The following is a 144,179-nucleotide window of genomic DNA, read 5'->3' as shown; positions in this document are numbered from 1 at the left end:
CGTTCCAGTTTTTTGGCACATAAAAATATGGGGATTAAATAAACGAATGGTGAAAAAAATTTTTTTTTGTATTTTTGCCCTTACGCTACTCTAGTTCTCAACCCACGATATCCAATCTTGATACTTAATACCCAAACACTATTCACCATTTTCACCGTGACACGTCGGTATTTTTACAAACAACCGTGCCTAAACGACAATTTCATTCCAAACGTGACAGCTAAATAAATATCGAGCTTAAAATTTCCAAACAGATTGATCTTACATGCATTAAGTTGTCTCAGTCATAATTTTCAATCCCTCACATGATTGCAGCTTTGGAGTTCAGCTTTAAGATCAAAGTAGACTTTGAGAAGCCAAGTTCTGAGGAACTTTGCTTAAGGAAGATAACTGGAAGTGTAGCTTGATTCTCGGTGCGTCGTTCTTAGTAGTTTGATTGAAATTCTATTGTATCTTAGCTTTTGTACGTTCATACTGCAATCGTTATAGTTTCGCTTTAGTTTCGTCGTGTAAGCAGAATTGGGATATTCGATGAGCACGTAAGTTGTGATAGGTTTTAACTAAGTTGTTGAACATTGATGTTTCTTAGAAGTTTCAAAATTGAAGTTAATTTTTGTGAATAACATAACATTATACAAAGTGTCCAAAATGATCTAAAGAATTAACAGTTTCAAGTTATTAGGTATAAATAAAATATACATCTCAACTATTCTCTTCGCTACTGATTTAAAATATAGCTCTAACCAAACTCAAACAAGGTAAAAACTACCTTTCTTATAGTCGAAATCTAACTTTTCCAATCAAACTTGACAACCCGACCGTTCCCCCATACTTTTCCCCATCAATCGTAGCACTATATCATACAAATTCCCTCCACCCGTTTGTCATCCCATAAAACTGACTACATAAATGTTTTTGACGTATCAAAGCATTAATCAAGGGGGGAGTGAGACAAAAAAATGTTTCAGAGCAAACGTAGTGGCGTTTGGAGTACAATGTTTGTAGGCCTTGCTCTTATCACGTTCGCCGAGTATTTATCTTGGCATGAATAGGCTCCACGACTTTGACAGATCGTTTCTACCCGTGTTTTGTTAAATAACTCAAGATTGGATACAGTTAGCTTTTTGTTGGCAGCTCTTTAACAATTTTGTTGTGTTCAGTTTGTTTTATTGGCGTTTTTTTGGATGACGGTTATTAAGGATTAGTTATTTTAAAGCTTATGTACAATGTAGTTCATGTAATAATCGTCAACTCTTTGTCATAAGTGGGTTTCAGTAATAAGAATAGCTAGATAGTGGATCAAGAGTATTTATTTTGCTCTTAGAAAAAATCATGTTCGAGGCTTTTAAAGGCTATTAATTTGATGACGCTGCAGGACCTACAACAGATGCTGAACGACCTGGCTGAATCTTCTCTACGCATCGGCCTACGGATGAACTTGGACAAAACCAAGGTCATGTTCAATGAACATGTTTTACCGGAACCGATTGCGATACACGGCGCCGTTCTCGAAGTTGTTCGGAAATATGTATACCTCGGGCAGACATTGCAGTTAGGTAGAAACAACTTTGAGGACGAGGTGAATAGGAGAATTCAGTTGGGATGGGCTGCATTTGGGAAGCTACGTCGAGACAAAAGTCTTCAATCAGTGCGTCCTACCTGTCATGATTTACGGAGCCGAAACGTGGACACTGTCGGTACGGCTGGTCCACAAGTTTAAAGTCGCTCAGCGGGCAATGGAAAGGGCTATGCTCGGCATTTCTCTGAGGGATCGCATCAGAAATGAGGTAATCCGTCAGAGAACAAGGTCATCGACATAGCCCACCGAATCAGCAAGCTGAAGTGGCAGTGGGCTGGCCATATTAGCCGAAGAATCGATAACCGTTGGGGTAAACGAGTTCTAGAGTGGAGACCACGCCTCGGCAAACGTAGTGTAGGACGTCCTCAGGCACGGTGGAGTGATGACTTGCGTAAGACGGCTGGCAGGAGCTGGATGCGAGAAGCCGAAAATCGATCTCAGTGGCGTGCACTTGGAAAGGCCTATGTCCAGCAGTGGACTGCGATATTCTGATGATGAATTTGATGAAACACGCACAAAAAATATCCGACGTTGGAAAGTAATATACTTATTCGTTTTCCACACTTGCCTAAATTAAGAGTCTAGATAGTTGGTATTCAAATTTAAACATTGCGAATTAAAAATGGCTTAGGTATACAGTTTTTTGGGCGACCGTTTTTACCTGACCTTACTATCAAAACTGGGTAAGTAGGTACCAAAAATGTAAACTATAGGTACATAATATAAATAACTTATCTAGGGCCATCTTCCAGTTTTCAAAAGGACGCAACTGAGTATTATTACAATGAATTATAGCTCTTTTGGCATCTTACAGTGTAAAGGAAATTAAAATATTCTATTCAAGGTATCAGTCGAGGAACGGGAGGTATTCATAACTAACAGAGAATATACATATATTGGCTTTACCTAACCCTAGTAATTGTGTTACTTGATTTAGAATTACTATGTACATCTACCTCGATGATCTTCTAAGGGGAGAAGTCGAACTTGGTAATATTCCAGTAGCTAATGATATTAAGTATTTCAATGTCATTGTTGATCCAAAGATAGTCACAACTGAAGAAAATGATTCTATAGTAGATAAGCATAAAATAGCTTCAAACTGTGACCTTGAATAAAGTAACCCTTGAATAAACATATACAAAACATTGACTTTATTCACCAGTTCACTACAATAATAAACAGTTAACATTTCCCTAAAACCAGAATATCAAATACGCAACAACACAAACAATATCCTAAGCAAATTCGTCTTCATAACTCAATTGTAAAACCACATCTATTGAAAATAAGGTGACGATAAACAATACACGAAAATTGAGTTAATACAACGTCGATAGTACATTTTAGACTGTTTAACTTCGAATAACCCTACAGGAAAATTTTGACGAGCTAATTCCAATCTTATGGTCTTAAGATAAAGTTGATATTTCGGTGGTGAAGGTAAAGTCGGGTGACAGTATGTGAATTAGAGAATTCAAGTCAGTCGACATTGTTGATAAGGGTTGGTGCTTGGGGCGACGGTGTCCTATCGAGCTTTACTCCTACTTAAGAAATTAGTACAAGTGTCGGGAGGGAGCGAGAGGTAATTAAATTATAATTAAACCTGTCTTGAGCACAGGGGTGTAGCAAGAAAATATGAATTTATAATATTTTCTTCGTTTCTTTGGGATTTTATTTTACATTTTGTTGAGCGGGAAAATGTAAGTGTATTTACAGATTTTGCTGAGTAAATTAACATTACGTTATTATTTTGTAGGATCCTTACCTGCAACTACTTCCATCTTGAAATGAAAGGCTAGGACCACACTAGGATTTGTCTTCTATCCCTGTCTTGGGACATGTCATTCATTCTAACATCCTGTACTTCAAGAAATAAGCTTACTGGCATTATACTAATTAACTAACTCATACTCCTATTGAATAAATAATATCCATGGCAAGGAAGTGCCCTCAAAGAGACTCTTCACCCATCTTCCCATGACTTACACACCGCCATCAACAGATCTTAACCCGGCCATGCTCAATGAAAACGGCTGCTGTTTCTAGAGCCTTCCACATCGCTCCAAGTTCATCCCTTAAGCCTCAAATATAATTGTAAGTCCCAGTAACAAATTGAGTTTACAAGATTGTATTAAGAACCAAATTAGATCATATTTCTTGAGGCAGTTTGTATTAGTGTTACTTGCTTTTATTATTTTACAATTGTTATGCAATTTAAGTTGTCATTTTCATCGCTAATCGATCGCTGAAAGTTATAAATATTTTGATGTTAAACTATTTTTATTCAGCAGGTTTTTTTTTTACAAATTACTATTTTATTCAAATTGAATGTAAAACATTTAATAAACAAATTGTTTACCTATAAATAACAATATTTACAAAATGGCAATAAGAAATTCCTCATCGCTGCTCATCGGGAGTGTGTTCAAGAGGCTAACAGCAGTATTGGGTAACTATTAAGTAATCTGTGGTAAAATATTTAAGACTGAAACATACTATAGCACGCGCTTATAAAACGTCAACACAAGAAGCCTATTAAAATTGCCTCCAAAATGTGTAGTTTTATTATGTCCTTTTAATTTCCCTAATAGTACTTAACTCACAGATTAGTTTTAAATAGTGTTCAAAGCGTTCGTTTGTTTAGGACCTTATTATCTAAGTCTTCGTTCTAATTGTCAGATTTGTTCGTTAATTATTTAGAAAGGGTTGTCGTGTCATGTTTGTCATACACCCCTACGAAGGGTTGCCAGCAAATAACCCGGTAACCCTTTTTTAATGTGCCGTTACTGTATTTAAAAATGATTTTGTTGGCAACATTTTTAACGGTCTGTTTGTTCGGTTTCCTTGCGCTTTTTGTGCTGAATTTTCTTTAAAAAGGTTCTATTGATTTTTAATTTTTACTTACCGTGTGCTTGGGTTTGTTTGTGCATGCGATTATACTTCAAGCTGCGTATAATTTCATCAAGATTAGCATGGCCAAATAATTTTCAACATAATACACAGTGTCGTGAAATCAGCTTCATGTTCGGTTTCTAATTTATCAGTCAACCAGACATTCATTTTATAATCTAAGTAAAGACATTAATCCATTACTTTACAAAATCCATTGTCTGCAAAACCACTGATTAAATAAAACGCTAAAAGTTAAAAAATAAAAAGTGAAAAAATCCGTTGCTTTTAAAAGTAAACAGAGAAACTCCAGCGCACAATAACGACTCACTCTATTTAGACTCTAAAATAAAGTCACCTCATTTGAAACAGGCGTGAACCTCATTCATTTTAACTACATACAAATCTGTCCTCCGTTTCCCATTGAGAAGCGAAAACGTTTAGTTAAAACGTTGCAAACTCCTGAATAAAATGCTAGAAAAACAACCATAGATATAGGGGGACATTCGGCAGAGATACTAAAGAAATATCAGTTGCGATTGGCGAGCCAAACAAGCTAATACGATCAGAAACACCATATATTTTTATGTCTATAAAAGAACAAAAAAAATATTTGTGCATGGCTTCCGAAAACGAATTGATCCATGACGATTTCTGTGTGATATTCCCACAGCATAGAATTTCTGTGATGCCAACAATAGGTATAAGAACTAATGTGATTTTCTAGGTATTTAATGACAATTTCAGAAGCACATTTATATATTATTCCACTCAATAATGCTCGAAAGAATCAACTCTTAGGCCGCTTACCTTGACAAAAAAAAAATACACGATAGAAAGATTTGAGCAGATAAAGCGACACTTCAGTATGAAATAAGTTCATTCATTTGTAGACTAAAAGAGATAAGTTAGCTTAATCTTGGACAGCTTGCTCAGTGAGTGGACAAAGATAAGTTTCTAACAAACCAAGTTCATTTGGAGATAGAATAGATGCTTATGTTTGTCTAGTGGGCTTATTAGATGTAATAAGGACTGGTATTGCCTATCAAAGTCAATAGGATTTTTTATTAATACATGATTTTAGATAAAAAGCTACATTCATTTACCACATCCTGATAACGAGGATAAGTAGTAACACAATTTTCAAGTTTATATTTTCAAAAATTATGTGGCTGGAATGTGGGTCATAAATGTACTGCGCCGACCCGCAATTAAACTGGGTTAAGGACAGGAGGATAATGATGATGGCTAGAATGTTGTCACTTGTGAGGTAACATCAAGAAGCTGTTCTGTCCCCAAATTAAAAATTGACATAAGGGCAGGAGGATGATGAACTGTATAGTCTCCCATCCCAGTGCTTTAAGAATGATCCATCTAGGCCACTATGAAAGAAGCGACGAGACTCTAGACATTAGAAATTGTAACATTGCCCGCAGTGGTCATACTGCACTTCCCTGTCATACACCCCGTGACAATCGACGCACAGATCCGACGATAAGACATTGATGTATAGCGGCAATTGCTTTTTGCAAATTGCTCACCCACACACGCATACATCGCAACGATTTATGTGCAACAATTTATTTTTCACCAATATAAATGAGATTAAACGACATTAAGCTATGTTCGATAACGGAGTTTTGTGGTCATTGTTAAATTGAGGGTGTTTGAAAAAAATATTCGCTCTGTTTTGTTGTTTGTTTTTCCGATTCAAATATTTTTGGGTGAGAATATATGAGGTGATATTTTTTATTGGAAAACGATTGAGCTTGATTGAGATTCAAAAGCTCTCCTGAAGTGGGTACGGCAGGAATATTAGACATAGTTCAATTTTCATATCGCAAAACTACTCATCGCTTGCAAGTTACAAAAACAATATATTACCTGTTCATCTACTCCAGGTTTCCTAACGATGCTTTCCTCCACATTAATTCAATGATTTCCAAAAAACAAAATATTTTCGAAAACTCTCGCCAGAATTTGAGACGCACTCAAGATACCCCTTAACCTCGCCACCATGACTTTTTATTTTTCATTCCGTTCCTTTCGACTCTTAACGACCCCCTTTATCGTCATTATCAGTATACGAAACACTTAAAGGAAACGGAAGGAACAAAACCATTGCGACATCGCTAAGATGTGAATAGATCTGCAGATAAACATCGATGTATGCCGGCAATTTCCTTTGAAGGGTGAATGGAAGGGGTCCCTCCCAAATCGTTTCGTTTTATGCGCTGACGAATTCGAAGACTGAAATGTGGTAGTTTGTCTAAATGAATAAATAGTGTCTGGGCTGTGATTTTGAAAGAAAGTATGGTTGAGGTAACTGAAAATCCGTGCTATGCTAGGTATAACGCTGAAGAGTTTTCTTTATTTGATTGAAAGTGCTAATCTCAATAACTACTGGTACGATTTGAAAAGTTCGTTGAAAGCTCATTTATAAAGGCCGTAAGTAGGCCAGTAGGTGGTGCTTATAACGCGAAGTAGTTCAGAAGGTACTCAATTAACAATAACAAAGGTTTTTAACATCAAGCAAGGGCAATCCAACAACTTTGGTACGCGTTGACTACTATTGAAATGCACGTCATCGTTATTTCTATAGGATTACTTCAGTCCATAATTAAATACAATTGCAATTACCACAGCACGGATTTTGGCCATTTCCTTCTACCATCATAGCCATTAATGGACATCCATTGAAATATCAAAATGGAAGTCATTGTTATTGGTCACAATTAAACATTCGTTCTAGTCAATTAAACCGAATAAACACAATCTGATACAGATACAAATATAATCATTAATAATGACTACTAAAAATTTATATGAACTGTACCTACAAGGTGTAAACATTATGAAAATTTTAATTAGCTATCAACGTAATTGGATTTCATGGTACCTGGTTAATTTTAAATTAATTTTGTTGCTTGTAAACAGGTGATTAAAATGTTAATAGTGGCCCAAGAGAAACCGATGTACGGATGTGTGTGACCGATAGTTTAATGGATGCGGTATTTGTAGACAGAAAATATGGCTTTGTTCGATTCAGTTCAGGCCTTTGTCACGGTAAATTTTGATGATTTAAATTCAGTTACTTTACAAGTTGCTTAATATAAATTCAATAATTTATTGACGTATAAACATGTTATCTATAAATTAAAATAGCTTTGAAAATATGAAAATCCGAAACATAAAGGTTGTTTCTGCTACTTTAAAAATAACCGTAAGCCAAGAGTAACTCATAAGATCCTAGGTTAACGTGCAGTTTAATATTATCGTGTCGTATCGTACAGATTCTAGTGACATTTAAAACTATTTAACACATGTGACACAAAACACGTTTACATACAAACTTTACCATCCGAGCCTTCTTACATCCACCAAAACCGATCTTACAAAACCGAATATGCGACCAAAGCAAAAAGCAATCTGGCTCCGACACGCGAATGACCGCAACCGTTAGCTACTCGCTTAGATAAACAGCACTTTACATTCAGCCGGTTTACCACAAGTCCGTAATCAGATAGCCAGCTGATTAAAACTCAACGAAGAGCTCGCCTAATTATTTTGCTTTCCTACATATTAATATTTATTTTTTCACCAGCAAAATTTTGGTTCAACCGTCTCTGGATTTTCAAATTTTCGGACCGTGATTACGTCATTTTTAGCGAGGAAGGTCTGTCTGTTAATTCAATTATTTCGTTATTAAATTAAATAATACGGATTTTGGCTTAATAAGTCCCTGTTTTTATACAATGCTTATTGAGTGAGTTGTGCGCAACTGATTTTGTCTGTGTACGTTACTGAACTGGCTTAATTTCTGTCGTGTCTAGTATTAAAAGTAAAATACTCAGAACTATAATACTCATGTTCACATACACTCTCTCTTCCTGCTGCATATCCCTCATGGTGGTGGGGTCAGTTTTCCTAACATTGCTTCTTCATTTTTCTCTATCATCGACATCGCTTTCCGACACCTGGCACTCTTTCATATCCTTCACCACTACATCTCTATCTAGTTTTGTCATGTTTACATTCACTGTTATGTTTAATTCTTACTAATATCATACATGTGAAAGTAACTATATCAGTCGCGCTTTTACTGACCCCATTTAATTGTTTACACAGATGATCTTTAGCCTGAGAAAAGACATGAGCTACTTTTTACCCGGTATACTGTAGTCTGATCCACTCACAAAACATCAGCCATTCTTTGTTCTAGAAAAATATCATCCTGCTCTTCCAATATCCGATTCCACACAATAAAAACCGAATAACGTACACGTTCCAACAAATACCCTCTTTCAGAGAAAACACAGGAAGATTAGCAGCTATCTTAAGTATTTCCAAAAGATATATAAAATAGTTTTATGGCAACAGATAGGCAATGGGCGTTGGCCTGTAAGGTACACCCACCGAATATATTGCGTGTAGAGATGCCCGGTTAAACCCAATATAAAATGGTCAAAGATTGTGCTGCGGACAGATGATGCAGAAGGTATATAGTTAACTTTTGTTAAGAAAGTTTTAGTGACAAATACTACAATATTCTTGATGCATTTATTTGTAAAAGGTTTATAATCCATAATTGTTTAGATCACTGTCAAAATAAAATACATAAGTACTGTCTACGTTTTATATTTATAACTTCATTCTATTATAAATTGTAGTTTTTTTGAAGATTATGCTAATTCAAAAAAGTTTATTGTTAGTAAGTAGACACAATTGTTTCTTTATATTTGGTCTTCTTTTGGGATGAAAATAGACCTAACCTCAGAAATAAACCTAAAATAAGCTTTGTTAGGACACTGAACCATACTGTCACAAGACTAAATAAGACAACTCAATATTCGGACGTCAGTTTATCCCATATTACTCTTAAAATATAAGACAACAAGCTCTTTGAAGTCCTACAAAGGATCAGTTTACATGTACCTAGGTATATTTAGGACAAAAAGTACTGAAAAGTTTCTTTATGTTGTGATGTAAAGGTGAGATTCCAGTAGTGAGCACTACGACGGACATAAATGTATCTTCTGGTCTACTCACTCTAGCAAACAATACATTTTTGCGAGCGAACATCGAACGCGTACAATTGCTTTGTTCGCGAACAAATGTGTGCGAACAAGTTTCAGTGGAATCTCACCGTTATTGTACTTAGTTTTTGAAACTTACGCAAGCGTAGTAAAACTATGCCTTTGTTTGATTAATTAGATGTTCAAAAGTTAGCCTTTTGAAAACTTTTGTTAACATTAACGTGGACTTATCTTGTCTAATTCAGTACACTTCATTTGATGTTTTAGATAATTTATTTTGTTAGAAGTATTACTACTAAATTAATATTTTAGTAATGTAATAGATGAAATATTTTCGAATATACCTTCACAAATAATTACGGGGTTCATTCCACTCATTATTTTGTCAGAGATGAAAGAAGTAGGTAATCGGATTACCTCAAAAATGTTTGTTTTTGCCGGTTTTCCTCATCCTTTATACACTTGGTTTATTTGATGTTAATATTATCATTAAAAAGAAGAGCTGCTAACATAGCAGAAATCGATACGAATTGGTCTTTGTTTTAAATTACACATCAAAAGTATCACAAACGTGTTTGTTAGTGTGTGCGAATGTGTGTATTTGTGTCTGGTATGTGTGTATGTGTGTGTGTGTGAATGTGTGTGCATATGGAGAACTTTGAGAACAAAAAATATGTATAAGAGTTCCTTATTCGGTCATCGTATCAAACGCGTGTCGCGTCTGCAACACAATCAGTGCAGCGGATAGCTTGTAGCGAGAGCGGCGATCCATGCCAAGTGCCAGCCCTTTGTTACTGTAGCTCTTACTAGCTGTGTGTGTGTGTGTGTGTGTGTGTGAGTTTTTTGTATTAAAAAAATGACTCTCTAAGATAAAACCGCGTTCGTCTGTTGAGATGTGATTTTCTAAACATTTATACAAAAAAAAATACAAAAAGGTACAACACCACCCAAAGGTAGACTGGGAGAAAACGCCTAAGGCGTTAAGTCCGCCTTTGTACTATTTGTGCAAAAAGTATTATAAATAAATAAAAAGGTAGTTTCCTAGAAAAAATTGTTTAGTAAGCTTTAACTCCAAAAGCGGATTTATTTTTATTACCTCTCAACTTTCAACGAAGTATTTATTACACTTTTAAACATTTTATATATGTATAGTCGATTATCCCATGGATCCTATTTAAATAGCCGGAAAATTAACTAACAACAAAGTTCAGTTTTTCGTGAAAATCCTTCCGGGAGGGTAATAATAGAATTGTAAAGGGATTGGGGAACCGATAAGGGTCTAAAAATAAAGGCGGAATAGCTTTGTAAATGAAAAAGATAATTAACTAGCTATTTGTTTTTGATATTTCATTTTCAATTGTTAATGAAAAATATTTTTTTTTTTTGTATTCTACTATTTCGGAGAACTATGCGATAAAATAATTTTCTATCAAAAGTTTACATAAAGCTTATTGGATATTGTAGCACATTCCTTTTATTTTAATTAAATAAAATACAAAAAAAAAAACTCATTCCATACTATTTTTGTTGAAGGATTGAAAATATAGTATTTCGTAAGTTGATGTGGGTATTGATACTTGACATAAATGGGTACATAAAAATAGTGGGCCTGCTAGAAGAGATTTCTTAAGAAATAAGTAGTATTTTGTACTTGATTGTTATATTTTTTTCTTGTCTCATACATGAAGAGTTGGTTGTCTGTTTGAAAGCACTAATCTCAGGAAGTACAGAACGGATGACATTTTGTTTTTCAGTGTTAGATAGCCCATTTATCGAGGAAGGCTATATTGGCTATATACAGGGTTATTGGTAAAACACTAACAACCTTGCAGGACTGTATTACTAACATCATAAACTACAACTTTTGTTCTATGACTTTTTATAAAACATAATACATTTGCCAAAAACAAACCTACAAGATTTCATTGTTCTATCTAACACATTTCAACTCTATTTTGCTGTAGAGATAAAATTTGCACGCCCCTACCATTTCTTTACCAACTAAAGGCCCCATCGAGACCAGTCGAGCGATTAGTCGACCTTAGAGTGTGCGAACGAGTCGAGATTATCATTACAATAAATTCGTTTGGTGGAGGGTTTGCATTTTTTGCGTATGACGCGACGCGAGCGCATAAAAACGACTGACGGCCGCTCGTAAATAGGTCAAGTTCAAACGCTCCCCCGCCGCCCGCGCCCGGCTCCCCTCCGCTGTCTTTTGTACTACTGTTTATCTAACTAGCGCTTTCTTTGGCTTCGCATAGACTTTGTAAATTTTAGAGCGTACAATTGAAATATTTAAATTTTTGTGTGAAAATTTGATGAACTAAAATCTGAGAATTATTAAAAGTCATAGAACAAAAGTTTTAGTTTATGATATTAGTAATATGGTCCTGAGAGGTTGTTAGTGTTTTACCTATAACCCTGTATACCTCTTTGTCCGGGTTCGTGCCCATAGGTACCCACGGGATGCGGGTGAAACCGTTGGCTAGCTAGTAAATAAATAAAAGTAAACATTTCACAAAATCAGTTCTTAATAAACCACAACGGGATTCCAAGCTGCACTCCATTTCATTATAACAAAACAAACTGACACTAAACTAGAAATTCCTGAGAATCAATCGCGAATATCAGTCGAATTGTATTTGCGAGCTCACATTAGAACTTTAATTAGATTTGTCTATTTCGAATTCGGTTAAACCTACACGGAGTAGTAATGAGTGAAGCTAAGCGGACTGTATGCCAATATCAGTGGCTAGTGCGTTTGAGAATAAGCTGAAGACTTTTAGTTGGCCGATAGGTGGATAGAATGTAGATTATTGCCTTTATTGCAATGACTAGGTATCCGGCAGATATCAGATAAATTAAAAAGCTTAATTAAGGATTGAGCTTTAATCACCACGCTCGCTCAATATGGATTGGTAATTTTAGTTTGTAAATTTCCTCAAGTCCTTCACTTTTTAATACACACAAACTTAGAAAAGTTGCATTGCGTTGAGTTGCGTCCACCTGCGTGACTAAAAACACAACAATTTTTTTTAACACGAAGGTGAAAATCTACGTCACAAAAATGCAATATGCTTCTTACTGGGCATAATACTCGTATCTGTGTGCTCTGATTTGTCTTGTCTGTGTTGCAAGACAAGACAAATCAGAGCCCCAGAGATAGATGATTACCTTGGAAATAAATTGACAACCAATCGAGCCAACTATCGGCCGACAATATAGTGTCCAGTGTGCGAAAGCTCCTAGTTTAGCGAGTTTATGGACTGTTCCATTGCTCCACTAAATAGTGTTCGACAGAGGGTGGAGTCGGCGTAATTTGTTGAGCAGTTAATAAGCTCTGTGCTAGATTTAGGCGTAGTAGTGTTTGGCAGGCGGGAATCATTGAATGACCCGCTGTGGGTAAAGCAGATGGGAGTGTCATACCCTTTTGTAACTCTCCTTCTGGGGCCCTTCGAATTCCAGTGCCGCGATAACTTTTTAAGACTCATCAGCCCCAGCAATCCTTACATGACTCCTGCGTAGCAAACGAATTCATAATTATTCGCGTATTAAAAACCTAACAGAATTCTGAAATTGAAATCAGAACGACATTCATAGGAATTGCTATAAAGAAACGTATAGACGTTTTTTTCTAGGAAGATAGTCAAGATAAAGTATTTTTGACAAAAATTTTATAAATTTTATTAATTTAATTTCGTCCTCATCATTTTTTAGTGTGCCACTGCAGAGCTCAAGCTTTTTCTCATATGGAAGAGTAATTAGGTACACAGAAAATTTAAACCTGAAATGTTTATCATTACATGCAAGATCCTTCATAAATAGTCAGTATTTAGCAGTAGTGTAGTACATTGACGACCTCGTTGGTGCAACGGTCACCAAGCCGATCTGCCGAACTGATAGTTCCGGGTTTGTTTCTCGGTGTGCATGCTTGTTGGCTTTGGTCTGTGTTTATATAAGTAAAGTGTATGTGTCAGCACCCATATTAGCAAAAGCAATTAAAGGGGCTAACCAACCGTGTGTGAAGGTGTCACGATATTTTATTTATTTCTTATCTATGGTAGAACTAAATATATGGTTTTTTATATGGTAGAACTAAAACAAAAAAATCTCGATATACATTCGCAAAAAGTGTAAAAAACAGTCGCACCAGTAAAGGTCTGATTAAAATGGCGTCACCCTTGACCTTCCCGTGCCTGCTGAAGACTTACCGTGACAAATTGTATTCCGACGTGACCTTCGGGAACAGGAAAACGTTTTTTATTTGTAACTATGTGATTTCACACTGTTTTACGTTTGATAGGGGTAAAGGTATTTTTGTAGGAATGTACAAATAGACTGGGAGTTTGTTTGTGATTATGTGTGTGTGCGTGTGTATGTTTGTGACATCTTCATGTAGTCAACAGCTAAACGGGTTTTGATGATACTTAATGTTATTATAACGCGTAAATTACATTACATTACAAGTAATACACATAGCATTTTAAAGTATTTCTCTCAGCAACATTTTTGGCAAAAAAAAAAGTAAGTAATACAACTGAAACTCGGTTCATTAGATAAATCTCTTATTACAAGTTTTAAATCCGTATTATTTAACATACAAAACTCAAAAGATATTATTAATACCAAAACCTTGGATCACAAAATAACACCAATTGTTTTTCTTCAAGGAAACTAAACCCCGATAATAAGTTTCAGTCCCAACATAATTTATGTAACGACTTAAACGGTCCCCGAACACTTTCTATACCCTAACATTGCTAGATTTATTCGGTTCACGTAAAAACTTTTTCGCAGAAACCTAAATGCCATCTGCTCCGAAAAAAAAGGTTACGGGACCCCGTCATTAACGAAACTCCTTGTTAAGGTTGTACTGAATATTGTTCGGATTTCGGTATTCTCACCCACACAGTTTTATTTCGATATATTATAATAAAAAGTCCCAATTTGTCAATTTTCTAACACTACTAAACTCTCTCGTAACACTACTGAATGAAATTCCATCTAGCAACAAGAAATAATTTATGAACAATATTCATTTATGAAAAAGATTTGGGTTAATCAAAAAGTCTGTAATGATAAAAATATCAGTAGAAAGTCGCAGCATACTTTTTCTCTTTTGACGACAACTTGTCAATTACTGCTTTCAACCATTTAGGTAAAGAAAGTTCTTTCCAAAAAACAAGAAAATATACCATTTTTATATTATTCAATTTCTGTCATTGGCTAGCCGACACGAATACAGTTAGACGCCATAAATCTAATAAATGGATATTGAAATGAAGAGGGTATGTCCCGTACAGGGCCCCTTTGACTTATTCTATTGGACAAGTAAAATATGTTCGCCTTTTCATGTTTACAATATTATTTCATCGGTTTTCACATGTCAATAGCGACAAAATATTCCAGCAACAATTTTTTATGGATAACACATATTCACTAATTTTATCTTGAACTTTGTTTTCAGTTTCAATTCTATATAATGATTTTTGTATTTATCTATCCTTTAAATAATATCAGCTAATTGGAAAAACTTTTGACTAGTTCAAACAATTTTGATAGTTACGCGCGAAGAACGGAATAGGAAAAAAATCGGGTAGAAAATCCAATCCAAGGATGCCCTTGAGATTATAGGTGTTGACATAACAAAAATTGGGTCAAGGCCTTATTTAACAACTTACTAAAAAGAAATGTAGCAAAAAATATATTTATAAAAATGGTGGGAATTTTTTTTAATACCGAATACTATTATGGTAACTAGCGTTTAGATACTGGTACTCGGCTGCATGCTAGCAGATTACTAAATAAAAAAAATATATATTAATGTATATATTTGCATAGATAGGCGTATAAAAGCTTCTATGAAACGAAGTAGTAGTTTTATGAAGAAGAAGCGACAAAACTTCCACAGCCAGTAGTTGAAGGGAAAATTATACAATACACTTAAGTGAAGCTTGGAAGTATATCTTCAATTAACGTTTTTACTATGGCAAATTTTTTTCTCGGGGTTTCACCAGCTTCCTGGGGAACTTCTTCCCGTACCCAGATAAAACATAGTTCATGATCGTTTAGCGCATACCTATAGTGTAGCTTCTTAACAGGAAGAATTATTTAAATCATTTCAGTAGCTCTGGAGGCTATTTTATTCAGACAATCAATAAAAACTTTCCTCTTCTTATATTAAATACCTAGTATATATAGTTTAGTAAATGACTTGTAAGCTGTAACTCTAAAAGAAAAAAAACCAACTTCAACCAGCCGATAACTTCCAAAAATTTCAACGCGAAACTTGTTCCCAAATCTATGGCCATCAATCGTTAGCAATGGGACTTTGCTTAAGGTTCCCGGATGTTTATTGATGTCACGTCACTAAGGCTATTTCAATGCAGCCCTATTTTATTATCCCCAATGAAAAGTAGAAACTCTTTGTATAAGGATAATATCCTATATAATATCCTATAGGATAATATACAACCATATCCCCATACTATGGGGATATGGTTGTATATCCCCATATCCCCATATTATGGGGATATGGTTGTAAATAAGAGAGGAGGAGAGCTCGTGGCTCATGGTAAGTAAGCCACGCTTGCAACGCTTGGCCAGTAAGTGAGTCTGACAACCAGTCTTACCTAGGAATATTGGTTTGCCCGAGTGGATTATGCTGAGGAGATCAGATAGGCAGTCGCCCCTTGTAAATCACTGGTCCACATCTACATCTAGGAAGCTGACCCCAATATCATTGGGAAAAGGCTAGATGATGGCTGTTAATAAATAAGAATGATTTATATTTTTGAGTTAAGATGTATTGGTAGTAAATGCCTATTTACCTATAAAATGGACGCATATTTACTTAAGCTTATTTATTGAAACGTCTTAGTTTAACCTATTTAGTAGTGCCTGTGTTTACTTACGCTATTTAATGACGCTATTTACTAACACTACACACATCTTCTAGATTACTACCTAGTACAAAAACAAATATAGAACTTAATATCTCCCCTCCTTTTGCTTCACAGTTTCAAAATAATAGAATTCATCGCCACTTGGCCTAGCATTTTGAGTACTTATCACAAAAAATGTTTGTACTTACTTGTTTTTGCCTACCATCAGTTCATTATTTTACAAGGTACTAAAGAATATTGCAAACATACATACAAGATACGTACCCTTCTTCGCAGTCGAGTAAAAATAATCCCTTCAGAAATAACCAAGCGTGCCGATTATTATTTGTTTTGGCGATAGTTTACGATGTTACCGACATCAGCACTGCGACCATGTGTCATCGGGTTAGTGACGTTTCAACAAGTTTGTGTCGAACGGGCGATCACGACGCGATATGTACGAACGACCGCATGAATCTTGATACTTTATCTATGCGATCGTTCGATGGTTTGATGATTGTTTTAGAAGTTTTTTTTTTGTTAGTTGGACTGGCTTTTCAGGCTGTTAGAATAAATTCATCAGTTTTATAGTTTGTTTACTTGAACGTACTAGTCTCAGAAAACACAAATCGTTAAAAAAAATATATTGTTTAGTTAGATATCAGCGTGCTTTAATTGATGAACGTCTTTTGTTGATATGGCATACTCGGCCTTATACATAGCGATGATCTTACACTTTTTGAAACCAAACATGAATTTTCTGTTTCTCTGTTCACCGTAATATTTTTCAAAGTTTAAGCTCTGAATGGGGTTGAAAGTGGCATCCTATGTATGCAATATTGATTTTACCGACAGAATCTAAAACTTGCCAATAAGTAGTCTCAATAACATAGCTTTCTTACGATTTGGAAGTTTTCATCCAGCTGAAAGGAGATTCCATTGTAATTCAGATCTTTTCCAACAAAGTTTTTTTTTTTAATAACTCAGACAAGTGAGATGCACTCACACACGTACGTAGTACAAGATATAAGTAGCGAATAAAAAGAAGGTTTGACTGAAGAAGGTGATACATTAAATAATACCTACTTGTGTACTGAGGTAAGTACCTTTACAAAAAAATCCAAGATGGCCAAGTATAACAACTAAAACAAAGACATACACAGTGATAAAACACGAAACATGTAGAAGACTACCAGGAGCACAGCGCGCTACGGAGTACAAATAATAAACTCCACACAAATCGAGTGGCTTGAGTTATGTGAAAAGTTGTCCGACCTACGCGCGTACATTTGGCTACATGCAGTAATGGACAATGGAAGAGATAGTCGTATTGATCCGACTGCCGAAGGTATGGTAAACAAAAGAGCGCTCAGATTTTTGCAGTGAACCAAAATGGAGTTGACATATCGACCCGGATTTTGTGATGTTTTATAGAACTCAGTGACTGCGGTTTTCAATAACCGATTAGATAAAAGAAGCATATGTTTAAAATGTCCAGTTTAACTGTCCAGTCCATGAACGGCTTAATTTATTTAATTAAGGAATTACTCTTATATTATATTAACAAAATATTTGAATAAATTACCATTAAATTGTTTTTTTTTTTCTGAGCGATGATAATTGTACAATTAAAAATAATTACTGCCATATGAATATCGTTGTCCGCCATTAACACAAATGTATTTTTATATTTCGAACACAATCTACAGTAAACACAAATAAAAATAATACCGTATAGGAACCCATTTTAACAATAAATTAATTAATGTAAGCTGCACGTCCAAAAATGTATCAGACATTTTACCTTTATTTTGCAATAATATTAAAAATACATTTTACTTCATATTGAACGGTTCATTACTTTGTTAAAAAAGAACTTAATACATTTTTGTAGCAATTAATATAATAATAGGATTTTAATAAATACTGCTACTAATATAAATGCTAATATTAATAAAAACTATTTTTTGGACGACTAAGGATTATGAAAATGACAAGAAGTGTGCTTGTAAATAATACCCTTAATTGATAATATTGTCGAGTCGAGCATATTCCTTTAATTAAGCCCCCTTCCAAAAAATATGATTCCATTTTTAAATTAAAACAAAATTAATTGCCAGCACTTCTAGCGTACATACTTCAGCACTCTCGGTACACTCGCCGTCATAAATAATAAGTGAGAGACCGGAGGCGCCGCGGATACGTAACAAAAAGTAACAAACAGATCTCTTAAATAAAGAAAACACGGGCATATGTTAACATCTGTCGGCTATACTCGGTTGTACCGTCGAGTAAGTGTTCTAAGTTTGAATATCCGCGCGTGCCGACTGGCTGACGTGTAATTTTGAAGATAGAATGTTTTTTTTTTCTTTTTTTTGCAATGAGTGTGATGGGTCAATGAAATCGTTTTCAACCGACTTCAAAAAGGAGGTTCTCAGTTTGACTAATGTTTTGAACCAATTTTGATAAACTTTTCGAAATAGTATTAAATTAGGAAATTATTAGTTTGTACTAATTAATATTAGTTACATTAAAGTTTTTTTTTTAATTTCGTGCGAAAAAATAGGTAAATAAAAAAGCTCCTTAGGATTAAGTTAGTGGAATATTTTCCTGACTATGTTAATAAGACGAAAAATAAACAGCTAAAAGTTATTTTTGTAAACAAAAACAAAGAACAGTCACGCCTTTACCTAATCGTGAAGTAAAGTTTTTAACTAAGAAAGAGAGTGGGTTTATATCAATCCCTCAAGAATTTATTGTACAACTATTATGTTAACTTCTAATTGTTCACTTTCAAACAATGTCATCAGGCAAAATGAAACACTATACATGAAATCGCACATAAAATATTAAGAACTTCTGTATCTATCAACACATAAAACTATTTTTCTTTGATATCACCTCTATACTCTACTCTACAAAATGTAGTTTTGTTTTTCAGTTTTTAAATGTTACTTCTGAAAAAAAAAAATACACGAAGCCGGCTTCCCTAGCCAGGAAACGACCTAAAACCAGACCCATTTACATAACATAAATAGTGGGATGAAACAAATGAGTCTTTTAGACCCCCTCCAGCTATGCGGGTCTTCCGGACCCTAACAAATAACACCAAAAATTCGGACCCTATATGTTTTTTCAGGTCATTTATTACAAGTCATTTGTGCCTAATAGGCTACCTCAAAAGTGAAATATAAGGTCTCAAAAATGCTATGGACAAAGGGGACATATTCAGTCATGCGTGAAAATTTTCAAAAATATTTTATTAGCCGTTTCTAGGTCACGATTGTCTTTGTTTGTTCTTTTTTACATTAAATACTCACAGATTCTTCGGTTAATACAACTACACATACATATATTAAAAACAAATGATGATTGACTTTATTAACTACAACAAATAACTATAAAATAATAATACCTATTTTAAGCTCATCATAACCCTTAACCTAGTTCCTTGAAAATCTCCGAAAGTTCTTTACTATAAACCATCTCCCAAAAAAAACAATATTGATATATTTTCAGTGTTTAAATCCAACAGAATCTGTATTGCGTTCACTCGAAAACACGTATAAGTCAAACTAATTGTATTGTAGCTAATTATAAAATTTTCCGTTAAAGGATATATTGACAATGTAAAACAGACTCTAAGCCTTACATCATAAGGTTGAAATTCTTTTGAGAACTTATATGTTGTTTACAAAGAGTACAAATCAAAAAGCAATAAAAGTGCATTTTATATGTTCTATTTAGGATTTGTTTCCTCCATGGAGAATAAAATAACTAGCGGAGATGTCATTAACGCAAAATCTCCTAAGAAAGTAGCGCGCCAAATTGCGGGTGTGCGGGGGACGAGAAACGTTACTATATAGCACCCTTACACGCCTTCTATGGAAGCTAAAATAAAATCAGCAATCAATCTTTACCAGAGGTTTTGATTTGACAAGGAACCCGAACGCCTCTTTAGATCTACTAACTGATCACGCCTACCGTACGTCACTTGACCTACAAGAAGCACCTGACCTACCTTCCTTATGGCATCTCCGCTATCCTTCCTTCCTCCGTGGTTTCCTCCAATAAACGGTTTAACAGTGTTAAGTACATGTTTAATACATCTGTGCCATTAGAAGCTTTTTGTTTTAGGTAATCTATTTTCGTTGATTTGTTAGGAAACTCGTAAATACGTACATTTGATAGAAGTTGAAACTGTTAGATACTGAGTTCAGTAGTTAACCTGGAAAGATGTAATTGTTTTTTTAAACATGCGAAGACGTAAAATGTTGTTGCGTGATTAAGTCTGTAAATGGTATGACTGTATCTGCTATTTCCTTTTACTCAATTGTAAAAACCTTCAAATGATCGCGTAGTAAGCTATTTAGTTTCAATAACAATGTTTGATTTGAATTTACCCGTTAATTTCTATAGTGATCCTGTATCTACTATAACAATGAAACGAAAGAGATCCACAGTTACGGACACAAAAAAAATCATTAAAACAGTTATAACCACTACCTACTACACAATCTATGAAAACATTTTATCTAAATAATTTTAGTAGGTAACTACATATCATCATCATCATCATCATCATCATCAGCCTATCGCAGTCCACTGCTGGACATAGGCCTCTCCAAGTGCACGCCACTGAGATCTATTTTCGGCTTCTCGCATCCAGCTCCTGCCAGTTCTCTTCTCCTCCTTCTCCTCCTCCTCCTCCTCCTCGGTAACTACATATACTAGTATGTTACTAAAGCAACTACCAAACTAAATACAAAATAGTTCATAATACCCAGTTCCACGCAATTAACCGCAGAACTTCGAACAAAAACATCCCCGCACAGATCAGCATGAAATTACACAAATAAACAAAACAAAACAAAAACAAGAAAGAGAACTCGAAAAAAACAAAAGTCACTTCCCCTTAGAAAACAAATAAAAAAGGAGGCGGGTCGTAAAGAGACTGTAATTACCTATAAAATCACCTGCAGCTGAGTTTCATGGTGAATATTCGACACAACTTTTAGTATAATACTTTGGTCATACATATTTATTTGAGTTTGAGAATTCTTTGTGTGACGAACTGTGTCAAAGGGTGTAATGGGAATGTATGTAAAAATATCAGTACCTTTCGTGACAATGCATGGTGGTATTTTTATTTCCTATTCATTCAATATTCTGTAATTTTTATGGCCTTTTTTATTCATAAATTACTGGTTTTAGTTCTAGGTTTACAGTTTGAAACAGGTTTATACCTGGTACTAAAGCCGGTACTTTTTGAGACCACGTTATATTAAAACGTTATATAATTAAAATTTTAAATAAAATAAAATTAGATGGTTCTTAAATAGCACCTAGTTAGATTACTGGTACTTGCTCCTGTTATTCTAAAAACATTCATTTTTCATTTATGAATTCCTCACAAATAAATCAATAAAGAACCAGCAAGGGCAAAATAAACACACCCAAAAACTTGAGTCACGAAGACAAATTAGAACTTAAATTTGAGACCAAACGGGAACCGAAATAGCGTTTTGTACATGTCTCATTGAAATGAAGTCATTTTTAAAACTCTCCCCTTACTGTGATTTTAGTAATGTCTTATTTTCAGCATTTGTCAATGTTTCAAGTAACTGCAGACTAGAAACTTTTAGTCGGCCGATAGTTTGTTTGGGCCACGCGGAGATGCCATAAAGCAAGTAGGTCGGGCATGTTCTTCTAGATAAAATAAATACGCGTGGGTATGACCAAAACGATCAGATACGAATGATTTTTGGTATTACAAAAAGAAGGCGAAGTCAGTAACGTTCCTCGTTCCTCGCACACCCCCATTTTTGGGCATGGTTTTTTGGAAAGCATGATTTACTTAAAAAAAATTACCAACCGTCGTGTCAACTGTCGGTCGACTAGTTAATCTACCGTGTGGTCTTACGGTGATTTTAGTAATGTCTGATGTTCAGCATTTGTCAATGTTTATGGTTTTATTTTTTCTATAAATACACGGCTTACCCTTGTTTTCGTTGGACCGAAGGGGATTGGTGCAAAATATTTAAGTGTGGGAATTTTTGTATTGTGAATCACTGGCCGTGTGGATTTTCATCCATTTGTTTTTTGAGTTAATTGGGTGTATTTCGTATGGTGAATGTTTACTTTCAAGAAAATATCTTAACGCTGCAATTTGGTGTTCAAAAATAGTATTTTTGATTTTATCGTTTGATTAACTTTTTTTAAATCTTTCCATAAGTGTTCAGTATTTTTTTGTAAATTTATTCTATTTATGCCTTTATTTCAAGCGATTAGAGCCCATAGAATATAATTGGTCCAATAAAATTTTGACACAATAAGAATTGATATTTACTTCAAACATTAAATAACTAAATAGATCCATCTATAGACCAATCATTATCCATTAAAAAACAAAATACTTTTAATCAACTAAAAAAATAAATACTTTAAACACCCAACACAAATTTTTGACAAGCCACGCCAACCATCACAAAATTTGACGTACAAAACTCAAGCGACTTAATTTCTTGTGACATATAAATAAAAACGAAACGAGGAACATTCCTTGGAAGGGGGGAATAACAAACATATCTTCCGAAGTAGGAAAACAAACAACGTATGTTAACATCTGTTAGGAAGCACGAGTTAAGGCGAATGGCGTTCACTTGATGAGTTATAGCTTTATATTTGAGTGAGTTTTACTTCTTTTAGGTTGGGAATTTTGGGGCTGAAACTAGTAATTATGAAGGAATTTGAAAGTCTGATGTGCGTTATTGAAGAGACTCCTGAAATGGTCTGGTAGTCAAAAGAGTGTTCGCTTTACGAAATGTACGCCAGTGGGAGTTAGTACAACGTGTGTCATTTATTTTCAGACAGTATTTTAATAATGCCATCTAGTGCTGAACAAAGGTATGTGTTTTGACTTTAGACTTGAAGGTTTCCCCCAAAGAGCGCGAACCATTCCGTTCTTCCGCAGTCAGCATTCAACCACGGACCACCATAATGCGTGTCAACAGCAGATGGCAAATGGCTGATAGGTATAATGAACTTAACTAGCTCTTCAAATGTATCTAGATAATGATAACATGACACTTAAAAGAGTTCAAATTACAACAATAAGCTCATTTTACTTATTGATTACGTTAATTATTGTCGTTAACAAAAAAATTGTTTTCTATTCTTCTTCAAAATTGGACAAGACATTCTAAACAACATTTCCTTAACAAAGGTCACGAAACGGCATTCTACGCGACTGTACACAAATTCCCGAAATTCAATACGTCAGTGTTGATTGCAGTTAATTATAAAATCGTCCCCTCTTATTGTCTGTTCTATTTTCGGGGACTTTTAACCTCCACCATTTAGTTTAAATTCGACTTTAGCGGGTGGTATTAGGGTTTAGTTTTCTGTAGCGTGGCTTGCTATATGAGAGTTCTTTAATGTACACAAATCTTAAATCAAATCTAAATCAGGTTTGACGGTACGAGTATTGCTTCCGCCAATAAAATGTTCTTCTTTATCCCAGAAGGCAATGAACTGTGTAGATGTGACCTTTTCAGGAGCTAAACTGCGGTTTGATTAGTTTTGTATCGGTCTGTTACGCAAAAGGGTCGGAACTGGGGAATGCATAGTTAATGGGTTATTTACTTAGTAAGTCCCGGTCTTTTGAGAGTTAAATTTCTTGCGTAACATGATTTGCGTGGAATTGTACTGATCTCGGTAACAAGTCCGCAACAACTTTAATTATTTATCACTCTAGTTATGGAAGCAATAACAAGATAGCTTTGATCGGATTCAATGTCCAAAAGGGACTTATATTTTTGATTTTAATAAACCTAATGATGATTACTAAGAAAAATAAGAACTAGATAATGATTTTCGAAAATAAAATGTATTTAATGAAGCATATAAACCTATTACAGCATTAAGGCATTCAGTAGCCGAGCTGCATTATAATGTTGACCCTTTAGCAATATTATTCGAGGTGACCGACAAAGGTTGTATTCAATTTCAATACTCTCACACAAAGGGTTATTCGTCAGCTTAAGCTTTTCGCAAGTATGTTTAGACTGTATTTCAATTTTATCCAATGCTCTGATCTGAAATAGAACCCGTGACCTACAGAGTGGCACGCAAATACATTTACTACTATACCCGCTAGCTATATTTGTATATATACATGCTACTGACAACAAGCTAATATCGCGATAAATAAGCTATGTATTCAAGTTGTTAGAAAAATATTCGTAAAGAGGGAAGGGGCTCAAATGGTCCTTTATGCCTGTTAACGAAATGTTTAAATCGGAATAACACTGTAAGAGATAGGTACCGCAAAAAAAAACAATAAACTTTTCATTGACGTGCTAGCCCTTGCTCAGTAAAATCTAGAGTAGGTAAGCTAAGAATACAGTACGTTTTTTCCTAACATGCCTAACCTAAATCAAAATATAGAATATCTACCTATATTATAAGTAACTTTCTAGATAATATGTGATGATCATCCACAGAAAGACACGTGCAACTTCAGCTAACCCTTATTCAATCGATCTGTGTAGGTGTTACTAAGCCAGAAGCTCTTTGTTATCCGCAAAGACTAATTAATACAGCAGAAATCTACGTTCTAAAGCGTTGTTGCATAAATGTTGGCACTTTACTTAGTTCAGCTTTGTCACGTTTCACTCTGCGCTGTAATCCGTTTGAAGTTTTTAATTGTGTGAAGTGTGGGTTTAGAATGTGCTCACAGTTACATGTGAAAATAATTTTGAATCCTTTGGAATTGTATGTGTAAGTATGTAAAAGTTTATTATGATAAACAGGCTATTATATTGATTAAGATAAAATTAGGTCTAAACCTAATACTAAATGCCAAAAGAAATTTAAGATGGACGAATGTTATGTTGTATGTTCAAAAATAATGGATGAATTAAAGACATATATGGGTTATTTTCTTGCGTGGAAAATAATAGGTATTTATTTATTTATCTACATCTTAAAAAAACTTGAATTAGTTAAGTAGTATATAGTCCACGCTTCTGACGGTGCAAATATGTTTTTTTTTTTTATTATCTGTGACTTTTGAACGTCTCAATGACGAACGGTGAATTTCTCAAAGTCCAAGGATCACTGGTTTATGATAAGTTACTGGAATATATCACTGTCTAGATGGGATTAAAGCTGATTTAAATTCCAGCTTAAACGTTGCCCAGGTGACATTATGGAGCTTAGGGTTTTTTCTTACTTGATTTTAAACAATCTAACTAAAGTGAGAATAATTTTATAAGATGAGAGTGCAATTTGATAATAATTATTCAAATAATCGAATTGACCAGGCAGTATACATATTGCCCGTGACCTTTTGGGCAAAGTAATAAAAACATGTTTATTTTCATTTTTTTTATTGTTATTGCCATTTAACTTAAAATAAACTAAATATTAAACCACTTAAATAATCAGCCTCATGATTTAGATTAATTATGAAGGACTTCTGCCTTTTTTCATCAAATGACCCCCCGCTGTGGGTTAGCAGCGGTGAGGGTGTCATACTCTTACTGACTGACCGTCGTGTTCCGTCGTAGGCCTGTTATGTACCAGGGCCGCGGTCTTTTGAACAATCCCTCAGCCCCGGCAGACCTTGGCTCTGATGGGCCCCGCTGGGGTTGCTGTCATCTCTTTGAGGAGCGCGTGGAACAACGCGCGCCGCCGACACGGGTCTGTTGCCTAAAAATAGACATGAGCGAGCCACCCGAACTAACCGCCCACAGACCCACACCTACAGCGGCCGGGAGTCATCTCGTGACACCCGGCGCCCGTGGGTGTCTACCTGGTCCAGCGCGGCGGCCGGGATAAGAGGTGCGAACTCTCTGACGTTCCGCCGCCACCTTCTCGAGCATGACTGCTTCGCAGAAGGAGGCGACGGCATCCCATTCCCTCTCGCCCCGGACCATGGCCTGAACCAGACCTGGACGCGAGAGGTCGCCGCAGCCTAAAGCCTCGACTAGGACCCGGCGGTGCTCTTCCCACGCAGGGCACTCCTGGACTGTGTGGTCCACCGTGTCCTCGGGGCTGTCCGCACAGTGTTGACACCCGGGCGCTTCCTCACAAGGACTTCTGCCTTAAAAATCCACTAGTTTTTGCATATAAATGTTAAGGAAAGTCATATGAAAAATATAACATAAAATAAAATTAAGAATGGCTGTCTCTGATTGGTCAAAGCGTGTCACGCCATGCGTACTTCCCTCCCCGCCCTCGCACCGCGTAAAATATAGCTGTGTTATCAAATTGCCTGTTTCGGATGGCACGTTAAACTGTAGGTCCCGGCTGTCATTGAATATCCTTGGCAGTCGTTACGGGTAGTCAGAAGCCAGTAAGTCTGACACCAGTCTAACCAAGGGGTATCGGGTTGCCTGGGTAACTGGGTTGAGGAGGTCAGATAGGCAGTCGCTTCTTGTAAAGCACTGGTACTCAGCTGAATCCGGTTAGACTGGAAGCCGACCCCAACGTTGGGAAAAGGCTCGGAGGATGATGATGATATCAAATTGCCCAACTGTCATGTAGCAATATAATAATGCCCGTGCAATGTGATAAATAATGAAGTTAAGATAGTTATTAATCACTTGGCCCGATAAAGCTAGACATTATGCATAATGCTCGGGCATTATTTATAATGCCCGAATTAATCACATGGTCCATAACAGAAATATGGTATATTGGTTGTTAAAACTTTTTTACAAAAAAATTTAACCGACTTCCCAAAACACTAAAAAGCAAAAAAAAACTATTTTTAGGTGCATCGGCCTAGAAGTCAGTGTCTAAAGGATGTTACTAAGTTAATTTTGCCACCGACTTCTAGGCCGATGCACCTAAAAATAGTTTTTTTTTGCTTTTTAGTGTTTTGGGAAGTCGGTTAAATTTTTTTGTAAAAAAGTTTTTTTATTTAAAGCTTTTCAGTGATACGAATAGTTGTCACTATCCATACAAGTGAGAAGTTCTCATCAATACAAAGAATATAAGTCCAAATACGAGGTATTTTACATATTCAGTTGTCGAGTTCCCTCGACTTACTTTCTCTGGTCTCCATCATCAGGTCAGCTCCAAACCTTCACTGTTGCAAAGGTCTTGTCAATACAAATAATTTAAGCCCAAACACGAGGTAGTTTATATATTCAGTTGTCGAGTTCCCTCGACCCTCTCTGGTTTCCATCATCAGATCAGCTCCAAATCTTCACAGTTGAATAGTGCTTTTAGGCGTACACCTGAGTGTCAAGTTTTTACCCTATGTATGCCTACAACTTTCGAAGGTTGCCCTCGATTTCTCAGGGTTTCCATCATCAGATCCTGACCTGATGACTATGGGACCAACTGGCAGCTATTCCGAGTCGAACAAAAAAAGAATCACGTAAATCGGTCTATAAACCTCGGAGTAATCGATGTACATACATAGAAAAAAAAAAAAAAAAAAAACACCGGCCGAATTGATAACCTCCTCCTTTTTGGGAAGTCGGTTAAAAATGGTAATGGTTAGTGGTATGAGCAAACGCGGCTTGGTTGGTGACCGATCGTTAACTAACTTTATAATAATTTTAATATTATAACTAAATATTTGGGTCAGCGTGGAACTGCTGACTGCGCGCGCGATTGACATCAATAAACTGTACTTTGTACAGATATGCAACTTTTTTACCATTTTTCTCAAAGATAAAGATGACGTAGTAACAATAACGTAAAAAGACTTCTTAATTAAAAGATTTGAAATTCAGAAAAAGCCTTGAGTACAAAGGGAAGCCACATAAAACAGTACTAATTGTATACGGTCAGTAAGACAATCGGTGACAAACTGCTTAATGATTTGACTTCTAAAAGACAACCTTGATTTGAATTTTATATCCAACCAATTTCGGTTTGTATAATTTATATGATTACACAAACTGCAAACTTTTAGTCGGCCGATAATTTGTTTGGGCTCATGAATCAGTATGAAGATGAATGGTAGTACATTACTAAGATCAGGTATGTATAAAGCTGATATTTTTTTTTTAACGACGTCAAAAATCATCAAATGACCCCTCCCGCTGTGGGTTAGCAGCGGTGAGGGAGATGGGGACGATGAGCCACCCGAACTCACCGCCCACAGACCCACGCCTACGGTGGCCGGGAGTCATCACGCGACACCCGGCGCCCATGGTGTCTACCTGGTCCAGCGCGGCGGCCGGAATGAGAGGTGCGTACTCTCTGGCGTTCCGCCTCCTCCTTCTCGAGCATGACCGCTTCGCAGAAGAAGGCGACGGTATCCCATTCCCTCTCGCCCCGGACCATGGCCTGAACCAGGGCCGGACGTGAGAGGTCGCCACCGCCCAAAGCCTCGACGAGGACCCGGCGGTGCCCTTCCCATGCGGGACACACCTGGACTGTGTGGTCCACCGTGTCCTCGGGGCTGTCCGCACAATGGTGACACCCGGGCGCCTCCTCACGACCGATTCGGTGCAGGTACCTCCCGAAACAACCGTGTCCGGTGAGGACCTGCGTCATGCGGTACGTGAGGGCGCCATGACTCCTCCCGAATCACTCCTCAAAGAGGGGACTTACCGCCACGATGGTGGCGTGCCCTATAAAGCTGATATCAAACCGACTGAAAACTTTCACCGGATTCAAGACTTTCTTTTAAAAAAATTTGTCAACTGTTGGTCGACTGTTTAGTTTGCAGTATGCAGATACTCCTAAGAAACGATATTAGCAGGATTTCTGAATGGGATGGCGCATTTTTTGGATGTTAATATTCAGATTAATAAAGCCATTTTGTATTTTTTATTGGATCTCTTCGATGTATGTAAATTGATTCACGATGGTCGTAGTAGGTAATCGAGATGATTCCAAAAGCTGAAATCTGTAAATAATTCTGTGTCGAGTGTATTTCTTGGTCACAAAAATGGAGGAAAACTTCTATTAGACTTCTTCGTATTACAAAAATTACTTACATTTAATTGCAATAAAGAAATAGATTAAAATAAAGTATGTACCGACATAACTATCTTCTAAATAATGATATAGAAAACGCCCAATGCTGATTATGATTTTAAAGAAATAATACCTTTATTATCGACGAGTATCAAATTAAATCATTAAATTATTCCTTTTACGATGTGTAAAAGTTAATCCGTAATAAATCACGATATTAAAACTCCTTTTATAATGTAACACATGCCTCCTGCAAAGTTTAAATCCTTGACTTGGATACTTAACATGAAATTATGAATACTTTCCCTGTTTCAGAAACGGATTACTTATTGAATTAGAATATTATTTTATTCTTGTAAGCAGTTAAGGTACTCATTTTATATGTGAATGGAAAAAGAGGAATCAATGCCAAAATGGCATTCTCTTTCTAATTCTATCTTTCTGTTTCCAATAATCTCGTATTTTAGACTAGTTTTTATCGTAAATTTAAAAAAGCCTAAAAAATAAAACTAAATAACAACCGCATTTGAATATCATTTATCTTTCGTACTGTAATTTTATGTAATAAAATCAGCCCTCGTTATCTACTGAAATCAATCGTTCGGATCCATCTCCGCAGATAAGCTATTAACTGGCAGATTAAACACTTATTAAGTTGGACGCGTTAGTCCTGAAACGTATCTCTTTCAGATTTATGTACATTTTAATTGCGTCTTCACACAAGATTTCAACGTTACGTTTCAACGGACCACGGCATGAATGCGAAAATCTCTTCTGTCCCTTTCACTATGTACCGCACGCGACCTGCAACCCTTACGAAAATCGTGTGCCATCCCTCTCTGACAGACGCTCGGCTGGCACCGGGCGAGTCCCTTATGTAAGTCAGTGCTTTCACAGCTGCCTCCCCTAACGGACGCGCGCGCTCCTACAGGAAAAAATCCACCGACGATGCCGATATACAACTTGTTCCTCACACAAAAAAATATCAGTGAATCCTCTTGTGATGCGAAACTTTTATGAACACGAGTGTACACCAGTGTGTCAAGTGGTCGTATATTTTGTTACGGAATGTCGTATATAAATGAAAATTTCTTTCAAACTTACGCGCCGGGATTAAGTAAGATTTATATCTGAAAACAACGGAGATTCTCGAGTTAATTTTAGACGCTCATTATGCTCAGTAAAATAATCCAAGCACGCGTTACTAAAGTCACCAGTGCCGTACAATTTATGCGCCAAACATCGGTTAAGGATAAAATAAAAATAGACGAGCATTAAGTAGGAACTTTAATATATGGAGCGACATTCGTTTTAACTAAGTGTCATAAAACTATTTGTCAGCGCGTTAATTAAGAAGTAGAATAAATGTTGACGTATTTAGTGGAAACTAGTAGAGTTGTAAAGCGAAAAAGTTGTGACAAGATGCTTAGCTGTTTAGTAATTAGAAGATAGACGTAGACGCTAATAGGAACAATACATTTAAGTGTTAAGTGACGATGAAAAGAAGAAGAGTGTCGAATTAATATAGTATTTATTAAATATTATTATAAACAAAATGGCCGGGGAATTGAAGAGGATAAAGAGGCATTCATACGTATTGAATGCAATACTGCTATTCATCTCAATGATTTATGGTGAGTGATTGTATTTTGCTAATGTTGCGTCGACTTAATTAGTTCGCTTGATCTTTCAATTAAAACAGGAACTGCAGTATTCGGTAATGTTACATAACAGATATATTATGAACATTTTAGATGCAGAAAAGTTGCAGTAGTATAGTTCTTTTATTTAAGTATTTTATGTCGTATTTGTGCCGTTTTTTTATTTATCGTCAACACAATCAATTTCAATAACTTGATGATTAAATTATACCTTACATGAAATAAGGAAAAAAATAATATTATTCCATTAAAATAATCGCTCATCCAAACATATTTATCCAATTGGACGCAAGATCCATCAGAGTAGATTGAAAACTTACGTGCTCTGACAATATTTCACCCGAAGCGAGAAAAGACCGGCGTTGAATTAATTGCTTCAGTCAGTAATTACTTGGAGTAATGTAGTACTCTTTCAACATTAATCTCTAAAGGATAAGCTTTTGCGCTCACCCTCTCATTCAAATTATGTTACAGTTGGCCCGTGTGAGTAATTACGATAATGGTCCTAGTATAAGCCCTTGCAGCATTCCCACAGTTTTCAAAACCGAGTTTGAAGACGGATAATAATTTGAGTGGAGCACTCAACATTTAAATGAACACGGACAATGTGTAAGTTTTCTTATTATAAGTTAAAGTGGTGACCGAGTCTGAAACTTCATTAAATTGCTTGAATCGAGTGTAGAACTCGGTCAATTGCGTCGTTTAGTTCTTAATGTGGAAAATTCTTGATTAGTTTTGATCTTACAAACATGGAGTTATTGCGATAAACAAAGATTAGCTTTATTGATTCAAAAAATAACTTTGAAGAAATTCAAAGCCAAGTTTCAATAAAAAACGTGAAAGAATATTATAAAAGAGTTTATTGAATAAACAAATTAACAAGTATTCACCTATTCACGGCTTATTCTTAGAATTCCAGAACTAAATATTTATATGTACAATGCTTTTCCATACACAAAACTGTTTACGTTTCTCGCACTTAATCGTTCTTCAAACCGCGTACTAATTAATAAAATTCTGTAATAGCGCTTCCCTCTCGAAACACTCTTGGTTCACAAGGACTCTTGAAACCTCTCATCATGACCTTCCAACGTCTTTATATTGTTTGGCGAGACAAGTCTTATTGCAGTCACTTCCATTGCTATCATTAAGATTTTGTTTATTCATCAACAATTTTATGAAGAAGTAATTTTAATTAATTGAGTCTATAATATTAACTTAGCAGAATTTGTCAGTAAAAGTTTTGGTAATGGTATCAGATAGCAACCTCATTCTCTTTAGTGGGTACGAATAAGCAGTAAAGATATTAGGAACAACAAATAAATTAGAAACATCGTATAACAATTTCTCCGTAAAAGACAGCAAGTTTGCTTAGTTACTGGCTGCGAGCCCCGGGCGATACTATCGTATTCGTTCAATCTACGCACTGTGACAGTTGGCAAGTCTATCTCGACAGCTCCTCGCTTACAAATACCATGGCAACCCACTTTTGCTCTGTTTCATGCCTCGTAAGATAAACAGGTAATCGCTATATTCAATCTGCGGTTTGATACGCATAATACATTTAAAACACCTAAAGCAATTTTGGCTTCATCTACGTGCTCATACGAAATTAATAAATCCATATTGTCGTAAACCATTATAAAACTTAGTCACTTTCAAGAGAGTTTTGAGCTAAATTTAATTATTTTGCTCGCTGGCAATCTGAAAACTTTTCAATTGAACAAGTAATTTTCGGAATCTTGTAACTTTTATTGAAGTGAAGAGCAGGGAACGAATTAAGATGGACTCATTCAGTGGGTCATGAATGAATTGGAATTAAATCACTTTTGTGAGTTTGGCGTCGCGGTAAAAGGTTTCTGAGCCCTGAACTTTATTCCAAATTTAAGTTTTCTATTGTGTTCAACGTTTCTTTTGCCTTTTTCTTATTAGCCAGGCTTTGGTGACAGTAAAAAAACCACTTAAAAATAAGCCAAGAATAATTGTACGCGAACATTTTCTTCGGGAAAATTTTATGTTATTCGTTGACAAACTTGGAGATCCCTTTGAATATTTTGCATTTATTTGTTGTTTCGTTGTTTTTGTTATGTATATTTTTTTCGTACGTTTTCAAAAGTCCGCTGAGAGGAATTGTTTGCTCCCGAGCTCTTGTACGGCGGGCGAACAATTCTTTAGAGCACACTACACTACGACGATCATTAAAACAATGTTTTTTTCTCGACATGCCCTGAAAGGTGCTTTGATGTCAGTATGGAGATGGTAACCTACTTTTAATAAAATAAGTCTCTGTACGTAGTTTTGAAAAATATATTATTATGCTCAAGATAAAATGGTATCTCAAATATATTTCAAAGAAAATAGCTATTTTCTTTCGACTCTTCCCTCATTAGTACTATTCTCAGAGTACCAGTCAATAATTATGTTCGACTATATTAGTACCACCTTTGTCTATCTATTGGAAATTACAAGTTACGGGTACTGCTTGTAATATTGGCTCATTGTATATTATGTAACTCTTAACTTATATAATATTTGTACTAAATATTCGTTCCTTTTATAGCACACCAGTGAATTGGTATCGCCACGTTTGGCTAGTAATGTATCGAAATAAAGTGCGTAATGGCTCATAAACGCTGCCATTTCGCTGCCAACAACGCAAAGATGATCCCCTCTTAAAATTCAAGAAATAAACATAATTTATATACAGGTTTTGTTCCTTTAAATAATATAAGTATGGGTATTAAAACACCTTATCTTAAGCCAGATAAGTCTATTCAAAGATCCCCATTCAAGAGGCACATTAAAATTCTCGCAAAATGAAACATTCAACAAAGGTCAACATCCAATTCGAATACAAGGAATAATGACCTTATTTATCCAAGTAATATAATTTTATCAAGGAAAAAAGAAACTATGAAAAAGAGCCAATTTCAAAGCAAAAGCTTATTGAAACTCTCTGTAAAATGGTAATGGAGGGAAACGTCGAAACGGCGCCCAAAGTCGTTGTGATCGTATCATTGGATTTTAAACGTTACGCTGTGTGTTTACGGTTGATTTTTGTGTGGTTGTATTTTAATGCAGTGCGTACGTTTAGTGCTTCGATATTAACGGTATTTTTCAAATGGAAGTTTACAAAGTTGGAGTAGCTATCTCTGGAAGTTTGGCAATGCATTCGCTGTACTGTGGCGGTTTTAGATGACTTTATTGAGGCCAAGTGAACAATCGTCTCGTAAGAATTCAAAAAACAAAAATAGAATAACAACGTTTCAGTCCTTTTTGGTGTCTTCAACACTTCCGAAATTAAAGTTAATTTGCTGTCTACGGCAATGGAAATGGGGTAAATAATTCAAGGGGTAGGCTTTGGGGTCCGCAATCTGTCAGTACTAATCAACACTATATTCAATGGATCTTAAGGTGTAGGTACCAGCTTCTCCTTGTTGAATTTGATTATGTTTGCAAAATTTACGCTTTTTGACTTCAAGAAGTAACTACTTTATTTGTCTTTTAACATATTTTCTTTTTCATACATCTTTACGAAGCTGATTTGTCTATAGATGCATATTTCCAAATCCATTTCTTTCTGTTTTTAATTACTTCTCTAATTCAACACAATTCTGACTCTATCTAACCATTTTAACCCAGCTCTGTTAAAATGGATCATCTGCGGTACGTTCTACTTTATCATTACCTAAACTAGGTAGGTATCCTTAATCCAATTTCTTATTTGGAGTCGATACAGCATGACTTCTTCTATCACACCTCCTATCAGACAACATCTATATAAAAAAAGGAAGCCTGATCATCAACATGTTCTTTCACCAAAAATTGGGTCAACATTATGATGATTCCAATAATTCCATCAATGACAGTCTAAAACTTAAAAGCGATAACTGTTTAATTTAACGATTTCCGAACGATTGGGGTCAAAGTAAACATCTCATTCGCAGTCCATGATTCAGAATGGCCGATATAAACAGAACATATTGAATACCCATTAAAATTAACGATGACTAACATAGAAAGACGTATTGGAACCGGTGCATTAAACGTTGCAACATTTCCTTTGTAACAATACCGTGATTTGGGTCAGTTATTTTTTTATTAATATACTAATACTAGCAACCTGGCTTTACTCAGGTATCGATAGATGCGGGATTGTTCGAAAGAGTTACCGCGGCCCTGGTACATAAAAGGCGTACGACGGAACACGACGGTTTTTAGTCAGTAATAGTCTCTAGACACTCCCTCACCTCTGCTAACCCACAGCGGCAGAGGTCATTTGATGATTTTTGACGTCGTTAAAAAAAAGGTATCGATACTAAAGCTGTTAAGTCACTTTGTTTGAACGTGTTAATCTAAGTAACTACTTGATTTAAAAAATATTTCAGTGTTAGATAGCCTATTCATCAAGGAAGGTTATTTGGGTGCGTGAAATTGTTGCTACGGTATTTGGGTGAAACCACTAGAGGAAGCTAATAAATTATTTCTATGATATTGTCCTATCCATCCATGATATGGAAATTTAAAATTTAATGAAAATCTGCTCTGTAGTTTTTGAGACGACCGCGAACATTCGTGATGACCTATTATAAACTTAGGCCTGTAATATAATATTACAACGGTCCTTTTTTACGTAATGTTAGTAATTCCGGTGGACTTATTACATTGTTATTATTAATTGAATTAATGGGCTTATAGGTATGATTTATAGGCGGGGAGAGGTAGTTAATTGTGCGTGACTAATTTTTATTGTTCTCTTGTTTTAGTGGACTGGAAAACAATAGTAATTGTTTAATTACGTAATTGAGCTTGTAACTAGATGATACAGTTAGTTTGATTGAATTAAAAAAATGCTTACTTCGGACAGTGAATGGATGGGTGAACAGATCAGAAGTGTATTACTCCGAAAGATTTCTTTCTGAATACGTTGATGTGAGTGCTAAAATTATTGATGTACGCCAACACTAAGGCAGCTTTGTCTCATCACAGAATATCTCTCTTGAAACTACTATTTAATGCTACCCTGAAGTTAACACTCAAAATGTGTAAACAAACACTTCATAAGAAGTCTTCAAGCTCACTTCAGATTAGCTAAGTTATTTTACGCGAGTGTTTTGACTATTGTGAAGTTACTACCAGAAATTCGGAACAGAAAAGTTAAAGTTTGAACTGAACAACCCACTTCTAAAACTAAAAACAATTAAAACCGAACAAACCCTTACATTCAACTTTATCCTCACCAACCTAATAAAACCGATACAAAGCGATGCAATAACAGAACAAGGGGCCAAAACTAAAAACAAGCAATATCTACCAAACAATCAGATAAGCTTTGCTACAAAAAGTTATTCAATCTACCCACACACGTACGTATCGGAATGCACAAGTTCGTGGCAAATGCTACCAAATTGAACAGTACCGACGAAAATTTTATTCGCTACATTTTTGGTACATTTTTATGGCCTGTAGTGTAGTTGTCAGATTTGGCGTTTCTTTTTTGTAATTAACAGGTTTCTTCAAAGCTTAATGTGTACTGTTTTTTCATCTTGACATTAACACAGTCATAGTGAGATTCATACAATACTTAAATCCTATATAACCTTGTACTTTTACATAGTTATCTATTAATAATTGTGATTCATGGCACCAGTTTAAAATACTACATTGCAATTGAATTAAATTCTCAGTATCGCATTATTTGATAAGTTTTGCTACAAAAAGTTATTCAATCTACTCACACACGTAAGTATCGGAATGCACAAGTTCGTGGCAAATGCTACCGAATTGAACAGTACCGACGAAAATTTTATTTGGTACTTTTTCATGGCCTGTAGAGTAGTTTTTTGACAGATTTCTTTGAATGAATTGTTTTTTTTTGTCTAGCAATTAACACATTCAAAGGGAGATACATAAAATACTTAATTACTATATCCTGCATTATTTATTCCTTTTATTCCTTAAATAGTTACTTATTAATAATTATGATATTTTTTCATGGTATCAGTTTAAAATATAATATTGCAATTTAATTAAATTCTCAGTATCGCATTATCTGATAAGCTTTGCTACGAAAAGGTATTCAATCTACCCACACACGTACGTATCGGAATGCACAAGTTCGTGGCAAATGCTACCAAATTGAACAGTACCGACGAAAATTTTATTTGCTACATTTTTATGGCCTGTAGTGTAGTATTTTTTCGACATATTTAACTAGGAATTAACACAGTCATAGAGATAATCATAAAGTATTTACATTCTTAAATGTTTTTATACTGAGTTTACATTAAAACTATAACTAAATGTTGAACATTAAATTAAAATGAATACAAAAATACTAAATGTCCGTACTTAATAAAAAGCCAAATTAGACGTGTATAAAACCAGTTAAGTAAATAATTCAATCATCTTACGAGGTACAAATTCAGTTGCCAAATATCTTAAGTACCACGAATTGTACCCTAATTCTTAACACAACAAAGCATCACTTATATCATACCTATTTTCTGAAAACCAGTTCACAATACATCAGAAGTCAGACCGTCTGTCTTATTCATGTCCCTTTACAATTTAACAGAAACTGTCTTGTTCAAAAAATGTTGGCAAGCCTTATAAAACTGTTGTCGACCTAAAAATCTTGGGAGTCTCGTCCGGGCCAATTATTGTTAAAATGCCTTCAAGAAATGTGTGGTTTCTGACTTGACGCTTTGAATTAAGGTCAAAATAAAATTTTATGCAATTAGGAATGAAAATTGGGGCGATTTATATTATTGAATTAGGTAGCAATTGTTTTTGAGGGCCATGGCGGTAATACAAAGGCTATGTACCTACCTATATGCTTATTTTCATGCTTATTTGATGGAATAGGTATAATATTGAGGAATGTTCTAGCTATAAATATAAACTGTATCATTTGGCAATCCTTGACAATTTCTAAAATAACGTACCTACTTAGCTCGTTATCTAAACTGTTACCCAGTCTTCAACTTATCTGCCTTTGTAGCAACAAAAGCAAAGTTTTCTTCGTTAAACCATATCATATTATATGTAAAACAAAGTGCCTTCATGCATAAATAAGCGTCAACTCGTGTTTTACTTGAGGCACTTCAAAATATGACAAATGTGCTTCTAACTTCGCTATTGCCCCTAATCTTTAAAGGATGAACAGAACAAATTGGATTTAGCTGACATTGACATTATTAATTAAGGCACCAGGGGACTGATGCCCCTAAATCCTTACTGTTCTGTATTTTTTCGAGAAAACCCCGCCAGGATTAGACTTCAGGTATGGCGGAAAATTCCGGGAACTCGTTTATTCACATATAAGATATCTTTGTGGGCTATAGTTTTATACCTCAATAGAATTTCTCCCACGGTTCTATCCACAGGCCCCTGGGATCTGTACTTATTTCGGAGCATAGTCTATAACTAGCTGTCTTGTGGTGAAACTGATATTGGGGTCGAATCATTATATCTAGAAAATTCCATACCTACAATGCCTAAAAAAGAAGATATAACAATTTTACTACAATTACTACTAACACAATATTTACTAGATATAATGAAATAACAAAGTTTCTTCAAAAACCGACCGTACTTATCTTTTCTAAAGGAATAAATTACTACAGTACAATTTGTAAAAGAATAATTTCTACCGTATCATAACAGCTGTGTTCTTGTTAGAAGGTTAAACTAGCTCTTTGTGAAAATAATCTAGCAGTACTATTAACGTACTTGTATTACAAAGCTGCAGTATTTGTTTACTTGAACTTGTTAATCTCAGGAATATCTGATTCGATATTACTATTACAAATGGGAATAAGAAATGTACTACCCCGGGATAGTAAACTTCTTATTACTGAGACATCTATATTCAGACTAGCTTTCGTCCGCTGTTTCACCCATTTCGTCCCGTAACCGTATGGTGACAAAAACTATCCTGAAACCTTTTCCCGGGTCTAAGTTACCTCTCCTCTAATTTTCAGCCAAATCGGTCAAGCCGTTTTCATGTTATGTCGTGACAATGGAAAGCGGGTTTCATTTTTATATAATATAGATTACGAATCACTATAGCTTTAATTGGCATATTCACAGATTCATTACTAGTGTCCACCACACACACAGGCATATCAAACTTAAAAGTAACCTAGAAATTACAAAACTGCCAGATTTTCCCAAAGGTTAAGAGGTTAACAGAGACCTACATAATAATTCAATCGTAGATAGCTTTGTTGTAACCCCATATAATATACAGGGTTGACCTTTCAACACCTATTCGGTACAAATCCACATAACGGACAATATTTGATAGATAGGTATCTCAAATAATACTGTCCTATGAGGAAATCGAACTCTCAAGGTCAAAAGTCACTCCTTACTTTTTTACTAATGTTAATATGTGATAGTGAGTTATAGCGCTTTCACTGTAAAACGGTCGATACAATTGAGATAGTGAAACATGTAGAATCATCGGCACAAATCTGCGGCGCTGACTTTCACCTGCGCAGAAGTGATTTATTAGCAAAGAACCAATTCCGAGTGACGGCTATGACGCGATGCGCTGCGGGCCAATCACCGCTTTAGCCCGCCCTCGCGCACTTCTGCGCAGGTGAAGGTCAGCGCTCAAGATTCGTGCCGATGATTATATCAAATTTTTTAGGCCCAAAAATATAACTTTGAAGGTCAAAGGTCACTGAGTTCCTAATTAATACATTTGTCTTAAAAACATTCCACAAATAGAGTTCCTGTGTAATTTGACATTTGATTACTGAAGGTGAGTTGTGATCCTAATTACGTTATACGTAGGCAGTCTTTTGTAATCACAACATTATAAGTGGGAGTTGAATTACAATACTATTATGTTTTGAACAGGTGTGAAAGCTATATAATATGTATATTTACATATAGATTACTGAGTAACCTTTAGCTGACAATTACTTTTGTCTGTCTGTGTAAAAGAGAAGTAAGTGTCCTGTTAAAATTCATTGAGTAGCTTCCTACTAAAATAACACAATCTTTGAGTAGAAGATACCTTTGACGATTGCTACAAGTAAGCGTCATTTTAACACAACAAATTGTCACAAGTAACAACAATAACAATTTATTTTTATTTATTTATTTATTTATTTATAGTTAATTAAAACGGTGCAACACCAATTACAATAATTAACATGGAAACATTAAATCAAAACAAAACAAAAGTAAAAACATATTATAGTCGACAGCATTTCAATGATTATCTAACTAACAAGGAACAGTGGACGCTCTTGCATACTTTCTCTCACAGAACCCCAAACACACACGCTTCACTTTACTCCACTCATCCACAAACACATCAAATTCAGGGTTGGCAGTCAGAAGGGCGTTGAGCGTCTTAAGAGTACGACATATAGGAGATTCAGCCTGGCGACTGTTTTGCATGTCGGTGGGGCGAAGAGATTGTGCCTGCAGCTCTGACGGCGACCGATGTATTTGTCGGGGGTGAATATGCGGCAGAAAAGGCTGTGGAGCTCTGGGCAGTCGATTTGGCCCCGTAAGGTTTTACAAGCTACCATGAGCTGATCAAAGCCTCGTCTTACCTCCAAGGAGTTAAAGCCTAACATCCCTAGCAGATAGTTAGTTGGGTACATGAAGGGAAAAAAGTTGTGTAACCTTTTGAAAAAGTACCTCAAAAAGGTTTTTTGCACCTTTTCAATCATGAGTGTTTGAGTAGCGGTGTAGGGGTGCCAGACACAGGCACTTGACTCAAGCTTGCTTCGAACCAGAGTGGTATAGAGTAATCGGATGACATTGGGACTGCAAAAGTCGCGAGCATTGCGCAAAACAAAGCCCAGGCGCCTGAAGGATTCCTTCGCGAGGGAAGAAATGTGGTCTTTAAATGTCAAACATCTATCGAAAGTCACGCCCAGATCCTTTACGTTGGTGACTCGAGATAATACTTCACCACCCAATCTGTAATTGTAATGGATCGGTCGCAACCCTCTGCCGTATGTCATGACGTGGCACTTACCAATATTAAAAGGTAGGTTGTTTACCATGCTCCACACATAAACAGCGTCAATATCCCTCTGTAGAAGTTTGCAATCCTCGTCCGTTCTGATTTGAGCAACCAATTTTAGGTCATCGGCGTATAACAGGCATTTGGCAAACTTAACTCTTGTGGTCAAGTCATTAATCATGATTAAGAAAAGAAGCGGCCCCAGTATGGATCCCTGACTCACGCCCGAGCGGGTGGTGTAAGGCTTAGACTCAAAGCAACCGTGTCTGACAAACTGCTTGCGATCGCGCAGGTAGCCGGAGAAGAACTTGACGAATTCGACCGAGAAGCCTATGGCTTCCAGCTTTGTCAAAAGCACATCGTTGTCAACTCTGTCGAAAGCTTTTCGGAAATCAAAGTATAGAACATCGACTTGCCTCCTGTTGTCCAGGCTACTCGATATGTAGTCTACATGAACCAGTAAATTTGAATTGACGGAGCGACCCGGTCTAAAACCATGTTGGGCATCAGACAGAAGTATATTTACGTGTTTGTAAATATAAGAGTGGAGAATATGCTCGAAGACCTTGGCGATGGTTGGGAGGATAGCAATTGGTCTGTGCTCCTCTACTGATGTTTTGTCAGAGGTTTTAGGGATGGGAGTGACTCGCGAAGTTTTCCATTGCTCAGGGTATACGCCGGACTGGAGGGCTAAGTTAAAAATATGACATAGAGGAGCTGCCAGGGTATCGTTACATCCCTTAAGGACATAGGGTGGAATGTTGTCTGGGCCAATCGAGCTACAGGGTTTAAGCTTGGCAATACCCTTTACTACGTCAGGTGGGGTTATGCAGGGGAGGGGAATATTATTACTCACACCACTGAGATTGGAGAACTTTGGGTCTAATTTAGGTGCATCAGGCTGAAACACGCTGGCGAAATACTCAGCAAATGCCTCGGCCGCTTTAACGCCCGAACAAGTCTCACCCTTGTGGATGACGTTTGGCTCGAAACCACCCTTAGTTCTCAGGCTAGAAAAGTGCTGCCAAAAATGTCGTGGATTTTTGCGTATACTATTTTCAACGCTGATGCAGTGCAACCTATAGGCGTCCTGAGTCCTCTCTTTTAAGTTCGACCGTAGTTTACTGAACTCTGCATATGTAACTTCACATCGCGAGAGCTTCCAACTATTATGGAGTTTAGTTTTTCGCTGAGTGTCGTTCACAATATCCCGCGTAAACCATACCGGATACCTTCTATTATTATCAGCGTTCATTCTCTTCTTCTTTGGAATTGAAGAATCAAAGACATTATAAATCACTGAATAAAACTTATCTGCTGCAGAGGGGGCATCATCGCAATTAAGGATTTGTTGCCAGGGAGCAGAAGAAATTTGTTCACTTAAAACTGCGTAGTCCCCTTTGGCAAAATTCCAATCCTTACTTCGATCAATGTTGCTGGGATCCAATTTTTCACTTTCCTTATGCGTTTTGAAAGTAAACGCAATATCTAATGGAGGGTGATACAAATCGATTGGAACCAGCTCCGTACCTTCCACGTGCTCACAGTTCACTTCACTGCCCTCCCGAGCCAACACCACATCTAACTTACTCCCACGCATATTCCACACTTCATTCATCTCATTCATACTACAGAAGCTTAAGAAGTAACAGTAATAATTGTTGACATTTACAGAGGCACTTTTCAAGTTAAGGTCACCTAGTATCATTACAGTTCCATTCAAATTAGAGATAATGTTCTCAACTTTGCAAAACCAAGCCATGTAATCCTCATCAGTTGCAGAGGGTTTTATATAGACAACGCATACATATATTTTCTTGCCGTAAATTATAATCGTTGCCCATAAGTCTTCACCACATTCAGTTTCAAGATCACGCTGTCTCTTCATGGTAATGCCAGGGCGCGCAGCAAGCAACACTCCGCCGCCCGGAGTCACTCTATCTCTGCGTAGAATACGCCAATCTCCTATTGATGTTTCGGAGTCCTCTACAGAACTATCAAGATTTGTCTCAGTTACGGCTATCAGATCGTGCTCGGAAAGCAACAAGCTAGATCGCCACGCTGGTAACTTGGTTTTTAGCCCACGCACATTTTGGTACAGTATCCGCAGATAGTTGTTGCGATCCGTAGAGCTGGGTAAAGCAATAATGGTATGGTGGTTATTGGGGGTCGTTGCTTTGGCCACGAAAGTTGCGGCGCCATGGTTTGACGCATATATCCTCAGCCCAGCTTTGAGGTGCCATAACTAGTTCAGCCAGCTTTGAGGGCACACCCAACTTGAAGGAAGCATATTTGCCTCGGGGTTTGAGCACATCCACCGTACAAACATCAGTTCCACAAATAGTAATTAGGTGATCTCGTACCTGGCCTTCCGATGTACCCTGCTTGACGTAGAAGAGGTGCAGGTATCTCCATCTTTCTGAAGCCTCTAAATTTGTGGTACCAGGAGCCGCTGTCCCACGCAGAACATTACTGAGTGAACGGTGGGAGCGCCTGTGTCGAACTTCAGTCCAACCGTCCTTCGATTTCCCGTCCTTGTCTGTATCGCTCAATGTAACATCCGCTGCAGCAGTAGGCAGTGGCAAGGATACACTGTTTATGGGAGCTTGACATGTATCTGACGCAACCGGTTTACTATCAGAGTTTATATTTCGCGGATTCGCCTCGCTCCTTTTTAGCTCAATCGCTGTGGGATCCCCTACCTTTCCAGCATCGAGGTTTGGTAGTGGAGCATTGGTTAGCTGGGACGTAGACGGAACCATACTTAAGAGTTGCATTCCATCATGACTCTTTTCCTGATCCTTGCCTTTCGTTCTCATTTGGTGACTAGCTGACTTTACTTCAAGGCCAATGGTAGCTTTATGAATGGCCACACATTGAATTTTAATTTCGGACACTTCCTTAACCAGTGCGGATATCATTGCGTCATGTTCAGCTTTCCACAAAGACAGCTTCTGCTCATATTCAGTCCGCCATGTAGTCAGCAGCTGCATGAACTCACTCTTCCATTCCCAACATGCGCAAGACGAGTCCACAGCCGATTTGCTGGGTGCGTCGTAGGTATGTGGCCGCTGGCCCCTCCTGCCGACATTCACATTTGATTCCCCGTATCTGGAACCCGAAGCAATGTCAGGAACAGCTTGAGATATTCCTGGTCTGGGGGTCTTCAGAGATTTAGGAGGGGTGCGATTCATGTTGGCCAGTTATGAGGACGTAGCCGATGTATTTGACGAGTGTAAACGACTGGCATACAAAAAAAAATATGCAATGTTCAAAAACTTGATATTTATTATTTCTGCACCTGGAACGTTTACGTCAAGTTTCTCTGCGGAGTGTTGGTAGCACTGGTGTCGGCGCCGGCGCGCAGGTAAATTGCGCACGCCGTTTTCGCACTTTTGTCGCGCACTTAACCGTCAGTATCCGTTGCACCCACGTTTGAGTCACAGTGATTAGCACTTTTAACAGAATCTCGTTATAAGTTTTAATTATCCAATAACAGGCTAAACCTTAATAGGATTAGATCAGCACTGAAGTATTTCAAACTTTACTTGCATTTTAAAACACGAAACTAAGTTTAAAACTAGAAAAATAATTAAGTAAACAACAGAAGCAAATCTAAACGACCAGCGCGTTTGCAGCGCGTTCCAATGGTTGAACAAGAAACAAACACATAAACAAACATCAAAAACAAGCGCATAAATGTAAAACTTACCATTTTTATCCACAAAGCTCCTGATTAAAGTACGAATTACGAACTTCAAGACCTAGGATGTTCCGGGAAGTTCTTTACGAGTAGCACTTTGCACTTGTCGACTCGCTAACTTCGTTCCCTGAAGAACTTGTCTTCGAACTTAATATGTAAAATGTCAGAGAGAGCAGATTAGCGACGTTATTTGACACAATGAAATTCCCCCTTAAGTTCCACCTTGATATAGTGATGGCAAGTTTAACAAACTTTTGAAGATTTAATTTAGTGACTTCGGTAATGGGTTTTGTGAGTTCCTTTGCAATCTCGGTTGGAGTCGAACTTGGTTCAGTACTTTGTTGCTGGATTCATCACGTTTTACGATGCAGTCTATAAACACGCTCGTACTTTACAACGGGTCTTTATGGAGAAGATGGTCTATACTTTTCCTCTGTTTTTAAGAGGAAACTATGTAGTTTCTATGAACTTATTATGTGGTACGTAATTCTTTTCTCGATTATTTTTCTTCAAGTACTGTTCCTTTTTTGGCATTTAAAAACTGTCTAGCACAGAAACGCCCTATCATTATACAGCAATATAAAGGAAACTCCTTTGTCAGAGGCCTATCAATTTCAACCCTCTACATTTACAGTAGGTGTTTACTTTAGACAAAATTACATAGTTTTTTTTTTCAAATTAGGAACTAACCCACTTCAACTAGTCACAAAACAATTTAATCCAAGTCTACATAACCCTTCGTATGATCGAAACAGCGCATTACCAAGATGTACTAAGACAAATGGGCTTCAGTCCATTCTTCCATTGTTGCTGGTTTAAATTGTAAGCCCCTGTCTGTCAAGACCACAGTACATTGTGCTTTATTAGTCCAAATGGATGTATTGTTACCATGTTTTGTGTCCAGGAATTGGATAATTATGGCCGTAAACATAATGGAGCCGCTTTAAGTGGTTAAATAGTTAATTTACGTGTAATTAATATTTTAATGGAAGATTTGTGGAGATAAGTGTTTTGTATTGTTTCGTTTGTGTTGAATTTAGAAGTGTTTTGGACAGATGTGATTATTTAAATGGCTTGTGCTTATAGATATAACAGAAGCACGTGTTGACTGAGCAAAGGTTAAACAATTTCTGGAGCAGTGGATCCGTGAATTACCATTTGTGTTATGGCGAGATTCGGAAAGCATGTCAAATTGTAAGTCCTGGCTGTAGTTGGCAATAGCTAAGCAGTAGCTGAAATGCTGATGTATCGCTTAAAATAGCGTGAAAATCAGTTTATTATTTTTATATAGGTGCTATCGTAGACGACAGATACATAATTGCAGCGTAGGATTATTAAATACATACGTAGCAATATGTAATAAACATTTGTCTCAATTTAGATGTTAGAGCGAGGAACTAATTAAGTTTAATTACAAAGGTATTTTTAGAAACAAAATCTATTCAGTTCAATATTATTATTTTGAATACAATTCTACTGTTCGAAGAATAACCGGGCTTTTAAAGTTATCAATTAATTTGTTTATCACAAATAAACTCGGTAGCACTAACGAATATTTCCTAGTATCAGCTTTTGTTTTCATTTCACATGCTTTTGTCAACGTAATATTAAGTGTCGTGAATATTATGTAAGTACATAAGTTTGTTTGTATGTATGTTGCACCTATAATAGCTACCTTTTGAATTATTCTAGTACATCGAACTTTTTAGTGGATATTCTAACAATTATGGAATCGGGCGACATAAGTGTTTAGCGTTTAAATATAAAGCGTTAATTTCTGCGTGACAGTTATGTTAACTCGTCGACCGTTCGGTCATTCCCGACTTTACTAACTAAGAATTTGTTCTGAAATTTGGACGATCGATATTATCGCAAACAAAGTCGCGATAATAGGCAGTACATTATAACAGCAGTTTATAAAAGCTATTTCAATGGACTCATAAAAGTTCATTCACCCCAACTTGTTTATTTAAAGGGAAATTCGAATTTTCAGCCGCGATAGATTCGCTAGCAAAACAGACGCTCCAATTTTTGGGCTCAGAATTTCTGTACTTACAATCTCAAGTGATTTGCTATTCAAGGTGAAGCTATATAATAAATGGGAGTCCAGTCAACATTTACATACGACGTACAAGTATTCGATAAATATTTCATGCGGTATTCAAATTTTTCGGCAACTCGTAACTTGGTGGACACAACGTGATACATCAAAATGTTTTATATGCTTGTTTGTGAGATTTTTGCGTCCCATTCATTAATTAAAGTCATATTTTTTCTGTTTTTCCCCCTATTTTTCTTGGTGAAAGATAAACTTAATAATAAATAGTGGAGGAAAGGTTGGGTGGACAAGCCCAAATTCTAGCTGAAAATGAATTCGATTGGTAACAGAAGGTGATGATTAGATCATGTCCCCATTTTAAAGAGGAATATCAACATTAAGAAACGGAGCATTTTTGTGAATATCTACATATAATTCGAAGGAAAGAAGAATATCTCTTAGAAATAGTCCATGAATTAATGACGTTGACGTCAGAAAACTGATGACGAAGTCATGATGTCGGGCTGTATCAGCCTAGTGACAGGCTACCATGCGACATAGGCAGCCAGGCATGGAAATAAACATTGGAGTATACAGTTAAAGTAAATAAAAAACTAAAGAAAAATTCTACCAAAGTTTCTGCATAAAACCTATTGTTTCAATTCCCCAGTCAATTTAGACTAGAATTTCGCACTACACAACATTATCCGAGTCTAAGAGAAACGATTTTTCACCAGAAGCGACTCCATTGTTCCTGTGAAGAAATCTCATTAGAACGCCATCAATCTTCCATACAAAGTCATTCGCAAGTGTTGGTGCTTTTCTGATTGCATTTTTCACTGGAGGCATTTTTCTTCGAGGATTCAATAGCGAAAATATTGTCATTGGTGTAAGGTATTTTGAGTTCAGCAAGGGGGTTTTAGAGTAAGTACCTACACTGCGAACTTTTAGTCAGTCGATATTTTGTTTGGAATTATAGTAGGAAGATGAATGGTAGTACACCTACACACTTCTTTGATTGCAATCAAGCATTTCCTTAAAAATTGCTAACCATCGGGTTAGCTGTCGGCCAATTTTTTAGTCTGCAATGTGCGACTACCGTTAAGAAGAGGAGCATTTTATTCTTTAAGGATTTTGGTACTTAGTTTTTACCCATTTAAATGATAATGATTGCTCTTACCATCTGTAATCAACTGTGGAAAGTACAATAATTTTACAGTAGCAATTAAAACATACTTTTAATCATATGATTGCTTCAATTTTGAAATTACTTTCCAAAAATTGAATTATCCTGTGCCTACCCATACCGCAGACAATGGGCAATGAGTAAATTCTGGGAAAATCAAAAGAGTTCACTAATTGTACAAATTCGCGTTGTTCAATATAATGTATGAAAGGTTTACATTTCGGAATAGGTTAGAGCAAGAGAATTTCCCAATTTAAACAATTCGAGGCTCCATCTTAATAATTGAACAGTTTAACTATAATTATATGGGTTAAGTTACTTTATTAATAGCAATTTTGCCTAAAAATCTATTCGTTCACATGCTCTTAAGAATATCCATTGTTTTAAATGTAGTTGTTTTCTTCTATTATATCATGCAAGATTAAATTAATAACTAAGCCATATTGTAATTAAGTACCTAGTCGGAAAAAGTATAGATTTTGTTTGATATTTTTTTAACATTTCTAAAAAAAATATTTTAGCGAGTTTGTGTGCCAGAACTACTGAAGTACACAGATAATTATGAGGACATAGACACATGGAAGGACCTCGTGCACTTTTTATACTTTGGCACATATGTAGTTTCCTCAAGACGCGGGTGCAATCGCAGGGTTCACAAAAAAGCTGTACTCTACATTTCTTAATAGATTTTCAACTAACTATGTCATCATCATTCCAAAACCAACGCATTTTCAACTAACTACACAGAAACAATCATTCCAAAACCACCAAAAAACGTATAATTAACAACATAACCCATTCATTTTAAACCGCAAAGAAAAACTTTATGGACCAACCCGAATGCTCAACATAAGCTGTGACCCTAGTGCCCTAAAACCGTGGAGCGACGGTAAACATGTCATGTTTAGAATTATTTATATTATGGTCGAGTGCCAAGCCGAGCCACAATGGCGGCGCTCAAAACTCTATGTAATAGATTATAAAGCAGAGTTTATTTGGAAACCATACAATTTTGCGTACGATAATGATGTTTTGGGGACATTTTTTCTTTGTTTTTTTGTGCAAAAATACAGCTATGTTTTGACTAACAAAAGTTTTTAAAAGAAAACAATTCGTTGGAATTCTGTAGCCATCAAAATAATACATATTAAGCTCTCGGCTGTAAAGTACTAAAACAAAAGCAAAAAAAAAACAAACAAAAGGGTTCCTCAGGGAAAACAAAACCTATTTCTCGCTTCCCAAGCCGCAAGCAAATAGAAGAATATAAAATTTCTTAATAAATCTGAGTAAAAAAATCCAGACACAATTAGCAAAGAATGAAAATTGTCTCATCACAACCGCATGCTTCGGACTAATTGCCAACGTCTCTAATGAAACTGCATGGTTTGTTTCCGTCCATGGAGAATAATATTACTAGGAGGTGCCATAACGGAAAATCTACTAAGAACTTAGCGCGCGAAAATGCAAGTAGGCGGAGGACGAGGAACATTACTGTCTCCGCCTTCCTTGGACCCGTAATTTCTTTGTAATTCCAAGAATCGCTGACAGATGTCTCACAGAACCCTTGTTAGTTCATTTGTAACTGATCGTTTCGTCATTACCTATTTGACCTAGAAGAAGGCGTCTGACCTACCTGCCTCATGGAATCTCTGCTCAGTTTTCCTTACTCCTTGTTTCCGCCCAACTTCCTTCTATTCACTCCCACCTCTCTTTCACACTAATGCACACAATATATCTCCGTCTCGTTCACCACATCTGAATTTCAGTATATGTTTTAAACTCTATTAGTGGTTTGCGTTCTTTTGAAAGCTTTTAACGGTGCCAGTTTTGCGTTTGCACTGAATTTTAATTGTATTTTGGACTGCTTAGAATTTCAGTTCCTAAAAGTAAACTATCAACTGAAAATTCTGTGAGACTGAGTTGGTATTTTTAAGAGAAAAAGTAAATTTTCTAAAATAAAACTGCTTATGTAGAACAAAAACAAAATTGACAAAGTCTACTTATTGTAGTCAATCATATTTTTGCAATTGGCAATGCAGCCAGACTGCCCGGTGACAGCGATGAGGAGCAATTTTTCGATGCGTTTTTTTAGTTTTAAGTTTCTTTTTAAAGTGAATAAAGATGTATGTAGTTTATTTTAAAATAATGCACAGTTCATCTTTTTAAATAAAAATCTGTCCTTTCATATTTATTTCAATATTATGATTTCATTCTAAAGCACCATTTAAAGTCCACTCCAGAAAATATCACGCGAAAAACCAACACAGCACTACACTTAAGGATAATCCTCATAAGAGTGTGTTTATATAACCGTTATGAAGTAGGCGGCAATAATCCATAAGGACTCAGCCTTGGCCTATCTGTAGCAAACATCGCGGCATCCCATTTTCCCCACTCTACCCTCTTACGTTACAAAATAATTTGACATGGTGTTTTTTCTTTTTTTTCACATTACCCGTGTGAAGGAAATTGGCGATGGGTGTTGTTGATATGCATGGTGTTTTGACTTATTTGGTCTGCAATATATTTTAGAGGGACCATGTTTTATTGTGGTACAATTTTAGTAAGATAACATATTCTTCAGCATGTGCGGCTGTTATTTGAACATTTTTGGCAGTCGTTACGGGCAGAATCCAGAAAGTCTGATAACCAGTCTTACCCAGGGGTATTGGGTGCCTGGGTAACTGGGCTGAAGAGGTCAGATAGGCAATCGCTCCTTGTCAAACACTGATACTCAGCTGCATGCGGTTAGGCTGGACGCCGTCCCCAACATAGTTGGGAAAAGGTTAGGCAGGTGATAAGGATGTTTCACAATTCTATAGCATCTTGATAAACAATATTTCTAGAAAAAAAAGTAAGAACGGAATTAAATAAAAACGTATCTTACAATTTTAAATTCAATTCAATGAAAATGGACGTAGAATTTTGCTCTTACAAAGATCTTTTTGCAAGACAAATAAAACCTTTGAACCGGATAAAGAGATGTTATCTGTTCTACCCTCATTAGGAAAAAAACTACAAAAGAAAATAACTCGGGGTATGCACGTATTCCATAAATTATAACGTATATTTTTTTCCGTTATAGTTCGTTACTTCAGAGGGAAAATTATGTATGTAATTATACAAAGAAAGAATTACGGTGTATTATTAGGTTAAAGGAAAAATGATAATAAATCGGGAAGACTATTTTTGTTACCAATTTCTGTGCTAATTTTAGGTAGGTAATCTCCTTGAAGGTTGGAAGTATGAAAGTTGTTGTACGATACGTCAATGGTATGCATTGTATGATTTAACTGGATTGTTACTGTTATAGAAAAGAAATTAAGACTAAGCTTTTTGATCAAACACCTAGTGTGTACTACACACAGTATCCTTTAAGCGGTCTTACACTAGCGGATTTACCGCTCGACTTTTCCGACCGTTGCCGCGGAGTAGAAAACTAAGCATGTAAGTGAAAGCTCTTAGGACGTGGAACTTCAACTTCGGGAATTAAATAATAATTCCCTTTTTACGTATAAAAACTTTTATTTATTTAAGTACCTTCCACGAGAAACAAAAGAATAGCTTTAACAAAGACACATAATAATACATCCCCATTGTTTATCCGTGACAAAAAGTCATTAACTAACAAGCCAAAGGAGGGAAATATTCTCCACCAAGAGAAAGTATTAGCCATTTAAATGGTAGCAAAGCACTGGTGCAATTAATTACTACTTTTTTTTCTCCAACGATATTCTCGGCTCTTTCATAGAACATACTGGAACGGTTTATTGTGCCATCAACCATGATTTAAAGCCTTGTAAAGCTGGGATGAAAATATGGCTGAAAAATACTGCACGGTGGCTTTTGTATATTTTTATTGATTTTTCTTGTAATTAACTTGTGTTTTCTTACGTAATTTACGTTAATGAGCTTTTAATTGGTTGATGGGTCCCACCTCTTACTGAACATCCTTGGCAGTCGCTACTGGCAGTCAGAAGCCTGTAAGTCTGACACCAGTCTAAGTCAGGGGTATTGGGTTGCCCGGGTAACTGGGTTCAGGAGGTCAGATAGGCAGTCGCTCCTTGTAAAATACTGGTATGTACTCAGCAGCGTCCGGATGGATTGGAAGTCGACCCCTACATAGTCAAGAAAAGGCTAGGCAGAGATTATCATTAATGCAATCTTAAATTACTTGCAAAAGTCACGTAGTTTATAACATCAAAATCACTTCTCAACTCGCTCAAACGCACTGTTGCCCTCTGCAGTTGAATCTGACACCCTATGCTTGAACGATTCTGTGCGTCTAATTCAGTGAAGCCGATTGCCGTCAGTAATTGACTATGATAACCCTGAATGTTACGTGTCAATACAGTTCTGTGGAACTATGCAAATGTGGGTACTAGTCAGTGATCTTAGTACATACTATGGCATATAGGATGGTCACAAGAAAATATTTAGATGTGAATAAAAGCAATTTTCGATATCACTACAAAGTTGTTTGTTGCTATTTATCTTGTAGGTTTTTATATATTAATATCTTGTTTTTTTTGTATGAATTATTTATCTCGTACTACAATGCGTGTACGTTACAGACTTCCCAAATAAAATCAATCTTATATAAAAGGAACATCAAATAAAATTTTATTTAAAATTTCTGATCGGTCCCTTCCTCAACCTCAAAATCCGTTTTAACGTGAAATTGTCTCACTATACAGAAGTAAGGATTTTTTAACCATTATAAAAGGTCAAAATCCCGTGGAATAAGATGGAACCAATCTTGATACTTTCTAAAGTATCGTAAAAGCCAGTCTTGCCTTCACTTTTAGTGCTCAAAATTGTGGACGTAATCTTGAAAATTGTGAGGTTATTCGACAACTATGTAGTAAGAATGTTTTATTTTTCAACACTAAACCTTACTATGTAATGGATATTTTTTTAGAATGTTAAGACTCTTATGTCTTTACCATAACTCTTGGCTTTTCTTGAACAAGAGTTATTGACTTAATCTTAATTGACACAAAAATAAAACTAAATTAATATATTTTTTTTTACACAACTTAACTGCTTACTAAGTAACTGTAACACTTTAATTTTAATATCTAAACTTCAGTTTAACTTCAAACGGATTTCTTACAAATCCGACACCCCAAAAATCATATAATTAAGAAGAAAACAGCTTGCCCTTCGTAAAACCAGCTCAAAAGATACACTTCATTGCCAAAAAAATCTTCAGAAACTTTGCTCCGAAAAAATCAAACGTCGAGTATTTTTTTTAAGGAAAAAAAAATCAAGAGGCACGTTTCTTAATCTCTGGTAATTAGCACGAAATTTTTCATCCAACTTTCCGGGCCGTTGAAAAGTATTAATCAAAACGCCGAACGATCTGAAACGTAGTAAATCAACATAAGCGAAAAATCTTTAATGAGAAGCAACGGAGGCAAAATTATCGAGACCCGCCACGCTGCCTGAATATCTAAACCTTAATTGTTCCTTTTTTTAACATAGATTCATTAAATCACCTTCAGAAATGACACGTGTTTCAATGGAAAAGTTATTTTTTTATCTCCTTTTTAGGGTTCCGTACCCAAAGGGTAAAACGGGACCCTATTGTTTTCGCTCCTCTGTCCGTCCGTCCGTCCGTCCGTCTGTCACCAGGCTGTATCTCATGAACCTTGATAGTTAGAGAGTTGAAATTTTCACAGATGATGTATTTCTGTTGCCGCTATAACAACAAATACTGAAAACTAGAATAAAATAAATATTTTGGGAGGGGCTCCCATACAACAAACGTGATTTTAGATAGTGGTACGGAGTGGTACGGCCCTTCGTACGCGAGTCCGACTTGCACTTGGCCGGTTTTTTTTTTTAACATAGATTCATTAAATCACCTTCAGAAATGACACGTGTTTCAATGGGAAAAAAGTTGTTTTTTTATCTCCTTTTTTTTCTACACCATTTGCCTAAATCGACGTTTAGGTAACAATAGGTAATTTTGACGTTTTATGCAAATGAAATGTAGCGTGAGACTTTGAATTTTGGGACCATTTAGAACTTTTATTATGTATGAGGTATAATCATTTTTTTTACAAGAAATGCTTTTATTGGCGAATGAATATTATTTATTTTTAGGATGAAAAAGTTCAAAGGTCAAAATTACATGCTATTTTACTATAAATAAAAAGGAAAGCAAAGCCTTTCACAAATATTCGATATTGAAATATTTTTAGATTTTTTTTCTGTTCAGAGATTTTTTCTTCAGTATTTTATCAATAAAATGGTATGTAGCAACGATATTTTTAAAGTGTACTAATATTTTTTAATATTCTTTGAGTAGAAAGTTCAGTCGGCACATATTTCTCAGAAAAAATGGTGCACATCGTTATACATATATATTTTTACTTTTATTTATTTATTAAAAAATATATATAAGAGTGAAATCTTCTCTTGACATTGCCAAAATAAAAGCTATTTGACACACACATACCAAGCTGGTGACGTCACAAAACAGAGATACAGAACCTACCAATTAACGAAGCTCTTATTTTATTCACTAGCTAGACAAAGATTAACACCTACCCACCTCCAATTAATAGTCGCAAAATAATTAAGCCACGTATTAATTAGACATGCTAGGCCAAATTGCCTAGTGGAGCGTCGTTAAGGCCCGGTGCTGTGTTTATAGCGGGCCTGACATCAAAGCTATGTTATTATGTTAGCAGCGTGAGGTCAATGCCAAAGTAAATGTTTGTCGCCCCTGTCTAAGGGCATATTGAGGTTGTTAATGAACGGCTGGTAAGGTGCAACATACTCGTGGTTATGTCGCCCTGGTACCTTGAGTCAGTGATTTAATCTGTGTTGCAAATAAACTTGATGTTTGCAGTTCTTGAAGTGAATTTACTAACATTAATTTATTAATTAAACAGCTTGTAGGATACCTAAACAAAAACTATTTTCATAACATGATGCTAAATCTAGAACATGGCGTCTAGAATATGCACATCGCCATCTCAAGAACTGCCACGTGACTTCAGTTGAATTGAAACCATAGTAAATTGTAAAAGTACCTTAAATAAAGGTACTAAAAATCATCATCATCATCATCAGCCTATCGCAGTCCACTGCTGGACATAGGCCTCTCCAAGTGCACGCCACTGAGATCTATTTTCGGCTTCTCGCATCCAGCTCCTGCCAGCCGTCTTGCGCAAGTCATCACTCCACCGTGCCTGAGGACGTCCTACACTACGTTTGCCGAGGCGTGGTCTCCACTCTAGAACTCGTTACTAAAAATGTCCAATGAGTACTCTTGAGTGATCAAACCATGTTGGTGCTTACCATTGAAAGCAAAGCACCGTTATAAAGTTAATTCAATTCGATCCAAAAGCCACAAAAGTTCTTTACAAGTCACAAAGCCATCCTCACCTATAACAAGCGCACAAACCAACAAACAAATAATAAGCACAAACTGAAACTGATACAGCAAGCAAAGACGTGACCTAATTAACTTCACCACGCAGAAATTAAAACATTTCACAGAACTTTGATAACATCACACAAACTTTTATTACGAAGCAACATCAAAACTATGTATTGCAGTTTATAAATAGTTCATAATTTGTTCTGATAAAGCTGGAACGCTTTATAAAGCCGGATTTTATGCAAAATAAATAAAAGCTAGTAATGAATTACAGCTTTTTAGTAGCTAATAATAATAAGGTCTTTTAATAAGTGTTTTCGTAAATTCGCCAGTAAAGAACCACTAGTTAAATTGTTACTATTTTTTTTTAATTTGTGATATAGTAACAAAAATACGATTCAAATGTTATCTTGATGAAGAGACAAGGATAATTATTAATTGACTCAAATTTTATCATTGTTACTCGGGAAGAGTGTTGCTTTTCAACAGTGAAAGCATTTTTCGAATCGGTTCAGGAGTTACGGAGCTAAAGGAGCAAACATAATCCTCTTTATTATATCCGTATAGATGACTATATAAACCTTAATTTGCAAAGTCGCTTTTGCGTGAAAAATTATAATACACACACATATTTGTGTTACGATAATAGAAGTGGTATATTGTAGCACGGCTCTATTAGATACATTAATGAGAGCTATTTAACGGCTAAAAATACCGCTTTTATAGTGAAGTTATTTATACGTCAACTTTGTGGCCGTAATATCATAAATTGTTGTAGGAAATTATGGTACGGGAAGCATTTATTTTTAGTTTCTGAGTGTAAGTAGAAATAATGAAGTGCTAGTCAGTAATCTGGTTGTAAAGGTGATAAAGTATGTCGTATTATGTAAAATTCAGATATTAAGCTAAATTTAACCGTAGTTGATGAAAAGCTACCTATGCAGATGAATTAGCCTGTAGATAAAACTGTTTGATAAAAGTATGTAGACACTGCTGTCATAACAGTTGGTACATGAGAGTTGACCTTATTTTTTGTGGAACTAATTGCACGAAATGGGTCCACTGGGGTCAAATGTTATACAATTCGAGCTCTCACAGCTAAAACCGCATATTACAATTCAACACGAATGACACAAATGAAAAAACCCGTACAAAAAATCTCATCATCAAACGCGATATAAAAATTTAATCCACTATCAAGGTGTGAGTCCACAATATTTTTCAGAGCAAAAAATATTGCGATGCAAAATCAGACACGCAAACATGTCCTTTAGTATTCATATAAAAAGCTGGTGAAAAATATTTTGCCCTACATTTGCTGAATTTGTTCTCAGTGTCATATTTTTACGTCGAAATAATTTTTACGCGACCCGTTGTAACATTCATGGCAACTTTTTTTTTGTGTATTTTAAATTTGGAAGTGCACATGTTCTCTCTTGCTGCTGACGTGTCTTTGGTGTTTTATTTTTATTTTCTTTTTGGCTTTACCTTCTGTTTTTAAATGTTTTAAGTTTGGAAATGTGATGAGATCCATGTCTAGCAAAAAGTTTTATAGCTTTGAGAAGACTACCTACAAGATGGGGTTCGTCTTTAGTTGAATATGCATTGCATGTTTTTTTTTTACCATTTGAATTGTTTGGTTATGGTTTCAAATAACAATTAACTAAAAATATCCGCCATAACGAACGAAATTTTGACACGGCCTTAATTACCCCTTAATAAGAGAAACGCGACTTAATTTAGGAGCCAAATCTTTCTAAGCCAACCGACCATGACCAAACAAAATAGAGATGCACAAAAGAAAAATCATCACGCCAGAGTTGTCCATTTTTGGCACGGCTGGAACCAGACATACGTTTTCACGGACCGTCTGTCAACGTCAAGCCACTTGGTATATTTTAAACTAAACCATGTCACGATAGCACTTGATTTTTCCGTTGTTATTTTTACATACGTATTTTAGCTTTTGTTTTGAAAGGATTGACTGTGCTGTCGTTGTAGTAGGTAATGGAACTGTTAGAATTTGTTGGGTGTATTTGTAGTAATGGTCGTGAGAGTGAATAAATATTATGTCAGCATTTTTTTGTAGGTTTTTTTCAGGTATATGATGCGATAATGTTCTGTTTAGCATTTTGAAATGGCAAATACCATAAACGGTTTGCATTTATAAATGTTTATCTAAATCTAAAATGATTTTTTTTAACTTTGCAATCATTTTAACCGACTTGCCAAAACGGAGGTTCTCAATTCATCGGATCTCATTTTATCAGTTTTGCTGATTGCATTGAGCCCACACTTCTAAAAAGTGTATCTGTATTGATAATTTCTGAAACTACCAAATGGATTCGACAAAATGGTTTTGCTAGACAAAACCACGCAAACAAAATCTCGAAAACATCCAAAATTCTTGTACCTCATACAAAACTATTTTTTCCCATGTCCACCACGTAACTGATACTCCCAAATTCTTTCGTCATTTCATCATGAGAATAAATGTGTCGTCTCATATACGTAGACATGATCGTTTGTTCTCATTTCCTCTCATCTAATAGTCTTTTCGACTCTGATTGTGATGTATGGAATATGCTAATCGTTGAGAATCGGATTTCAGTAGCTTTGATATTTTTAGATGAGAATGATTTGTTCAGCTATTAGCTTTCTTTTGTTTTGATTTCGTGTGACTGTTCCTTTTTTTTGCCTTAGTAAATTTGTGTGACTCATGGCCTAGTGGGTAAAGAACCAACCTCTCAAGTATGAGTGCGTGAGTTCGATTCCAGGTCAAGAAAGTACCAATGCAACTTTTCTGTGTGTTCTTTCTAAGTACCAATGACCGTGTATCGGACTGCACGATAAACTGTAGGTCCCGGTTGTTATTTTAACATCTGGCAGTCGTAACGGGTAGTCAGAAGCTAAAAAGTCTGCATCCGATGCATCGGATGCGCCAGTTAGCTGCATCCGATTACCTAGACTGGAAGCCTACCCCAATATAATTGGGAAAAGACTAGGCAGATGATGATGATGACTTTTTATTTTTTTGTGACAAAACCCCTATATACGTAGCTCTTTACTGATCAATTCCAGAAATATACACAAGTATTATCCCTCATTAATTTGACACAATTTAATACCACTTTCCCAAATATACGCTACCATTTCTGTATCATGGATTGAATAAAAACACCTGAAAATTTTCCAAGCGATAATAATTGAAGTGTAAAATATGTGCGTCAGTAACCTACATAACATAAGAACATGGTGTCTAACACAAAGGCTTTAGCAGAACCCCTAACAAGATTAATGACTAAAATACTCGTAAACGTACCTACCTCTAGTGTAATAAGTTCGCCTACCTGTATGTTGAATGTAAATCGCACTTGAATAAGAACCGTAATAACCGCTCTCCCTTTGTGTTCGACCAACTTATGCAGAATGATAAGCTTCCGAACCCAAGTCCGAGATCCACAAAGAAATATTGACCAAATACGCCCGTATGTCTATCGAAAAACTATAAGAATATACATTTTCTTACATCGATCTCGTCTACAATGCCTTGCAATTCCATCTTCAATATTCCGTGTACGATATTCAGGACTGACAGTAAGGTCGTTTGTAGTGCTTTGAAGGCTTTTATTAACGCTACCTTTTATGCATTGCGTCACAACATCCCATCAGCGTTTGTCCATTATTTTTATTCGAAAACTCTCACGGGTGCGGTGCAAAACCATTTTTCGATAAATTGAATTCCCTTGTCTCTTGTAAATTCATTCATCGTGTGGTCACCCTATTTGCCGGGCAGTGATGGTGCCATGCCGAGTAACTAAGGCTATTTTGCTGCAGTTTGATCGCTGTTTTGTTAAACATCGTGTGAAAATTGTTTTGGCTATGTTTTTTCTATTTTATTTTATTTTGTTTTAGAGGCGTGCAAATAGGACTAGTGGGGATTAGAGCTGTTGTTTGTGGAATAGAATGGGTTGACTGGACGTTTTTCATCATGTTTTTTTTTTCAAGCTCATCACGTAACATGGGGTGGCTTCCTAAATTCTGTCGTTTAATAAATAAATGTCTATTTATTTATGTGTTTGACGAGTATAAATACTGAATGAACGTGGGATTATTGGAAGGATAAGTTAACATTTTTAAAGTGTCACATAACACAACTTGTTAATTCATAATATAGCACAATCTGAAAATAGAAACTAAAAACAACAAAAGGCACGCAACTTAACGCTCTTAACTTCAATCTACATTCAAATCAAATATGTCACGTTTATCGCTCAAAGTGTACTCGGACGTAAACGCTCGGATGCGTACAAACTCACTCGAGTCTCACGAACTCGCACGAATCTTACGAATATACAGTGCACCTGGACAGGTCAAATGCTCGGATGTGATTGCACTTAACGGTGTCGAAAGACTCCAAGCTTCTTATGTATTGCTCTAGCTTTAAGAGTAGCTTCAGACTAACGTGTTCTTCGACGCGTGTGCGTTTTGGCATATTATGTGGTATTTCGCGATCTATCTTCATAACACTGACATGGTTTATTGACTGACTTCCAAAACAGGAGGTTTTTAATTCGGCTGAATTGGATGCCAGAGATGAAAGATGGAAAATACAGACAACAGAACTTCAGGTGCCGACTTTAAGGCCCTCTTTCTGATAGTAAATGCTGTCTGCTAGATAAAGGCTACTTATAATTTCTGCCAGATATGACTGAGACCTATGACCAAAAATACATAGTCACTTATACATAGATATTTATTTATACACAGAGACTTTATCAGTAGCCATTAAAAAATACAAAACTGAAAATAAAACACGCGTATCAGCCAGTCTGAAACCGCTCCAAACGGATCTGTTTCCGAACACTCGAGTACTAGAAAGTTCGTGAAAGGCATTCGTGCGAGTAGTGACGATCTCGGCCGATCGCGTCCGGCTGTGCCGTGTAAACGTCGTTGTAGTGTGATAAGGCTCTTACACGCCACTGCGTTTAGATTCGCTATATATAAGTGTGAAATGCAATTGTAAGGGGTGGAAATAGGGGACTGTTTATTTAACATTTTTGTAGCTATAGATAGATAGTAAATAATGAAGTGCTTTGGGTAGGAATATATGCAGTTCATTGTGATGTTTTGCGAAAGGAATATAAGGTCTTATTGATGTCTTTAATATTTTTTCTAAACTTGACCTTAGACCAATCCTTCTCCGTGTTAGAGGAGGCCTGTGCCGCGCAGTGGGACGAAAAAAGAGGCTGTTAGTGCTGACGTTAGTGTTAACCAAAGGTAGCAGTTATGATTACAAAATTATCTAAGACTATAATTTTCACCAATGTAAGTAAACATAACATGAAATATGTACAACACAACTTTCCAATACACCCCGATCCACGTGCCTTTAAGTATATAGCGATCCCACATAAACCTCTAGAGGGAAGCCGATCTATTTGACTTTGTTTTCTACACAAGTTTCACGTACTTCGTCCTCTACAGGAAAACACTTGTCAAACTTTTAAAATACTTGCACATATTGAAATTGGATAACTTACCATAAGTGGATAGGACCTTTTTACGAATAAAAGAACGAAATAGACTTGGTTAAAATCTTGAGAACTTCAAAGACTTGTAAAGAGTTGTAAGATGGCCACTTATTTAGTTTTGGTCCTTCGATCCGTCGGCATTCTTGTCAAGACTCGTATCTTGCATTTTGTATGACAATATTAAATTCCAAGAGTGCTCACCCCTTCTCTGAGGGTTGAAGGCCAATTTTACGTAAAACAACTCCATTTGCAATTCTATTCTTTAATTTCTTGGAGATCTCCTTCAAGATCCCCTGAGAGTCTTGAATAATATTTTCGTTTGACAAAAAATTCTTCGTGTCAACTTACTTTATTTGTGTTGTAAAATGTTTGTGTAATGAAATGTATACTGAGACGTTTTGGGAAAACGACTGTGTTTGACCAGATTTATGTTATTTTTGTATATAAGGTAAGCTTACAAATGTAAGAAAAGCAAAGCTTAGAAATGTAAGATTAAAAAAAAAATCTTTAAGTGAAAGAACTCCAAACATACACAAAAAAACATTTTAAAACAGTGAACTTTGTTCTTACTTTGAAAGGACCAAACTCATATCAACAGCTATACTAAATCAAACATCGGCCGGACCAGCTCAAAGGGCGAATGCCGGAAATAATAAACTCCTAACATCCCTTTGAGACGCCGAAGTATCCTATTTACGACATTATAACACATACATATAATAGTATTCACGACGAGATAACATGAAAAAATCTTGTTAGCAAACACTCAACGATATCTGATTTCTGGGATCACGAAAATAGAAATTGACATTCAATTTTGAGTCGTATGACTCAGGTAATAAGAGCCATGGATGGCTGAAGAACCCTGGAACCTGTGTAAATTCAGGAGGTAATGACTAAATGTAAACAAGATTATTGTGATTGAAGTGAATAACGTAATATTCTGCGACGTTAAAATAACAAACGATATTTTTAGGTAGAAACATAATTTGGTTTGAAGCTTGGAAGAAATATATTTTTGGAGCCCTTCAAATTCTATCTCGAAAAAGTCTTATCAAAAGTAAAAAAAATACACTGATATTTTCCGTATTGTGTGAATACTATTTTTATATCTCAAGCAAGCGTTGTGCTCAATCAATCAATAAACCAGCTTAGCCTTCAGAGCTTATTAAATCAGTAGATGACTTGCAACCATTAATACACATGCAACAACCAAACCAAAATCAAATTCATCATGTTTGACATAACCATATTTGTGTTCAATGCCTGACCCAATTCTCCCACTCCCAAATTACCCAAGTTTAAAACATTTCCCAGAAATTTTGGCACAGAACTTGCTTCCATTCTACCTCTCATAGATTGATCTACGATGAGTCAACCAGCCATTGCCATATATCTTAATATCAAAGACCTTGATTCACGGATATTGAAAGCAACGCTGTAAATTTCCATTTTCTGATTTGGTGGAATTGAGATTTACATTGCATAACCCAAAATTTATTCTGGATTTTTAGTGTTGATCAATGTGATTGGTAGTTACGATGCAAATTCAAAAGAAGGAAGATAAGTGTTTTGACCCCTGTCAAGCATGACGTTAGTAGTAGGTAAAATAAACAAATAATGATGACTAAAGAATAGAATGGTGAGGTTGAATAAATAGAAGAAGAATAACAAGTAAATCGTTTATCGATAGCTTAACATCCAAGCGTGTTCAAAGGAACAAACATAAATTAAATTTTGAACTAGCCAAATAATTCATGGTACCAACACAAGAATTTAAAGTCAGTATTATCGAAATTCACATTCTACCATTTGAAATATATTTCGAGCTCCATAACACTCGTTATTACCTAGAAGAGGTCGCTATGTCTGAAATTGTTATAAATGATTTCACTCGCTCTACATTCAGAAATATTACCTTTTGTTATGGTTAATAAAAATTTATTGCCACTGACATCACTATGGTATTATCTTTTGGAACTTTGCATGGATTTTATGGGATTCAAGATTTGTTTCGTTTATTAGGTTAAATTTAGTTGGCATTTGCATAATGTATCTTTTTGCCATCTTACGAGTTTCCAATACTGTTGTTACTCTTGTCAATTTTTGTTTCTTGATCATCAATTACTTTGTCTATCACGCGATGTTCATCCAATAACAAGAATCTTAAGCTTCACTACATTATTCCTTCAACTTAGCCTTCTAAACTCAAAAATATTTTACAATATTTACATCATCATCCCTAACAAGCATCTGATAAACATTGTTTAGCACTTAAAGCTTGCCATAAAATTCTTCAGTCTATACTTAGCACTCAACTGCCTCCGTAGTTCCGGTAATTCATGCCAAATATGATAGATGGCGCTTGCTATCGCCTCCCCGTCGCCATTTTCAGTGCTTCACATACATTAGTGACTTTATTGCCGACATTTGAGCTCCCTCGTGAAATGTTGTTAGATTTTGAGAACATAAAGATGTTGGGCAAATAAAGTCGTTGGTTCGACTGCAAGGGTTTATGAGTTTGCAGAATTCCTTGGATATTCAGCTCTAATTGTGGATGTTCTCATTATTGCATTTAAGACCAAACTTCGTCCATTTTTATACAAACCACTGTTTTCTGTAAATTTTCACGTTCAATTATCAAAGTTAACAGTTGTTTTGAGAAAAACAAATGTTTTTGTTTTGAGTGAGCTTGGCTCCAAGTAGCAGTCTGTCTTTCTCACGAAATTTGAAAAAGAAATAAAAATGACGAATCTGGAAAAAAATATACGTCAAAGAAGTTTTTTAAGAATCTTGATGTCTGACAATAACTCAAAAAGAAATAACAAAAGAATGCGAAAAGTGACATCGTATACATGTCAAGATAATATTTTTTTTACACATTGATCGGTCTTAGATGACATATATGGTAGTTTTTTGGTATTTATCATAGAATATCTGTTAGCTTGCTCCCAGAACACGATTCGATTACATCGTAGAAACTTATTGGCGGACCAACGTATTGCCTTCATTTGTACGAATTTGGCGATTGGACACAAATTTTATTAAATCGTTCAAGTTTATTAGTTTGTAGTTGTTCTCTGGCATATTTTTTATTTTAATTTTGATGTGAAAATGTATTGAACTATCCCATTTTCTGTTCTGATTTTAAGCTATAATTTTATTTTTTTTACCTTTTTTGCTATTTCTGAACCTAATTTTGACAACACTCATTCGTCTCTAAGGTCACGTTTTATCTTCTTGACCAAATTACATTAATAATGTATCAGCATTCAAACATTTATTAATATTATATGGCCCACGTTTACTTAACTAAAGTACCTTCCCAATCAATATCATTAATTACTGTGTAACTGCCAAAAGTCTTTTGTAAATGTAAATATATTTACTCTCATAGTAGTACGCGAGATAATTTATCACCGATCCTTATTACCAGAGAGCTTTACGTCATCAATAATATCTCAGCCAATATTGATGGCTTTACTTATTGTATTTTTGTCATTTATTTGACCGGTTACTGCTTTTACCTCTTATTTATTTTGACAATATGATTTAATATTAATTTAAATAACAATTGTGTTTTTGAATTAAATTGCTGTCTTACATTTTTTTACTACTGAAATTCAACGTTGCAATGCGGTCGGACGATCTGGCCAAGGTTGCTGCGAACTAGTTAATGCGGGTTGCTGAAGATCAAGCAAAATAGCGTGTGTGTGGTAGGTCTTTGCCCAGAACGCGACGTCTTTCGGCTGAAAATACATCGACGAGAAGGCTCCGCCTTTATTATAATTACTAGCCGTTTTCCCGCGGTTTCACCCGCGTCCCGTGGGAGCTATTGCCCGCACCGGGATAAAATATAGCCTATGTTACTCGCAGATAATAGGTATAGCTTTCTAATGGTGAAAGAATATTTAAAATCGGTCCAGTAATTTTTCAGTTTATCCATTACAACCAAACAAACAAAGTTTTCCTCTTTATAATATTAGTATAGATTAGTAGGTGTAGATTATTCAAGTATTTTTCCTATTTATGATTTGAGTTTCTACTTTCCATTAGTACACAACATGTTTATCTTGTTCCAAATAACTACAGCTAGCTAGATAAAGTACTCTAAATGTATAAAGAGTTCAGACACCTTCGAGTAGAGTATTACAGTAACAGATTATGTTAAGGCTTACACACATCTTACATGTGATTGTACGTGTTCCCAATCCGTTGCCAAGTGATTCTAGATTAATACCGTATGTTCTAATGTTTATTTCGAAGGAAATAGGGCGTCTGTATCTTGAATTATAACTAGAGGTTTTCCGTGATTACGCTCATGTCTCGAGGGTATCTTAATCGTAGGTACGTCTTTTTTTAGAATTTCTCTCTTTCTGTTTTACTGTCTCTAAGGAAACCATCTCCAGGGAGTCGGATCCAAGGGTTTGATGAAGCCTACTTCTTCGTCTATCTCTGTATTCAATAATGATCGGGTCAACACTAAACTCACATTTTCATTTTGGCTGGCTAAGTTTCGTTGCCAATGCAATTTCTGTCCTTTGTCCAAAAAGTGAGATTTGTGAAATTGACAAATTTTACCTATCTTTCAGATGGATACTACGTTACTATAAGTATCCCACCAAAACAATCAAATCTGTTTCTGAAAGTGTTTTTAAAACAATTCTATAATCCCACTATTCCTGTAGTCAGTCCATATATTTAGAAAATGGGACCTCGAAAGCGCTCAACGAAAAACCTTCATAAAAATAAAACCGGTTTTCAAACTAAAACATTGTACAGCTATTCGAAGATTATTGGTAGATTTTCAGTCCATATGCTGTGTTATAACGCGAGCACTGCCAACACTTCTCCTGAAAATCGCTCCGAGTTTACTTCGAAAGGAAATCAGTTTCTCTGATATGCTACATAACATTTTATATATAAATGTTAGAGAATATTCCCCAAGTATATTTTGAATTATGTTCAAATGCTGTTCTGGTTAGGAAATACATTTTGCTTGTAATCTAGTGTTGATGTAAATAGTTGTAGTCTTCTTGTTATCGTTATGTTTATGTCTTTAGTAAGTCCTAACCATTGCTATTTTTGTCCGTTCGTCTGCATAAATAATTGATATAAATCTGGTAACCCGGTTATAAAATTGCATATTGAGACGCTTGTTCTCATCCGGACATAAGCGACCTCACTTATTTTTTGAACCGGTAAAGTGTAGTATCTAGACACATGGCAGTGTGTCCGCCAAGTTCGAGCAAAAAAAAGCGACACACCGGCCGTGGGTTATATTACACGAACCATTTCGGGCCAAATTCTACCCCCCTATAACTCAAAATCTATTTTATTTACGCATATCAAATTTCTAGTATCTGTTGAGACCCCCTCATTTATCCAAAATACAAAATTTCATTAATATATCTTTTGTAGGTCTTGAGATATTGACGTCAGAAAATCGCTATTTTTACTATACACTCACTGATTGACTGACTGACTCACTCATCAAAAACCTAGACCACTTCCAATGGTCGAATTGACTTGAAAGGAGATTGCCACGGGGCAGGTCCCTTTTGTGGTATCGTGTGCCTGAATGGAATAATAACCTAAAAATATTGTTTATTTTTTTGTTTCCAAATTATTTTTTATACAATTTCTTTCACCCTGGGAATAAAGTTAAAATTAATTAATAGTTAAACATTACGTCGACATCCGTTTGATTGGTAAACAAAAAAAAGTTGCCAGATATCAAATAACTATTGAAAATTACGTATTTTAATCAATAGAGTAATCGATATCAAAACAAAACAGTTATTAAAAATAAAAAAATACAATTATTTTTAATTATTATTCTAACTATATTCATGATAAGTCTATATTGTTGAACAGATAAGATAAGATAGATAAGATAAGAGCGATTTTAAATTAAAATAAAAGCCTTACGTAATTTAAAAACTTAAATCGATTTATTAATGATTAAATATAATTGCTCTGGCAACATTTACTTGCGCATGTCACATCACTTTGACGTTCGTTCGTTGTGTGTTCGTGATTGCTTTGTATAATACGTTGAGTTTTGAATTCCGTATTTACTTAGTTATTATTTACGATACGTGCCTTTCTGCTACCACCGAGTTGAGCTAATAAGTTCCTCGCGTACTTACTTTATGTTTTGTGAGATAATTGACTCCTCTTTGTGAGATATTGACTCTAAGTGCTTGACTCTTGTTTGTGCTGTTCTTTGTGAGATAAAGTGCTATTCTTGGAGAACAATTTGACTCTTAGTGAAATCCTTGTGTGATATTGAACTCCCGAACTGTTTTTGTCAGAACTATGTCTACCCCAGCCAGAAGTCGGGCACACCGCCTGTCTTACCGACGCTGTATTAACTGTTCCCTTTTACTAGCGTCTAATTTACGCCGGTATACAGTTGAGGAGTTGAACGAGCAAATGACAGTTCTTCTACGAACTTGGACAACGCCTACACCTGTAAGTTATCGTGTGCATAAACAATAATAATTATTGTGGACAATATAAATATAGTGGTTAAATGCATTATGCAAACTCAAAATAACATTTGATTAGAGTAAACTTAGCACTGTAAACTTAGTTCTTTATGAGAGTTTATGTATTTACAAGTTTAAGCAGTTATAAATATAGAATAGTATAGAATATAATCTTTTCCAGGTAACGTCAGATGATATCCTATGTATTGAATGTTATTTGCTGTTGCAAGAAAGGATATTGTCAAATATAACTGGATCCCACGAGGATATATCACCTGCATATGGTCACTTAAATGTTTGTTATGGATGTGGTATCTCTGTTGCAAGTCGGAGAACCCACAGAGTTGAGTTAGACTGTCCACAACGTAGCATGATTTTAAGATGGACTTTAGCACATCTGGTGAGTATTATTTAATAACATTCTGTATCATCACGCCTATAATCCCCAATCACAAGCGTGACGACGATTAGGCAGAGGTGTACCTAACAGTACACAATACATTTTGTCAGTTATGTTCTAAGTAATAACGGTGAGACCATGCAATCAACCAGGCACAAACCCAGTATTCCAGGCTCTTCTGGTTACTACTCATGAAATCTTAATGGAAATACCCAGAAACCCAATCCTGGAACTGAACCTGAGATCTCATACCCTGCAATTGTGTTTAACATTTTCTAAATAATGTTTCAGAAAAAATGCTGCATAGTTTATTTCTAATTGATGCTATTTTTATTCATATGCTTGCACAATAACAATATAGGGTTTGGTACCTATTCTGATATTCACTAATACCAACTATTTCATTTTAGGTTCCACATTTACAAAAAGTGTGCATTCCTTGCTGGTTAGCAGCAACTCGGGAGACGAGACGTTTGGAGGTTCAAGATTCAAACAGACCTGCAAGGGTCATGGATGCAGCTCTATCTTCATTAGAAGACCCCGAGATACCTGAACCACCTCCAATGCCAGCTCCAACATCTCAACCACAACAAGCATTACGAGTTCAATCTAAGATTAACTCACAAAAGTATAAACGAGTTGCTGCAGCTTCTCGTCACTGTATGTTTGTAGGCTGTGATAATGATGAACGTCTTTTAGTACCTATGACTATAAAGGAACTGTTGTTATTGCAGTACAATATATATATACCTTTAAATGCTAGAATCTGTCATCACCATTTATATAGCAATCAGTGGGATGAACTGACTACCAACCTAAATGACTTTACTAGCTTTCAAGTTGATGATATATTTTCCATACTGGAAAGAGCTTCTCAAAGAAGTTTAGATTTTAATAATATTGCAGCAATGGATGCACATTTACGCCATTATTGGCTGGGACTTACAGAGATGCAGTTTAATGAAATATTAAATAGCCTTCCTACTTTACATAATAAGGTTAGAAATCCTAGCCTTGCATTAAGCACATTTCTTGTTAAACTTAGGACAGGGGACAGCAACCAAAGACTGGCAACTCTTTTTCAATTGCCACGATCTACATTAGAAAAAAAAATGAACATTGTTAGGGAATGTTTAAAAGAACATTTTGTACCAATGCATTTGGGAGTTAATCACACTAATATACAAAATGTGGCCTCACGTAACAGGATTATTCCTGAAGGTCTATTCGGAGACAGTAGCATGGCTCCAGATTCTAAACCTGCTATTGTCATATGTGATGGTACATATGTTTATGTACAGAGTAGTAGTAACTACAAATATCAGAAACAGACATATAGTCTACACAAATATAATAATTTGGTTAAACCCTTTTTAATCACATGTTGTGATGGATATATTTTAGAGTGCATTGGACCATATGAAGCAACAAAAAATGACTCGACAATCATGAGTGATCTATTTCGTAATGAAAGTGGTCCAATGCGCTCATTTTTTAGACAGGGGGATGTCTTTATATTGGATAGGGGATTTAGAGACGTGATCCCTGAACTCCAAAGCTATAATTATAAAACATACATGCCTGAGTCATTATTGGAAGGTGAATTTCAATTGACCACTGACCAAGCAAACAAGTCTAGGTGTGTGACTATGTGTAGATGGGTAGTTGAAATTGTAAATGGTCGCATCAAAAGAGACTACAAACTGTTTCGACAAGAATATTTTAACAGAGCATCAACACACCTTATGGATGATTTTAAAATTGTTTGTGCCCTTTTGAATAAATTCCACCCAACAATTGAAGATAGACCTGACGCTGCAGAGTATGTGCAAATTGCTCAGGCGAGATTAAACAGTAGTAATTATTTGGGGGAATTTATTCGAAGGGATAACATCAATAGGAGACGTACGGTTTTCCAAAACATAGACAGCAATGCTCCCCATTTAGATCATTTTCCAAGATTAACTTTAGATGATTTAAGAAGATTTGCATTGGGATCTTACCAATTAAAACAGGCTAGATCCTATTATGGGGAGCACATAAGAAGTAATGGTACTTATAATGTTGAAGTAAGCAATGATGTCTTGGAAGAGGATTTGCCCTTAATATTGGGTCAAAATAATTATTTAATTAGGACTAGAATTAAGTCCCGCCATGTGAGCCATAAAACATATTACTCTTATTTGTTGATAAGTAGAGATGAAGATCGGGCAAATTCTTTAGAAAGTATCATTGCTTACTATTGTAACTGTCTAGTGGGTAACCGTACGGTAGGGTGTTGTGCTCATACTATGACAGTATTGTGGTATTTAAGCTGGGGCCGCTTCAACAATGTGAGTGCTCCAGCTCAATCTTTGGACGAAATATTTTATGAAGAATAAATAGTTTATTCATGTTTTGTTTTTTTTTTTATTTCCCTTGCTATTACTAAAATAATAATAACTATCAATAACGGTAATTATGAGTCTATACTAATATTATAAAGAGGAAAGATTTGATTAGGTAGGCTATAATTTATCCGGGTATGGAAAGGTGTTCCCGGGGACGCGGGTGTAACCGCGGGAAACACATAATAACAATTCCATTACTTTATGCATAAATAGAGACATAATTCCATGGTACTGCTATTTACAGTACATATTTCTATGCTCATAGTGATCTATAGTCCATGTCAATTTCTAATTATAACCTATATTCTTAAAACAGAAAAATAATGATATCTCTTGAACCAGGGTGAATAAATGAAAAAAGGTTTCTGATTATGAAAATGCAATGTTTTTCCTATTAGTTAAAATAAAAATCTTCAGGGCACAAACATTTTTCACTGGGACCCAACTTCCCTTACAAAACGGGCAATCTCCTTTGGCATGGAGGTAGGTCTTTATGTCAAGGTAAAGAGAAAAATCTGAAAATGGCCAAGTGTGAGTCAGTTTCAAAATAATGAGGGTGTTTTATACCCGGTGTAAAGGACGATGGGCGTTTTGGTACCCTGTTCAACAGTGTTGATTCTAGTACCATTGCGTAGGTCTTGGCAAGGCAAAAAATGTTTACTATGACGACCAGTCCCAAATCCTTGTCCATTTCGCGTGACATCGACTAATAGAATGTGTAATGTTCATAAATCATCAACGTAGATGTAGTTCATAAATCTAACTGTATTGAATACAAACTGGTAAAGTTACAAAAAAAAAAACAAGAATTTGGCCTTCATAGAAAGTTTGCCTGCCCACTGCTTTAAAAAAAGACTGTGGAAACCTTTGCAGTTCACGCAGAACTAGCTTATGTATTTGATGAAAGTCTTTCAGTATTTACAATCAATTAAGGTTGAAAAGTCAGGAGACGATGTTAATCTAAATTATATAATAATTATATATTTTATTAATCTTGCTCCTCAAGAGGTGCTGAGATAATGATGAATTTCTTCTTAAAAAAAGATGAATAGAAATGTTTTGAACTTTTGTCAAATCAGATGACGATTGTGTTTCCGTAGTATGACTCTATAGACTATTACAACCTTTACATTATAATAGAGTGTATCTCAAACAATGTATGATGTCTATTAACTAAGTTTAAAATTATTACTCTGACGACGTATGCCTCTTAATGAATTCGCATATATGGATGACATACTTGTTTCTATGTCGATTCCATTTTTATCATTACTCGGATCGGACAGCTAATTGAGGCAAGCCCCCTAGTTTTTGTTATTCTTCACGCAAATACCTTTCTAATGATATATCATACGTTACTGTTGGAGCGGGTACCAAATCCCATACAAAGTGCCCATTGTCCTTTATACCCCTAACTAAATTTATCTATATTTATACAATATATCTTCGAATGGTCGTACCGATCTGAAATTCGTTACAAAGGTTTGTATTTAGTCAAAGTAACGTAAAAATCTGAAAACGGCCAAGTGTGAGTCACTTTCGAAAATAACGAATGTGTAACTTTGATCCACGAACATAATATATGATAACATGTCATGTCAGTCAGTTGGTAAATCTAGTCCATTTAGTTAATCTAGTTCATTTCTTTGTAAGAAGCATAGTGCATATTCAAAAATCTGAAAGATAGATTTAATGATGTTACTTGGCAAGTTTTAATAGAAAATACAAAAAAATATAAAAATACTTGATTCATTGCGTTTAGTAGGTTTATAACAAGGTGTGTGAAAACTTGCCAAGAACCATCATTAATAAGTAACTATTTTTAACTAAGGTATTTGTATGGAACTTGGTACTTATTCAGATCTCACTTCTTTTATAGGCGAAGCATTCCTATATTATCGAACTTGGCAACCTTTCACATTTTTGTTTTGGGTGGGATAATTTATATCCAAACATTCCTCCTAACGAACACTATCTTTTGGTGAAAACTGCACGAAAATTCATTCAATTGTTATTGGGTTTATCGAGGTCAGATGGATGATGGTCCGACAGATTACGTAGAATAATTTGTTCTATAATAATAGCTAGTGACAGCCCAAAATTGAATGTTCTGTGCACGAGATACCACAAGTAAACACCAGCTAGAATACTAGGTTTGTTTATTTCTATTTTACTTAATAATACAGACGGAATGTGTAGGTTGAAACTGAAGCTTCAACAACAAAACGCTCGGTGGAACTTGTCAACGAAAATAGATTGTTTTGTTGACTATTATCATATTACGTCTTCGTACTTTACACCGTAGTATTAGATATTTGATGAACAAACTGAAATTGATACTGAAGCTTTATAATATAATCCTGTTGAGACGCCTACTCGTTCTTAGCAAAACAAAGAATAATATAAAAATATATTTTACCTATAGGTACTTATTTATTTGTTCATTTTTGGGAGTTTTTTTGTTCATCTCAGGAACTATTCGTGCAAAACTAAAAAAATCTTTCAGAGTTAGCTCATATACAAGGTGTCGATTTGCATTTGTGCCATACTTCAGGAGGAGGACATAAAATACGTAAATATAATCGATTGGAATTACAGAAGACGGGAAATAGCTAATATACACTGCTTTTTTTGTCATTGTAATGTCGTAGTATTTCAGAAGTAACCCAATTTTATGAATGAAATTTATGAATAATCGTTGCGTATGCTTTGTGTTTGCGTTTGTGTGAGGGCGCAGCACGGTTTTAAGGCCAGTAACACACGCGCCAAGTTTAAATACGGCTAGATGACATTGACGGAATTCCGAAAAAAAAACTAAAAAATAAAAATTACCTACAGATTTTTTTGTTAATTTGGATCGAGAATCATTAGCATAATTACGTCCTTGACTATGGCACGGATGCAAATCAACAGCTTGTATTATTTTCTGTATGTCTGGGTCTGAAAATAGGACAATTGTCGTAACAACAGCTTAACTGCAATTTTATTCATTTAAATCTACGTAACCGTTTTGTATGATATAGTTACAAATGTTCAAACAAAAACATTTATAATTTTAGACAAATAACCCGTGTGTTCAAGAACATTTCTTGAAAGCTTATGTTCGCAACAGATTTCATACAAGTAAGATCTTATAATTGGATTTTTAATTTAACCAAGTAATATAACGTTGCTGAGACGCGAAATCATATATCACGCTCTTAAAATAAAAAGTACCTACGTTATTTCGGTTATCTTTGTTTTAGAGTATTTATTTATTTATTTATTTATTTAATAGTTTTGTACACATAAAACACAAAGAAGAATAAATAATAGAAACAATAGTACAAGGGCACAGCTTATCTCTAAAGAAATTTCTTCCAGCAGGCCCGTTGTGGGAGAGTTAGAATAAAAAGAGATAGGTACAGATAGACAGTGTAAAAAGAAAGAAGATATAACCAATATATAATCACTAACATAAACTACTTAAATACATATAAATAAATATACATACAATAAATACTATATGCAACTATGACAGAGAGGAAAGATAGTGTTCTTTCAACTTGCGTTTAAACACAGCAACAGTCTGGCAGCTCCTCACCTCAGGCGGCAACTTATTCCACAGCCGTACAGCGTGCACGGTGAAAGAATAGGAGTAGAAGTCAGTGGAGTGGGAAGGGATTTTAAGAAGGGATTTGAGATGAGTCCTGCAGGACGCATCAGGTGAGCGGAGAAAGGAGAAACGTTCCCGCAGGTAGGTTGGAGATTTAGGATTAAAGAGGATATTAAAAAGAAGACACAAAATGCGAGTGTTCCTGCGAAGACGGATTGGGAGCCACTTGAGTTCCTTGCGAAAGTGTGAAACATGATCATACTTTTTAAGATTAAAAACAAAACGTATACAAAGATTTTGCAAGCGCTCAAGTTTATTTAAAAGCTCCTCTGTGGCATCCAGATAACAGGCATCAGCGTAATCTATGATGGGTTGGATGAGAGTCTGAGCAAGAGATATTTTGGTTTTCAATGGCAAAAAGTATTGGAGGCATTTCAGCGCATGGAAAGTGCAGTAAACTTTACGACTAACTTCATTGACTTGAGCTGTCCACGATAAGTTCATATCAAATGTAATACCCAGGTTTTTTGCTGTATTAGCGTAGTCAATCTGAACCCCATTCAAACCTAGAGGTGGTAGCGACGCAACATCTAGCCTGCTACGCATGTATCTGCTGCCAATGATCATGGCCTGAGACTTCCTGGGATTAATTTGCAGCCCAAAGGACTGCGCCCAATCACCAATCGTATTAGTATTTTCGTTTTTGTTTTCGTTGAAATGACGGAAAGGGAGAATATCGGAGAAAAAAAATGGATATGCTCTCAGAATTACAGTCATGTAAAAAAATATTCTACTCTCAGGTTCAAGCGAGTTTTTATTTCATCTGAATGTATTTTGCACATTTGTTTTGAAAATAAATTCAAACTTGTAGAATCCTCATTTTATGGTTAACAAAGCACTAGAAACAAGGCAAAATTATTGACTAGAACTGTATTTTTTACATCTATACTATATACTTCTATCCTCCATTCCTCCATTTAAACCACTTATGGGCCTACCTTCTCAATATCAGATATCTAACACTGAAAGAATTTCTCAACTTAGCTCCTGGATTTATTTAGTTAGTATATAAGTATATTTTTTTCAAAGCTCATGTTATATTTCTCCGTACACAACACACTATTTTTAACTATAATTACTAGCTAATAGTTTCGACCTTTCACGCTGTCAAGCTTTCAATTCTTAAGGCTGAGAAGAATTGATAAAGGTACCTACATGACCTCGCCCACGCGATATATACCCAGATACTGGAAATCCGGACATATTAGCTGTCTCACAAATATAAAAATCTTGTTAGTGTGTGCTAAAAATAGTATTAGAACTAAGAAACTAACTTAAGCTTTGTAATGTTTGAGTTTAGAACAAAGAACTGATACTAGAATAAGAGAATTATTTCTTTTTCTTTTTTTTATTGCGTTATGTACTAACATTGTGTACTTTCTCATATACTCCATTATGTACTCACTCTATGTAGGTACTTCCCTTATGGTTAATCTCTTTAAAAAATCACTCAAGCATGCTTGTCTTTCAACAGTCGTTTAAACCTAGGTGTAGCTGCATATACATACATACTGGTGCAACTTTAGTTAAACGGCAACCATGTATACAAACAAGAAAGTGTATAGGAGAAAAAGTATCCCAATGATTGTCCATCAAGAAGATATTCTCCCTGTGTCAATTTTCTTTTCCTCTTCAAAAAGTAACAAAAATCCATACACTTAATCATCAATTTGTACAAGGATTATTCAAACATGTAACGTTAGCATTAAATTGCCTGGTGGAAGGTGGATAGATAACACAAAGTTTAGGCAAGCGTGGGAAGTGCTAAATTATAATAACTTCGGATTATGTGTAATCTGCGAAGTACGTGTGTATTATACTCCTATAATTTTGAGTATATGAATTTTCCTGGCAATTTAGTGATCCCGATATTAGTCTTAAAAGAAAACGATACGATATGTCTCTATTTGGTGCAATTCTATCCTTAATGTCCTGTAATTATGGATTCGTATGGCAATTATAAAATCTGACTTCGAGACACCACAGTAACTTTCACCTCTGTATTACCAAAGACCATATCCATCCTTTACCCGTGTATAATTTGAAGATATTTTTAAAGCCACAAATTATTCATTTACCATGACATAAAAAGCACCAATCGGTAATCTGCTTTTCAACAGATCTAATTCAAAAATAATTGTTTATTTTCATTCAAAATTCGAATGAGTAAATCAAAACATAAAAACGCACCCAGAAACGCCCATTCCTTTTTAATCATCCAATCTCTTCACGTCGTTATTTTTTCAGTTTCAAAACGGCTTTTACTGAAATACGTACACATCTCATATATACGTGGGGTACGTATATCATATACGTATATGGTAAGTCGGAATCCGGGGATGCCTCGGGACTTATTAACGCATTCCCTGCTTCCCACTGTGATTCACTGGCGTGTTTCAAACGTTTCTTTTCTTGTGTGGTCTAAGTGAAGAGAGTTTGTGGGTGCAACAGGTTTATTAAGATAGCTAATAGGCCTGGGACATGGTATAAAATGTTCAGAAAATTAAAAAAATAAAACTCGAAATAATAATGGTATTGAAAGGACAATGGGCACTTTGTATGGGATTTGGTACCCGCTCCAACAGTAATGTATGATATATCATTAGAAAGGTATTCACATGAAGAATAATAAAAACTATGGGGCTTGCCTCAATTAGCTGTCCGATCCGAGTAACGATGAAAATTGAATCGACATAGAAACAATTATGTCATCCATATATGCAAATTCATTAAGAGGCATATGTCGTCAGTGTAATAATTTTAAACTCAGTTATTAGACATCTTACATTGTTTGAGATACACTCTATTATAATCTAAAAGTTGTGATAGTCTATGGAGTCATACTACGGAAACACAATCGTCATCTGATTTGACAAAAGTTCAAAACATTTCTATTCATCTTTTTTTAAGAAGAAATTCATCATTATCTCAGCACCTCTTGAGGAGCAAGATTAAGTGGTAATATGTACTATGTTAACATCGTCCCCTGACTTTGCAACCTTAATTGATTGTAAATACTGAAAGACTTTCATCAAATACATAATCTAGTTCTGCGTGAACTGCAAAGGATTGCACAGTCTTTTTTTAAAACAGTCGGCAGGCAAACATTTTAAGAAGGCCAAATTCCTGTTTTTTTGTTGCTTTACCAGTTTTTATTCAATGCAGTTGGATTTAAGAACTACATCTACGTTGACGATTTATGAACATTACACATTCTGTTAGTCGATGTCACGTGAAATGGACAAGGATTTGGAACTAGTCCTCATAGTATTTTTTTTTTGCCTTGCCAAGACCTACGCAACGGTACTAGAATCAGCACTGTTGGACAGGGTACCAAAACGCCCATCGTCCTTTTGGAACGTATGATATTTTTAAATTTGATAGGCTTTCTTACTTATAAAAAAGGTTCTAGGTCAAATAAATAACGACAGTGTCGCCTTTCATGGCACTCATAAGTAAACCGTTTATACTTGAGTAAATAAAGTAAGTAGAAAATACAATAGTATGGCATATTAATACTTCATTTCTGTAATATGTATATTGATATGAATAAAACTAGAAACAAAATGTATTGCATTCATTTGATTCTCCGAATACGATCGTTTATTAAATATATAAAATTATTTTGCGCGCTTTCATGTTTTCAATTAAAATAGGTATTTAATAACTGAAATGTCTTCATAAATTATTCCGGAGGCGTGCCGAACTAATATTAATTTAAATTCAATTATGAAAATGTAAGTTGATTACTTCTATGTTATTTTATAATTAGCAAAGAAAATATGTATATAGAAACCTGGAAAAGTTTTCCAAATTTTTCAGAACTGGTTTATTGATTGGAATACATACAAGACAAGAAAACAGAAACAAAGACTTATTTTGGGTTTGGGGATTCAAATTAACCCTTAACAACCCACAAGTGTCTCGCGGACACATTTTTGCGTTTATGTTTTCATAAAAACGAAAGTATTTATTTTTACGAATCGGCCGTTTATCTAATTTATCTCCAATGTGTTACGAATCTAAATGTGTAATGAAAATATTTGTACCATGAATAGTTTATTATTTTTGGTTAATAAACGAAAATAGTACTTCATCAACCCATAAGTGTCCAACAGACACAGTAAAATTTTGTTTTATTCGAGTGTGAAGGTAGATTGTGTTTTATTTACATTTACTTATAATAATCTTATGGTGTCGAGTGCCATGCAAGATGTGGCAGGGTAAAATCGGAAGGCTACTCAATCATCTGAACGTGCTGCGAAAAGAAAGAAGCGTGTTATATTTGCCCTTCGAAATTATCAAGGGGCTTCTAAACATTGTTGTGATAAATGCAATCACAATGTCTGCTCTGAAAATTCAGAAAAAAAAAATTGAAATATCTGTAAATGAATAAGTGTAACAAAACATTACTGAAATACATTATACTGTCTTTTTAATTCAAAATAACTTTCTTTTGCTTTGTCGTACCTTACCTACATTTATAAAGTGTCTGTTGGACACTACTGGTCAGTTACGTCACAAAAGCATTCTGGATAGTTAAGGGTTAATTTACCTAATTTGTTTATATTTTTATAACTTTATATAATTTTAAAGTAAGAATATCCGGTTAGCTGGTTTGAGGAGGTCAGAAGGGCAGTCGCTCCTTGCAAAATACTGGTGCTCAGTTGCACCCGATCAGACTGGAAACCGACCCCAACATAGTTGAGAAAACGCTAGGCAGATGATTTCATTTTATTTTGATAAAGCTTGGAGTACAAATTCAATTGCTATAATTTCCATTAGCTACGTTTGTGTTACTAATAAGCCGTAATGCATACGTCAGTATTACGTAGCCAATAGCTTAATGTGAACCAATCTATTGTAATCCAATTCCATTATGGCACTGTGACGTCATGCTTGTCTGACCAATCTGACGTTTCATGACTAATCTGTGAGATTGTCAAAATTATAAACGAGACAGGGTAATTTGCAGGACTCTGACATAATAATTTAATTGTTTTATGTTTGAAGTAATTAAAATACTTAGTATATAATACATTATAAGACCAGAAAAGTAGATACTCATTGGGGGAAGTCTACGTTTAGTACCCAATGGACTGGATGATGGCTGATCTGACAATGGTGATACTCGTAACACTATGGTATGATAATGATGATGGACTTACTGTTAAGTTGAATTTTAACAAAAGTAACTAAGTGATGGAAATGCCTCCATTGAATCCATACAAAAAAGACTAAAAAAAAATATCGCTCCGCTACCCGCTTCAGCTTATGCCTTAAAACAAATCCTTAACAGTGTTGCTCTGACTTCTGATTCTTTTTTTATGTTCTTGTTTTAAGAATGCTTTCATGGTTTCTAAAGGGCGGCGTATGATTTGTTGCCGCGAATATTCCGAATACGCGCTTTGTTGGCCCCTAAATAACCATGAAAAAGGATTATGGCATACTTTTCTTTTTAACAACTTTATGACTTGAAATAGAAACCAATTTTTGGAGAGCAAATGATGGGGAACGAGGTGGAGTTGAAATGTCTTTTTATTTTTATTGTTGGCTTTGAAGTATGGTTTTATAGGATTTTTATTGTAATTATGTTTGGTCTATAAAATTACAATTTATTGTCAAGGAGAAATGACATAGAAGAAAAATACATTTTGACATAATGATTCTATCACAATTTGTTTAAAAGGGATAGAAGATATTGAAATTAAAAAAAAGTTTATAATAACGCTATAATGATGATGATGATGTTCTCCTAGCCGATTATCGGCTACGGCGGCTGTTCTCATGTAAGGAGATTAGCCAGCTGCGCAGGACATATTATAGTGCACGAGCATTTGCGCAGACACAGGTGCACTCACTATTCCTTAACTCTCATAGCCCGATGGGACGGCAATCCGACACGACCGGAAAGAGATCAGGCGCAGGACCGACATTTACGTGCTCTCCGATGCACGGGTGTATCAATCACCACCTTCCAGGCTCCGGGCTGCTATGTGAAAGTCTTCTAAAACCCACAAAGCGATTTCGGCCCGACTCGGGAATCGAACCCGAGACCTCGTGCTCAGCAGCCGCACTTGCGACAGCTAGACCAACGAGGCAGTTAAAACGCTATAATAACTATGCTCCAAAGCTCAACAGCCAACTTTAAAATTTCGAAACACTATTTAATTAAACAAACAACCACAAACTAAACGCCAACTACACAAATCAGGTCCAAATTAATCCGGAACTCAAATAGATATTCCGAGCAAAGGAAATATTCAGTAGATCTAGCCCGCAGTATAAACAAAAACGCATTAACGGCTAATGGCGAAGGTGGCTCGCCTCAGAATGACGAACAAACAAACAATTGTACTAGTACTTCACTTTGAGTGTTTATGTGTCGTTCGAACCCTTTGGCTTTTCAGTTTATTTTGATGATGCTCAAGAGATCGTTTGAGATGCGCTTTGTTCCACTTTTTCACATTTTGTTTTGGGTCATGATTTTACGAGGGAATGAGCGAGCTTAGTAGCTGTAAACGAATGTGAATACATTCTCTTAATACGTATAAAATACTGCAGTATATACAAAAAGCATTGCTAACAACATGATGCCTAGACAGACGAAACAGCGAAATCTACCAGCCATAAAAGGTATAGGTACTTACCACATAAAACAAAGAGCAAACAAAACAGGCAAGCCTACAAACAATACTGTCAGTAGTCCAGCTAAAACAAAATAAGCATAACAAAGGAAACAAGAAAATGCATTCAGAATCTAACTCAACGTGGCTCCAATAGAGAGCTTTTACGCAAATGTAGAAGCAAAAATTTGCCACAGTCTTGCACCAATGAAATGTTCACAGAGAAAATTCTCCTTTGCATTATTAAAAAAATATACCAGAAAGAGCAAAGTCATCCAAGTATAAGTTAAACAGTTTTTGTTGCGCGCTCAAATTGAAAGTCTTAAGATTGTTTCAAGAGTCTTATGATAAATGGGCTTTCTATACTTCGGTTGTTTTTCTTGATTAAGGAGTTGTGTTTTGTTTTAAATAAGTGTGGGGTGAAAGTTATATTATATTATAGTAAGTTCAACTCAGTCGTGCGCGCGGCGTGGGTAACCCTTGTACATATACGGTGACTTTGTGTGCGTGACAAGAGGTACAGTCGGGTACAAATACAGTTATTTAGGGGTTGTATACGGCTGTTTAAAGAAAAACGTTATTACGTAATTTAATGTTTATTTATTTATAATGATTCTGAATCGCTACTTGAAAAATCAAATGATGAATTTTCGGATTCGCTACTCTTCAAGGTGAATTATAAATTCTGACTCCATGTCAAAATGTCTATAGTATTCTTCTTTTTTCTTTTGTACATGTCGACAAGTATTATACCACATCCCTTCATCAATTTGACTTAAACGTTAATTTATGAGTTTCATTATTTCCGTCTTATTTTGGTCGACATTATGCGAAGCAATATTATTTTTTAAAATTCCCCACACATTTTGTTTACATTATTATACTAGATTATACGTTTTTTGTGTGATCAAGTGGAGATCAAAGGGGGAGGCCTATGTTCAGCAATGGACGTCCTATGGCTGAGATGATGATGATGATGATGATACGTTTTTTTACATTCTTAGTCCACACTTTTATTTATTGTCCGCGTACCCCGAGCTAGAAAATATGTAAGGAGTATTTAATTCATCTTAGATATTTCACCTCATTTATTTCTTAGATATTGTCAATGTCAATTTGAAAAGACGTATGAGAAAATAATGAAAAACTATATTTAGGTAATAATAAAAAGCTTTGAATGTTGTTTAATTTTTTGAAACGCTTTACCTGACTCCTTAATAATTTCTTCGTGAATAACTAGTATTTTCGTAAACGACTGTATCCATAACAAAAAGCGATAAGAACACGTCATCCTCGGACGACGTCACTGTCACACGAATGAAAGTTGTATATTTACAAGCCAACGCACACATAGGGCCGCGCGCAAATCTGAGTTGAACTATCTATAGTCTATTTGATGGAAGCTATTGTGTGGAACCAAACAATATTTGGTACAATTGGTACTTAAAACGTTATCAAACATTAATATGGTGAGAAATTAACGTTCTTGCAAGAACTTTGAAAAGTAGTATTTTGTGCCCTATATTAAATCGATGGTTTTAAAAACAAGTACGTTAAATACAGGTTGATTACCACTTCGCAACAAATTATCCTTGAACACTTGACATTTCAAGTACTGAAAAGAAGAATAAGCCAAACCTTTTATAGTGAGATAGGGTCGTCCACTTTTGTTCCTAACGACTCATGTTTACTTTAATCAAAAAACTTTGAAGAGCTTAAAAAAAGAGTTTAAACATTTTCCGCATCGTCGAGAAAACTTCCTAGAACTATATATTTGCTGCTTAACTAAACGAAAGAGGGAAACTGCCAATAACAGAACTTAAGTCTGAGACTTTAGTTTTGAAAGGAGATTTTATAAAAATAGAGACGCTTCAATGTGTATCTAGGGTAGAATAAAGATGTTACAGTTTATTGGATTGTTTTATTCTTTGAATTTGTAGCTAAGTGGAATTGTTTTTCTTCTTTGTGTTCGTAATATATTTAGTTATGACACGCTATTAGTGTTAACTTGTTCTTTATCATTGTTTGTTTCTGAATATTATTTATCATTTTCAATTGCTGTATTTTTTCTTCACCATTTATCGACTCTATAACGGTCCCTTGTCGATATGTGAATTTGGAATTTAGTACTACAATAACACATTTAATTTGAAAAACAATTTTCCACGTTATTCAGTGCTGGCAAAATGGTATGGTTATGGTGCTCAAAGCAAAGCTATTTCAAGCTACACACAAAGTAGCGTCTCGAACCAATCTCGTCAGAAAATCAAGTTCTCCAAGCTTCATCTTACACTAACAACGTCAAACATTTTTGGTCACTCAATAACCTTTGACAAGCGATGTGTGTCGAATGGAGTCCGATGACGTCACGCCGTCCATTGTAGTTAATAGCGAGCGGTATGAACAGTTTCTGGTTGGCCGTGCGCGAGATTGCAATCAGGCATTTGATAGACTGTCCGGCACAATATCGGCTGTACGGACGCTCATAGTAAACGGTAATGAGTAGTTTAGCTTGGAATGTTTCGAATGTTGGTTTGAGGATGTTATTGGGTTGTAAGGTTTTATGGTATGGTTATGGTTTATGGAGATTCTGACAATATTGAGGTGAATCACTGATTCATTTGTATAAAATATTTGAACTTAGGTAGGTACTATAAAATACGTCGAATATGAAATATCCATCTTAGGGTTTTCTTTGTCTTCACATAACATCACGAAAACTAGTTCAGTTTTTTGTTGTCAATTGGAACAGGATAATTGAAGTCTCACATTCGCATTTGCAACACTCCTGTGTATCATTCCGGAGTCAACCGACATATCAATTTTGTCTATCACTTTCATTTATTATACAAGCTGTTGATTTGCATCCGTGCCATATTCAAGGAGGTAATTATGCTAATGATTCTCGACCCAAATCAATAAAAAAATTGGTACGTAATTTTTTTTCTTTAATTTTTTTTCTGAATTCCATAAATGTCATCTAGCCTTATTTAAACTTGGCGCGTATGTTACTGGCGTTAAAATCGTGCTGCACCCTCACACAAACGCAAACACAAAGCATACGCAACGATCACCCATAAATTTCATTCATAAAATTAGATTACTTCGGAAATACCACGACATTACAATGACAAAAAAAGCAGTGCATATTAGTTATTTCCCATCTACTGTAATTCCAATCGATTATTTACGTATTGTATGTCCTCCTCCTGAACTATGGCACAAATGCAAATCAACACCTTGTATAGTTCTCAACAATATTGTTATTATTTTCTTCTACTATTGTAATTATTATAATTGTCCTAGTAATAATTCTACCTAAGCCCCCGGAGACAACCATCAGTGCGTTGAAAGCCTGTCGCTCAACGTTATCCAGGTTGCGGTCACGCATTTGTGTCCTACGTATCTAAATCAACCAGCATGCTAAATTATAATACTCTTCAAGTTTTCATCTATCTCTATGCCTTCCTTTTAAAACAGTCCAACCTTTAATATGAAAAAATTGAAAAAAACTTACAGTAGGAGTACCAACACTCTTCAGTATCATGTCATTGACCTTCATTGTCACCTTTATTTATTTAACTGTTATTATCTTTTTCTACTATTGTAATTATTACAATTGTCCTGGCAATAATTCTGCCTAAGCCCCCGGAGACAGCCATCAGAGAGTTGAAAGCCTGTCGCTCAACGTTATCCAGGTTGCAGTCACGTATTTGTGTCCTACATTGTCTAAATCAACTAGTATGCTAAATTATAATACTCTTCAAGTTTCCATCTACTTGTGCTCCTTTCTTTTGAAGCAGCCCAACCCTAAACATGGAGTAAATGGTAAAACTCATATTAACCTTGACAACACTCTTCAATATCATGTCATTCACCTTCGTCATCACCTTTATTTATTATGTTCTTTTCAACTTTATTTATTATGTTTACATTATCTTTCGTTACTATTATAATTATTATAATTGTCCTAGCAATAATTCTGCCTAAGCTCCCGGAGACAGCCATCAGCGTTGAAAGCCTGTCGCTCAACGTTATCCAGGTTGCGGTCACGCGTGTCGGAACAGTTGCCACTATCTAACAGCGTTTGTGTGGACGTTAAATTATTTCCTTCTGCATGTATGGGTTTTGGTTAATAAAAATAAAACAATCAACACATGATTGTTTTTTGGTTTTGGATTGATTTGGATTTGAGGTATTTTAGAGTGATTGCTAAAGCATTTTTGTATCAGAGGTATACATTTTGAGGCAAGTCCAAAATCTATTTCACAGCCCATTTACGATAGTTTATGACTAAAAACCATTTGGGTGGTTGATCCTTATTTATATGAAAAAGATAATGGAAAAAAATATTTAAAAATTTTCATATACTTAAATATAGATTTTGGTACCTAACTTTAATAATAATTTATTTCCATACCCTAACAATCCTCAACAGAATAATCGTTACATCAAACCGATTAAATCCGAATCGAGATCTAAAATCGAGAAGTCGCATCAACCGATTCGTTCACGCTCCAGCGAGCAACGTTTTGAACCATTTGAAGGAATATTTCAATAGCTGCCGAGTCATTTTCTATATTGCTCGACAGATGTACTGCTTCGTTTGAAAGCTCCTGTCTGGGGACGAATCGTGTGTAAGATTTATACTATAGCTCGTATAGCTATGAAAATAAATTCTTAGTTACAAAAGTTTATGTGGGGTTTATACTGAGAGGTAGCTTTGGATTGTTTACGATAAGTGAGTTTGAATTTACTAGTTTTTTTTTTTCTTTTGTAGTGTATTTAGAATAGAGGTAGTGTATGGGTTGCTGGTTTTAACACGTAGGAATTTAAAGGCTAGTTTACTCACATCGCTCAATTACTGAGTTTATTAGATCTTATATCTTATGTTATCCTGCATTAGGTATATTGTATTCTTTTCAATGAAAATAGTCACGTTCACGACCATGAAAACTTGGCAAGCTTACACATGGAATAGACATCAAAAGGAGATGACCTGATGCTGACCTACCAATTGCACCAAACATAATTTTAGATATCCAAAATATAGATACTTCACTATAGTTCGGCCATTCAGAGAATGCGTTCCTGACACGTCGCGATTGAACTGACGACGTAATAACATTCATTGATTATTGATATAATAATGTTGTTTTAATGCTCCTCAATTGTTAAAACGGTAAACAACCAGCAAAAATATTTTTATCGTAACTGCAACGCCATTGCAAAGTTACGTCGTCAGTTCAATCGCGACGTGTCAGGAACGCATTCTCTGAATGGCCGAACTATAAGACCTTTTGTAAATTCACAATTGATCTATGTAGATAGTTAAGTACTGCATTTATACTAACAACGCAAAACACTTCAATATTAAAATAGAATATAGCAATGAACATTACGATTCCATTGAAAATTTATCAAGCAGAGATTAATTCAGAAACAAGGATTTAGATTTCGAAATGTTTATTAACAATATTGCAGAATAGACAATGAAACAATTTAGAATATTATACGACTTAGGATTTACGGCGTGATGAATATCTGAAATTGTTGTTACCTTTCCAATGTAATGCTGGAATTATTACTTTGAAGGCCATTACTGTATTGCCATCCTAATATTACAAATAACCTCGAACTTCACCGGGAACACAGTTCGTTTGTGGACGTTGCGATCGGCGCTGTCGCTCTCGCATAGGCCTTGTTGGTCATCAGCGCAAGTGCCAAAACCAAGCAACTTGACACGGATGCAGTTTAAATCATCTTTTATAGATGTAAAAGGTCACTGATGATGATTGCAAATAACATTTTTTGGTGTCTGCACCCTCAAATGTCCGAAAATAGGGAACGGATTTAAACTATCCTGACACTGTAAGGATAGTATCTTTATTGTCCAACTTTGCTCAACCAGGTGAGATATTTTATCTGGGTAATGAAGGAAGATCTCCCAGGAGATCATACCAGGACATGGGTGAAACTGGGCGAAACAGCTAATCGTTAATAATTTGACGAAAATTTATGAACATCAATTCTTTCTTGAGAGACAGCAAACATCTCGCTACAAACAAATTGAAAGGCAACGAAAGTTCCCTGCCCTTTCTATGATTATTATTACTTGTCTGAGTACCTAAAATTCAGTACTTTGTGAACTCAAATATTTAGCGAATATAATTGCTGAGTATTCATGGAAACATACGTAGTTATTTTTGTGTTCTGCACACCTCCTAGCGTAAAAGTTCTTAATTATAACAACTGACGATCACGAAAGTATTACAGCCGTTCCTAATATTCCATTTATCTGTGATTTTGCTTAGAAGAGATAGGAATTGACATAATAGATATATAATAGATATAGGACAATCAACAGATAAATAGAAGAACCTCCATACTGATACAGAGTCCAATCCAACTATCGGCCAACGTAAACTTGTAGGGGATACTCCTACAGCTATATTTAACCCCAATTTGTTCCCGCTACAACTAAAAGAACAAATTACAAAAGCCACCAAAATACCAAAAAATGCCAATTGAAACAGTCCTATAAATAGTTCATCCAAAAATGTCAAGAGACTACATTTTTTGTGAAGTCTACGTAAATGACTTTGCGGTAATCATTAAGAGGTAAAGACTCATTTAAATTTAATCTTGCTTCGAGGGTAACATGTGGGAAATAGCCAAGTAATTATCTTGGACGCTTTCTGAATTTATTTGACTCGAATGTTTTATTCAATTATTTGGTTAGTTATGTTAATGAAATTGGGAGCGTTTAAACTTTTAATGGTTTATTGTGGATTAAATTAGCTTAATATAGAAGTTAAGTTAATTAATTTACACACAAATTATAATTGTCATTGCTGAGTGTAATCTTTGTTTGCATATAATATTTTAAGCTGACAGCGAATTTAATTTGCTCTGGCTACTAATGTTATAAAGCTCAAGACATACCAAGACTGATTTATAAAAATCTCCTACCCACGGTTACACCTATCTCTTAGCAAAACGCCATCTCAGTCGCTTTAGCAGTTTTTGCGTACAAACAACTCACTTTCGCATTTCCTTTTGAATGCATTTATGTTAAAATAGTAAGGATATCTATAACTATTTCACAGGTCATTGGCCGATAATAAAATCGAACGTTTTCACCACAATTTCCCTCCCGTATATTCCACATTCGATTTGGCAAACGAACACATTACTGGTACATAAATTATTTTATTTTTTTGCCTCGTTTCACGATTCCCGTTTCTCCATTAAGATATCGTGTTGACATTTAGCTTCTGAGAGCAGACGGTAGACTAAACCATCGGCCGACAGTGGCCCGATGGTTGATGGATTCCTTTAAACGACTTCAAAAAAAGGAGGAGTTTCTTAATTCATCAGCATCTCTTTTATGTACCTATCTTCACCGATTACTATGGACCGATTTGCAAAATCCTTTTTTGTTTCATCGTAAAATTCATCAATGTTTTAAGTCGATCTGTTACCGGTCAAATACGATCACTGTTATGTGCGCACTCCTATACATCTTCGTACTTTTCAAGCGCCCGATAAAACTATCGGCCGACTAAAAAATCTGCAGTGTGCTTTTACTCTAAATTGTATGGAGTAGGCGAAGTTATTCAAGCGTGTAGCTACTGGTTTATAAATTAAATTCCAGTTAATAGAATGTATTTTTCGGGTGATTTGCTTCATGAAAAGGTGTGAGAAAGAATGCTAAGGTTTCGTTCATCGGTTTGGTTAATCGGTTTGAGCCTAAAGATGTAGAAAATTAAAATATAAAATGATTTTATAATAATAAGTTAACCTTTGTGTACTAATATCAAAATCTTTGGAAATTATTAACAGTTTATAAAGTTTGAAGTTTCAAGTACGTAATATTATGATTAAATACAGAAGAAATTATAGAACTATCTAAAAGAACCCACTACATAGTGCACTAACATTTCTTAACATAAATAAAATCAACCTAAGTACAAGAGTTCGTTTCTGGAACTTACAAAGCAAAGTTCATCTTCAGTATTCCACTGAAATAAATATAGACTTGTTATACGTATGATTTATGCCTTAGCTTAAATAGAAGGTAAAGAAAAAGTACAAAACACATTAACAAGTACATCACACGGATTGAAACGAATAAAACACTTACTCACTTAAATAACTGTTCTAAAAACATCTGCGCATATATTCTAAATTGAGAATCAAGTTCTAAACTATAGCGGTAAACGACTACTCTAGAGTTGGACCATTTGAAAATATATCCTACTGTCATTCAAGGAGGAATGAGTAAAGGTAGTGAGTTAAGTGACCATGTTATTACCGAAACCAGGACATTTTTCGATATGTTAGCGAAGTAAATATTTAATTCACTTCATCGACTCTTCACAATCAAAACATAAAACACTCTAAACACTGCTCGACGTTATCACTGCCCCAAAAAACACAGCCGTCACCCAAACTCATCAATAACTCAACCGTAGAATAAGAACATTTCCTTTAAATTAATACAGACGTGCCATAAACATAATTTAATCTGGAGACACGTAGGCAAACAATAAATCGCTCGAGAAATCGCTGTCACCGTGGCCCCTACCACCGTCCCTCTCGGAAGAAAACAGACGGTATAGACATGGAGAATTATTACTCTTTGGACGGTAGCAGGTGCGTTCTCGACGCCAATAAGACTAAAGCAGTCTATATTCGTACAAACTTACGGTTATAGCAACGATATTAAAGCGAGTTCGGAACGCTTAGTAGCGGATTTATGAGCGTATTTATTTTGAAGTAAAAAAATATGTTTGGATTGGTAAATTTTGGCTCGAATTATTTTTGGTCGTTTTAAGTGATGTGGATTAGTTATAATTAAGTGATGGATGGGGCGATTAACGGTAATGTGTTTTAATTTGTATGATAGATAAATGTAGATTTTTATTTAAAAAATATAATACAGACCTCCTAAAAATAAGCGGTTACTTTTATATTCTTGCCATAAATGAAATATACGATTGTTTTTATTATTCCAGGTCAAGTTTTCAATTCTAAAACTCCATAATAAACATAAATGTCGGAAAAAAATACTTTTTTCATTCTTTTAAGCCAACCTTTTTGGATAGAAACGCAAAAGCAACAAAATAACACATAAGTACCCGAAAGCCGACTCTACCCTCTCTATAAACGTAAAAAATACATGTCAGATAAATATCACAGACAAAATTAAATAAATGCGACGACCTCCTTTACCGCGGACCAAAAAAAAAAAGATTTTCCGTTCTGTATTCATTGTTTCTGGTAATCCTTTGGGGGCACGCCCGCGTTATGATATCTGGATAAAAAAAGAAAAAAAAACTCATTGTGATGCATTGGACTTGAAGCTAAATTCGCTTTAGAAAAGATAAGGGAGCTAAGGTTAATAGAATTATCTAGAAGCTTTGCAGTAACAAACTCGTATGGGATATTGTTGTGCTGTCCCTTTTCAAACTCTGGTGAAAACAGTGGTAGTTTTCTTCGAAAACTGTGAAAGTACTTTTGTGTTTTTTCGCGAGTATATTTTTGTTTTGGTATGTGGCCTTCAAAAATCCTATGAAATTATCAGCCAAATATAAACTTCCTGTCTATGTATGAAGATATTCAACACGCACCGTTTTTCCAGTGGTTTCAGTCTTGTCCCGTGGGAACTGTTGCCCATACTATTTGTTACTCGGGAAGTGTAGCTTTTAAACAGTCAAAAAATTTTAGAAATCGATCCACTAGTTTTTGAGTTTAGGTATCCATTACAAACAAAAAACAATTCCTCTTTATAATATTAGTATAGACAAAGATTATACAAATTTACTCCATAATAAACTCACTCCATAAATTCATTCAATATCCCTGATTGGCCAATACAAATACAATTCACCTCGAAGGCTTTAACCAACCAATTAAATTACATAGCGACACAAATTGGACCAAGTCATCCGTTCCTAGTATTCCAATGGCGAGTGATCTCGAATGCCCATAGAATGTCTGTCAGCTGTATCAATTAGTCCCAGAAGAGACTTAATGGATTGTGGTGTGACCTGTTTGATACTTGACGCTCAATATTGCTCGGTTCAACTGTAGGCAGTGTGTTAACGTATAAGCAACCAATTGGCTGTCTTTGTTTTAATTGGTAGACTATGATAGTATTCATATGAAAGACAGTGCTTTCATTGGCAGTCATACATAGTATTGTACCTTTTTGGCTTGTTATCTAGACATTCTGCCTCGTTGTTCTTGCTGTCGCGCTGTGCACGAGGTCTCTGGTTCAATTCCTAGGTCTGAACGAAATTGCTTTTGGGTTTTAGAAACTTTCGGAAAACAGTATTTGTGCCCTTTCTAATGGCGACTTATCGAAAGGATAAAGTGCAATAATGGTTAAAATTTAGATGCCCCTAGAATGTCTATCAGCTGTATCAATTAGTCCCAGAAGATACTTAATGGATTGTGGCGTGACCTGTTTGATACTTGACGCTCAATATTGCTCGGTTCAACTGTAGGCAGTGTGTTAAGATATAAGCAATCAAATGACTGTCTTTGTTTTAATTGGTTGATAATGGGAGATATGAAAGATAGTGTTTTCATTGGCATTTCAGTTGCCTAGTCTAACCTATACATAGTGTTGTGCCTTTTTGGCCTGATAGCTAGACATACTGCCTCGTTGGTCTTGCTGTAGCGCTGTACACGAGGTTTCCAGTTCAATTCCCAGGTCTAAACGAAATTGCTTTTTGAGTTTTTGTGCCTTTTCTAATGGCGATTTATCGAAAGGTTGAAGTGCTTTAAAAGTGAAAATATTCACTAACGCTAGAAACTGTCCTCAATCATTTAGATGCCCATATAACGTCTGTCAGCTGTACCAATTAGTCCCAGAAGAGACTTAATGGATTGTGGTGTGACCTGTTTGATACTTGACACGCTCAATATTGCTCGGTTGGACTGTAGGTTTTATATTGATACTTGGTATCTTAACACGTAAGATATGGGCAACCAATTGGTAAGTTGTCTTTGTTTTATTATGGAAGACAGTGTCTTCCTTGGCCATTATGCGAGTTGTTCTTTTTTAATGGCGATTAATCGAGGGGTTATAAGTGCATTATAAGTGAAAATTTTAACTAACGTAATAGTGGTGCTCCCAAGATCCCAAGATCATTCAATAGAGTTACCGCGGCCCTGGCACACAAAAGGCCCCAGAAAGAACAAAGGTGGGTTTTAGTCAGTAAAAGTCTGACACATCCTCCCGCTGCACCCATGGAGGGTCATTATTTTGATAATTATTCTTCTTTCCCAAACAAAAACAGACAAGCAGTACACAATAAAAAAACAATAATTAGAGAAAGCAGAAACACAAAAATACAAACCAATTTGAAAACACAAAGACGGAAAGAAATTAATTAACAAGAGTTCTAATTGCCCTCAATAAATTTTGAGAAAAGGTACCCTGTTCGTGTATTTATAACCAGAATTAGTTTAACTATTATTGTGTTTACTTTGTAACGTAATTGAGGGGAAATCTTTCATGTTCAGTTCAGTTTATTTATAAAAAAAACTTATATGGTGTGTTCTTTGGAACTTTTGTTATTTTTTTCTGAACTTCGATATCATTGTTATCGCTTTATTATTGCATCTATTTTGAAGACAGCTTTTGGCTTTTTGGTTTTTTTTTTTGGTCAATGAAATTGGTAATAAATAAAAATAAAAATCTTACTTGACTATAGGTAAAGTCTGAAATCACCAACCCGCATTGAGTAAGCGTGGTGATTAACGCTCAATCACTCTTTGTGTGAAAAGAGGCCTGTGCCTTGCAGTGGGACGATAAAAAAGCTGATGATAATCTTAAGGGGTCTACACACCAAAGCCGCTGACCCGGCGGCACAGCCCGGCGGCACGACAGCCGCGGCATGTGGTGTTCTAGTAATTGTCAAATACTCTATGAAAGCCGGCGGCATGATTGTACAAAATACGGCCGGCGGGTTGGGCCGCCGGGCTGTGCCGCCGGCATCAGCGGCTTTGGTGTGTAGACACCTTAACCCGCAAATAAAACAGTTTTAAAATTATCCTTCAAAAACTCTTTTTTCAATGTTAGTGTTTATTTATCTTAAGAAATATAGTTGAATTTTCCGAACACGCTTCATGGAACAAAACATTGTGCTTCTGAATCAAACTCTTGGCTAGTTCGTGTATTTTGAATGAATATCTATTCAAAGTAAGACAGGAGAAAGTACGAATGCCGAAGCTTGAAATATTTTCTTCAATATTAAATAAAAGAGTTATCTAGATACTGTTGACAGTGATGTCTGGTGCATCGAAATTCAATGTTTATTTTTTTATATTTTTTAAAGACTTTTTTGATCGTTGCTTCACAATTTGAGTTTATTTACTTTTGAGTAAATATTATGTCTTTTACCTAGTGATAAATTATCTGTTCAATGGAAAGAAAGAAAGAAAAAGATGTATAAGAAATCAACCATTATATGTATCGTATGGTTAGCTTTTTACGTTTTTAACAAGCGGAGCGCTCACCAAAACTCAAAATTAAATTAAAAATACCCCCACGCTAAAACCAGAAAATAAAAAAACTAAAAAAGAATACTCGAAACGCTTTAGAAATGGCTACTGCACGGCATAGAGTGAGACTCGTTCATCCCACATCAGTGAGACCAATTATTCTCGGCACGGGATTAATGCACCACAATACGAAGTAATGCATCACGGGGTACGGGGAAATTACGGGAGAAGGCGATTCTAGAAAGGGAAGTTTTTTGTTGGGGAATGGAGAAAATAATATTGTGCGAATTTGAAGTTTTTGGGAAGTAATGTTTTATTTACAACAAAAATATAGACAGACTTATTCGTATCGTATTACGTTTTTGAGGTTTAATGTAAATACCTCTTTTATATATTTGTAATCTTGTAAATAAGTCAGTTAAAAGTTATACTTGTAGTAAATTTTTTTCGTGACTTGCATCCATAAATTACTTTTCTAGGTAATTAATAATATATCCTTTCTAGATGGACTAAAGATGCAGTAAAATATCCTGTTTATCTGTCCAAAATGGTCCACAATCTCTGAAACTACTTAAGCTTTTCTGCTAAAATAACATCCGAATTGAGATATTCCTCCATATTGGGAGGTGGGTTAACCCCTCTGCTCGACAAGATTTTGACATATGACTTTACCGTTGATTCGGCGGGATATTTTGAATCGCGACATGGAAGTCAAAAATTTGTACTAGCTTTCAACACATGAATTCTAAGTCCGTAATGCCTGATCAGAAGTATTTTAACTATAACTTTAGAGCTCACTTATTTGACAACAACGTGCAAAGGTCAAATGGGGTCAGTTAATTCAGAAAAAGATAATAATTACGGTGTTTTTAAGTCTATCGAAAAGTTAGGCATTTCAAATTTGGTGAAAACTTACCAATAAGTAATCGCATCACTTTCTCAAACACAACACAAACGTCATATTTATAACATTTTCAATCCGTTGCAATACATTTCGTGCACTTATTTATGTTCAATAACTAAAAAATCAGCACATAAAATACACAATAAAAATGAACAATTTACAACATCAGTCAAGTCACAGACAAGTAGAGTTTGGAATGGAGTATTTTTTTTTTCAATCAGCGGTGTGCATTCGATACCTAAATCGGAAATTTATTATAAATAATCGAATACCAATTTTATATATACCTATTTTTTAATAGCAACTTATTTCAATTTTATTTATTAATTTTAAATTATAGGTTCAATTTGTTTTTGTTGTTAAGAAAAAAGATATGTAAGTTTTTAGCATTAAATTATTATATGTATTATTTATTTTGGTGTTGCGTCATTCGTAATAATTTTTAACTTTAATTGAATTTTTATTACCTATTACGGAATTTTAATTTATTCTTATATTATTTCTCAACAATTCTAACATTTTTGTTTCGGCGGAGGGTATGCGGGTGTTCTGAAATATAATGCAATTTGTAACGACCAAAGGTATGTACTTATTTGATGATGAGAAACAATAATAATAATTGATTGATTTGCCCCGCAGGGCATCTGAGGCGGATGACGGGGAGTAGCGACCCCGCGGGGCTATATATCCGAGTGCTCCAGGGAGAGTATACTGTCCCCCATCTCCGGCTTGCCGGAGTGAAGCATGACGGGGGAGAGGTCTCCCGCCTCTTGGCTTGCCTTCACCGGCCGGTCAGAGTGGAGTCGCTAGAGTAGGGTTAGCAGCCCGCTCGGAGGGTAGGTGCCTCGTGGTAAGTGGCGAGTGGGCCGGTGATGCTGGACCCACAGGGAGCGCGTGATCTGCGTTTAAAGTCCGCCGAGGTATCCTCACCCTTCAGCCGCTCATGTACCTGTTGCCCTCTTGTTGCGATTTAGCGACTGATTCCCGGGGGCCCAGTAAGTGAGTTGGCGAGTCTCCACCTGCCATTTTTACGTGTATTTATTACATTGTTATCGGCAGGTGCCATAGTTCCCGTAGTTTCCCCATTCCTATAGTCTGTTTTTTAATCTCGTAGACTAAATTGACACTTGCAAAATGTCAAACTTTCTAATAATTTTGCTAGCTCTGTGGTGCAGTGTTGTACTTACGATACCGGTTCGTTGAATCGTAACTTTTTATCTATAATAGACGAATTTAATATTCATTCAAAGTTTTATATTTAAAATTCACGTACGTACACATGGCTGTACGACGTGCTACAAACTGCCAGGGATATCTGACCACGCAAAGCCATGCGTAATCATCAAGGATAAGCCCATTATTTCAGGATGACTTATTGTAAAAAGTTACGATTCAACGTACCGGTATCGTAAGTACAACACTGCACCACAGAGCTAGCAAAATTATTTGGAAGTTTGACATTTTGCAAGTGTCAATTTAGTCTACGAGATTAAAAAACAGACTATAGTCCACTAGCATCCCATCACAATAGCCCAAGTAGTTTTCATCCATAGTTAGCAATAGTTTAGCACAGAACCGGGCATTGTCCTTGGGTACATTTCTATAGTGTATACAGGGATAATCGTCGGTTTTGTGTCACCATTTCATTAAAGTTGTCTCAAAAGGACTTCAGCGTGTTGGCTTCGGCCCCACGTTCGCCTTCCAAAAATCCGGGACTCTGTAGTCCCGTGGTCGGTTAGAGACATAATAATTGATTGATTTTAAAGTCACCAAATATTTTTAACCGAATCCCAAAAAGGAGGTGGTTCTCAATTTGAATGTTTGTTTTTGGTCGAAAGGGTATATTCCCCATATTTGTTATTAGGTCCAGGATCTGATGATGGAAACCTTGAGAAATCGAGGGCAGCTCTCGAAAATTGTAAGCATAGATAAGGTTATAACTTGACACTCAGATGTATATCTGATAACACTATGAGACAGTAAAGGTTTGGAGCTGACCTGATGATGGAGACCAGAGAAGGTCGAGGGAACTCGACAACCGTACTTCTCTCGTCTCCATCTCCTTCACTGTTGCAGAGGCCTCGTAAATACGAATAATATAAGCACAAACACGAGAAAGTTTAAATATTCAGTTGTCGAGTTCCCTCGACCTTCACTGGTCTCCATCATCAGGTCAGCTCAAAGCCTTCACTGTTGAATAGTGCTACCAGGCAAACACCTGAGTGATAAGATTTCAACCTATGCATTTCTGCAACTTTCGAAAGTCGCCCTCGATTTCTCAAGGTTCCATCATCAGATCCTGACCTAATGATAATGGGACCACCTCGGAAGTACACGCTATCAAACAAAAAAAGAATCATCAAAATCGATAAATAAATGGCTGAGTAATCGCGTAACAAACATACAAAAAAAAACGGTCGAATTGAGAACCTCCGCTTTTTGGGAAGTCGGTTAAAAATAAGTCGGCGGCGGCCATCTTTCCATCTTGGACCAGCTTTCGATGAACAGCGAACTATTTGCCCCTTCAAACAATAAAATCGTCATAAAATTTTGCGATAACTACACCTAACTACGGCTCTCGTCAAATAGCTTTGCCGCTCAGTTAAAAAGTTGGAAGTAACGAATCGCCATTAAGTTTGGCAGATCTACAGGAATCCTGCACATAAAACACCCGAAGAATAAGTCTTCATTTGCCGTCTTCAGAAACCCTAAAAACCGAAGATTTTTTTTATTCCGGCTACAACGTATTTTCTACCACTGATTTTCTAGCATTTTTTTCAAAATATATTAAGTCATTTTACTTTTCCTAATTTATTTTCAGATTATGGTAAGTATACAAAAGTGCAATTTAGTAATATTATAATATCAAATAATATAAAATTATTAAATCGATTCTTTATTTTAACGAATCGGATCATTCGATGCAAAACTTCTATCACCGTCGCCATCTTGTCTATGCGTCTTCAAATTTAAAAAAACAACTAATGTAAACAAACATGGCGAGTTCGATCAGAATTCCCGGTAATTACGATTGGATTTTAAAAAGGTATATTTCTAACGGGATGCTAAATATGAAAGGTTTGAATGCGTAATAATAATTTAAATTTATTTAGTTATTTTATTTAGTACTCACAAATGTGGTTTGATTGGAAAGAAAATAAATATGAGCGTAAATAATTAGGAAAGTGTATGACTGATTCGCAGACCCCAATTGGGGTCTAAACCGAGCTTACGGTGACATTGATGTTCAGACCCCGATTGGGGTCCGCTACGGATTTGACGGTTAATTATTGCAAATCAAATCAAAGCGTTTATTTCTAAATAATCTAAACAACTTAAAAAAATTACTGCCACAACAACATAAAACACTGTTTTATAAATCATTTTCAAGTCTTCCGTAAGACCTTTTGACTTGGACTAATTTGTTGAGCAAATGTCACGTTCGTTCGGAAATCTAAACATTATGAGCAAAGACGTTAATGAATTCCTACATGATGTTTATTTTGTTTATTCCTTCTCGTTAGGAAGCTGATTAAAAACGAGATCATATTTTTCCTTCTTCCGTAAGGCTAACTAACTAATTAAAATTAGTGATATATGAATATTATGAATAATATTTTTCTATGAGAAATGATTACGACCTTAATGAAGAAATATATATAAAGATTTGGGGTTAAACTTTATTTAGTTGACGGTATATGGAAAAACGAACGAAACGAATTAACGAAAAAAAACAAAATTAACTAATTTATAGTTTTATATACCTAGCTAAATGAAGTAGTTATTTTATAAGAGCTAAGAATATCAGAGTAATTATACTTGAAAGGTAAAAATAATCTAGAAAATAGCTACTCATAACGCACAGACTACATAATAAAGTACCTTACTTACCATATTATTCAAGCAACAAGTACATATTTTATTAAATTCTTGACCGTTATTTGAAGCTTACTAGTTTGGAGATAGGCACCTACGTGTTTTCCGCTTTTATCTCTGTCCTTTTCTACCCCATATCTTGCATCTCTCTCGCACACCGACCAGTTTCACTCCCCACCAGGCAGGAGGCGACGAGTGTTCTCGGCGGCCACAGTTCGTCATTGGCGTCTTGTTTTCCGCCCGAGAAGGTTGGTCTAACCAACCGCTGTAGTATTTCGTTGAAAAATAAACTCAGTGCTCTCGCAGAACACAGGTGAGTTTATAATATTTTATACAATTTGTTAACGGTTTTACCGTTCGATATTCGATTTTGCGAAATCAAGTGTTAATATTTTGTACATCTACCCCTTTTTTGTCACGAGTCTTCCGTGTACTTTTTTTTTCAGTAATTTGTTTTCAGAATGAGTGACTTATAAAGCAAATATGGATGCGGTAAATAATAAAGCTACCACAGCCCGTGCACGTGACTATGGAAAAGAAAGCAAGCCCGAAGTTCCTAAGGCACCTGTGGCCCTAGTTCAATCCTGCAAGGCGTTCAACTTTTTGACAAAAAAGAATGGTGTGAGGTGCGGTCCAACCAGCATCTCCTTAGTTCGGACTGGTCACTACCGCACTTGAAGAGGGCTGGTGGTGTCAAGAAAGCTTTTCGGCCTTGAAAGACTTGGTACGCTCCCCTCGGACTGCCAGTAAGTCTGTTAGCCACCCCCCATGGGGGTCGGCTCATTATCACGGCGTGTGATGGTTTTCGGCCTTGAAAGACTTGGTACGCTCCCCTCGGACTGCCAGTAAGTCTGTTACCCACCCCCCGTAGGGGTCGGCTCATTATCACGGCGTGTGATGGTTTTCGGCCTTGAAAGACTTGGTACGCTCCGCCTAGGACTGCCAGTAAGTATACTAGCCACCCCCTGCAGGGGTCGGTTCATTATCACGGACCCGCGCAGGGTACCAATCTTGCATTTTGCGAGTCGCAGCATCATTACAAAGCAGGGACCAGTAAGTATACTAGCCACCCCCTGCAGGGGTCGGTTCATTATCACGGACCCGCGCAGGGTACCAATCTTGCATGTTGCGAGTAGCAGCATCATTACAAAGCAGGGACCAGTAAGTATACTAGCCATCCCCCGCAGGGGTCGGCTCATTATCACGGACCCTCGCAGGGTACCAATCATGCATGTTGCGGGTCGTACCATCATTGCAATCTACCCTCGCAGGGTGGCTTTTTGGATCGACTTTCGAAGAGTCGCCATTATAACCTTCCCTCGAAGGGAAATGGTAATCACACTCACGCTGAATGGCGTGTGACGCAAAACTAAAAGCTCCCTTGGGATATCACGAGTAAATTACAATAGGAACCATGTCCAACAGAGGAAACAGAAAGCGTCCAGGACCGCAGGCGGACTTTGATGCGTCCAACAAGGCACGTAAGTTATGACTTTCCAGGCGGGTTGCCTAACATTATATCAAGACCAATGGAAAGAAATGGGAGCTCCGCCTTTCTTGTTAAAAATAATAACTGGGTATCGCATACCATTGGCCAAAAGCCACCTTTGATAGATAATGCCAGATTTGACCAGAGAGTCCAAAGAGATGGATGTCGTCATATCCCAAATGATAAAACAAAAAGTTCTATTGATAGCTGCAAATTCTGCCAGCTTTCTTTCCAATATGTTTCTTGTGCCCAAAAGGCGACGGAAAGAACCGTCCAATACTCAATCTCAAGGTTCTCAACAAGTTCATAATTACGGAACCCTTCAGTTTAATAAATGTTTTTCGGGTGCTAGAGTTTCTTCAGAAAGACGAATGGCTGTGCAAGTGGATCTCGCCCAGGCTTACTTCTACCTTCCGGTAGCCGAAGGTCACAGATATGTTCTTCGACTAGTATACAGAAGAAGACTGCTTCAGATTACGTGCCTACCATTTGGCTTAAGCACGGCACCCAAGACCTTCGCCACAGTGACCAATTTGGGTGGCTCAAACTTTGAAAACTCAAGGGTTACTTATAATTGTGTATCTCGATTTTCTGGTGGCTCACCAAGATATATTTGCCTACTTTGGGATCATTTGCACCATGTTTTGGATGGCAAGTGAATAAATCGCAAGCATTATCAACAAGATAATGACAAAACGCACTACGTGACAAACAGCACGACAAACTTAGAAGACCTGCATAGCTTGATAGGACTTTTAAACTTCGCAAGTTTTCGTTGTTCCATACGGCAGACTGCATTACCGGGCTCTCCTCACTTTCCTCAATGCAGTGTTGAACAGCAATCTATACCTACCCTATTCATGGAACCGTGAGCCAAACGGTGAACAAACCATAAAAAGGGTTCTTATAAGTCACGATTGAAGTAATGATCATATTTTATAAAAATAACTACGAAAGTAATATACTGACAACATTAGAAATGATATTTTAAAACGATGTCTGTGGAACTTATGCAATCTTTTCAAACTTAATTGAAATCAAATACGTATGATAAATGCCGTAAATTATTTTCTTAATTTTAATGAAATATGTAGTAAATCGTTTACATGTAAAATGAACCTAGAAGTCTTGACTGTCATACATAGAACCCTACTTAATTGAAGACCACAGATACTAAGAACATTTTACATCAAAATGTGACGTTTTTGTCATCGGTCGGGTTATACCCACCATTTTGAAAAAGTGTCATTCTTTGGTTACATTGTGGGCTCACGGCTCGGTGAATGGAGTATAGCAATGTTGAACCTACCAGCAGATACCTTAGCAGATCTAAAGTGGTGGCTGGTCAGCTGCCACCAAACCTTGGATATTCATTCGCCACTTCCCTGTCACCTTATAACCACGGACGCCTCCGATGTAGGATGGGGGCACAACTGAACGGAACTCCCGTAATGGGTTCATGGAACGAGAGAGAAAAAGGCTTTCACTGCGATCTGAAAGAGATGCTTGCAGTATTAACTGGAAAATCACGGCAAGTTGCTAAAGAGATCAACAGCCATTTTTCAATGCAGAAATGGGACTGTGGTGTCATATCTAAGAAATCAAGGTGGCACCCGATCAAGGAGCTTACCGAACTTGACGTACAGAGTATTCAGTTATCTTGAGCTGTATCAAATCTATCACGTCGTGAATCATATACCAGCCCTATTCAACAGTCAGGCAGACCATCTCTCCCGACACAAACCTCCACCGGAGTGGCATCTTGTATCAGCAGTGGACCTATTTGCCTCGAAGCGAGCCCAGGGACACATAGTTGTGTACTACGTGCCCCTAGATCTGAAGGACCCGAAAGCGGGGTTCCACGATGCATTTTTCTCAAGTTTTGACTTACCCGCTAGCATGGGTATTACCGCCACCTTACCTTATACCGTAGGTCCTCAGTCATCTCAATTCAGGAACGGGAGTTAATCTCATAGTAGTTCCTTCGGTGGCACCAGGTATTTTGGCGAGCAGATTTGAAGTCCCGATCATTAGCAGTACCCTACACACTGATGAACCTCGAGCAGAAACCGATAGACACAGCAACGGGGATACCCCCTGCCAAGGTCAAGGAAATGGGGGGGGGAGGGACAAGGAGTCTCTCCGACTGAAGTCTTCAATCCACACGCAACACTTATCAATCAGCTTGAAGTCGATGGTTAAATTGGGGCGAAAAGTATGAAATTGGATCCTATGAATCCTTGAATCCCTATTTGGACCTATACTTACCCAATTTTTAGCGGACTTACACATAGTAAATAAACTAGCATACAATACTATTTTATTACACAAGTCAGTTATAGCTACACTATGCAATGCAGAAACCACTCTAGAGCTAGGCTCACACGTTCTAGTCGGACACATTTTAAAATCAATAGCGCTGAGCAAACCTGTTCCCCGGGAAGCCGTCCATCTGGAATATTGACCAATTGGTAACCTACTTAAGTGCAGTAAACGTAGACGAGAATAATCCATTTGCAACTTCCAGGCACACTGCTGCTCTTTCTTTTGCTAGCTTGTTTCGGAAAGGCGAGTCCATGATCTTTCCTTGCTTGCAATAGACCCAGAACATTTCAAAAACAACAAAGATAATTTAATCTTATGGCCAGTCTTTGGCTCTAAGACCGACAGTTCTAGTCATAGGCAGTCGGGTTGTTGTTTGATGGATAATCAGGAAAATATAAATCTAAGTCCAGTGTATTGGGTCAGAAAGACTAAAGCCTTGTTAGAAGATAGACGGACATCGGCTAATTCCTTAAATTTATTTATATCCGTTAGAGGCCAACCAAAGGCAGGCACCCGAACGATGATGCGGGTGGATTAAGACATTGTTAAAAGAGGCAGGAATAACTACAACCCCAGGAAGCTTCCACTCGGCGGTAGCGTCAAAATCTGTGTTGACAATATACCTTTGGACGATATATTAGCAAAGGGTAATTGGCGATCAGGCAATACATTTGCCCATTTTTACAGAAGGGAAAGATACCCACTAAATAGAAGTAGCAAGTTATCTCGATTATTTAATTAATCCAGCTGATTAATGTCTATATTTTTTTTGTTACTATTGTTATTAAGAAGTATCGCAATGTTTTTGTTAATTACTATTAGAAAATGAAATCAATTTTTGCTTTTGTTCTTGCATCTCTCTTTTAATTTTTATTACTCATCCTTCGAGCCCCTTTCCCAACTATGTTGGGGTCGGCTTCCAGTCTAACAGGATGTAGCTGAGTACCAGTACCAGTTAACTTTGATTACATTAGTATTCCAGGACGCAATACACATACTTACATGTGATTACTCGTGTACCTAAGTACCTATTTACATACACAATTTCATTGTGCTTTTGCTCACATTGGCGTCCACTTCCACCAGGCGATAACAAACACGTCTCAAACTAGTAAGCTTCAAATAACGGTCAAGAATTTAATAGCAGCGTTTTACCTGAAATAAAACGCATATTAAATACTTACCTTATTTGAAGCTTACATTTTAATTTCTGCCTGGTGTTTTCGACTCAATGACGAACTGTGGCCGCCGAGAACACTCGTCGCCTCCTGCCTGGTGGGGAGTGAAACTGGTCGGTGTGCGAGAGAGATGCAAGATATGGGGTAGAAAAGGACAGAGATAAAAGCGGAAAACACGTAGGTGCCTATCTCCAAACTAGTAAGCTTCAAATAAGGTAAGTATTTAATATGCGTTTTATTTCAGGTAAAACGCTGCTATTATCAGCAGACTAATAATGCCCAACAGTTGGTCGAATAAATTGCCTTAATACAATTACTTCGCCCATATATTATTTTATATTAGTCTCGTTGCAAAATTAAGATAATAAGATATAATTAAAACGTATTCTTACCCAATGGAGAATTGGCTTACTGGTAACAAACCAGAATGGGTATAAGGCATGGAGAACAAAATGACTAGTGGAGATGCCATAACGGAAAATCTCCTAAGAAAGTAGCGCGCCAAAATGCAGGTGTGTGGGAGACGAGGAATGTTACTGTCTCCGTCCTTATACGCCTTGTTTCTACCAGACCCATTTTTGGTAATATCTTTGTCAGATGTTTCAAAGAACCCAAACACCTCGTCACTACACTCATAACTGATCGTTTCGGTCATTCTGATTGTATGTATTTGACCTACATGAAGGCGACTGGCCTACCTGCATTATAGCATCTCTGCTAATTTTTCCTTGCTCCATTGTATAAGGATATTTTGCTAATGATAGAGCTGCGGTTCTAAGTGTTTTTGTTTGTCGGCTTTTTAGCTGTGAAGTTATTTATTAGGCAAGCTAAAATCGTTTCGTAGATAAATAGTCTTCTTATTTGGCTGGCCCGTTTATTGGCCCGAGTTCAGATCTTGCGAATTCTGACTTAGTTTCAGCTTGCTCAGTCTAATGTTCTGTCGGTGTTTGGTTGTTTGAAAATGTTTTATTACTGTTGTTTGTTTTATGGTGATTTTGTCTTGTTAAGTATTTTATAACTAAGCAGGTCGTTTGGTGGCTTAGTGCATTGGGTGCAACAGTTGTTTTCAAAACGAGTTTGAACATAAAATAATATCCACCTCTAAACTAAAGAAAGAGGTAAAATTCTTATCACATGCAAACTCATTTGTGTACTTAAGACACATGGATTATTTTATGTATTACTTGCTGAAGGCGACACATTTTATTAACCTGGCCTGAAAAGTTATAAATAATCTGCTGTGTTGGCCGCTATCCGTGAAAACAACATCTAGAACACATTTTTTTAATCAGATCAGTCGTATCAGGTATTAGTATACACTAATTATATTAAAAAAAAAAACATCTCTAACCTCGAACAAATCTTTGTTCACAGGAGCAGGAGGCCTCCGCACTACAGAGTTACGAATCACACCACGTGTCGTGCAAAGAGGTCGGAACGTCACCATGGCCTGTCTATACGAGCTTCATGACTATGGTATATACTCCGTTAAGTGGTACAAAGGGACGCAGGAGTTCTATCGGTACTCGCCGCTGGAGAGCCCGACTACTAAGGTGTTACCCGTCAGTGGGATTAAAGTTGATGTAAGTAGCCTTGTGTCTTGTAGTGTGTGTGTGTGAGTGTGTATATGGATGATTTATCAAACGTAGGGTGCGTCTACACGGTGCATCTAGCTGGAGCAAGTTAACATGGACAAGTAACAAGATCACGCGGGTGTGTATTTTGTTTTGGTACATGAGCGAGCCGCTGGATCCGCATGTTTTTAAAAGGCATCTAACCTGCGCATGTGTCTCAACATGCGCAAGCTACTTGCACCGTGTAGGTAGATGCAGGGTCTATCTACCTATAGGCAGTCATGTGTTGCTGGGGATTTTATTGCGCCACTCCTTCTTCAGTCTTCTAAAGTCGAACAGACAAACAGAGTTATAATATTAGTAGAATTAATTTGAAGACTCTTGAAAAACATTAAAGCGTTTATTAAAAGCGTTTGCCTTTATTGTAGAATTAGGGTTGAAAGGTGATTAGATTTTAATTACCGATTGTCTAAAATCTTTCATAAATTCAATTAGTAATTTTCGTTAGCACAGATAGCCAAATAATATTCAGTCTGGTATTATGATTATTAAAAAATAAGTATAGTCCCTCACTGGCCTTCCATTAGGCTAACGATTGGATATGAAAACCATCATCAGGTCCATCTTCAATTAGGTGACACGGTTAGTTACCTATAATAAATCAATAATTAATAATCCAGTCAAGAACTTGCTTATTGCCTAACAGATCTTCTATGCCAGTATAATAAAAAGGAACCAATTATTTTTTTGTTTATTTATGCCCCAAAGGGTCTGATACTACAGACTGTTTTGTAAAATTCTTTCATTGTTAGTCGGCACTATCCCCAGTTAACATATGCTATATTTTATTTGAGCATGGGAAGTAGTTTCCACGGAGCGCTGATTTAACCGCAAGAAACAGCAAGTTTTCTATACATAGTAATCATTTATTTTCTTCCACAGAGGTTAAGGTCTAATGAAACCCACGTAGTGCTACTCCGAGTGGTGGCAAGCCTCAGCGGGAATTACAGCTGTGAGGTGATACAGAACGCGCCATCCTACCCGCAGTATATCGCCTCAGCGAGGCTTGATGTTGTTGGTAAGTGCAAACATTCATGAACCTCAAATATCTTTTTCCTAGCTTGAGATATAAACTTTAATTTTTCTGCCTTTCCACACCAGGATTTAAGACAGAGTTATTTAGAGGAATGAGGTTTAAATCTGTCCATTCCAATAATATTTGAATCTGTTCACCTGCTTTGCCGTAAATACATTGTATGATTCCATTGGTAAATAAATTACTAGTCTTTTCAAAAATTAGAAACCTGTACGTATTAGATACGTAAGGTGTATGATACTATTTTGCCCAATTTCTATCAAAATCCTTTGAATCGTTTAGACGTGAAGAAATAATTAAAATGCACACTCACAAACTTTCGCCTTCATAATATTAGTACAACACACTGTTAACTTAACAATTTCAGCTTAGTTAACAACGTTAAAAATTTAACCAAAGCGTACTCATGCTTAAACACAAAATAAGCTAAAGTCAGGAACTTGCGCGTTTGCCAAACTTGTTTACTGCTCTATTTTGCGTTAGAAACTGCTAAGTTGCAGATAAGTTAGGCAATATCTGCCTAAAGTTAGCAAGATAAGGACTATTAGCTGCGACATAAATTGATGTCAAAAATCACATTAATTTTAGAAGTTTTTAAGTATTTCTTGGTGACAGATTTCTTAGTTTCTTTTTTGGCCAGTCGTTACGAGTAGTCAGAAGGCAGTAAGTCTGACACCAGTTTAACCAAGGGGTATTGGGTTGCCCGGATAACTGGAGTTGAGGAGGGCAGATAGGGCAGTCACTGCTTGTAAAGTACACTGGTACTCAGCTATATCCTGTTAGACTGGAAGCCGACCCCAACATAGTGGCGAAAAAGGCTCGGACAATTATGCCATAATTCTGAGTTTCTTTTTATGACGGATATTACTAAAAGGGTTTATGTAATCGTGATAGTCAATGATCAAGCTTTCTTTATATGCAAGGATTGCTTTAACCAGAAGGAAGGTATACAAACACATAAACATAGACTTTTATGTTATTAAAGTCAAGACAAGCCAAGATCCTTCCAATAGTTCTGACTTCCATTTATGGACAGAAATTGCCAGCTTCTGTACTATGATGCAACTCTTAAACTATTACGTAATACTCTTCTAGCAAAAATTTGTTCATTTATTTGACTTAAAATTATCTCATCTTAGCTTTTATGATTAAGAATTCCATAACAAGTGAAAGCCGATAAAAAAACCCGAAATAAACAAGAAAAAAATTGATCGCTCTTTACCCGGAATTATTATGACGTTCCCTAATAAGGCCCAGGAAGATGCCCTAGCAACACAGCAGGAAAAACCAAATCAAAGATAAATAATTGACCTACTTTCTGTCTTTGGGCTTCCTTATAATGATATCACGGTTCCATGTCTTTCTAATCTTCTAATGATGGTGAGGAATCTTCACTGAATATTTTGTTGCAGGAAGGATATTTCGTGATCATAAATATTCAGTTTTTGGACAGTAAATAAGTGAATTAGATTATATAGAATCGCTTGAGATAATATTTTTTAACGAAACAGTTGAAAATTATCGCTAGAATATTATACTCTTGTGTAGTTTAAACACGATGTTTTTAAATAACCCTTGCAGATTTTGCCGAAATCCTTCAAAAGGAATATCTTTCCAAGAGAGGGAATTAAAAGGCTTTCTTGCAATACTAAGTACAGCAAAGATTGTTTTACCTCAATGTCTGTAATAGTCATATTACCAACTACAAGAACAAAAAACAAAACACAAATTCCTACAACCATATATCATGAGAATGTCCAATCCCGTCATTCGTTCAAATATCACCGACGCTACCTTCCTAGCTTCTCGAAAAAAAAATACTACGGCACGCGTATTATTAAAACTCTTTTGACCGTAACAGACAATGGGCAACAAAGGTGGAATCATAAAAATGTGATGTGAAACACAAAGGGTAGGACAGTAAAATAGAAGGGGAACCTACACCTGTGACCTTAGGGTACGACGGAATAGCGAAAATTTGGGGAATTCAATGTTGGTGGGTCATTTTGGATTGTTCTTTTTTTTTTTGTTACCAACTGTTGGATTATGGGTAATTGTAATAAACTAGCTCCCGCCAGCGGTGCCACCCAGATTATAATTGGTCTTCCTCGATAAATGGCTAACACAGTAAACATCGTATAACAAGGCATCGAAAATACTGAAATAATTTTCAGCTTAATAATGTTATTATTGAAAGTCAATGGCGTTTTCAGCATATAATATTTTATTGTTTTTCAAAACCTTTAAAAATCTGCTGTTGTAAAGATTACGTTAAAACAAATCCTTCGAATATTACTTAAGAATTAAAGCTGTGAAGGTATAAAATAATTTACAAAATGTAATCTTCCCACCGCTTGGTTGGCGTGAAAATACCAAGCGGGAGCGAAATATTTTGCCAAGTATTTACTGGATAAGTTTCACAGCTTTTTGCTTGCACCCAGCAGATTTTTCTCACCCATACCTGCTTGAAATATCTGAACAGGCTTTTCGGGGTAGTTTTATACAACCAAAGCTAGGTTCAGCACATCATCCTTGGCCTAGCCTTATCCCAATTACGTTGGGGTCGGCTTCCAGTCAAACTGGATGAAGCTGTGTGCTAGTGTTTTATAAAGAGCGACAGCCTATCTGTCTAACCTAACCTAAACTCCTAGGAAAGACTAGTGCCGGACTTACTGGCATCTGACTACCGTAACGACTGCCATGTTCAATGGCCGACCGATGTTCAATGACAGCCGGATGCAGGACGTATTACAGAAAAATAAAATATCGTGTCCAAAAGTCAGTCACTCGGTACATTTCGAACGGAACCGATCGGACGCAAATCTTCATACGTGTAAGATATTAACAATCGCTTAAATAATTTTCTTACAGGAAAACAGCAATATCTACTTACTTCTAACTTAAATACACGAGGGAACCAACCATTGTGTTATTAGTTTCGAAACTATTAAACACCTTTTCGAGTTGAAAACTTCCGAAAATACTATAAACCCTCGGCTGGCTGGGTCATCTAACTTGCTCCGAAGTTCAGTAAAGCAAATACCATTGATTTTCTTACTGCAGAGCTCTGGTGCTCTTAAAACTTGAGAAGACAAATAGCTCATTCCTCTTTATTTTTATTTTTGACTGACCTGATAATCTTAAAAGAGAAGAAGGAATTAAATAAATCTGAAAGAACATAGGTACATGCATCTTTCTTGCAAGTTCGTTTTCTATGTGATAAACTGGTGATGAATTACAATTGTCTAAACAATGCAAAAAATATTGAATTTAAACATATTGCCCTGACCCCAAATAAAATTGAGAACAAGACAGGAAGAGGAACAATAAATATTTATTATTTGGTATGATTTTATTTTATTCATGGAAATTGTAGAAGATCAATTTTTAGATCAAGCCAAGTAACTAAAATTCATAATACTTATCTTCCAAAAAACTATATCGCAGCAATTTTCAAACACGAATAAATTCTAAAACCAAAAACCACTCAGAAACTCGCATTTAATAACGTTAGAATCTAAAGCACATTTTTATAATACCGCGCTGCATCATTAATCTGGCTGCCACGGTGGTTTAAATAACAATATACGCGGTATCTCTCACTAGTCCATGGGGAAGACTCGTGTTTAAAGGGTAGCATTTATAGTGAGAATATGAAATGGTTTTTGTGGAATATAAGCAATATATACTGCGTTTTTTTTTAAATACGGGATAGTAAATATACAATCGCTAAAATGTCTACAATAATGTGGTCAGCCTGATCTTGAAAAAATAAAATAAACAATTCAAATTGTCGGAGAAAAAAATGTAAAGGCTACGAAATGATAGCATGCCAAAAATATTACATGGCATTTTGAGTTACCTCAAAACAGCTTGAGTCGAGTTCCGTAAAGCGCTCTTAGCTAAAGTATGGTTAGGCTCATTTTCGTAGGATTATTTCGTGAAATACCTAATATTTAAGCGAGAAATGTTATAATAATATTTAAAACCTTCGACCAAAAAGAGGGTACCTAGTTACTTTGACCGCTATGTACGTACGTTTGTCAGTTTTTAGGTCAGATGAACCATAGTGCTGTAGTTTAAATCTGGTTTGCTAGCGGTGGGTTTCAGATACATTTCATGAAAATTAGCTCACCTGTTTTAAATTTATCAACTTCTTTGAGTCAAAGTTTTGTTTTAACACTTTGTGCCCGAGTCATCTATACTAATATTATAAAGCTGAAGAGTTTGTTTTTTTGAACGCGCTAATCTCAGGAACTACTGGTCCGATTTGAAAATTTCTTTCAGTGTTAGATAGCCCATTTATCGAGGAAGGCTATAGGCTACTTTTTATCCCGGTACGGGAAGTAGTTCCCACGGGATGCGGGTGAAACCGCTGGCAGAAGCTAGTATATTATATTTATACATTCAAGCGTCTACCCGCATTGGTCCACAGGGAAGACTCATGTTTAACGGCGAACGTTCATGTGAAGGAGAAATAAGACAATAATGTACGGATAATATATTACTCGCGTTGGAACAAAGCGCCAATTTTAGTTACGGACGTGTGCAATAGTGTGCATTAATTGGGCACTCCATTTTCGTTTTTCTTGCTCCACGGGATTCGGAATTAATGGTGATTTATGACAGAGTACTAGAGAGACAGTGATATTGCTTAGTGACTTTATTATTAGTGCAAAAGTAGCCCTCTTTGCCTATATATCATGCCTTCTGTGTATAACGCTAAAACTGTTGAACCGTTTTAGTTGCTCTATTTTATAGCGTAAGGCCTGAGAACGAACATAAGGCAACTGAGTACGAGAAGTAGTTACCTCAGGAATCACGTAGAACTACGGAGAAATGCAAGTACAAAATAAACAGGCAATCACAATTTGCCAGCACCTACTTTACTTACCCCACAAACCAGCGCCTACGCAAATTCAAAGAGCAATCAAACTCAGATGTGTAACTGAACTGGCATTTCAGTGAATTCACGTAGGCACCTACATGTAGTCACGTTAATTGACGCGTACTGAATGGCTGTGCATACCTTCGCTGTGGTGACAAAAGTGAGTGCATTGTAGCTTTGACTGGGTTTATAAAGTTTTATGGGTTCGTGCCTGCGTTTAGATAGGCAGTTGGTTTCGTAGTCTGTAGATTTTCTATGCTCAATCTGTGTTATGTAATACTTATTTCATAGGACGTAACATGTGTGTGGGTTGGTTATGTTTTTACAATAAAACGGCTGAACAGATATTAGAATCTCTTAAACATCTGTTAACACTACATTTTGAAGTATGAGTAAACGTTTCCCTCTCATCATGTCATTACCTCAGGACGTCTTCAAAACTAAGGGTGGGCCAAAGATTTTTTGGAGCATTTCCAAGTCAAACATAGAATAAACCAACCATATATTCTCTTCTAAAACTGACCCTGGAACATCATCAAAATTCCCCAAAACAATCACTACTCATCTTCCCTCTTTTTCCCCAGGCGTAGGAGGTCTTCGAGCAACAGACCTCCGAATATCCCCACCAGTAGTACAACGGGGGAACGACACTACCCTCGCGTGTCTCTACGAGCTGACTGACGCCCCCCTCTACTCCGTCAAGTGGTATAGAGGGCGCCACGAATTCTACCGATACTCCCCCACGGAGAACCCTACTACGAAGATATTTCCCTTTGCTGGGATTAATGTTGATGTGAGTTGGATTTTTAATTTATTTTGTAGTTCTCTAAGAGTATGCTCACATTTGAAGGAGCACAACTTTATAATAAAATACCTTCACGCATAAGAAACCTGCACTCATTCAACGCATTCAAAACTCTTTGCCAATATTTAGGTACTTATAAATCAAATACCCCAAAAATGAATGCGTTGGATGGGACTTGTTTACTATCGTGTTTTGTCCAGATGTTGTCGAACCTAACCTTACCTACTCAAGTTATTCTGTTCTCAAGTAGCATGTTTTATATGCATTATTGAGAATAAAGATTCATAAAACCTATGTGTTGTGTTGTGGCTGAAAAATATACTGAGATAATGAAGATTATGTAACTGAAAATTTATCTCATCTTTAGGCATATATTTCATACTTTACACTAACACGTGTAAATGGATTTAGCACAGTTTGTCTTCAGTTCTTTCAACCGGCTGTTTACCTTTTTCTTTCTTTTGTGCTTGAATTTTCTTTATTCTCGCGATGGTTCTCCGAGTGATGCTGTATACCACGTTTGTTGTGCCTATCACTAACTTTTCTTCTATCAAGCATCATTTAGTATTTTGAAGTGTCAATTTTCACTGGAATAAATCTTTCATAGCATCAAATGAAGAACGATAAACTTCAATTGTTTTCCTATCTCAGTATGAGTGACATATCTGACTCAGCAATTGGATAGAAGCATTTTATGCTAACGCTACTAAGAGTAATAAAATTGTGACGAAATAAAACAAATACCAGTTTATTGAAGGAATCATAAAAGGCTACTAGACCGTAAGTCTTACTTCTCGATCGTCGTTAAATTTATAATGAAAACGCATCATAAAATTGACGAAATTGCCACTTTTAACTATCGACGATCAAATATTAATTCGATTTGTTTTCTCGATAGAATACCTAATTTTTGCTTGGAATTTATGACGATGTGATCTTGTTTGACGGGAAAAATATAATTGCACAAATATCTACCAATTTAAACGTGTTCTTATAAGACCGGTCAGTTATTATTATAAATAAAATAGACTAAGTTTTCCATATTATTATTGAAAATACAAAATATCTTTATTTCTACGTACAAAAATACCGATGTTACCAAATATAATATAACACCATTTTCTATCCTATTCAGTATAAGTATTCAGTGAAAATATAATTTAGGAGCTTACTATTGACACAGGCAAGTTATCAACCAGTCTCGCGACATCATAAGATGGTCTATGTCAATTCAATATCAGAATGTTAAGTTACATTAATAGTCGAATAAATTCCGATATATTTTCCAGTAATTCTATTGAATTAATGTAGAAGTCGTGGTGGCCTAGTGGGCAAAGAACCAACCTCTCGAGTATGAGGGCGCGGGTTCGATTCCAGGTCAGGCAAGTACCAATGCAACTTTTCTAAGTTTGTATGTACTTTCTAAGTATATCTTAGACACCAATGACTGTGTTTCGGATGGCACGTTAAACTGTAGGTCCCGGCTGTCATAGAACATCCTTGGCAGTCGTTACGGGTAGTCAGAAGCCAGTAAGTCTGACACCAGTCTAACCAAGGGGTATTGGGTTGCCCGGGTAACTGGGTTGAGGAGGTCAGGCAGGGCAGTCGCTCCTTGTAAAGCACTAGTACTCAGCTATATCCGTTTAGACTGGAAGCCGACCCCAACATAGTTTGGGAAAAAGGCTCGGAGGATGATGATTGAATTAATGTCAAAATTTTCTTTATGCTAAATATGATGCAAAACTGACAATATTGTTTTTCATCGTCATTGTCCTCGAGGGTGTCATTTGGTCTAACCACCAAAAAGTCCCAGAATATACAAGCTGTTGATTTGCATCCGTGCCATATTCAAGGAGGTAATTATGCTAATGATTCTCGACCCAAATCAATAAAAGAATTGGTACGTAATTTTTTTTCGGAATTCCGTAAATGTCATCTAGCCTTATTAAAACTTGGCGCGTATGATACTGGCGTTAAAACCGTGCTGCATCACACAAACGCAAACAAAGCATACGCAACGATCACTCATAAATTTCATTCATAAAATTCAATTGTTCAATTCAATGACAAAAAAAGCAGTGCATATTAGTTATTTCCCATCTACTGTAATTCCAATCGATTATTTACGTATTGTGTGTCCTCCTCCTGAACTATGGCACAAATGCAAATCAACACCTTGTATATCACCTTGAATACATAAAAAAGCTGTTCTCAAAAAATTATGTTTTCTAAATTACAAAAGCTTTAGCAAATAAAAAAACAGACTGACTTTCCCGTCACATAACCTACTCCATGTATCACCTTCACGCATAAACTGCTCCGCATATTAAATCCCGCAATAAAGTATCCAAACGGGCTCTTAAGCCAACACTTACGTACGTAAGTCACTGCAATGAATTCCTACACAATTCCTTTAAAACTTGTAGGTACATGTTGTACACGATTTGTCTTCTTACAACTGTCAGGACGACTGGTCGTGTCATGTAAATGCATGTCCGTAAAGAACGTTGTATACCCCAAGAGTTTGCGAGGCGATATAGCAAAAGCATCGCTAGCATAGATCGTAAATGTTTGGCAACAGTGCCAAGTTCGATGTGGATGTCAAATGATTTGGAAGCGATGGGAAAATATTGCGTGTGCGAGGTTATTTCTTGTGTATACTGGATATTTGCTTTGCTTATATGTGGGACGATATTTGAATTTGTTTGTTATTGAAATGTTAGATTTCTTTTTCGTGGAAATCAAATTTATTATTGTATAGCCTTCTAATTACGTTTAAAGCTCCATTAAAGGCTTTAAAGTCTTCTGAAAAGACATCAACACAAACTTTATCTTATTTAAAATAAACGCAACTTTATCCTTTAATCTTCGAGCTTTAAAACCTTGTTTATATCGCATCAAAGTCGCATTATCTTCGCCCGCACTGTACACAAGCTCAAAACTTCATTTCACAAAACAGATTTATTATATCTAATGTAAAAACTCGGCGAGAAAATATGCGAATCTCGGGTACCAAGTGCCGACTGAAGAAAAATGTGGAATATCAGGGGAAACGGTTTTAGCAGCCATATTTCTTGTCGTCGCAGAAACTTCGCAGCAATTATTTTTACCTGTTGAGCTGTAGAAACAATGTATTTTATGGTGTGGAATTTGGTTAATATACCGGCTCAGTTTAGCGGAAGGAAAGCGTGTTGAGTCGCTGTTAAAATCTCTGAAATGTTCGCGGTTAAATAATTTTGTAATCTGCTTGTTCTGTTGTGCTCCACTTCGTGGTATTTTTAAGTATTAACAATGAGCTCTTTTGTTTATGAGTTGAATTTTATTTTTTACTCGTTGACTTTGTGAATAATGGTCTGTCATAAAAGTTGGTTGGGAAGATAAGTTTTACTATGTATGTAGGTATATGGTAGGTACTCATAATTTAATGTGTGCGGTTAAACTGATTTGTATTGGCTAGATGCTGGCCTTCCTTAAACGCCGTATCATTTTGAAAATCATCATCATCATCTTCCTGCCCTTACCCCAATTTTCTTCTTGCATACTCTTCTGTCTGCCGTCATCTCACAAGTAACATTCTTTCTAACAATATCGAGAATTTTGAAAGCCGTTTTGTTGATTAATAAACTCAAAAGATGTCTCAAGAGTATTTCCCTAAGCCCTCTTAAATTTCAGTAGACACTAAACAATTTGAATCCACAGAAATTAATTATATTGTTCGTTTAGTACGAAGGGTTCGTAATCTTAATTCTCAAACGTAAGTTGACTTCAAAGAAATTTTCTCATACAGTAACTTAGTAACATAGTGCTCTTAATATTCATTTGATTTTCACAACCTAACCTTTAAGTAGTTCTTAAATTTCTCTTTGATACTGGAGTTAGAAGATAGTGGTTTTATGTACAAAAGTGGGTGTTCCAAGTAATTGTTTTAGCGGTGACGTCTCTTTTCATTATTTACTTAATATAACCTTGGCTTTGAGAAAGTTCTAGTTATCATTGAATTTAATTTCTACAGTACACTTAAAAGCTATACTTAAAGAAAAAGGTAAATAAAGGTAAAGGTAATGATTCTGTTGTGTTCTTTATTTTTGCTAAAAGCCTTTAAGCAAATTGTTTTATGTCTAAGGGCTATCTAGCATTGAAATGTTTTTTCAAGTCACTGTAGTAGACCAGAAATTAGCACGTACAAACTTTTTGAGTATAGTTTGCTTGTAAAACCCTTCACACTTTACAACATACCATGATTCATAACCACTACTAACTTCACCAGGTAGGTCAACATTCGCCATTAATATGCATATCCTACAATAATAAACAGTTCACTTTAAGCCATTATTACGTCAATTTACCGGCTATATGTTGAGGGTAAAGCATGGCTGTCCATATCTCGCAATTGTGCGTTTGCGCCATAGAAAACAAATGACTAGCGGAGGTGCCATAACGGAAAATCTCCTAACAAAGTAGCGCGCCAAAATGCAGGCGTACAGGAATCAAGGCACGTTACTGTCTTCATCCTTATACACCTCCTTGGGACCCGTTTTTTTTTATGATACCAAAAATCGTAGACAGATGTCTCAAAGAACCCGAACGCCTCGTTAGTTCACTCGTATAATTATGATTGTTTTGGTTCAGTTTACCGTTCGTAGAAGAAGGCGCCTGACCTATCTTTATAATAAATAATAATAATAAATAATAAATTCTTTATTTTCACCAAAAACCATCACAACATTAACATCCGTAAAGACTAGGCATAAATTATAGGTTTTGTAAAACATTAAACTCTGGCTCCTAAACTAGGCATGTGCCTGTGACTTAGGAGTCAGTGATTCTCCAATAAACGTCAGAGTAAGCATATGATTGAAGCGATTCAGGACGTTACAATAAATGAGCAATGGTAACAAAAAAGAATAAAACTGTTCTAATTTGTAGGGAGGAAGAGAGAGATAAAAACAATTTAATAAAACTAAAGAGGTTTAACGGTAAGGTTAGTACGGCAGTAAGTTTAGGGTGATTGTGAGTGTAACTGTAGTGGGAATGTATGGGATGTGTTGTATGTCAATGTATAGAAGTGTGTTTGTATGTGTAATGAAAGAGTATGGGTGGAATAATAATGTTAAATTTATAATAATTTACCCAGTAGGAGATCCTCAGTATTGTCGTAATTAAGTGTATGTAGATAGTCTATAAGTAAGTTTTTACAATGATATTTAGGGGATGAATAAATGTTTAATTTTTTGTTGAGAAAGTTGTACAGATAACCGCTATTAACGTAGAACTGGCGTCTGGCAAAGGCAGTTCTATGGCGTTCATGCGTGAAAACATTGTATTTTCGTCTGCAAGTTGAATCCATTGGGGGACGTGTAGAGTGTTTGCGAAGAGCAGACAGGAGAACATAAAGTTGTCTGACTGTTAGAAAATTGCAGTCAGAATAGAGTTGCATAGTGGGATACCTACGCGGAAGAGAGAGCATTACCTTGAGCACAGCTCTCTGGGCTCTCTCAAGGCGAATGAATACATTTTGTGTGGCTCCACCCCAAACGGGCAAGCAGTACGTTAAAACAGAGCGGCACAGAGCTAAATATACTATTTTAAGTGTTTCAAGATCAGCAGAATTTCGCAGCTTCTTGAAGACGTATATCAGCTTACGTACACGGGACGTGACCTTGGCTATGTGGGGATGCCAGTTGAGATGCTGATCAATTAGTACTCCTAGATATCTTACATGAGTCGTTTTTGTGAGGGAGAGGCAGCTACATTGCGCTAAAGAACCACAGTGATGTGCTTTTAGGGTCAAGGAATTAGAAGGACATTGATTTGACTTGATAGCAAAGGGAACGTATACGGTTTTGTCTACATTTAAAGTGAGCAAGTCATCAGACAAACATTTCATCACGCAGCAGAGCGCTGCCTCGGCATTTTGGTATGCCTGGGTCCAGTTACATCCCTCTACGATAAGGGCAGTGTCATCCGCATAGGTATATATCATACAGTTATCAAGAGGTAGTGTACAGAGATCATTTATGTAAATGAGAAAGAGGGTGGGACCCAGGATGCTTCCTTGCGGAACGCCAAAAGTCATTGGAAGTTCATCACTTTCATATTGACCAATTTTAACTATTTGAGTACGATCTTTGAGATAGTCTGCAAAGATTTTCAACGGTAGTCCACGAATTCCAAGTCTTTCCATTTTTCTCAATAAAGCTGGGGCAGAGACAGTGTCAAAGGCCTTTGACAAATCTAGGAAAATTCCCAGGCACTTGCGTTTTCTGTCTAGCGTCCTAGCTACGTGATTCGACAGATGTAATACTGCATCCTCAGTACTAACTCCATTTCGGAACCCGTATTGGTTTATGGCTAAGATGTTGTTTGACTCAAGAAAGCTTATCAGATTCTTATTTAGTACCCGTTCCAAGATCTTTGACATTGCACTTAAAATAGAAATGGGACGGTAATTATTAACATCATCTTTGCACCCGGATTTATGAATAGGGTGAACGAGTGCTTTTTTAAACGTCTTAGGAAAGACACCAGCACTTATGCACAGGTTACAGACATGTGTGACAATCGGAACTAATACTTTTCTCGCGCCTTTAATAATTTTAGATGGAATACAATCATAACCTGTAGCACAGTCAGTCCTTAGACCCAGGATAATGGATTCAACATCGAGCTCGGTAACCTCAAGAAGCATCATTGAGCCACACGACTGTGAGTTAGCCACGGGATTGGACACCATTAAGGATGATTTAAATTTTGAAGCCAAACTGCTGCCTACATTAGCAAAAAAGTTATTAACGTAATTTAGCGAGGATTTAGGGTTATCTAATAAGTTTACTAGCTCAGAGGAAGGCGAACACTGTGTTTGAAGCTCCGAGACTTTCTTAATAACATTCCACGTAGCTTTAACATTATTTTTAGCATTGCGAAACAGTTCTTTTTCGTAAGAGCGTTTTAGTTTTCTCAGCAGGGAATTGCAATAATTGCGATAGCGAGTGTAGGTGATTTTTAAAATCTCATTGTTAGCCGACTTTTTGAGTTTAATATGCATACGATCACGGTGCCTTATACAGCGGAGTAGTCCCGGTGTGATCCAGGGCTTTAAATTACGTTGTTTTCTTGGGACAACTAGAATATGAGTGTGCTCAGTAACAATGGAGGAAAGTTTACCTATAAGCGCATCTGCGGCATCATTAGGATCAGATATAGACAGGATTGGAGACCAGTCATGGGTTTTAATACTCTCAATTGCGGAATCACAGTCTAATTTTGCCCTAGTTCGGGTGACATCCGAATGTACACTCCGGTTGCATAAGAATAGCAATGTCGGTTCGTGATCTGTTATGGATGATTCAATAACGAAAGCCGTAGCGCGTTTATTTGTTTTTATTAAAATATGGTCTAAGCAATTTGAGAGCCGAGTCGGAAACAGATGTGCTGGAAGAAGTCCGTTAGAGGCAGTACAGTTTAAATAGTCATCCGAGTGACTGTCAGTATTGTCGACCCTAATGTCTATGTTCATATCACCAATCAAGACCACGGAAGAAGTTCCTATTTTGAGAACACTATCGAGGCTGTCTATAAAGTTATCTATATTTTTAAAAGAAGGTGGTCGGTAAATAGCGACTATAGTGATGTCTTCTATACAACAAACGAGGCAGTTTGCATCAGCAAATACTGGTTCTTTAATATTAGCTTTAATGGAAGATTTAACATAAATAACACAACCATCATTTTGATTGTATGTGATAATAGTGGAATATGACGTAAAGTCATCCAAGGTCGGCAAATGCGACAGTTTACTCAACCAACACTCGGTGAGAATGAGCACGTCACACTGGAAACCCAATAGCCGCATTAGCACTACAACTTCGTCAAAATTTTTATTGATACTTCTTATATTTAAATGTAAAATTTTTAATCCTTTAGTCGGGTCTCTTATGAACTGTATGCATTTCTCAGGTTGACATTTGAATGATTTAGAAACGTGAAGCGCGTCTAATTCCTTATTAATAATATCTTGATTAGCCATTTGTTTTAGGAATACTCGTGTACAAACTGTGTAGCAAAATATTGGACAGGATTGCTTTATTTAAATAGAAATGCTTGAGAAATATACTGTGAATCGTTTTAGTATAGCGGCTAATTACTGTATTCGCGTGTGTGTTAAGAGGATAATGACAAATTTTGTATTTGAGTGATTTAAATTGTGTAAAAGTAGTTTGTGTGCGTTGTATGACTGTATTAATGTGTAAGATGTAACAGATGAATGAATGTAAGAGTATATTGCTTAATTTTGATGTTAAACTTAACATTAAAAATAAAATTAAAAATAAACAGTAAAGGATCACAGAGATAACAATATGGGAACCAGAATTATTTATACAATAACAAGAGATATTATGTGCTAGTCAAATAATTAGGTTTTGGCTATCCAATAGGCTGAAACATTTTTCAGAATTGACAAGAATCTGTTTGTCTCCTTCTATTTTACGGAGAAATATGTTACCATTTGAGATCCAACAGAACTTAAACTTGTTTTTGTTAGCAAACTCTCTGGCTTGGAAGAATAGCTTTTTTTGTGCTTGCTGGTAGATGATCGGAGATATACACGGGTTGCGGATCACCTGACAAACCTATGACAGCTGTGTTCAATTTGTCGTACTTTCCTTTTCCCTTGTTGTAGTTTCGTACGGCAGTAAGGAATGTCTGCTTAGTTTGCACAGTTGAGAATTCCGTTATAATTGGCCGCGGGGAGCTGGAGGAGGTAGATTTCACTGGCAGTCGGTAGATATCGCGAAGCTCCTTTTCATCAATGGATACACCAATAGCAGTGCCAACATCACATACCGTTTTCAAAAGGCTGGTGCAGGATTCATTATTAACTTGTGGTATGTTACGTAATTCTATGGCGGATGATCTTGATTTATGTTGAAGGTCAACAATTTTCCGTTCAAGAGATTCAATGTAGGTTTGCTGCTCGCGTCGCTCCCTCCTCAGTATGTCCACTTCAGTCTTTAAATCTTCAAACTGTTTATTAAGGAAATCAATGGACTGAACAATTCCAGCGTTTGCCTTACATATCTCCGAGTTTGTTGCCTGTATTTTACTATTCTGAGTTTTAATGTCTTTTATATCCGAAGAGAGCTCAGCTATTAATGTTGTTTGGTCTGCAAGAATTTCTCGTAGGTCCTGCGGTTCCTGAGAGCCCTTACCTGCCGAAATGCTTTGTGGTGAGGTATTTTTACGCGGACGCTTACTACTTCTTTGAGTGCTTACGTATTCGCACTATAACATCTCCGTTCATCATTCCTTACTCCGTGGTTTGCTGGCATGATGAGTAGCGTCAACATCAGCACAGCTGGATGACGTAACAACTAATAAATCTCCCATGTTTTACCCGTTTAGGGGAGAAAGGAGATAATTCAGACGCGTGGAAATGTTTTTTCCTGCTGCAGCGAGAAGAAAAATTGCATGATGTTTTTTAGGAGGTAGCAGATGTTTATGTTTGCGCCTTGTTTTGGCTGTTTTCAAGGAAAGTTCATAGAAACGTCTTGTTTTTTCATTAATATTTAAAAATCCTTACCACGCTTTGATGGGCATGTAATACAATCCAATTGTGTGGCATGACAGACTCGCCGCATAAATTTTGATAAATAATATGTCAAAAAAAAAAAAAACTTAAATATGTCCAATCTTCCTCACTTCCTACAAAGCTATGAAAGCAATTAGGAAAATTCAATTAAATAGTTTAATCTAAATACTTGTGTGTCCGTCTAGTAAAGGGGAAAGATAACAATTATAATGTATTATAGAATATTGTTTGTAGGCGTTCAAGCGGCCCTGCTTTGTTACCCAGCTGATGGTACAATTTGTAAGAAAAAGCGACAAATAGTAAATACATTCCATAAAACTGCAGAAATATATTAAAACTAAATACGAAGATATAAATTTAACGACTGATTACCATTGAATCAGATGCATGTTTGTCTGCCTCGTTGGTCTAGTGGTCCCAAGCGCGGCTGCTGTGCTCGAGGTCTCGGGTTCGATTCCCGGGTCGGGCCGAAATCGCTTTGTGGGTTTTCTTAAACTTTCACGAAGCAGCCCGTAGTCTGGAAGTTGGTGATTGATTCACCCGTGCATCGGAGAGCACGTAAATGTCGGTCCTGCGCCTGATCTCTTTCCGGTCGTGTCGGATTGCCGTCCCATCGGGTTATGAGAGTGAAGGAATAGGGAGTGCACCTGTGTCTGCGCAAATACTTGTGCACTATAATATGTCCTGCGCAGCTGGCTGATCTCCTTAAAATGAGAACAGCCGCCGTGCCCGAAATCGGCCGTGGACGCTATTATCAGATGCAAGATCAGGCGCAGAATTGACAGGTTTGTAAACTCCTGAAAGTTCAAATAGGAATATTATATGTATTTAAAAAATAACAACCCTGTAAGCAAGCCTGTAAGGTCTGGTACTGCTAATCTCTCAATACGCTTCTACAATTTTTGCGTAGTAGTATTGCTTTATATAATTTCATTTAACCAATTCAGAATAAGATTCTCCTGTCACTTGCAACAACGAGCACAAAAAGGCGGGACAGATAACTAGGAATTTAATTAATACAAAAGGGAAACGCAAGTAAATATTGTTTATAAATAATACCTTAACAAAAGGCTACTAAAATCTATTTTGTTTTAGACAGTTCGCATTCACTCGGATAACAACGAACTTGAATAGCTTTGATAACAAATATTTTATTTCAATTAATTTTAATTAAGGATCAAAATGACTGTTCTGAAACGTTATTGTAGATTTCGCAAAAAATATTTTTCGATTTTCAGGAGGACAAAGCTAAACAATAGGTACTCGTATTTTGGTGATTAATTATGAAACTTATCGGCCAGACTCAGGCCGGTCCATTATTTGTTTGCCAAGCTCAATGCTAATTGTTTGGCTTATTTGGACTGAACTGACAGAAAAGTAGACTGCTTTTTGAATTTCGTAAATTGTATTTTAATACTTAATGTTTTTGTAATGAGATTTTAAGGTGAAAGAGTTTATCCCTATGTAAAGAAGTGTACGCGCAATATATTTTTCCATGAAAAATGTATATGAAGCCAACATGTCATTTGTAGATATTGGAAATTGTGCCTACCATTGGATAAACTCGGATATGTGACAAATAAAGCCAATTCAATATTTGCTCAACAATGTATGCAGAATTTAAAATATCAATTTTACCTTCTCATTAAACCTATCTATAGACAGACACATATGTATACTATTAAATAATGAGAATACTTGACTGAATAAACACACTCGGCACACCACAAAACTTCTCCACATTAGAACAAAAATATTATACGAGTAACGTAACAACTTCAATATATTTATACAGTACCTACCATTCACAAAACGAAAAAAATTATCATATTCTCACAAAACGTACCGTCAATCTCTTCCCAACACAGAGGATCACACTGGATTCTAAACGGGAAAAAAGAAGACAATAAAAATAAATTAGACCGTCATACTTCTGTCACAACCTAAGAACAACCAGCTCAGAACAAAAGAAATATGTTATTTTTTCATACAATATAAACCTCGGGCTATTCCTACAGTTAATTTTAGCGGCAGCTGTTTCCCATTCCTTCGCGTCAACCCTAAAAAAACAATCAGCTATTCACTTCACTCTCTATGAAGGGAAATCCGAGCAATTTTCACATGCTTTATTCCCGTGTCCCAAGCAACGGTTTGTACATTTTTTTCCTTAGAAAAGAGCCATTTCTCCTCGTCGTCTATGTGGTACGTGTTCATAAATCTAACCCTTTATCACTGGCTCTTATTTTGCAGTCTCGCGGCGATAATAACCCTATGGGTCGTTTTGTTTCGCTTTTATCCCAGTTTCCCCCCAGCCTAAAATGACAATCGTTTCTTTTTATAACACAATACGCGTCCGAATGAAGAATAGATCGAGGGAATGAGAATATGGATCATGCTTATTGTGTATCAGATTTTCCGAACGCGAGTCGTTTCTAAATTGCGTACGGCGCTCGCGTGCGCCAATTTTCCCCGATTTACGGGAAATTTATCAAGAACACAATGCATATTTAGTGGTTTATTGTTATGGCTAATTTTGTGGTTATTGCGGTTAGTAAATTGTTATGTTAATGATTTACTTTTATGGTACTGGTTTTGTAAATATGTAAAATCATACCTATTTTGGTTGAGGTTAATTTAAAGTGGGTACTTCATTTGAATGGTAATAATGTGGTACTTAAATACACTATGGACTAATTAACTTTACATAGAATACGCGTAAATAATTAGAATCTTAAATGGTATTTTGCATAATTATTTGTGTTAATGTCATAATTAATTAACCTCGTTATTGTTATTTAAAAATTATTATTTTAATAAATAATTAAAATTGTAGTTACAAAATAATTATCTACCAGCCAGACTCTAATAACATCATACATTCAACATTCTCAAAAAAAAAAACGAAACACTAAGAAGTATCACCAACAAAAGTGAAACTAAAGCGAAAGAAACTTCGACCCATATACCAATTCAGTGGAACGTAGATCACAATTACTAACAACTACACGAGACCTAGAAAAATACTAAGAACAAGAATTAATTGGCGAGTATCTAAACTCAATCTCGGTCAGAATTAGATTAGAGGAGGTTGTTAACTTGTTACTGAGACAAACGACGCTAATTTGTAAGGATAATTAAATGTTTGTTTTTCGATCCCCTTTTTTTGCTCCCTTTCGGGACCTAGAAATTAGGGTGGCTTTTGTTTAAATAAGATTTGGGTCCCACAAAAACGCGCTTAGAAACGGCGCACTTTCTGAATTGTAGTGGACCTAAAAGAACAATAAGGAATTATTTTTAAGACTTTTTCCATGCTATTTAAGTATGCTTGTTAGACCTGAAAATTATTTAAATGAATTATTTTCAAATACATACACGGGAAATGCTTTTTTCGTACATCAGATTTATTTCTTAAAACTACGGTATAAATCAAATCAAATCAAATCAAATCAAATCAAAACATTTAAAACATTTTATTAAAATTTTATTTGACATATGAATTAAGCATTCAAATTAAAATATAATTAGGTACAATAGGGTGACATTTTTCCCGGACACAGAATAAAGAAAAATCGTAACAATACTTTAAAAATGCAATACGACTTTAAAATTTTTGATCTCCGAATTTTTTGCAAGCAACGGACAGATTATGAAGATAAACGGGCACAATGTGCAGCTCGAAGGATTTTCCCAAGCTTTATGCAAGTCAGGAAGTCTCTTTACGTTATACCATAAGCCCTGCGAATTATAGATGAAAAAACAGATAAAGAAACGTTGATAGGCTTGAGAAAACTGACAGAGAAATACATGTTGATGATGGTATTAAGGTGGACCACACAATACAAAGGGTTATACTCTTTTGCTCTTTTAGCATTTGTAACAACAAACATCGCATACTATGCAGGTCTCATGTGAAAGTTGATGTACCTATGTATAATACATTCCGCATGGTTGTATGTGATCCGCCAAGAGGATTAATTTGTGGCTTACTACGTGCTACGTTGTATTAAAAAGTCAAAGTAGGTTCCCGAAAACAGCTAGCCAAATATGTAAAATAACCACATTGATTACAACAGAAAATATGCTTGAGTGATGCCCTGCACAGTTTAATATCCTCTTTATATGAGAACAGCCGCCTTGACCGATAATAATCAGTCATGAGGACATATTATCATCAGACGCTTCTAATTATTTAGGAAATCAAAACCAAAAAGGTCTAATTTGATGAAGTATTGATAAATGTGTTCATGAAACGAACAGTATAAATTGTTATTGCTAACCTTTTATGTAACATCCCAAAGGGCCAAAACAATACTTAGCTGACGTAACTGTTACGTCATTTCATATAACATTGTCTATTTTTGTAAAGAACAATTTATAGAAAGTACGCAACAAAAGTGGAAACAAAAATCAATTCCAACATCCATTGTACACGTGAATAAAGTGCTGGCCTATTGTCGTGTAATAATCAGCCATATATATTATAATGTCAATACCATACATTATGTTTTGTTACGGCAATAATACCGTAGAATTGTCAAATTTTTGTGCGGAACCTACTAATAACTGTTACCAGCTTAGCTTCTTTTATTTGCTTAGGTCTACGTTGATCTGGTTTCGGCGCAACATGACTTCTTCTTCCCCCTTCTTATTTGACGTCATTTCACAAGTAACATTCTTCTTCAATCCATTCATTGTTTCTATGCTCGCGTTTTTCTCCTCTGCATCTATCCACATTCATGCTCAACACTATCCCTACAACAAGATCCTCATTCTTGCCTATACCATGAAAACTGTTTTCTACGTAGCAAATTTTTTCTCTAATAATCCTTGTGTATTGTCCAACAGTTGGCGCGGTCCAATCAGAGCCAAGTGGTGCTAACCAGGGTCAGTTTCGGTCTGTCGGGGAACTTCAGCTGTGAGGTCACGGCGGACGCTCCTTCCTTCGCCACTTCTATCGTATCTAATACTATGGAGGTTGTTGGTAAGTCTACATTAAATAGTTATTGGATGGGCCTCGCTGGAGAAATTGCTGGCGTTACTGCAAACTCCGTTGAAGTCCCCGTTGAAACCCCGTGACCCTCAATGTAGGTGAAAAAGGCAAACTTACCTGGGAAACAGGGAAGTGGACAGGAAGGCAGTCTGCCGACGACGGGACACTCGAGATGCCGGCCGGCCAGCGGGACACTTTCTCTGCACTTGCTTCGTATTGTCTTTTCACGAGTCCGGGTGATCGAGGCACTAACAGACAGCACTTCTAGCGAGGCTTTTATGGGTTTTTCTTATTTTTATCGCGCGACGAGCCGCGGGCGATACCAATTTTTTTGACTTTCCCAAAGAGAAGTGAAAACAAAAGCGAAACCCGTCATGGCAGGAAAAATTAAAAATAAAGAAATGAGGAAACGACCAAGAAGTCTGAACATTTCCCCCCACTTGAAAGCCACATGGGTTTCACGGATAAGCCGAACGCAACGAAAGCTATGCTCGAAAGATATATGTATGTTAAACTAAAACTTAACTTCTAAGAATGAGCAATACGATATAAATTACTGAGATCGATATTGCTCGAATTATATCTAACATAAATTGCAGACCCTGACGATAGGTCGTCGAAGCGTCTTGCCATTAGCAGCTCGGAGAGTAACAACTCTAACAATATTATCGGCACCTGGGTGCACTTGTTCTATACGAGCCAATCTCCAGAGCACAGGTGGAAGATTTGGTTTGTTGACGATGACTAAATCGTTAACCTTTAAATTAGGCACGACTGGAAACCATTGGTTATTTTGTTGAAGTGTGTGAAGATAATCACGTTGCCAAGCTCGCCAAAAGACGATTTGATGACAGACTAAGCCATCGTATATAGCAGATTTATTTTTACAAAGTTCATTTACGATGTCTTTGAGACATTTATTCGCGCCTACGAAATTTATACGACAATCGGTTAGAACATAATAACACATATCGCGACGAGGAACAAATCCGATTATCCAGAATTTACATTGTATCAACGATCGCGATGTTCTAGGACCGCAGTGAAGATATTTTAAATTAAAATGTTCAACTATCATTCGAGATAGTAGACTTAACTTAGGTAGAAGAAGAGGGTGAAACGTAGATGTGAGTAAGTAAACCTCACCAATGCGTCCCCCCACTCGCAACAAACCGTCCTCATTTATAAACGGTGAAAGGTTTTGAATAGATTTGTAACCTTGTTGCTTATCAAGCACTGGATTAAATTCCGTTGTCATATATTGACTTTGAGTATACTGAACCAGAGTTCTCAATAACTTATTAAGTTCAGCGCTAGAACGAGGAGAAGTGTCCCAATTTTGTTTGGGACGTTTAAAATTAGAAATAATGCGAAAACACCAGGCTAAAGTTCCTTGATGTTTCATAAAAATGGAATGTCTAGAAATTAAAGTTGTATTTACATCTTGAACTTGACGAGAATGTAAATGTTCTGTGATAACGATTTCACGATTAGCTACATACATTTTTAGTAAATGAAGAGCATTATTAATCCAATAGAGCGTAGTACTGCTATCAGAACAAGCACGAAAAGCTTGAATAGGAATTTTAACCTTAAACAGATCATACATGTGCACACGCGCTAGAAGCACCGCAGCGCTTAGCTCGAGCCTATTCACTGTAGACGGCTTTAAAGGAACCACTCTAGACTTTCCTATCAATAGATGCGTTACAGTAGAATTCGTACATGTAACTGCGCATAAATAAACGCAGCATCCATATCCTCTTGACGAACCGTCGCAAAATCCTACTATATGGATATCAATAAGATTTGGAGGAATTACTAGCCGCGGTAAGATTATACTTTTCAAACTTGATGAATCCGCGGCAGGAAGATGCCATTGTTTGGCTGAATGTTGAGAAATAGCATCATCCCAAGATAAATAAGGCGAACTAGTTACTTCATAAGCAACTACGTTGAGTTCATATTCTACGAGAGCTTCGGTAGGACTGTCTCGCCATAAAATATGTTGATAGCACCTTTCTTCAGGCCTTATCAGAATCTGCCTGTAAACATCAGCAGTAAAAACAGTTTTATGAGGACGAAACTTGGTAACTAAATCGTTTTGAAGTTTAGGTCCTACATGAACAATATTAGTCAACGAGTGATTATTTGTAGTCCGACTACTGGCGTCGAAGACTACACGCAGTCGTGTCGTAGTATTTCCTGGACGCACGACGCAGAGATGCGGAATAAGGTACGGACCAGTAGACAAAGTATCAATAGGCTGCATATGTCCCAAGTCTTTGTACTGCTCCATGGAATCCTGATATTCCGTTTTTAACTCAGGTTGAGTACGTAAACGTTTCTCTAGGTTGAGAAATCGATTTAAAGCGTGGCGATAAGAATCACCAAGGGAAGGGGCATCATCCTTTAACATCAAAGGAACTATATACCTATCTCCCGGAGTACAATATGTACCGGATTTTTGTTCGCAAACTTCGTGAACTTCGTCTTCAGGGCCGGAAATTCTACATTTCGACGGCTCTTCAGACTCCCAGAACCGTTGAACGGTATCGTCGAACGCACTGGATGACGCGACGAGTGACGTAACGGATTGATCTGGTGTCAGAGTTGACGTGTTATGAAGAAACTGACCTGTTATCACCCAGCCGAATACACTCGATAACGCGCAAGGTAATCCGGGACCGGGAGTGTAACGAGAGCCAGTATATATCTGGTCAAAACACTCAACTCCTAATAAAAGATCGATCGGACCCGATTTATAAAAATCGCAGTCGGCGAGATCTAAGTGTGCGAGATGATCCTTGACGTACATCGGCAGCGATGACGAAGGCATCATTCCCGCAATCTTTGGTAAAACTACCAAAGAGATGTCAAACTGTGGTGACTCACTCAACCGAGGTATTATCGAACCAACAGTGTGACCCTTGATATTAACGAAATTTTGACCAAGCCCAGACACGGTTAAGTTGCATTTTCTAATCCGCAAACCTAATCTGCGTGCGCACTCATTTGTGATCAACGAATCCATCGACCCGCTGTCGATGAGCGCACGAGCATACTGCATAGAACCATCTGAGTGACGCAAGCGCACTACAGCAGTACCTAAGATCTTTGTACTCTTGAACGGTTCAGCTGTTGTAGATGAGCAGGTAAGCGTGGTGCTTGAACCCGCTCTCACAGTCACCTTTGAATCACCCGCCTGTGTTTCTTTACTTTGACGTTCGATATGCAGCAGTGTATTATGTCTCTCGTTACAAATATAGCAAGACAACTTTGATTTGCAGTTAACATTATCGTGACCAGGACGCAAACAGTTAGTACACAGACGCAAATCTTTAACTAATGTTCTGCGTTGATCAACCGACATTGAATGCATCTTTCCGCAACGGTACACAGAATGACTTTCATTGCAACAAACGCATATTATCTGGTCTGACTTGGTATTATTTGAGGTAGGTTGCTTAATATTTAAAGAAATCAATGACGTTCGATTCGGACGATCATGATTTTCGACCTTATTAATCCGAACGTTAGATTTATTAAAATTAGAAGAGCAAGCTAACGCGGGTGGCTGACTTACTTCCAGAACTTTTATATAATTTTGTAAATAAGCCAGAAAGTTATTGAACGTAGGAAGTTCGTCCTTATTCTCTAACTCGAACCTTCGCCTAGTGTCAAAGTCAAGAGGTCGAGACGCAATGTAAAATAAAATAAATTCACTTAAATCGTTAATATTTAGAGCACGAAGAGCATTGACACTTTCATACAGTGTATTGGTTAACTCGGATAGATTCGATAACGATGGTTTTTGAATTGGGGATAATTTAAATAATTTCTCTAAATAAGTTGTCGCGAGAATGCGCTTGCTGTCGAACCTATCGATTAGCGCGTTATATACGACAGCGTAATTCGCTGATGTAATCGGAACGCCTTTCGTGAGCGACAACGCACTGCCGGACAAGCATGGAATTAGATAATGAAATTTTTCTATATCGGATAACGAGGCGTTATTATGCACTAATGGCTCGTAACTATCTTTAAACGTCTGCCAGTTTTCAATCTGGCCATCGAATTTTGGAATTTTCAACTTAGGTAGCTTTACAGCGGCAATCGATGATTGTGTACCAGATGCTACTGCCAGTGGCGCACACGAACTAGAGTCAAGCGAATCGGCAAACTCAACGGCCGCGTAATATAACTCGTCAAACGACAACAAAACGAGATCATCAATTACGAACTTCGGATTAATTTTTAATTGTATTTTATTAATTTCTTTACAGACTTCAACATAAGTATCGCGAATTTTTTCTATTGACTTATATCTGGCCTTGAAGGTAGATATTTTTGCTTTACTTTCTTGGCAACTTTTAACTAAGTCGTAAATAATTTGCATGTTTTTGAACGCATACTCGCGTTCTTTAATCAACGATTTCAATTCTACTTCCATCTTGCTCAGAGACTACTGAATGAAGAAAGAAAAAGTTAACTGATTGGTTTATAGTTAAAATAAAATCCTTCGAGCACAACTGTCACTACGAACTACTTATAAGAGATCACCGGCGAATGCAGCAACAATACTCTTAGGTATAAGAAGTTTTGCGAGTGGAACAGATCGAAAACTCGATAGGAAATATTATTTTGAGAAGATATTACTAAGAAATATTAGTATTTACGAGATTTTGTGAGGAAATTAGGTTCCTCACAGGAGGTACCAAAAGAAGAATGGATGGGCCTCGCTGGAGAAATTGCTGGCGTTACTGCAAACTCCGTTGAAGTCCCCGTTGAAACCCCGTGACCCTCAATGTAGGTGAAAAAGGCAAACTTACCTGGGAAACAGGGAAGTGGACAGGAAGGCAGTCTGCCGACGACGGGACACTCGAGATGCCGGCCGGCCAGCGGGACACTTTCTCTGCACTTGCTTCGTATTGTCTTTTCACGAGTCCGGGTGATCGAGGCACTAACAGACAGCACTTCTAGCGAGGCTTTTATGGGTTTTTCTTATTTTTATCGCGCGACGAGCCGCGGGCGATACCAATTTTTTTGACTTTCCCAAAGAGAAGTGAAAACAAAAGCGAAACCCGTCATGGCAGGAAAAATTAAAAATAAAGAAATGAGGAAACGACCAAGAAGTCTGAACAGTTATTGTTTTGTTTGTTCAATTTTTTAAGTGTTCTGCAATGCAATGTCCAGATGATAACTTGTTTGTACAAAATTATTCATAAACAATTTGTTTGCCATCAAACTTAGAAGTAGAATTATCAGTGCTTCTGCGCTGTGACTATTCGTAACATTCCATTTATACGGTTCCTCTTAAACACTGTTCCAGTTTTGATGACAAAGGCCAATTCTTTTTTATTTTTTATATCGAACGTTTAATCCTAGAAACATAGCTTCATGGAATATAATTTCTCCAAACCTTGAACTCAACTCACTCTTTTTTCTACACAGCCCTCCCACCGTCACTACCGACGATACAAACAAGCCAACACTACTACATACCGGGCGACGTGCTGCGTGCCAACTGCTCCTCAGGACCCAGTCGCCCGCCGTCCGACCTCGCCTTCTTCATCAATGATATGCCTGTAAGTATCAGTTTATAGTGACGTGAGGCAATAAGCTGTCTGCTCTTCTTTTTCTTCTCAGTCATAATAAAACTCAAAATCATACATGCAAACTTGACTGTACAACGGCATTTTTGAACGTAATTTTTTTACATATATAATTAGCTTAAACTACCCAAATTGCAATCCTCTTAGTATTTCACCTTTCCATTCTCAAACCTTATTGGGAATCCATTTTAATCTAGGAATCGGACCGTTTGATATTTGGATTTATTTGCTAGAAATAACCCTTTTCAATCCTAAATTTGCATAGGATTACGTTTGAACCTGGCAATATGGCCAAAAAGGATTGGTAAATATTGTCTGCCAAACTCGTACGTGACTAAGAAAATAATAGAAGGATACTGTGACCCTGAACTTTTTCAAATAAATGAGGATTTCAACGCTAAGTGATATGAATTGATGCAGGGCGTGCGCTTTCCTTTTAGAAAAAAGAACTTTCCACCACAGATTTTTCTGAATAACAAGATAAACTGCGCATAGTGAGAATCTTTTAGAAAAAGGATTCCTACAAAGTGTCACTTATAGAACAAGGTTTTAAATAAAACCTACAGCTACCATTACGAGAGAGAGCTTTAGTTTTTTTGCTCGGTTCCTCAGAAAATTGTTACAGAAGTGCAATTATTTCAAGAACTAATTATTATTTCTAGAAAGAATTCTGTTCGAGAAGAAATTCTGAGGAAAAAATATTACGAAAGCCAATTATGTACGAATAGTATCGTCGACTGTGTTTTCAGCTTTTTATTTAGGTATTTTGATGAATTTGAACGTGTTTTTCAGATATATTTTTGTAAACAACTTTTCTTCCAAAGCTCAATAATGTTCTTGTTATTTAGCCCTCAAGTTTTATGCCGCAAAATATTGATATGTCTTCAAGAAATCTTTAAAAGGTTCTTCTTGGCGAGTCATTGGCAATTAATCTTAAATAGAGGCCCAGTATTTTGCCACGTGTATGGCCTTATTTATCTTTATCAACATCAGAAACAGACGACAAAATATTACAATTTTGAATAATATATACCATATAATCCCAGTCTTCTCTCTAATTAACAAAGGTCCCCAGGATCGCATTTTTTGTCTCCAAACTTTCGCTCCGTCGAGATCATTATCTTGGTCACAAACAAGTATTGGTATTTTCCATGGCCCTCAGTAATTTATCGTTGCTTAGCAACCAGGTTTTGATCCCAAAGATGCGCCTTTGATATTTTCTGATAATTAATAAGCGGAAACGTATCATCATCAGCCTATCGCAGTCCACTGCTGGACATAGGCCTCTCCAAGTGCACGCCACTGAGATCGATTTTCGGCTTCTCGCATCCAGCTCCTGCCAGCCGTCTTGCGCAAGTCATCACTCCACCGTGCCTGAGGACGTCCTACACTACGTTTGCCGAGGCGCGGTCTCCACTCTAGAACTCGTTTACCCCAACGGTTATCGGTTCTTCGGCTAATATGGCCAGCCCACTGCCACTTCAGCTTGCTGATTCGATAGGCTATGTCGATGACCTTGGTTCTCTGACGGATTACCTCATTTCTGATGCGATCCCTCAGAGAAACGCCGAGCATAGCCCTTTCCATAGCCCGCTGAGCGACTTTAAACTTGTGGACCAGCCGTACCGTCAGTGTCCACGTTTCGGCTCCGTAAGTCATGACAGGTAGGACGCACTGATTAAAGACTTTTGTCTTTAGGCACTGTGGGATCGACGATGTTAGGACTCGACGTAGCTTCCCAAATGCAGCCCAACCCAACTGAATTCTCCTATTCACCTCGTCCTCAAAGTTGTTTCTACCTAACTGCAATGTCTGCCCGAGGTATACATATTTCCGAACAACTTCGAGAACGGCGCCGTGTATCGCAATCGGTTCCGGTAGAACATGTTCATTGAACATGACCTTGGTTTTGTCCAAGTTCATCCGTAGGCCGATGCGTAGAGAAGATTCAGCCAGGTCGTTCAGCATCTGTTGTAGGTCCTGCAGCGTTTCCGCCATGATGACGATATCGTCAGCAAATCGCAAGTGAGAGATGTGTTCGCCATTGATGTTGATGCCGCGTCCTTTCCAGTTCAGCGTTTTGAACATATCCTCCATTGCATTAGTGAACAGTTTCGGGGAAATAACATCCCCTTGTCTCACTCCTCGATGCAACGGTATGGGCCTTGTTTGCTGATTCTGTACTTGGACGGACATTGTAGCGGCTTCGTAGAGACATCTCATCACTTGGATGTATCGCCAATCTACTTGACAACGCTGCAGGGACTCCAGAACAGACCAGATTTCAACCGAGTCAAAGGCCTTCTCATAGTCCACAAATGCTAGACACAGGGGCTGATTATACTCTTCGGTCTTCTGTATAATCTGCCGCACTGTGTGGATGTGGTCTATAGTGCCGTATCCGCTCCGAAACCCAGCCTGCTCCGGTGGTTGGAATTCGTCGAGTCTTCGCGCAAGTCGGTTCGTGATCACTCTTGAGAACAGCTTATATACGTGGCTTAGGAGGGAAATGGGTCGATAGTTCTTCAACTGGGTTTTGTCTCCCTTTTTGAAGAACAGGACGACAACACTCCTACTCCACGCCTCTGGAGTTCTCCCTTCAAACAGGACGGCATTAAAAAGCTTCTGGAGCTCCCCCAGTACGGGCTTACCTCCTGCTTTTAAAAGCTCTGTTGTAACGTAAACGGAAACGTATACCAGTCCTTAATTCGGAGCAAGATGCTGGTCTAACAAATGAAGGTATTTGTGTTATTATACTTTTAAGAAACATGAAAGGCTGGGAACTCTAATGCACAGCAGCGATGATTTCCATTAAAGCTCCTTTATTTTAAAGAAAAATAATCTGCTCCTTGTCTCTTTTCCAATCATTTATTAATATCGATGTAATTGATCCCCCTAAAAAGTACATTTTATTCTCGTCTTCTTGGTAAGCCTTATTTAGTTGCCCATATATCTTATTAAAACGTAATTCTAAGTAGGACATAGAAGATAAGATATCTATACATGTACTAACTTAGATACAGTTATCAAATCCGGAAATTTGCGGCAAAGCCAAGACTGAACGGCGATGCCACCGCAAATGCTTTATCCTAAACATTGCAAGCAATATCCAGTCCCGTATTTATGGCTTCGCAGAAACCCAATTTATTGCGATAAACAACTCGTGGGCCAAACACAATATCTGCATGTTTTATGAAGGATGTTTTGAGGTTACCATCAACACAGAAGCTTCAGCGGAAATATGTACATTTAAAAAGAAGTAAAGATATAGACGGGTGCCCACTACAATCTTTTAGTCGGCCGATGTTCGTTTGGACTGGTTTTCATAAATCAGTATGAAGATAGTGAGCACATTACAAAGATCAGTATTTAACCTATATCTGACCGACTGAAAACTAATTGGAATCAAGATTAAAAAATTGTTTTACCAAACATCGGATCAACTGTCAGCCGACTGTTTAGTCTGCAGTGTACTCTCAGAAGAAGTAAAGATTTATCTTTCTGTTGAAGATAGGATTTCTTCGAAATCTTTTCTGTACCTCACTTACACAACTGGCCGCAAATTGTGAGTTTATTCTGCTGTATCTTTGGGATAACTGTATCTTTTACCTTCTTCCAAGTAACATGATAGAAAATAAATATCACAATGGTGTACCATTGAGCACAAAATGATACTTAGAAAACGTTTTGAGCACTTTTCTGTAGGTCTATTCAGACTTTAGGGTTTTACACCTCTGTTTTGGTTTCTATATTATGTTTGCCGTTCATTGTTCCCTGATCCCCCCATCGCTTAGGCAAACTGTTACATGATCTAGGAGGAGTTTTTTCTCTGAGACTGATGGTTCTACTTAAACCAATTGTTCTTGATATGTACTTGAACAAACTTGTGTCTACACTGAGAGTGCGCCCATCGTCTCGGCAATCCGTTTACAAAATCCGCTCCCTCCTCCATCTTAACGTCCAAGGAGTTTCAACTTAAAATAACTTCAGAAAGCTACAGTTGCTCCAACTCAAATTCTATAGTGGGAAGTTTTAATGCCTTCACAGTTACACATTTTGTGGATGCCATCGCCAACGCTTTGAGATTTCTGTATCTGGGACGCGGTTTCAAGCAATTGTTCCGCGAATCCTGAACAAACTATTCGGTGACGATATTATGAATTTTGTGGGGGATTTTAAACGGTTGTGTTTAAGATATTTTTGTTGGGTACTGGTTGTTGCTCGTGGTTTCTTTCTCGCACATTAAAATTATATTCGGTACACAAATAGTCTAGAGCCTGAAGAGGGACAAATAGTACTTTTTATTTAAATGCGGTAAATAGTTTCCTCGGAACACTGATGAATCCACGGTGAACAGCCAGTAAATAAATGGTTACATTCACATTCGCATATGTTATTACCATATTTACTTCATTGTAACCTAATATTTGACCAACAATATTATATTTGGAGCAGCTAATTAATACCGTGTCATCATCACAACTAACCAAAATCATAAATCACGGTCAGTTTAGAAAATGTATTGAATTAAACATCCATGAATGCACTGGCAATGAATAAAAGCAATCCAAACCATAATATTATTTACAAAGAGCGAACCAAATATAATTTTTTGACTCAATTATCGTGGGATTTAATATTAAAACTGCTCACCACAACTCATTAAAAGCTGAATAAAATTTGTTTAAACAAAATATTTGCTTAGTACTGGTAGGATGAATTTGCACTTCTACGGAAACATAGGGATGGGTATTTGTTGTTTGGTTGCGCGATTTTCATAATAACTAGCTGTGAACATCAATTTCTTATCGTTAATAAGGCACTATTTAAAAACTTCAACTACGATTTCTTTTATTACTTGCGGAACCACTCTTATTCTTATACCTGTTCTAGTTAAAACTATTTCAGTATCCAGTATTAGAATGATTTTTAAATAAAAATCTGACTCAGTACAGAACCTTGACGTAAAGTCCTAGTTAGAAACTCTTTATCCTTATTCTTAGACTCCAACCAAAAGCTACAAGCAGCCTCTAGTATTTCAAAAAGTATCAAAATTATTCAAAACACAAACACTCAGAAGTTGTTGTTATTAATAAAAGTATTGTTATCGCGGTCCGGGGCAGCTCCAACTTTCGTGTATCCCCAACCCGTTACCATCGCTCGAATTCGTTGCGGCGCCAACACAACAACTGTTGACTCATTGTTCTCACTGTTGATATTTGCAATTTTCCTACGTTAAGCAGCTTCGTCTGCCACGAGGGCTCTTCAGATTTAATCACATCTGCATTGGCCGCTATTATGGAAATTTTAACTTTATATGAATATGCATAAAGTGCGAATTTGTTCGTCCCACTTTTGTACTTACGCTATTTTGTTTGATAAGCTGATTTGTTTAATTTGCGAAAGTTGTTCTGTGTAAATTTTCTCATTGTATCATTTTCGTAATGTTTGTCATGTATGGAGTTGACGTAGCCGCGATAAAGTCGCGAAGCTTATCGACGTTGTAGCGAAGCAAGCGAGGCGAACAAAACTTTGTTGAATTATTTGGTGTATTCAAATGTGACTTTCGAATCGATATTGTTTTAAAAGCATTGTTTACTTGCTGACACTAAGACGCCTTGTCTTCTTGCTTTAGTTTACTTTATCTGAGCTGCCATACCTAAAATCAACATCACTCTTAAGTAACTCAGTAAATTTTCATCAGCTTTCCCTCCACCAGGTGACACCAGGCACTCACCAAGTGCACCCAGCACCAGAAGGCTTGTTCCGTTCCGAGCTTTATGTCCAAGTCCAGCTGTGGCCTGCCCACTACGAGCGAGGAGCTCCCATACTCCGCTGCCAAGCCAAGATCGGAGACCTGTATAGAGACGATGCAGCAGTAGCACTGTATTCAGGGAATAGTGACCCTAAAATTGAGAGAGGTAAGTTCAATTTTGAATGACTTGATTGATAGGAAAAGGTGTGATTATAAAATTTTATAGGAGAAGTTTTGAAATGGGTCGAGATGAAAAAAGAAGTACATAGGTAAAGCGAATGGGTTATGTGAACACAGAATTATACTAAGGTTCCTGAAAATAAACGATATTTGCAACTGGGAAATATAATAGAAAAGTCACTGTTACGTACAATAGCTTTAATGTAAATAATGACATTGAAAATTGTGTACTAAAATCAAGATTCTAGAACAAGATATCGTAATACGCAAATACCTATACTCTATCCACGGAAGCAAGAGCTAAAAGGTAAACAAAGAATGATACTTTTTCAAGATGGCGGTATAACCCGACCGATGACAAAACGTCACATTTTTGTGTAAAATGTTCGCAGTATCTGTGATTTTGTCATCGGTCGGGTTATACCGCCATCTTGAAAAAGTGTCATTCTTTGTTTACCTTTTAGCTCTTGCTTCCGTGGATAGAGTATAGGCAATCGCAACTAAGCGTAAAGTGCCAAACAAATTGCAATTTTATTCCGAAACAAGAAGTTTCACACTCAAAGTACAACAAAAGCTTGAATTCCACAACTAAAATTACACCTTTTAGTGGACTCTGGATTCCAGTAATCTCAAGGGTAGATTCATAATGTGAAATTATGTAAAGTACCGTACAGCTCTCAGAAAATTTATTCATTACGATGTTCTGAGCAAGGGCTGCGCTACTCCCTTCAAGCATAATTGCAATTTTCACGACGGCTCATAATGTTCGCGTATTATTAAATCTGAGCATTATCACATCACATATGGAAGTCTGGTGCTAAGTACTGTTATAAAGAGTTTGGGTACTTTGCGAAATAGCCTGATATTATGACGGTATGAGAATAGACATGTAGCTTCTGTTGCTTTGTTTTGTTTATTTGTATCTACATGTTTTAATTGGCCTTTTGTAATATTCTTTTATGATAGATATATCCACTACTACCTCACCATTGAAACTGGACATTTTGTATCGTCATCTTCTATAGAATCCTTTGCTCCTTAGCTTTGGGTTAAATTAGTTTGTAACTGCTTCAGTACCAACTGTGTTTTACTCATCTCTTGCCACAGCTAGGCTTCTTAGGTGCAACTTTAGGTACTTTATTCTCAAACACACTTCCAAAAATCATATCAGCACCACTCAAACCAAATCCAGCAATTCAACTGTTTAATCCTAGTGACGTCAGCAAAGCGTAATGTGCTGATTATATTAACGTTTTAATTAACCTATCACTTTCCATATCGATTATGTCGTCAACGCTCATCATTATATCGAGCTTAGCTATAGTCACATTAGTTCGGATGACGTAAAAGGCTTAATCAGCCGTATAATTGGAAAACGTATGAGGTTCATATTGTTCAAGGGGCAAATATTTGGGCAATAATGTTGGTCGATTTGTTGTTCGTACTTTACGTGAGTGGCTTGTAATTGGGTGTTAACGAAGTTTTTGTTGCAGTTCAATGATTTTTATAATTTTTTGTTGCATTGATTCATTTATTGTTGTAACAACTACCCATATGTTTACTTGGTGGGTATCAGTTTCACTATTTTTTTGCGACCGAACTCTATCTTCTTATAACTATGCCACTGTTTCACACAGCCACTCTTCTCAAATAGAGAAAGTATTGTAGTTCAGTACTTTTAAAGAAATCAAAAAACATTCACCCCAAATACATTTCTTAGAAAAAAACAAAAAACAGGAATACCAAAAATCCAACGAACCTAAAACGGCTGAACAGCTAACAAACCCGCATATCTTTAATATCCGTGGAGAGGAAGCTTGCCTAATAAGATTACGAGAACCAAAGAGGGCATTGAGGGTACCATGAGTTATTGCCTCCCGTCTCATTTGGCCAGACAATTTCCTCTGAGAGCAACAGTAAGGCGTTTGTTGGTAGATAATAAATTTATCTTCGGCACACGGCGAGCGTTTATTGCAGGATACACGGGTACTGACAACTGGTAACGCCTGCTTCTATTAATTTTGATGATTCTCCGAAGTGGTGTGTTTTAAATGTATTAACAATGGTGGTCTTTCTCTGTTTTTGTCTGCATTTTTAAAGGGAACTTTATAGTTCGAAGAGTTCGATCGATTCGCATATTCTCCGTAGCACATGCCTATTATTTCGTCCTTAGCTACAATATTATTACATTTAACCTTTGTTTCGTGCAGCAGTGAAAACACAACCCGTATTTACATATGTTTAACGGAAACGGCTTAACCAATTTCAATGATAACTACATTGATAACGACATAAATATTTCAACGTAAAATACAGCTCTCAGAATGCGAGTGCTACCACAGAAAACAGCTAGTATCACAACATGATGTGACACGAATGACGATGAATATTAAATTATGAAATTCGCTTCATTGAAATGGAATTTTCGTTTTTCCTAATTATAAACTGGATTGATGCTGTGATTGTGGTCTTGCTTTCCATTGAATTACTTTGTTGGTACTGTCTGATGCGAGTGTTAAATTACAAACAGAATTTCAGTTATAATTATGTACAGTTCGTGTATTTACATATATACAGATGTGACCGGTAAATATATTGACTTTAGTTTTCGCTTTATAAATCGGAATACTAAGTGGGTTACGAAATTTTCACTTATTCTTCTAACCTCCAACATAAAAATATACCTTGTTCTTACTTACATACAACAAAAATTACCAACCAAAAAACACTAACACGCAAAAAGGCCAAAAAACAACAGAATAACAATGGCCACAACTTTTTACTCACACAGCGTTTTCTACTCTCGGTGTACGTAAACCTTTAGGCACAAATTAAATTAGTGAAGGCTTTCAAAGGCAAAATAGGGTTCGTCGGCACTCGTCGCTATTCCACATACTTTGTGTTAGAGGCACAGAGAACAAAATTAGTAGCAGAGGTGCCATTACGGAAAATCTTAAAGGAAGGTAGCGTGCCTAAATGCGAGTGAGCGGTGGACGAGCAACGTTACTGTCTTCGCCCTTATACGCCTTCGTTGGACCCAATATTTTATATAATTCCAAAAATTTATGACAGAACCCAAACGCCTTGTTAGTTACACTCGTAATTGATCATTTTGGTCATGCCCACCGTACGTATTTGACCTAGAAGAAGGGATCTGACCTACTTACATTATGGCATCTCCACACATCTTTCCTTACTCCATGGTTAGAGCTCATTCTAGGAAATCTGTTTAAACCAAGTGCTTGTTAGATACGAGCAGACACTTCTGTGTTACACGCTGCTAATAGATTGGGTTATAAGTTTTAACGATGTGTTTTAATTAATGTTTGTTAATTGTGTTAATTAGGCTGTTTTTTTTTGTTATTGGTTTATCTATGTTAGAATTATCTGTAGGTATTTATTTTTGGCTTTGTACTTGTTTATATCAAACGATAGGAATATACAACATGTAACGTAATTAACGCACACCCTCAAACACCCCAATTAGAATATTATGTTATAATCATAATGCATACACTGAATTTTTAATTTAACATGGTATATGCATTGTTATTTACTGAATTAGTTATACCAATTCTTGGAGAACTTTTTGGTCATACTACTACGCACGCAAATATCGCGCCGCGCGCCGCTCGACTCGACACAACATAACGAAACTACGGAAAATGCCGACAATACACGAAGTCTTATTACTTTGAGTTACGGTCTATTTGAATTTGTTTTGACTGTACAGGGTTAATATGACAATAATTTCCGCAGTTTTAATTATTTTTAGGGTAAAAAATTACCTATATTAAAAATGATATAAATCGATTCAGTAAACGATTCTGAACAAAGTAATTTCAGGATGTGCGTTAATTAAGTTACATGTTGCATATTTAAACTATTCCATAATGGCAAAATACTTTTCCAGTTTTTTTTTGTTTATGATTTCCGACCAATATGTACGGATCGGTGATTATGGCCATACCTAATTACCTATGCATTTTTTTCAAAACCAAACTGACAATACGCTAACGTTCCTATTTCTTGGTCTGTCAGAAAGCAAAATTATTTTAAACAAATTCATGAATATTTTTTTTACTTTTCTTTGGTAATTTACGTTGAATATACTAATAGGATTTTTTTGTTACAGTGACATCGCCCGGGTCAGCCTCCAACCTACAAGTGTGCCAATTTTTACTATTACTTCACATTATTGTTTGGGCAAACAATACCTAGGTTAAATAAAATAAACTAAGAAGTGTATAAATTATAAAATAATTGATAAAAAGTATAAATAGGTAGATGTATTCGATACAGTCGGATGAAATTGTGAATTTAAATGAAAAATAGTTAATTGTACCTAACGAGCTAATGACTACGCCAAAGAATGTAAAGACTTAAGAATATTGTTGATTTAATACAAATTATATATATGTCAAAGATTTGTTTTATTTTAATTAATTTATAATTTTTTTAGCTTATTCCTGTATCCAGTTAGACTTGAAGCCATAGGATAGAAGGATTACATAGTTGGGAAAAGGCGAGATAGATGATGACCTTATTTATTCATCAGTTTCGTCATACCTAATAACAAATTGAGGTTTTTTTAATGTGCCAAAAGACAGTTGCATCAAAAATGTAGATCCAAAATCCAAAAAACAGTTAAAAAAAATAAAAAGTCCTGGTCTATTTTATAGAGGTCCTTATTTAAAAATACACACAACAATAAGCACTTATTAACGAAAAAACACTTCCAAACTCCCAAAATACAATTTCCATTGCCGGCTCTGTACGTCAATACGAAACAGCAACGAAATTGAGGAGGAAGTGTAATTAAAAAGTTCATTTGCGCCCGTTTCAAATGTTTGAAGGCTTTATTGCTCTCCACGACAAACAAGTGACTTTAATACATGTGTTGATCGTATTTTTATTATTTGCTTGAACATTGCGCTTTTCGGAAACTCTCGTATTTACAGAATTAGGTCCTTTATTAGTCAATATTTGAAATTCCTTTGCAAATTAAGTCAGGTTAGGAGACTGGATTTGGAATTTGGAATTTGCTCTTTGCAATTAAATGTCAATTACTGCAATTAGTTACTTTGTAGTCAGTGCTGAGCTTAATTTTTAATTATAAATAAGTCCTAGGTCCAAATTTTTGCTTGGAAGTTTAATTTCGTTTTTAATCTGAAAATAGGAAACAAATTCGAAATAGCTTTTCAAAAAAGGTAGTTTTATTTTTCTATAACTGTTAACAAAAGCCAGTAAGTCTGACACCAGTCTAACCAAGGGGTATCGGGTTGCCCGGGTAACTGGGTTGAGGAGGTCAGATAGGCAGTCGCTTCTTGTAAAGCACTGGTACTCAGCTGAATCCGGTTAGACTGGAAGCCGACCCCAACATGATTGGGAAAAAGGCTCGGAGGATGATGATGTTAACAAAAGCTTGAGCTGAAACACATGATGAAAAACAGGAAAAAAAAACATCCAAAATCCATGAAAAGTATCAGCTTACCTTATCAAGCCTTCCCAGAATTACAAAAATATCTATTTTAATGGCCTTTTGTATATATACAGAGCCATTACCGAAATTCCAGCTTACAAGCCCATTAGGACCTACACGATTTAATGTAGGTACAGTCATCTCCGAAAATTGCCGACGACCTTCCGAAGTTAACCGAGTGAATAATTTGGCCAGACCTGCAGAGTTCTTTGAGTTAATCTGACCAAAGCCACATACCTAGGTCAAAGGTTTTACTTCAGTTACGTTCCTGAATTACCATTACATGTAAGGGAGCAAGTGACTTTGTTAGCGACTTCAAAAGGACGAGGTAATTTTCCTTTACTTTTGCCACGTAGAATATACATATCGACGCTTGAAAGGCAAAAATATCTAAGCGACAGAAATTCCAAAAATGAGTTATAATTTTCAAGCGTCGATATGTATATAGATGAAGTACCTGTAACTGGGAAGTTGTTACATTTTTCTAGATACACAAAAGCACTGACAACCGAAAAACAAACTGGACACAAATTCGCAGTCTAGATTACTAAGAAATGTGGCGGGATTTAGGTTCTAGTCAGTAAGAGAGTAACACTCCTCACCGCTGCACCCTCATCGGGTCCACCGTGTCGGGGTTTCCCCCCAATGCAGTGTCTCCTCGCGACAGTCGTACAGGTGCAAGAAAACCCATGAAAGCACATGGCCTCAGATTTGTGCGGAGCCACCTCCAGGCCCAGCAGCTGGATCCTCTCGATGACTAATCGAAGTTCCTCGTATTCTAATTGAACCATGGCCTGAACCAGGGCCGGACGCGAGAGGTCGCCGCCGCCTAAAGCCTCGAAGAGGACCCGGCGGTGCTCTTCCCAAGTACAGACCTGGACTATGTGGTCCACTGGTAGAGGTCATTAGATAATTTTTAGATCTGTCAAAAGAACCTAGTAGCTCATACAAAGAAGAGCTCTATGGAAAACACATTTTTTTTTAGGTAACACAATTTCAGACACCTTACTCGTGATATGTATACCTACTCAAGTTCACTTCCAAGAAACGGCTCATCGAGACTAGTTCAAGTTTAGGTTACATGTAACCAGACGCTTAATATTATTATACCAGCCATCCATCTTCTGAAGATAAACAAGTCTATCTCAGTTTCTTAGCACGTATCCTGTGAACCGATGTCTGTGGTCGGATCTTCGATGGAATTCCTAGACTCTCTTGCTTCAAGTATGATGTTGTGTGATAAGGAGACGACTACTTTGGGGACCTGGTAATATGTTTGTTCAATATGTTGACAAAGGAGACAAAGGAGAAGTGATTTTTCAATTAGGATGTTTAGTTTTACTTTTGTTAATGTCAATATGGATTGAGAAATGTGAAGTGCTTGTGAATGAAAATCAGGTGTAAGTATTAATTTGGGTAGACCATTTAGGTACAAAAACTTAAAAAATATAATATATCTAGGCTTTACGATACTGTTCGAAAGAGTGACCACGGT

General features: G+C 36.4%; 2 protein-coding genes across 3 annotated transcripts; both read left to right on the top strand.

Annotated features, from left to right (window-relative positions):
• Positions 1 to 30,236: 30,236 nt before the first annotated feature.
• On the top strand, positions 30,237 to 141,627 carry LOC124634290. 2 transcript variants are annotated; one of them, XM_047169794.1, is made up of 8 exons: positions 30,237 to 30,973; positions 104,085 to 104,293; positions 105,227 to 105,362; positions 110,853 to 111,061; positions 125,508 to 125,643; positions 131,107 to 131,240; positions 136,987 to 137,188; positions 141,338 to 141,627. In XM_047169794.1, the coding sequence occupies exons 1-8, from the start codon at positions 30,895 to 30,897 to the stop codon at positions 141,421 to 141,423; spliced, it is 1,191 nt and encodes a 396-aa protein (XP_047025750.1). In that variant the 5' UTR covers positions 30,237 to 30,894; the 3' UTR covers positions 141,424 to 141,627. The 2 variants fall into 2 exon arrangements, with proteins under 2 accessions (XP_047025750.1, XP_047025749.1); XM_047169793.1 differs by having other exon boundaries at positions 136,972 to 137,188.
• LOC124634289 lies at positions 66,402 to 70,146 on the top strand. Its single transcript, XM_047169792.1, has 3 exons — positions 66,402 to 67,331; positions 67,530 to 67,748; positions 68,159 to 70,146. The coding sequence occupies exons 1-3, from the start codon at positions 67,176 to 67,178 to the stop codon at positions 70,127 to 70,129; spliced, it is 2,346 nt and encodes a 781-aa protein (XP_047025748.1). The 5' UTR covers positions 66,402 to 67,175; the 3' UTR covers positions 70,130 to 70,146.
• Positions 141,628 to 144,179: the final 2,552 nt, after the last annotated feature.

Source organism: Helicoverpa zea, chromosome 11 (assembly GCF_022581195.2).
Source record: "Helicoverpa zea isolate HzStark_Cry1AcR chromosome 11, ilHelZeax1.1, whole genome shotgun sequence".
NCBI lineage: Eukaryota > Metazoa > Arthropoda > Insecta > Lepidoptera > Noctuidae > Helicoverpa > Helicoverpa zea.
This window is presented reverse-complemented; position numbering and strand designations above follow the sequence as displayed.

Bases quoted from the DNA above. Each gene is read 5' to 3' on its own strand.
- LOC124634290 (XM_047169793.1), top strand. From the start codon at position 30,895: ATGGCCGGGGAATTGAAGAGGATAAAGAGGCATTCATACGTATTGAAT. The intron at 30,974-104,084 runs GTGAGTGATTGT...CTTTGTTCACAG, and splicing joins ATTCATCTCAATGATTTATG to GAGCAGGAGGCCTCCGCACT. The intron at 104,294-105,226 runs GTAAGTAGCCTT...TTTCTTCCACAG, and splicing joins TCAGTGGGATTAAAGTTGAT to AGGTTAAGGTCTAATGAAAC.
- LOC124634289 (XM_047169792.1), top strand. From the start codon at position 67,176: ATGTCTACCCCAGCCAGAAGTCGGGCACACCGCCTGTCTTACCGACGC. The intron at 67,332-67,529 runs GTAAGTTATCGT...AATCTTTTCCAG, and splicing joins CTTGGACAACGCCTACACCT to GTAACGTCAGATGATATCCT. The intron at 67,749-68,158 runs GTGAGTATTATT...ATTTCATTTTAG, and splicing joins GATGGACTTTAGCACATCTG to GTTCCACATTTACAAAAAGT.